Raw genomic sequence first — 121,896 nt, 5'->3', positions numbered from 1 at the left:
ATGTGGGATATTAGGGGTAGTAGTCCAGTGGCTCTGGCTGATGGGATGATGTGGGATATTAGGGGTAGTAGTCCGGTAGCTCTGGCTGACAGGATGATGTGGGATATTAGGGGTAGTAGTCCGGTAGCTCTGGCTGACAGGATGATGTGGGATATTAGGGGTAGTAGTCCGGTAGCTCTGGCTGACAGGATGATGTGGGATATTAGGGGGAGTAGTCCAGTGGCTCTGGCTGATGGGATGATGTGGGATATTAGGGGTAGTAGTCCGGTAGCTCTGGCTGACAGGATGATGTGGGATATTAGGGGTAGTAGTCCAGTGGCTCTGGCTGACGGGATGATGTGGGATATTAGGGGTAGTAGTCCGGTAGCTCTGGCTGACAGGATGATGTGGGATATTAGGGGTAGTAGTCCAGTGGCTCTGGCTGACGGGATGATGTGGGATATTAGGGGTAGTAGTCCGGTAGCTCTGGCTGACAGGATGATGTGGGATATTAGGGGTAGTAGTCCAGTGGCTCTGGCTGATGGGATGATGTGGGATATTAGGGGTAGTAGTCCGGTAGCTCTGGCTGACAGGATGATGTGGGATATTAGGGGTAGTAGTCCGGTAGCTCTGGCTGACAGGATGATGTGGGATATTAGGGGTAGTAGTCCAGTGGCTCTGGCTGACGGGATGATGTGGGATATTAGGGGTAGTAGTCCAGTGGCTATGGCTGACGGGATGATGTGGGATATTAGGGGTAGTAGTCCGGTGGCTCTGGCTGACGGGATGATGTGGGATATTAGGGATAGTAGTCCGGTGGCTCTGGCTGATGGGATGATGTGGGATATTAGGGGTAGTAGTCCGGTGGCTCTGGCTGATGGGATGATGTGGGATATTAGGGGTAGTAGTCCGGTGGCTCTGGCTGACGGGATGATGTGGGATATTAGTGGTAGTAGTCCGGTGGCTCTGGCTGACGGGATGATGTGGGATATTAGGGGTAGTGGTCCGGTGGCTCTGGCTGATGGGATGATGTGGGATATTAGGGGTAGTAGTCCGGTGGCTCTGGCTGATGGGATGATGTGGGATATTAGGGGTAGTAGTCCGGTGGCTCTGGCTGATGGGATGATGTGGGATATTAGGGGTAGTAGTCCGGTGGCTCTGGCTGATGGGATGATGTGGGATATTAGGGGTAGTAGTCCGGTGGCTCTGGCTGACGGGATGATGTGGGATATTAGGGGTAGTAGTCCGGTGGCTCTGGCTGACGGGATGATGTGGGATATTAGGGGTAGTGGTCCGGTGGCTCTGGCTGACGGGATGATGTGGGATATTAGGGGTAGTAGTCCGGTGGCTCTGGCTGACGGGATGATGTGGGATATTAGGGGTAGTAGTCCGGTGGCTCTGGCTGACGGGATGATGTTGGATATTAGGGGTAGTAGTCCGGTGGCTCTGGCTGACGGGATGATGTGGGATATTAGGGGTAGTAGTCCGGTGGTTCTGGCTGACAGGATGATGTGGGATATTAGAGGTAGTAGTCCGGTGGCTCTGGCTGACGGGATGATGTGGGATATTAGGGGTAGTAGTCCGGTGGCTCTGGCTGACGGGATGATGTGGGATATTAGTGGTAGTAGTCCGGTGGCTCTGGTTGACGGGATGATGTGGGATATTAGGGGTAGTAGTCCGGTGGCTCTGGCTGACGGGATGATGTGGGATATTAGGGATAGTAGTCCGGTGGCTCTGGCTGACGGGATGATGTGGGATATTAGGGGTAGTAGTCTGGCGGCTGTGACTGGATGATGTGGGGTATTAGGGGTAGTAGTCTGGTAGCTCTGGCTGACGGGATGATGTGGGATATTAGTAGTCTGGTGAGTCTGGCTGACGGGATGATGTGGGATATTAGTAGTCTGGTGGCTCTGGCTGACGGGATGGTATGGGATATCAGGGGTAGTAGTCCGGTGGCTCTGGCTGATGGGATGATGTGGGATATTAGGGGTAGTAGTCTGGTAGCTCTGGCTGACGGGATGATGTGGGATATTAGTAGTCCGGTGAGTCTGGCTGACGGGACGGTATGGGATATTAGGGGTAGTAGTCCAGTGGCTATGGCTGACGGGATGATGTGGGATATCAGGGGTAGTAGTCCGGTGGCTCTGGCTGATGGGATGATGTGGGATATTAGGGGTAGTAGTCTGGTAGCTCTGGCTGACGGGATGATGTGGGATATTAGTAGTCCGGTGAGTCTGGCTGACGGGACGGTATGGGATATTAGGGGTAGTAGTCCAGTGGCTATGGCTGACGGGATAATGTGGGATATTAGGGGTAGTAGTCCGGTGGCTCTGGCTGACGGGATGATGTGGGATATTAGGGGTAGTAGTCCGGTAGCTCTGGCTGACGGGATGATGTGGGATATTAGGGGTAGTAGTCCGGTGGCTCTGGCTGATGGGATGATGTGGGGTATTAGGGGTAGTAGTCCGGTGGCTCTGGCTGATGGGATGATGTGGGATATCAGGGGTAGTAGTCCGGTGGCTCTGGCTGATGGGATGATGTGGGATATTAGGGGTAGTAGTCTGGTAGCTCTGGCTGACGGGATGATGTGGGATATTAGTAGTCCGGTGAGTCTGGCTGACGGGACGGTATGGGATATTAGGGGTAGTAGTCCAGTGGCTATGGCTGACGGGATAATGTGGGATATTAGGGGTAGTAGTCCGGTGGCTCTGGCTGACGGGATGATGTGGGATATTAGGGGTAGTAGTCCGGTAGCTCTGGCTGACGGGATGATGTGGGATATTAGGGGTAGTAGTCCGGTGGCTCTGGCTGACGGGATGATGTGGGATATTAGGGGTAGTAGTCCGGTGGCTCTGGCTGACGGGATGATGTGGGATATTAGTGGTAGTAGTCCGGTGGCTCTGGCTGACGGGATGATGTGGGATATTAGGGGTATTAGTCTGGTGGCTCTGGCCGATGGGATGATGTGGGACATTAGAGGTAGTAGTCCGGTGGCTCTGGCTGACGGGATGATGTGGGATATTAGGGGTAGTAGTCCGGTGGCTCTGGCTGACGGGATGATGTGGGATATTAGGGGTAGTAGTCCGGTGGCTCTGGCTGATGGGATGATGTGGGATATTAGTGGTAGTAGTCCGGTGGCTCTGGCTGATGGGATGATGTGGGATATTAGGGGTAGTAGTCTGGCGGCTGTGACTGGATGATGTGGGATATTAGGGGTAGTAGTCCGGTGGCTCTGGCTGATGGGATGATGTGGGATATTAGGGGTAGTAGTCTGGCGGCTGTGACTGGATGGTGTGGGGTATTAGGGGTAGTAGTCCGGTAGCTCTGGCTGACGGGATGATGTGGGATATTAGGGGTAGTAGTCCAGTGGCTCTGGCTGATGGGATGATGTGGGATATTAGGGGTAGTAGTCCGGTAGCTCTGGCTGACAGGATGATGTGGGATATAAGGGGTAGTAGTCCGGTAGCTCTGGCTGACAGGATGATGTGGGATATTAGGGGTAGTAGTCCAGTGGCTCTGGCTGACGGGATGATGTGGGATATTAGGGGTAGTAGTCCGGTAGCTCTGGGTGACAGGATGATGTGGGATATTAGGGGTAGTAGTCCAGTGGCTATGGCTGACGGGATGATGTGGGATATTAGGGGTAGTAGTCCGGTGGCTCTGGCTGACGGGATGATGTGGGATATTAGGGATAGTAGTCCGGTGGCTCTGGCTGATGGGATGATGTGGGATATTAGGGGTAGTAGTCCGGTGGCTCTGGCTGATGGGATGATGTGGGATATTAGGGGTAGTAGTCCGGTGGCTCTGGCTGACGGGATGATGTGGGATATTAGTGGTAGTAGTCCGGTGGCTCTGGCTGACGGGATGATGTGGGATATTAGGGGTAGTGGTCCGGTGGCTCTGGTGACGGGATGATGTGGGATATTAGGGGTAGTAGTCCGGTGGCTCTGGCTGACGGGATGATGTGGGATATTAGGGGTAGTAGTCCGGTGGCTCTGGCTGACGGGATGATGTGGGATATTAGGGGTAGTAGTCCGGTGGCTCTGGCTGACGGGATGATGTGGGATATTAGGGGTAGTAGTCCGGTGACTCTGGCTGACGGGATGATGTGGGATATTAGGGGTAGTAGTCCGGTGGCTCTGGCTGACAGGATGATGTCGGATATTAGGGGTAGTAGTCCGGTAGCTCTGGCTGACAGGATGATGTGGGATATTAGGGGTAGTAGTCCAGTGGCTCTGGCTGACAGGATGATGTGGGATATTAGGGGTAGTAGTCCGGTAGCTCTGGCTGACAGGATGATGTGGGATATTAGGGGTAGTAGTCCAGTGGCTCTGGCTGATGGGATGATGTGGGATATTAGGGGTAGTAGTCCGGTAGCTCTGGCTGACAGGATGATGTGGGATATTAGGGGTAGTAGTCCAGTGGCTCTGGCTGACGGGATGATGTGGGATATTAGGGGTAGTAGTCCGGTAGCTCTGGCTGACAGGATGATGTGGGATATTAGGGGTAGTAGTCCGGTAGCTCTGGCTGACAGGATGATGTGGGATATTAGGGGTAGTAGTACGGTAGCTCTGGCTGACAGGATGATGTGGGATATTGGGGGGAGTAGTCCAGTGGCTCTGGCTGATGGGATGATGTGGGATATTAGGGGTAGTAGTCCGGTAGCTCTGGCTGACAGGATGATGTGGGATATTAGGGGTAGTAGTCCAGTGGCTCTGGCTGACGGGATGATGTGGGATATTAGGGGTAGTAGTCCGGTAGCTCTGGCTGACAGGATGATGTGGGATATTAGGGGTAGTAGTCCAGTGGCTCTGGCTGACGGGATGATGTGGGATATTAGGGGTAGTAGTCCGGTAGCTCTGGCTGACAGGATGATGTGGGATATTAGGGGTAGTAGTCCAGTGGCTCTGGCTGATGGGATGATGTGGGATATTAGGGGTAGTAGTCCGGTAGCTCTGGCTGACAGGATGATGTGGGATATTAGGGGTAGTAGTCCGGTAGCTCTGGCTGACAGGATGATGTGGGTTATTAGGGGTAGTAGTCCAGTGGCTCTGGCTGACGGGATGATGTGGGATATTAGGGGTAGTAGTCCGGTAGCTCTGGCTGACAGGATGATGTGGGATATTAGGGGTAGTAGTCCAGTGGCTATGGCTGACGGGATGATGTGGGATATTAGGGGTAGTAGTCCGGTGGCTCTGGCTGACGGGATGATGTGGGATATTAGGGATAGTAGTCCGGTGGCTCTGGCTGATGGGATGATGTGGGATATTAGGAGTAGTAGTCCGGTGGCTCTGGCTGATGGGATGATGTGGGATATTAGGGGTAGTAGTCCGGTGGCTCTGGCTGACGGGATGATGTGGGATATTAGTGGTAGTAGTCCGGTGGCTCTGGCTGACGGGATGATGTGGGATATTAGGGGTAGTGGTCCGGTGGCTCTGGCTGACGGGATGATGTGGGATATTAGGGGTAGTAGTCCGGTGGCTCTGGCTGACGGGATGATGTGGGATATTAGGGGTAGTAGTCCGGTGGCTCTGGCTGACGGGATGATGTGGGATATTAGGGGTAGTAGTCCGGTGGCTCTGGCTGATGGGATGATGTGGGATATTAGGGGTAGTAGTCCGGTGACTCTGGCTGACGGGATGATGTGGGATATTAGGGGTAGTAGTCCGGTGGCTCTGGCTGACAGGATGATGTTGGATATTAGGGGTAGTAGTCCGGTAGCTCTGGCTGACAGGATGATGTGGCATATTAGGGGTAGTAGTCCAGTGGCTCTGGCTGACAGGATGATGTGGGATATTAGGGGTAGTAGTCCGGTAGCTCTGGCTGACAGGATGATGTGGGATATTAGGGGTAGTAGTCCAGTGGCTCTGGCTGACGGGATGATGTGGGATATTAGGGGTAGTAGTCCAGTGGCTCTGGCTGATGGGATGATGTGGGATATTAGGGGTAGTAGTCCGGTAGCTCTGGCTGACAGGATGATGTGGGATATTAGGGGTAGTAGTCCAGTGGCTCTGGCTGACAGGATGATGTGGGATATTAGGGGTAGTAGTCCGGTAGCTCTGGCTGACGGGATGATGTGGGATATTAGGGGTAGTAGTCCGGTAGCTCTGGCTGACAGGATGATGTGGGATATTAGGGGTAGTAGTCCAGTGGCTATGGCTGACGGGATGATGTGGGATATTAGGGGTAGTAGTCCGGTGGCTCTGGCTGACGGGATGATGTGGGATATTAGGGATAGTAGTCCGGTGGCTCTGGCTGATGGGATGATGTGGGATATTAGGGGTAGTAGTCCGGTGGCTCTGGCTGACGGGATGATGTGGGATATTAGGGGTAGTAGTCCGGTGGCTCTGGCTGACGGGATGATGTGGTATATTAGTGGTAGTAGTCCGGTGGCTCTGCCTGACGGGATGATGTGGGATATTAGTGGTAGTAGTCCGGTGGCTCTGGCTGACGGGATGATGTGGGATATTAGGGGTAGTGGTCCGGTGGCTCTGGCTGACGGGATGATGTGGGATATTAGGGGTAGTAGTCCGGTGGCTCTGGCTGACGGGATGATGTGGGATATTAGGGGTAGTAGTCCGGTGGCTCTGGCTGACGGGACGATGTGGGATATTAGGGGTAGTAGTCCGTTGGCTCTGGCTGACGGGACGATGTGGGATATTAGGGGTAGTAGTCCGGTGGCTCTGGCTGACGGGATGATGTGGGATATTAGGGGTAGTAGTCCGGTGGCTCTGGCTGATGGGATGATGTGGGATATTAGGGGTAGTAGTCCGGTGACTCTGGCTGATGGGATGATGTGGGATATTAGGGGTAGTAGTCCGGTGGCTCTGGCTGACGGGACGATGTGGGATATTAGGGGTAGTAGTCCGTTGGCTCTGGCTGACGGGACGATGTGGGATATTAGGGGTAGTAGTCCGGTGGCTCAGGCTGACGGGATGATGTGGGATATTAGGGGTAGTAGTCCGGTGGCTCTGGCTGACGGGATGATGTGGGATATTAGGGGTAGTAGTCCGGTAGCTCTGGCTGATGGGATGATGTGGGATATTAGGGGTAGTAGTCCGGTGACTCTGGCTGATGGGATGATGTGGGATATTAGGGGTAGTAGTCCGGTGGCTCTGGCTGACGGGATGATGTGGGATATTAGGGGTAGTAGTCCGGTGGCTCAGGCTGACGGGACGATGTGGGATATTAGGGGTAGTAGTGCGGTGGCTCTGGCTGACGGGATGATGTGGGATATTAGGGGTAGTAGTCCGGTGGCTCAGGCTGACGGGATGATGTGGGATATTAGGGGTAGTAGTCCGGTGGCTCTGGCTGACGGGATGATGTGGGATATTAGGGGTAGTAGTCCGGTAGCTCTGGCTGATGGGATGATGTGGGATATTAGGGGTAGTAGTCCGGTGACTCTGGCTGATGGGATGATGTGGGATATTAGGGGTAGTAGTCCGGTGGCTCTGGCTGACGGGATGATGTGGGATATTAGGGGTAGTAGTCCGGTGGCTCAGGCTGACGGGACGATGTGGGATATTAGGGGTAGTAGTGCGGTGGCTCTGGCTGACGGGATGATGTGGGATATTAGGGGTAGTAGTCCGGTGGCTCTGGATGACGGGACGGTATGGGATATTAAGGGTAGTAGTCAGGTAGCTCTGGCTGATGGGATGATGTGTGATATAATAGTGAATGTGGCTATGCGGCGTGGGCGGGGCTCTATACTCAGCTTTGCACACTAACCGTAACCGTAGTTAGTTACTATGCCCGGGCAGTGCCGGGCTCTTCAGCTAGTGACAAATAAAAACGAACACTACTCGCCTCGCCCCCTGCTTCACCCTGTGTTCTGCTCTGGTCTTTCTCTGGCAGACTGAGACTCCGCAGCAGATATAATGTAGTGATGATATTGCGCCACCTGTGCTACTCGGCTGCACAGGCAGAATGGTAGACGCCGGGGCTGGTGGCTACCTCCTCCGCCATCATTATGCACTGGCCTCTGTTTCCAGTCCTTCTTGTGTCACTGTCCATTGGCCAGATATGATCAGCCAAAGGGACGGATGTGGACTGTGGGACGTCATTTTCCGGGGTCTACCCTAGTGTGATGTCATATAGTTTTCAATAATAGAGGTAGACGAGCAGACAATACATAAATAATGACGTATAAAAGAGGTCAGCAGTGACACTGTAAGAAAGTGCCATGTGCCTGGGTGAATTGGTTCATGAAAAAGCATCTTCTATGAATGCGGACCCCCGGGTATAGCCACAGTAGGGGGTCTTCCTCCAGGAGACTCTGCACATTGCACTTTATTGCGGCGTTGCCAATTTTATATTCTTTGTTATCTATGTCTTACCTGTACATGTGCTGCACCTATCTGCACTACTGGATCCTATTTCACCGCTTTGACCTCGCTCTAGGGGTAGCATCTACTTACAGTACATCTATCGCAGATCTCCATTATATTCCAATTGTTCTTCCAGTTATCACGCCGGTCACATGGGTTGTATCCCAGGGCCAGATTTTGCCTTAGCAAACAGGTTCTGGGGCAATTTGCATATTTTTTAATTTTTTATATATTTGTCTTCTCTCAGATTTATATTGTTAAATGGTATTGAAGTGCAACAAATTTATTTTGTACCGGTCTTTACACTTTTTATGAATGTTTTTTTTATTTAGTGCTAATTTTTATGGTCGTCTCTGCTGGGAAGTCCAATGATACTTATAACGGGGGTCCTAAGGTGCCAGTGTGAATGGAGCAGTAGTGAGCATGTGCGACCACTTCTTTATTCACTGTCTAGCGGAGAGGGGGTCGCACATGTTCGCTGCTGATCCCTTTCTCAGGAACAAAGTGGGTCTCAGCCCCCAAGACCTCCAGTGATCATACATTTATTATTTTTCAAGCACATACATGATAAATGATAACGCTTTTACGTTCCCAGTGATGGATACAAAGACTGTTATGCCCATTGTTTCTCCTCCAGTCTTGGGTTTGGGTCTTCTTGATATCTTGCTTACTCGTCAGCGTCTCATTGTTCCTTTACATGTCCTAAAGTGGGGCCTTGAAGGCTCGTCTTTTCATGATCCGTCCAGGATCAGAAGACCGTGGTTTGGTCAATGATCTTAGGTTTTCCTTTTCATCCAAAAAACTTCTCCATAAATCTGGAAGATGCTGTACTTTTATTCTATTGTCTACTTCCATAAAGATCCATCAACACCAGATCCTGGAGACCTTTGTGTTTTGAGATGTGTCATTACTTTCTTTCTAGATCTGACTTATTTGCTCCACACGATAAATGGTGCCAGGACCAGGACAGAGGTCACCACTCCCTCCTGTCTGAAACGAACGACGCACCAATCTGCAAGGTTCAAGGAGCTGAAAGGCATTGACCATGCCATCATGCAGAGAAGAAAGGATGTCTACTCTTCATCCCTGATACTCGGCTCGTCCATCAATCTTCTCAGCAGCCGGATAGTCTTCCACTTCTCCTAAGACATCTGCCTGTGCATTCCGAATCCCCTAATCTCCAGGGTTCAGTCCGCACGGTCTGTTGAATTCTTGGCCGCATTCGTGGATCCATTTGTTTGCCACTGCAGAGATATATAACAAAGTGTAAACATTTGATAATTTTTGATATTTGAGAAAAATGTAGGGAATTCTAAGCTTCTTTGGAGACATCACAACAAAAGACTTAAGTATTATGGGTCAGAGTCAAAATGAAAACTCCGGATGAAAGCGTATTGTGAGCTTTGTCTCTGAGATTCCTAAGTGATGGGACTCTCCCACCGGTGCCAGAACACTTTCGTTTTGGTTTAGGTAAAGTCGGAGGCTCTAAGCTCTGGATCTCTCAGTGAAGGTCTCTTCTAAGATATATCTGTCCACCAATTCCCAAAATTGGTTGGCAAACATTGTGACCTAAAATCTGAGACGGTTGGTCATATGCAAGGGGTGTCGTCATGAACTCTTTTGTGCGTAGCTTTACTGGAAGACTTCCACAGTGACATGATAGGGAAACTGATATAGGGCCTCGATGTGGGAGGCTAGTCCTTGTATTTACTGCAGTGCCGAAGGTTGTTTTCTGCAATGATTTGGGACCTCGAAAAGATCTTCCTTTCTTAAACTTCATACTGTAGTTATAAAGTGGTTCTGGTGGGGGAACCACATAAGGAACACTTACCAATCTCTTTGAGCCATCACAGTCAACGATTACGTTACTCACCCCATTTGCTCCCGAGTAGGACCGGACAGCCGGCATGCAGGGTGTCCTCAATACCGTCACCGTTCCTCTGGAGATTCCACCAGAAGATGGCTGCATTCTATAAAAGAGGAGAAAATGGTGATTTATAAATATACTGTATATAGTCCACAGGTGTGAAGAAATTGCCGTTTTTATATGCATTTTATATAATCTCCCCTTTATCGTATTTGTAATATAATCTGCCCTTTATAGCACATTCATAATACACTTCTCTTTATCGCACAGTTATAATATAATCTGTCTTTTATTGCACAGTTATAATATAATCTGTCTTTTATTGCACAGTTATAATATAATCTGTCTTTTATTGCACAGTTATAATATAATCTGCCCTTTATTGCATAATTATAATATAATCTGCCCTTTATCGCACACTTATAATATAACCTGCACTTTATTGCAGTTATTATATAATCTGCCCTTTATCACACATTTATTAACTGCCCTTTATCGCACATTTATAATATAATCTGTCCTTTGTCGCACATTTATAATATAATCTGCCCTTTATTACATTTATGATCTGCCCTTTATCGCACTTTTATAATATAATCTGCCCTTTATTGCACATTTATAATATAATCTGTCCTTTATTGCACATTTATAATATAATCTGTCCTTTATTGCACATTTATAATATAATCTATCCTTTATCGCACATTTATAATATAATCTGCCCTTTATTACATTTATGATCTGCCCTTTATCGCACATTTATAATATAATCTGTCCTTTATTGCACATTTATAATATGATCTGCCCTTTATCGCACATTTATAATATAATCTGTCCTTTATTGCACATTTATAATATAATCTGCCTTTTATCACACATTTATAATCTGCCCTTTATCACACATTTATTAACTGCCCTTTATCGCACATCTATGATATAATTTTCCGTTTACTGCACATTTATAATATAATCTACCCTGTATCACAAGTAGGATGTACAGTACATTGCCTTCTAACAGAGACGCAGCTTATAAGCGCACCTTTATCACTGGCGTACTGAAGTTGGCGTATATAAATGCAGTTGATCCTCCCAAGTGTACAGAACTCAACTGAAATAATAAAAAAAAATCAAAACAAATAATCATTAATTGCTTATTCACAACTGACAGGATCCGAGACTAAATGAACCCTGTGATCCCCCTCCCCTGTAATTTCCTTATTACACCCTAGAACACCCGCTCTGCCTGTCTCCTCCCACTCATTTGCATAACAGGGCTGGGCTGTTCTGAGGGCTCCGCCCCCGCTTAGCAGGGGCCGCTACAGATGCTGGTGTTCTACACGGCTCCCTCTGTTGGCGAGGCAAGAGGTGACATCTGGGGTTCCATCAGTAGGAATTTACATGAACTAGAGGCAGCGATTTCCATAACTGGATGTGACTTACATAAATCATAAACGTGGCTATTCTGTTCCCCATGTTGGTGCGGTACACGGGGCTCTTACGGGACTGAAATTAAAAATGTGAGAGAAAAGAAATGAGACATCACAAATAAAAAACCCACAAAACTTAACTAGTTATTTTCACTGTAGTTTTTGCTAAAAATCTGCTATCGTTTTGAGTAAACAGTTCTGACGCAGATATATGCATCTCCATGGTAACAGAAGACAAACAAGCCCTGTGTAGTCTGGCCCCACCTAACAGACACAGTGGAGTGTGAGTACAGGACCAGACTACATTGGGTTTGTCTGTAGTCTGTTACCATGGAGACCATCTACATCAATATTCGCCCTCATCCAGGATGTGGATGTTGATAGGGTGATTTCCATGGCAACCTTGTGCCAAAAAGTGAAATATAGAGAGAAACACTCCCTGCCCTCTTCAGCATACCGTGGCGTGGTCAAAGTGTGGCTCATAGTGCCCCCCGATGCCGTAATTGACCACCTGCAGATATTCGGCGTACGGAGCTTTGGCATATAATCCGGTGGCTGCTGTGATGCGGACGTCCAGATTAGCGAGGACGGGGTGAACCGTGTCCTTTAGCCAGGCACTGCGGAGACACAACGCACACATGCAAAGAGAGTATGTCTGTGGGTCTGGCGTGGTTATGGGGGTCCTGTGTCTGGCGTGGTTATGGGGGTCCTGTGTCTGGCGTGGTTATGGGGGTCCTGTGTCTGGCGTGGTTATGGGGGTCCTGTGTCTGGCGTGGTTATGGGGGTCCTGTGTCTGGCGTGGTTATGGGGGTCCTGTGTCTGGCGTGGTTATGGAGTCCTGTGTCTGGCGTGGTTATGGAGTCCTGTGTCTGGAGTGGTTATGGGGTCCTGTGTCTGGCGTGGTTATGGGGTCCTGTGTCTGGCGTAGTTATGGGGTCCTGTGTCTGGCGTGGTTATGGGGGTCCTGTGTCTGGCGTGGTTATGGGGGTCCTGTGTCTGGCGTGGTTATGGGGGTCCTGTGTCTGGCGTGGTTATGGGGGTCCTGTGTCTGGCGTGGTTATGGGGGTCCTGTGTCTGGCGTGGTTATGGAGTCCTGTGTCTGGCGTGGTTATGGAGTCCTGTGTCTGGAGTGGTTATGGGGTCCTGTGTCTGGCGTGGTTATGGGGTCCTGTGTCTGGGGTAGTTATGGGGTCCTGTGTCTGGCGTGGTTATGGGGGTCCTGTGACTGGCGTGGTTATGGGGGTCTTGTGTCTGGCATGTTTATGGGGGCCCTGTGTCTGGTGTGGTTATGGGGGTCTTGTGTCTGGCGTGGTTATGGGGGTCCTGTGTCTGGTGTGGTTATGGGGGTCCTGTGTTTGGTGTGGATATGGGGGTCCTGTGTCTGGCATGGTTATGGGGGTCCTGTGTCTGGCATGGATATGGGGTCCTGTGTCTGGCATGGTTATGGGGGTCCTGTGTCTGGCGTGGTTATGGGGGTCCTGTGTCTGGCGTAGTTATGGGGGTCCTGTGTCTGGCGTAGTTATGGGGGTCCTGTGTCTGGCATGGTTATGGGGGTCCTGTGTCTGGCGTGGTTATGGGGGTCTTGTGTCTGGCGTGGTTATGGGGGTCCTGTGTCTGGTGTGGTTATGGGGGTCCTGTGTTTGGTGTGGATATGGGGGTCCTGTGTCTGGCATGGATATGGGATCCTCTGTCTGGCGTGGTTATGGGGGTCCTGTGTCTGGCGTTGTTATGGGGGGTCCTGTGTCTGGCGTTGTTATGGGGGGTCCTGTGTCTGGCGTGGTTATGGGGTCTTTTGTCTGGCGTGGTTATGGGGGTCCTGTGTCTGACATGGTTATGGGGTCTTGTGTCTGGTGTGGTTATGGGGGTCCTGTGTCTGGTGTGGTTATGGGGGTCTTGTGTCTGGTGTGGTTATGGGGTCCTGTGTCTGGCGTCGTTACGGGGTCCTGTGTCTGGATGGTTATATGGTCCTGTGTCTGGTGTGGTTATGGGGTCCTGTGTCTGGAGTAGTAATGTGAGGTCCTGTGTCTGGCGTGGTTATGGGGTCCTGTGTCTGGATGGTTATGTGGTCCTGTGTCTGGCATCGTTATGGGGTCCTGTGTCTGGAGTAGTAATGTGGGGGGGTCCTGTGTCTGGCGTGGTTATGGGGGTCCTGTGTCTGGCGTGGTTATGGGGTCCTGTGTCTGGCGTGGTTATGGGGGTCCTGTGTCTGGCGTGGTTATGGGGTCCTGTGTCTGGCGTGGTTATGGGGGTCCTGTGTCTGGCGTGGTTATGGGGGTCCTGTGTCTGGCGTGGTATGGGGGTCCTGTGTCTGGTGTGGTTATGGGGGTCCTGTGTTTGGCGTGGATATGGGGGTCCTGTGTCTGGCATGGTTATGGGGTCCTGTGTCTGGCGTGGTTATGGGGGTCGTGTCTGGCGTGGTTATGGGGGTCCTTTGTCTGGCGTGGTTATGGGGTCCTGTGTCTGGCATCGTTATGGGGTCCTGTGTCTGGCGTGGTTATGGGATCCTGTGTCTGGCGTGGTTATGGGGTCCTGTGTCTGGCGTGGTTATGGGGTCCTCTGTCTGGCATCGTTATGGGGTCCTGTGTCTGGTGTGGTTATGGGATCCTGTGCCTGGCGTGGTTATGGGGGGGTCTTGTGTCTGGCGTGGTTATGGGGTCCTGTGTCTGGCGTCGTTATGGGGTCCTGTGTCTGGAGTAGTAATGTGGGGTCCTGTGTCTGGCGTGGCTATGGGGGTCTTGTGTCTGGCGTGGTTATGGGGGTCCTGTGTCTGGCATGGATATGGGGTCCTGTGTCTGGCATGGTTATGGGGGTCCTGTGTCTGGAATGGATATGGGGTCCTGTGTCTGGCAAGGTTATGGGGGTTCTGTGTCTGCCATGGATATGGGGTCCTGTGTCTGGCATGGTTATAGGGGTCCTGTGTCTGGCATGGTTATAGGGGTCCTGTGTCTGGCGTGGTTATGGGGGTCCTGTGTTTGGCGTGGTTATGGAGGTCCTGTGTCTGGCATGGATATGGGATCCTCTGTCTGGCATGGTTACGGGGGTCCTGTGTCTGGCGTGGTTACGGGGGGTCCTGTGTCTGGCGTGGTTATGGGGGTCCTGTGTCTGGCGTGGTTATGGGGTCTTTTGTCTGGCGTGGTTATGGGGTCCTGTGTCTGGCGTGGTTATGGGGGTCCTGTGTCTAACATGATTATGGGGTCTTGTGTCTGGCGTGGTTATGGGGGTCCTGTGTCTGGCGTGGTTATGGGGGTCTGGTGTGGTTATGGGGTCCTGTGTCTGGCGTCATTACGGGGTCCTGTGTCTGGATGGTTATATGGTCCTGTGTCTGGAGTAGTAAGGTGGGGTCCTGTGTCTGGCGTGGTTATGGGGTTCTGTGTCTGGATGGTTATGTGGTCCTGTGTCTGGAGTAGTAATGTGGGTGGGGTCCTGTGTCTGGCATGGTTATGGGGGTCCTGTGTCTGACGTGGTTATGGGGGTCTTGTGTCTGGCGTGGTTATGGGGTCCTGTGTCTGGCATGGTTATGGGGTCCTGTGTCTGGCGTGGTTATGGGGTCCTGTGTCTGGCATCGTTATGGGGTCCTGTGTCTGGCATCGTTATGGGGTCCTGTGTCTGGCATCGTTATGGGGTCCTGTGTCTGGCATCGTTATGGGATCCTGTGTCTGGCATAGTTATGGGGTCCTGTGTCAGGCATGGTTATGGGGTCCTGTGTCTGGCGTGGTTATGGGATCCTGTGTCTGGCGTGGTTATGGGGTCCTGTGTCTGGCGTGGTTATGGGGTCCTGTGTCTGGCGTGGTTATGGGGTCCTGTGTCTGGCGTGGTTATGGGGTCCTCTGTCTCGCATCGTTATGGGTCCTGTGTCTGGTGTGGTTATGGGATCCTGTGTCTGGCGTGGTTATGGGGGGTCTTGGGTCTGGCGTGGTTATGGGGTCCTGTGTCTGGCGTGGTTATGGGGGGTCCTGTGTCTGGCGTGGTTATGGGGGTCTTGTGTCTGGCGTGGTTATTGGGGTCCTGTGTCTTGCATGGTTATGGGGTCCTGTGTCTGGTGTGGTTATTGGGGTCCTGTGTCTGGCATGGATATGGGGTCCTGTGTCTGGCGTGGTAATGGGGTCCTGTGTCTGTGTGGTTATAGGATCCTGTGTCTGGCGTGGTTATGGGGTCCTGTGTCTGGTGTGGTTATTGGGGTCCTGTGTCTGGCATGGATATGGGGTCCTTTGTCTGGCGTGGTTATGGGGGTCCTGTGTCTTGCATAGTTATGGGGGTCCTGTGTCTGGCATGGATATGGGGTCCTGTGTCTGGCATGGATATGGGGTCCTGTGTCTGGCATGGATATGGGGTCCTGTGTCTGGCATGGATATGGGGTCCTGTGTCTGGCATGGATATGGGGTCCTGTGTCTGGCGTGGTTAAGAGGTCCTGTGTCTGGCATAGTTATTATTTATATCGCACGATTGATTCCATGGTGCTGTACATGAGAAGGGGTTACATACAGATTACAGATATCACTTACAGTAAACAAACTAACAATCACAGACTGATACAGAGGGGAGAGGACCCTGCCCTTTCGGGCTTACATTCTACAGGATGGTGGGGAAGAGACAGGGCGGGGGTGCAGCAGCTGTGGTGGTGACGAGGTGTCCGTGTGGTCATTGCAGGCTGTAGGCTTTCCTGAAGAGGTGGGTTTTCAGGTTCCGTCTGAAGTATCCGAGTGTGGTTGATATTCGGATGTGTTGGGGCAAAGAATTCCAGAGAATAGGGGCTATTCGGGAGAAGTCTTGGAGGCGGTTGGGTGAGGAGCGAATAAGTGTGGAGGAGAGAAGGAGGTCTTGGGAGGACCGGAGATTACGTGAGGGAAGACATCGGGAGATTAGTTCAGAGACATATGGGGGAGACAGGTTATAGATGGCCTTGTAGGTCAGTATTAGTAATTTGAACTGGATAGGCTGAGGGAAGAGATTTGCAAAGTGGAGAAGCGGAGGAGTAGCGAGGAGAGAGATGAATTAGTTGGGCGGCAGAATGTCACGTGCCCCGTCCTGAGTGACACGGCCAGCAGGTCGGTAACTGATACAACAGGACGCGGCATGTGTGATTGTCCTATGTGACGCGGCACGCAGGCCAGTAACTAATACAATAAGACAAAGGGAATAGGGAAAACCTGGGTAACAATAACAATGGTGGCCCTGCGATAGGGAATAAGGACATGGAGACCTCCTGTACTCCCCTGAGTCAGTGTCTCTACACTCCTAACGTTCCCTAGGCCGGTTCCGCACCGGGCGCCGATCAGGAACCTCAAAACCCTGACTCGCCCTGCACCTAAACCCTCACTAGGGAATTGGTCGGTGCAGAAACTAATCCCACCACTGCACTAAACACACATAAGGAAAAGTGACAAAGCAGGGGAAACATCACTTAGCTTTGCTCTGTTGCTTACGCTCCAAGCAACAGAGCCCACCACCTGCGTGCATCTTTTCCTCCACCATGTCCGACATCTGGGTGCAGCTGTCCAGAAACGGAATCCCGCAAATGAGTCCCAACTTTTCTGCCAAAAAGTCCAGCATGCTTGAGTCCAGCTCTTAGCAACCAAGTCCAGCACCGTGAGTGCAGTTCTATACCGCAACTGCCACTCCACCAAGCCATGCAGGCACTCCTTGCTGACACCATCGCTGCGACTCCACCACGCCATGCAACACTCCTTGCTGACGCCATCGCTGCGACTCCACCACGCCATGCCAGCACTCCTTGCAGACACCATCGCTGACTCCACCAATCCACTCTAGGACTCTCTCTGAGCTGCCTGTGACTCTCCTTTTGCTCCATCCTTCACCCAGGCTTGCTTGCAAATGAACACTTTATCACCAACAGTGATTAACACACCTGATACTCTCTTATAGAGCTATCACACCTGTTACGTGATTACGTGCACAAACTAAGGTAGCCAAAGTGCAATGACCCTAATGTCCACCGGGGGGAAAACTACAACTGAAACCACCACAGTGCAATGACCCTAATGGCCACCGGGGGCAAAACCACCTTTGGCACACAGTCAAGGGAAAAAAAAGGTTACTTTGTGCATTTACTCTGTCAGATCCAACCTGGATCGTGACACAGAGTTAAGGATGGACTGGAGAGGTGCGAGAGTGTTAGCAGTGAGGCCACAGAGGAGGATGTTGCAGTAGTCGAGGCAGGAGATGATGAGGGCATGCAAAAGCATTTTGGTAGATTGAGGGTTGAGGAAGGGACGGATTCTGGAAATATTTTTGAGCTGGAGGCGACAGGAGGTGGCGAGAATTTGGATGTGCGGTTTGAAGGACAGGGCAGAGTCACAGGTCACTCTGAGGCAGTGGATTTCCGGGACAGAGGAAAGTGTGATTTCATTTATTGTGATAGATATATCAGGTAGGGAAGGTATGCGAGATGAAGGAAAGATGATCAGTTCAGAATTGTCCACATTGAGCTTGAGGAAGCGAGAGGAGAAGAAGGAGGATATGGCTGATAGACACTCCGGGATACTGGACAGCAGAGAGGTGACATCTGGGCCAGAGAGGAAGATCTGAGTGTCATCAGCATACAGGTGGTACTGGAAGCCATGGAACTTTATGAGTTGCCCCAGACCAAGGGTATAAATTGAGAAGAGTAGGGGTCCTAGAACAGAGCCTTAGGGGACTCCAACAGAGAGAGGGTGGGATGAGGAGGTAGTGTGGGAGACGCTGAATAGGCTGTTGGAGAGGTATGACGAGATCCAGGATAGGGCGAGGTCTTTGATGCCAAAGGAAGAGAGGATCTGTAGTAGGAGGCAGTGGTCAACTGTGTCGAAGGCAGAGGACAGGTCTAGAAGGAGGAGTATGGAGTATTGTCCGTTAGCTTTGGCTGTAAGTAGGTCGTTAGTAATTTTGGTCAGGGCTGTCTCAGTGGAGTGATTGGGGCGGAAGCCAGATTGTAGATTGTCAAAGAGCAAGTTAGATGAGAGGTGGGAGGAAAGTTCAGCGTGGACGTGCTGCTCCAGGAGTTTGGAAGCGAATGGAAGCAGCGATATTGGGTGATATCTGGACATAGCAGTTGGGTCGAGAGTTGGCTTTTTAAGGATAGGAGTGAGTGTGGCATGTTTGAAAGCAGAAGGGAAGGTACCGGAAGTTAGTGATAGGTTGAAGAGGTGGGTTAGAGATGGGATGAGAGTGGTGGTGAGGTTGGAGAGGAGGTGGGATGGGATGGGGTCAAGTGCACAGGTTGTGAGGTGCGATTTGGAGAGAAGATGAGCAAGCTCCCCTTCAGAGATTTTGGGGAGGGAAGTTATGGGGTTAGGGCATAGTTATGGCAATATGGGGGCTCTATGAATGGCATTATTATGGGCACTAATTTTGGTATTATGGGGGCACTGTTGTGTGATTTTTATGTATGACATTATTATGGGGGCACTGTTATGAGATTTTTGTGAATGACATTATTATGGGGCACTGTTGTGTGATTTTTATGTATGACATTATTATGGGGGCACTGTTGTGTGATTTTTGTGAAAGACGTTATTATGGGGGCACTGTTGTGTGATTTTTATGTATGACATTATTATGGGGGCACTGTTGTGTGATTTTTATGTATGACATTATTATGGGGGCACTGTTGTGTGATTTTTATGTATGACATTATTATGGGGGCACTGTTGTGTGATTTTTATGTATGACATTATTATGGGGACACTGTGGTGTGATTTTTATGTATGACATTATTATGGGGGCACAGTTGTGTGATTTTTATGTATGACATTATTATGGGGGCACTGTTGTGTGATTTTTATGTATGACATTATTATGGGGGCACTGTTGTGTGATTTTTATGTATGACATTATTATGGGGGCACTGTTGTGTGATTTTTATGTATGACATTATTATGGGGACACTGTGGTGTGATTTTTATGTATGACATTATTATGGGGGCACTGTTGGGTGATTTTTATGTATGACATTATTAGGGGGGCACTGTTGTGTGATTTTTATGTATGACATTATTATGGGGGCACTGTTGTGTGATTTTTATGTATGACATTATTATGGGGGCACTGTTGGGTGATTTTTATGTATGACATTATTATGGGGGCACTGTTGGGTGATTTTTATGTATGACATTATTAGGGGGGCACTGTTGTGTGATTTTTATGTATGACATTATTATGGGGGCACTGTTGTGTGAATTTTATGTATGACATTATTATGGGGACACTGTGGTGTGATTTTTGTGTATGACATTATTATGGGGGCACTGTTGTGTGATTTTTATGTATGACATTATTATGGGGGCACAGTTGTGTGATTTTTATGTATGACATTATTATGGGGGCACTGTTGTGTGATTTTTATGTATGACATTATTAGGGGGGCACTGTTGTGTGATTTTTATGTATGACATTATTATGGGGGCACTGTGGTGTGATTTTTATGTATGACATTATTATGGGGGCACTGTTGTGTGATTTTTATGTATGACATTATTATGGGGGCACTGTTGTGTGATTTTTATGTATGACATTATTAGGGGGGCACTGTTGTGTGATTTTTATGTATGACATTATTATGGGGGCACTGTTGGGTGATTTTTATGTATGACATTATTAGGGGGGCACTGTTGTGTGATTTTTATGTATGACATTATTATGGGGGCACTGTTGTGTGAATTTTATGTATGACATTATTATGGGGACACTGTGGTGTGATTTTTGTGTATGACATTATTATGGGGGCACTGTTGTGTGATTTTTATGTATGACATTATTATGGGGGCACAGTTGTGTGATTTTTATGTATGACATTATTATGGGGGCACTGTTGTGTGATTTTTATGTATGACATTATTAGGGGGGCACTGTTGTGTGATTTTTATGTATGACATTATTATGGGGGCACTGTTGTGTGAATTTTATGTATGACATTATTATGGGGACACTGTGGTGTGATTTTTGTGTATGACATTATTATGGGGGCACTGTTGTGTGATTTGTATGTATGACATTATTATGGGGGCACTGTTGTGTGATTTTTATGTATGACATTATTATGGGGACACTGTTGTGTGATTTTTATGTATGACATTATTATGGGGGCACTGTTATGTGATTTTTGTGAATGACATTATTATGGGGCACTGTTGTGTGATTTTTGTGAAAGACATTATTATGGGGGCACTGTTGTGTGATTTTTATGTATGACATTATTATGGGGACACTGTTGTGTGATTTTTATGTATGACATTATTATGGGGGCACTGTTGTGTGATTTTTATGTATGACATTATTATGGGGACACTGTGGTGTGATTTTTATGTATGACATTATTATGGGGGAACTGTTGTGTGATTTTTATGTATGACATTATTATGGGGACACTGTTGTGTGATTTTTATGTATGACATTATTATGGGGGCACTGTTATGTGATTTTTGTGAATGACATTATTATGGGGGCACTGTTGTGTGATTTTTGTGAAAGACATTATTATGGGGGCACTGTTGTGTGATTTTTATGTATGACATTATTATGGGGACACTGTTGTGTGATTTTTATGTATGACATTATTATGGGGGCACTGTTGTGTGATTTTTATGTATGACATTATTATGGGGACACTGTGGTGTGATTTTTATGTATGACATTATTATGGGGGAACTGTTGTGTGATTTTTATGTATGACATTATTATGGGGGCACTGTGGTGTGATTTTTATGTATGACATTATTATGGGGGCACTGTTGTGTGATTTTTATGTATGACATTATTATGGGGGCACTGTTGTGTGATTTTTATGTATGACATTATTATGGGGGCACTGTTGTGTGATTTTTATGTATGACATTATTATGGGGGCACTGTGGTGTGATTTTTTTGTATGACATTATTATGGGGGCACTGTTGTGTGATTTTTATGTATGACATTATTATGGGGGCACTGTTGTGTGATTTTTATGTATGACATTATTATGGGGGCACTGTTGTGTGATTTTTATGTATGACATTATTATGGGGGCACTGTTGGGTGATTTTTATGTATGACATTATTATGGGGGCACTGTGGTGTGATTTTTATGTATGACATTATTATGGGGGCACTGTGGTGTGATTTTTATGTATGACATTATTATGGGGGCACTGTGGTGTGATTTTTATGTATGACATTATTATGGGGGCACTGTTGTGTGATTTTTATGTATGACATTATTATGGGGGCACTGTTGGGTGATTTTTATGTATGACATTATTATGGGGGCACTGTTGGGTGATTTTTATGTATGACATTATTATGGGGGCACTGTTGTGTGATTTTTATGTATGACATTATTATGGGGGCACTGTGGTGTGATTTTTATGTATGACATTATTATGGGGGCACTGTTGTGTGATTTTTATGTATGACATTATTATGGGGGCACTGTTGTGTGATTTTTATGTATGACATTATTATGGGGGCACTGTTGTGTGATTTTTATGTATGACATTATTATGGGGGCACTGTTGGGTGATTTTTATGTATGACATTATTATGGGGGCACTGTGGTGTGATTTTTATGTATGACATTATTATGGGGCACTGTTGTGTGATTTTTATGTATGACATTATTATGGGGCACTGTTGTGTGATTTTTATGTATGACATTATTATGGGGGCACTGTTGTGTGATTTTTATGTATGACATTATTATGGGGGCACTGTTGTGTGATTTTTATGTATGACATTATTATGGGGACACTGTTGTGTGATTTTTATGTATGACATTATTATGGGGGCACTGTGGTGTGATTTTTTTGTATGACATTATTATGGGGGCACTGTGGTGTGATTTTTTTGTATGACATTATTATGGGGACACTGTTGTGTGATTTTTATGTATGACATTATTATGGGGACACTGTTGTGTGATTTTTATGTATGACATTATTATGGGGGCACTGTTGTGTGATTTTTATGTATTACATTATTATGGGGACACTGTTGTGTGATTTTTATGTATGACATTATTATGGGGGCACTATGGTGTGATTTTTATGTATGACATTATTATGGGGACACTATGGTGTGATTTTTATGTATGACATTATTATGGGGGCACTATGGTGTGATTTTTTTGTATGACATTATTATGGGGGCACTATGGTGTGATTTTTATGTATGACATTATTATGGGGGCACTGTTGTGTGATTTTTATGTATGACATTATTATGGGGACACTGTTGTGTGATTTTTATGTATGACATTATTATGGGGGCACTGTTGTGTGATTTTTATGTATGACATTATTATGGGGACACTGTTGTGTGATTTTTATGTATGACATTATTATGGGGGCACTGTTGTGTGATTTTTATGTATTACATTATTATGGGGACACTGTTGTGTGATTTTTATGTATGACATTATTATGGGGGCACTATGGTGTGATTTTTATGTATGACATTATTATGGGGGCACTATGGTGTGATTTTTATGTATGACATTATTATGGGGGCACTATGGTGTGATTTTTTTGTATGACATTATTATGGGGGCACTGTGGTGTGATTTTTTTGTATGACATTATTATGGGGGCACTGTGGTGTGATTTTTTTGTATGACATTATTATGGGGGCACTGTGGTGTGATTTTTATGTATGACATTATTATGGGGGCACTGTTGTGTGATTTTTATGTATGACATTATTATGGGGGCACTGTTGTGTGATTTTTATGTATGACATTATTATGGGGGCACTGTTGTGTGATTTTTATGTATGACATTATTATGGGGGCACTGTTGTGTGATTTTTATGTATGACATTATTATGGGGACACTGTTGTGTGATTTTTATGTATGACATTATTATGGGGGCACTGTTGTGTGATTTTTATGTATGACATTATTATGGGGGCACTGTGGTGTGATTTTTATGTATGACATTATTATGGGGAACTGTTGTGTGATTTTTATGTATGACATTATTATGGGGGAACTGTTGTGTGATTTTTATGTATGACATTATTATGGGGGCACTGTTGGGTGATTTTTATGTATGACATTATTATGGGGGCACTGTGGTGTGATTTTTATGTATGACATTATTATGGGGGAACTGTTGTGTGATTTTTATGTATGACATTATTATGGGGGCACTGTTGGGTGATTTTTATGTATGACATTATTATGGGGGCACTGTGGTGTGATTTTTATGTATGACATTATTATGGGGGAACTGTTGTGTGATTTTTATGTATGACATTATTATGGGGGCACTGTTGGGTGATTTTTATGTATGACATTATTATGGGGGCACTGTGGTGTGATTTTTATGTATGACATTATTATGGGGGCACTGTTGTGTGATTTTTATGTATGACATTATTATGGGGGCACTGTTGTGTGATTTTTATGTATGACATTATTATGGGGGCACTGTTGTGTGATTTTTATGTATGACATTATTATGGGGGCACTGTTGTGTGATTTTTATGTATGACATTATTATGGGGACACTGTTGTGTGATTTTTATGTATGACATTATTATGGGGGCACTGTGGTGTGATTTTTATGTATGACATTATTATGGGGGCACTGTTGTGTGATTTTTATGTATGACATTATTATGGGGGCACTGTTGGGTGATTTTTATGTATGACATTATTATGGGGGCACTGTGGTGTGATTTTTATGTATGACATTATTATGGGGGCACTGTTGTGTGATTTTTATGTATGACATTATTATGGGGGCACTGTTGTGTGATTTTTATGTATGACATTATTATGGGGGCACTGTTGTGTGATTTTTATGTATGACATTATTATGGGGGCACTGTTGTGTGATTTTTATGTATGACATTATTATGGGGACACTGTTGTGTGATTTTTATGTATGACATTATTATGGGGGCACTGTTGTGTGATTTTTATGTATGACATTATTATGGGGGCACTGTTGTGTGATTTTTATGTATGACATTATTATGGGGGCACTGTTGGGTGATTTTTATGTATGACATTATTATGGGGGCACTGTGGTGTGATTTTTATGTATGACATTATTATGGGGGCACTGTTGTGTGATTTTTATGTATGACATTATTATGGGGGCACTGTTGTGTGATTTTTATGTATGACATTATTATGGGGGCACTGTTGTGTGATTTTTATGTATGACATTATTATGGGGGCACTGTTGTGTGATTTTTATGTATGACATTATTATGGGGGCACTGTGGTGTGATTTTTATGTATGACATTATTATGGGGGCACTGTTGTGTGATTTTTATGTATGACATTATTATGGGGGCACTGTTGTGTGATTTTTATGTATGACATTATTATGGGGGCACTGTTGTGTGATTTTTATGTATGACATTATTATGGGGGCACTGTTGTGTGATTTTTATGTATGACATTATTATGGGGACACTGTTGTGTGATTTTTATGTATGACATTATTATGGGGGCACTGTTGTGTGATTTTTATGTATGACATTATTATGGGGGCACTGTTGTGTGATTTTTATGTATGACATTATTATGGGGGCACTGTTGGGTGATTTTTATGTATGACATTATTATGGGGGCACTGTGGTGTGATTTTTATGTATGACATTATTATGGGGGCACTGTTGTGTGATTTTTATGTATGACATTATTATGGGGGCACTGTTGTGTGATTTTTTTGTATGACATTATTATGGGGGCACTGTGGTGTGATTTTTATGTATGACATTATTATGGGGGCACTGTTGTGTGATTTTTATGTATGACATTATTATGGGGGCACTGTGGTGTGATTTTTATGTATGACATTATTATGGGGACACTGTTGTGTGATTTTTATGTATGACATTATTATGGGGGCACTGTGGTGTGATTTTTATGTATGACATTATTATGGGGACACTGTTGTGTGATTTTTATGTATGACATTATTATGGGGGCACTGTGGTGTGATTTTTATGTATGACATTATTATGGGGACACTGTTGTGTGATTTTTATGTATGACATTATTATGGGGGCACTGTGGTGTGATTTTTATGTATGACATTATTATGGGGGCACTGTGGTGTGATTTTTATGTATGACATTATTATGGGGGCACTGTTGTGTGATTTTTATGTATGACATTATTATGGGGGCACTGTTGGGTGATTTTTATGTATGACATTATTATGGGGGCACTGTTGTGTGATTTTTATGTATGACATTATTATGGGGGCACTGTGGTGTGATTTTTATGTATGACATTATTATGGGGACACTGTTGTGTGATTTTTATGTATGACATTATTATGGGGGCACTGTGGTGTGATTTTTATGTATGACATTATTATGGGGACACTGTTGTGTGATTTTTATGTATGACATTATTATGGGGACACTGTGGTGTGATTTTTATGTATGACATTATTATGGGGACACTGTTGTGTGATTTTTATGTATGACATTATTATGGGGGCACTGTGGTGTGATTTTTATGTATGACATTATTATGGGGACACTGTTGTGTGATTTTTATGTATGACATTATTATGGGGGCACTGTGGTGTGATTTTTATGTATGACATTATTATGGGGGCACTGTGGTGTGATTTTTATGTATGACATTATTATGGGGGCACTGTGGTGTGATTTTTATGTATGACATTATTATGGGGGCACTGTGGTGTGATTTTTATGTATGACATTATTATGGGGGCACTGTGGTGTGATTTTTATGTATGACATTATTATGGGGGCACTGTTGTGTGATTTTTATGTATGACATTATTATGGGGGCACTGTTGGGTGATTTTTATGTATGACATTATTATGGGGACACTGTTGTGTGATTTTTATGTATGACATTATTATGGGGGCACTGTGGTGTGATTTTTATGTATGACATTATTATGGGGACACTGTTGTGTGATTTTTATGTATGACATTATTATGGGGGCACTGTTGTGTGATTTTTATGTATGACATTATTATGGGGGCACTGTGGTGTGATTTTTATGTATGACATTATTATGGGGGCACTGTTGTGTGATTTTTATGTATGACATTATTATGGGGGCACTGTGGTGTGATTTTTATGTATGACATTATTATGGGGGCACTGTTGTGTGATTTTTATGTATGACATTATTATGGGGGCACTGTTGTGTGATTTTTATGTATGACATTATTATGGGGGCACTGTTGTGTGATTTTTATGTATGACATTATTATGGGGACACTGTTGTGTGATTTTTATGTATGACATTATTATGGGGGCACTGTGGTGTGATTTTTATGTATGACATTATTATGGGGGCACTGTGGTGTGATTTTTATGTATGACATTATTATGGGGGCACTGTGGTGTGATTTTTATGTATGACATTATTATGGGGGCACTGTTGTGTGATTTTTATGTATGACATTATTATGGGGACACTGTGGTGTGATTTTTATGTATGACATTATTATGGGGGCACTGTGGTGTGATTTTTATGTATGACATTATTATGGGGGCACTGTGGTGTGATTTTTATGTATGACATTATTATGGGGGCACTGTTGTGTGATTTTTATGTATGACATTATTATGGGGGCACTGTTGGGTGATTTTTATGTATGACATTATTATGGGGGCACTGTTGTGTGATTTTTATGTATGACATTATTATGGGGACACTGTGGTGTGATTTTTATGTATGACATTATTATGGGGGCACTGTTGTGTGATTTTTATGTATGACATTATTATGGGGGCACTGTTGGGTGATTTTTATGTATGACATTATTATGGGGGCACTGTGGTGTGATTTTTATGTATGACATTATTATGGGGGCACTGTTGTGTGATTTTTATGTATGACATTATTATGGGGGCACTGTTGTGTGATTTTTATGTATGACATTATTATGGGGGCACTGTTGTGTGATTTTTATGTATGACATTATTATGGGGGCACTGTTGTGTGATTTTTATGTATGACATTATTATGGGGGCACTGTTGTGTGATTTTTATGTATGACATTATTATGGGGGCACTGTTGTGTGATTTTTATGTATGACATTATTATGGGGGCACTGTTGTGTGATTTTTATGTATGACATTATTATGGGGGCACTGTTGGGTGATTTTTATGTATGACATTATTATGGGGGCACTGTTGTGTGATTTTTATGTATGACATTATTATGGGGGCACTGTTGTGTGATTTTTATGTATGACATTATTATGGGGGCACTGTTGTGTGATTTTTATGTATGACATTATTATGGGGGCACTGTGGTGTGATTTTTATGTATGACATTATTATGGGGGCACTGTGGTGTGATTTTTATGTATGACATTATTATGGGGGCACTGTGGTGTGATTTTTATGTATGACATTATTATGGGGGCACTGTTGTGTGATTTTTATGTATGACATTATTATGGGGGCACTGTGGTGTGATTTTTATGTATGACATTATTATGGGGGCACTGTTGTGTGATTTTTATGTATGACATTATTATGGGGGCACTGTTGTGTGATTTTTATGTATGACATTATTATGGGGGCACTGTTGTGTGATTTTTATGTATGACATTATTATGGGGGCACTGTGGTGTGATTTTTATGTATGACATTATTATGGGGGCACTGTTGTGTGATTTTTATGTATGACATTATTATGGGGGCACTGTTGTGTGATTTTTATGTATGACATTATTATGGGGGCACTGTGGTGTGATTTTTATGTATGACATTATTATGGGGGCACTGTTGGGTGATTTTTATGTATGACATTATTATGGGGGCACTGTGGTGTGATTTTTATGTATGACATTATTATGGGGGCACTGTTTTGGGCATTATTATAAGACCTCCATGACTCGTATAGTAGTGGGGTAATTGTGGGGTGACATGATAACTCTGTGTACCCGGCATACAGTCATCCGGTGCCGATAATTGGGGATGGCACGTAACCTGTACAGCGCCTCCCGGCAGCAGAGGAGGTGATTACCTTTTGCTGGTCCTGTATTCCGCCTGCGCCTGCTGGACCCCGGAGGCCACGACTGAGCGCTGCAGCTGCAGGACACGATGGGCAGATATCACCCGGATGCAATGTTACTATGGGTTACGCAACATTCTAATACAAATCTCAAAACTAAAAACCTGCAGGAATGACCCTACAATATAGGTCGTAAATGAGCATTTCCCACCCTTCACCCAGCTCTCCCAGAACCCTGATAGACAAACTCTACCTAATTATACAGGACATGTATCAATGACTATCTGGGCTCTGTAGGAAAACTGGATGATGACATGCTGGAATCCCACTAATGCCAGCCGCCACACAACTTTCCTGGAAACAGATAATAAAGAGTTAAAAGCAGATTTAGTTCCCAATTATTTCCAGCTTTGTGTTTTGGAGGCTTTTATAGGGCGGCGGGAGATCTCGCTAATTTCACCACGCTTTCCGGGGTCACTGCCAGATCGTATGAGCAGAAGGAAAAAGCTGCGTCATTAATGATTGCCGAATCCTAAGGGTGTGGAACGAAGAACGGCCTCATAACATCATAGTGCGGAGGAACAATGTGTCTCCACAGAGACCAGCAAAGATCCAGACTATATACCACGTATCACAAGTAAGAGAGCGCAGCTCCGGAGTATCATACAGGATCAGTAATGTATGTGCACAGTGACTGCACCAACAGACTAGTGAGCGCAGCTCTGGAGTATAATACAGGATGTAACTCAGGATCAGTAATGTAATGTATGTACACAGTGACTGCACCAGCAGAATAGTGAGCGCAGCTCTGGAGTATAATACAGGATGTAACTCAGGATCAGTAATGTAATGTATGTACACAGTGACTGCACCAGCAGAATAGTGAGCGCAGCTCTGGAGTATAATACAGGATGTAACTCAGGTTCAGTAATGTAATGTATGTACACAGTGACTGCACCAGCAGAATAGTGAGTGCAGCTCTGGAGTATAATACAGGATGTAACTCAGGTTCAGTAATGTAATGTATGTACACAGTGACTGCACCAGCAGAATAGTGAGCGCAGCTCTGGAGTATAATACAGGATGTAACTCAGGTTCAGTAATGTAATGTATGTACACAGTGACTGCACCAGCAGAATAGTGAGCGCAGCTCTGGAGTATAATACAGGATGTAACTCAGGATCAGTAATGTAATGTATGTACACAGTGACTGCACCAGCAGAATAGTGAGCGCAGCTCTGGAGTATAATACAGGATGTAACTCAGGATCAGTAATGTAATGTATGTACACAGTGACTGCACCAGCAGAATAGTGAGCGCAGCTCTGGAGTATAATACAGGATGTAACTCAGGATCAGTAATGTAATATATGTACACAGTGACTGCACCAGCAGAATAGTGAGTGCAGCTCTGGAGTATAATACAGGATGTAACTCAGGTTCAGTAATGTAATATATGTACACAGTGACTGCACCAGCAGAATAGTGAGTGCAGCTCTGGAGTATAATACAGGATGTAACTCAGGATCAGTAATGTAATGTATGTACACAGTGACTGCACCAGCAGAATAGTGAGCGCAGCTCTGGAGTATAATACAGGATGTAACTCAGGATCAGTAATGTATGTACACAGTGACTGCACCAACAGACTAGTGAGCGCAGCTCTGGAGTATAATACAGGATGTAACTCAGGTTCAGTAATGTAATATATGTACACAGTGACTGCACCAGCAGAATAGTGAGTGCAGCTCTGGAGTATAATACAGGATGTAACTCAGGATCAGTAATGTAATGTATGTACACAGTGACTGCACCAGCAGAATAGTGAGCGCAGCTCTGGAGTATAATACAGGATGTAACTCAGGATCAGTAATGTAATATATGTACACAGTGACTGCACCAGCAGAATAGTGAGTGCAGCTCTGGAGTATAATACAGGATGTAACTCAGGTTCAGTAATGTAATATATGTACACAGTGACTGCACCAGCAGAATAGTGAGTGCAGCTCTGGAGTATAATACAGGATGTAACTCAGGATCAGTAATGTAATGTATGTACACAGTGACTGCACCAGCAGAATAGTGAGCGCAGCTCTGGAGTATAATACAGGATGTAACTCAGGATCAGTAATGTATGTACACAGTGACTGCACCAACAGACTAGTGAGCGCAGCTCTGGAGTATAATACAGGATGTAACTCAGGTTCAGTAATGTAATATATGTACACAGTGACTGCACCAGCAGAATAGTGAGTGCAGCTCTGGAGTATAATACAGGATGTAACTCAGGATCAGTAATGTAATGTATGTACACAGTGACTGCACCAGCAGAATAGTGAGCGCAGCTCTGGAGTATAATACAGGATGTAACTCAGGATCAGTAATGTAATGTATGTACACAGTGACTGCACCAGCAGAATAGTGAGTGCAGCTCTGGGGTATAATACAGGAGGTAACTCAGGATCAGTAATGTAATGTATGTACACAGTGACTGCGCCAACAGAATAGTGAGCGCAGCTCTGGGGTATAATACAGGATGTAACTCAGGATCAGTAATGTAATGTATGTACACAGTGACTGCACCAACAGAATAGTGAGCGCAGCTCTGGGGTATAATACAGGATGTAACTCAGGATCAGTAATGTAATGTATGTACACAGTGACTGCACCAACAGAATAGTGAGCGCAGCTCTGGGGTATAATACAGGATGTAACTCAGGATCAGTAATGTAATGTATGTACACAGTGACTGCACCAGCAGAATAGTGAGCACAGCTCTGGGGTATAATACAGGATGTAACTCAGGATCAGTAATGTAATGTATGTACACAGTGACTGCACCAGCAGAATAGTGAGCGCAGCTCTGGGGTATAATACAGGATGTAACTCAGGATCAGTAATGTAATGTAATGTATGTACACAGTGACTGCACCAACAGAATAGTGAGCGCAGCTCTGGGGTATAATACAGGATGTAACTCAGGATCAGTAATGTAATGTATGTACACAGTGACTGCACCAGCAGAATAGTGAGTGCAGCTCTGGAGTATAATACAGGATGTAACTCAGGATCAGTAATGTAATGTATGTACACAGTGACTGCACCAGCAGAATAGTGAGTGCAGCTCTGGGGTGTAATACAGGATGTTACTCAGGATCAGTAATGTAATGTATGTACACAGTGACTGCACCAGCAGAATAGTGAGTGCAGCTCTGGGGTATAATACAGGATGTAACTCAGGATCAGTAATGTAATGTATGTACACAGTGACTGCACCAGCAGAATAGTGAGTGCAGCTCTGGGGTATAATACAGGATGTAACTCAGGATCAGTAAGGTATGTACACAGTGACTGCACCAGTAGAATAGTGAGTGCAGCTCTGGAGTATAATACAGGATGTAACTCAGGATCAATAATGTAATGTAATGTACACAGTGACTGCACCAGCAGAATAGTGAGTGCAGCTCTGGAGTATAATACAGGATGTAACTCAGGATCAGTAATGTAATGTATGTACACAGTGACTGCACCAACAGAATAGTGAGCGCAGCTCTGGGGTATAATACAGGATGTAACTCAGGATCAGTAATGTAATGTATGTACACAGTGACTGCACCAACAGAATAGTGAGCGCAGCTCTGGGGTATAATACAGGATGTAACTCAGGATCAGTAATGTAATGTATGTACACAGTGACTGCACCAGCAGAATAGTGAGTGCAGCTCTGGAGTATAATACAGGATGTAACTCAGGATCAGTAATGTAATGTATGTACACAGTGACTGCACCAGCAGAATAGTGAGTGCAGCTCTGGGGTATAATACAGGATGTAACTCAGGATCAGTAATGTAATGTATGTACACAGTGACTGCACCAACAGAATAGTGAGCGCAGCTCTGGGGTATAATACAGGATGTAACTCAGGATCAGTAATGTAATGTATGTACACAGTGACTGCACCAACAGAATAGTGAGCGCAGCTCTGGGGTATAATACAGGATGTAACTCAGGATCAGTAATGTAATGTATGTACACAGTGACTGCACCAGCAGAATAGTGAGTGCAGCTCTGGAGTATAATACAGGATGTAACTCAGGATCAGTAATGTAATGTATGTACACAGTGACTGCACCAGCAGAATAGTGAGTGCAGCTCTGGGGTATAATACAGGATGTAACTCAGGATCAGTAAGGTATGTACACAGTGACTGCACCAGTAGAATAGTGAGTGCAGCTCTGGAGTATAATACAGGATGTAACTCAGGATCAGTAATGTAATGTATGTACACAGTGACTGCACCAGTAGAATAGTGAGTGCAGCTCTGGGGTATAATACAGGATGTAACTCAGGATCAGTAATGTAATGTATGTACACAGTGACTGCACCAGCAGAATAGTGAGTGCAGCTCTGGGGTATAATACAGGAGGTAACTCAGGATCAGTAAGGTATGTACACAGTGACTGCACCAGTAGAATAGTGAGTGCAGCTCTGGAGTATAATACAGGATGTAACTCAGGATCAGTAATGTAATGTATGTACACAGTGACTGCACCAGCAGAATAGTGAGCGCAGCTCTGGGGTATAATACAGGATGTAACTCAGGATCAGTAATGTAATGTATGTTGTACACAGTGACTGCACCAGCAGAATAGTGAGTGCAGCTCTGGAGTATAATACAGGATGTAACTCAGGATCAGTAATGTAATGTATGTACACAGTGACTGCACCAGCAGAATAGTGAGTGCAGCTCTGGAGTATAATACAGGATGTAACTCAGGATCAGTAATGTAATGTAAGTACACAGTGACTGCACCAGCAGAATAGTGAGTGCAGCTCTGGGGTATAATACAGGATGTAACTCAGGATCAGTAATGTAATGTATGTACACAGTGACTGCACCAGCAGAATAGTGAGTGCAGCTCTGGATTGTAATACAGGATGTAACTCAGTAACTCAGGATCACACAGGCTGTATTTTCTTGCTATTATTTCTGGTTCGGGAAGGTCCCACCTGTCAGGCTTCTGTACATCTGACCTCTTACTGTTCACTCCAGAATGATTACAGCTCAGGATGTGACTGTGATACTTTCATGTAATTCGGGGCAGGATAAGTAAAGGATTGGGTTGCTGGACATTGTAGGACAGGTTGGAGATGTTTGGAGATTCTACTCACCCATGGAGAAGCAAGTTCCTTTATCTTCTCCGCCTCATAGTCGCTGACGAAGTCGTGGTAGAGAGCAATGTAGGGCGCACGGCTCAGCAGCTCTTTCTTCAGGGGCTGGAGGGTGAGGTACGGGCTGCTGTTTGTGTCGTATGAGCACACGAGTCCTGGATCCTCTTGATGATAAGGCTGAGAAGGAAGCACAGTGGACGGTGAGCGGCAGATGATGACATCACACTTATGTATATGGCGGTATTACAGTCTCTAAATCGTGCACAGGATGATGTATATGGCGGTATTAGACTATAGATTGTTTACAGATTGATGTCATCGGGTTCATGTGACATCGCTGACAGTCGGGTCCTCCGTTCCTGGGAAATCTGATGCCATGACACCAGCTACATCCTCATGTCTTTATCTACAGGTCTATACCTGAGTCCCCAATGACTGGCAGAGCCCCTCATACAGATCTCGTGTCCTCAGATGGGGGATGTTTGGCCTCAGGACACTCGGCTCCTCCACCAGTTTTCTCTCTGGAGTCTCATCTAAGATCTTTTCGTACTTGGCGACGTTCAGAGCCAGTCTCATGTTATAGGGATCTGAAAGAGAAAAGGAAAGACTGACTGCGTCCTGAAGACACTGCAGTACCCTATATGTCCAGGGGTGGCGCTGTTTCTGTAGTTAATCAGCTCTGGGTGTAGGACATAGCTATAATTCATATTGTGTCTGTATTTGGAATGGAGTCATGAAAACGTCACTGACTAGCATCCATCCTACTTGTTGACAGTTTCCATGTAGACACATGTCTTCTTGTTCCGTGTTTGCTACTTGCTGACTAGAGAGTTGTTGGTGATGACAGCACAGAGCTGTGGATGCGTCACATACCGTGCAGGAGACACTCGCTGGAGAGGTGTAGCGCCCGGGACACATTCCCCACCTGCAAAAGAGCAGATTGTCAGTAATCCACACATCGTTATATGGTACCTGAGGCACCGCCGCTCAGCACTAACCCTCCATCATCCCCTGCATGAAGATGGTGGATAGTCAAAGGCAAGTATTAAAATGAGTAAAATGAGAAATACCACCCCGCTCTTCCCCAAACCTGGACCTGGGGTCTCGTCCCACACCTTGTAATGTAGAATCCAATAACTGCTCATAATACTGCCATCCAACACTGAATAATAATCCCACACAATACTGCCATCCAATGCTGAATAATAACCCCACACAATTCTGCCATCCAACACTGAATAATAATCCCACACAATACTGCCATTCAATGCTAAATAATAACCCCACACAATACTGCCATCCAATGCTGAATAATAACCCCACACAATACTGCCATCCAATGCTGAATAATAATTCTACATAATACTGCCATCCAATGCTGAATAATAATCCCACATAATACTGCCATCCAATGCTGACTAATAATCCCACACAATACTGCCATCCAATGCTGAATAATAATCCCACACAATACTGCCATCCAATGCTGAATAATAATCCCACACAATACTGCCATCCAATGCTGAATGATAATCCACACAATACTGCCATCCAATGCTGAGTAATAATCCTACACAATACTGCCATCCAATGCTGAATAATAATCTACACAATAATGCCATCCAATGCTGAATAATACCGTAATCCCACACAATACTGCCATCCAATGCTGAATAATAATGTCACACAACACTGCCATCCATTGCTGACTAATAATCCAACACAATACTGCCATCCAATGCTGACTAATAATTCCACACAAAACTGGCATCCAGTGCCGAATAATAATCCCACACAATACTGCCATCCAATACTGAATAGTTCCACACAATACTGCCATTCAATGCTGAATAATAATCCCATACAATACTGCCATCCAATACTGAATAACTCCACACAATACTGCCATCCAATGCTGAATAATAATCCCACATAATACTCCCATCCAATGCTGAATAATAATCCCACACAATACTGCCATCCAATGCTGAATAATAATCCACACGATACTGCCATCCAATGCTGAATAACAATCCCACACAATACTGCCATCCAATGCTGAATAATAATGCCACATAATTCTGCCATCCAATGCTGACTTTTAATCCCACATAATACTGCCATCCAATGCTGACTAATAATCCCACATAATACTCCCATCCAATGCTGAATAATAATCCCACACAATACTGGCATCCAATGCCGAATAATATTCCCACACAATACTGCCATCCAATGCCGAATAATAATCCCACACAATACTGCCATCCAATGCTGAATAATAATCCCACGTAATACTCCCATCCAATGTTGAATAATAATCCACACAATACTGCCATCCAATGTTGAATAATAATCCACACAATACTGCCATCCAATGCTGACTAATAACCCCACACAATACTGCCATCCAATGCTGAATAATAATCCACACAATACTGCCATCCAATGCTGAATAATAATCCCACATAATACTCCCATCCAATGTTGAATAATAATCCAAACAATACTGCCATCCAATGTTGAATAATAATCCACACAATACTGGCATCCAATGCTGACTAATAATCCCACACAATACTGCCATCCAATGCTGAATAATAATCCACACAATACTGCCATCCAATGCTGAGTAATAATCCCACACAATACTGGCATCCAATGCTGACTAATAATCCCACACAATACTGCCATCCAATGCTGAATAATAATCCCACACAATACTGCCATCCAATGCTGAATAACAATCCCACACAATACTGCCATCCAATGCTGAATAATAATCCACACAATACTGCCATCCAATGCTGAATAACAATCCCACACAATACTGCCATCCAATGCTGAATGATAATCCACACAATACTGCCATCCAATGCTGACTAATAACCCCACACAATTCTGCCATCCAATGCTGAATAATAATCCCACACAATACTGCCATCCAATGCTGAATAATAATCCACACAATACTGCCATCCAATGCTGAATAACAATCCCACACAATACTGCCATCCAATGCTGAATGATAATCCCACACAATACTGCCATCCAATGCTGACTAATAATCCCACACAATACTGCCATCCAATGCTGAATAATAATCCCACACAATACTGCCATCCAATGCTGAATAATAATCCACACAATACTGCCATCCAATGCTGAATAACAATCCCACACAATACTGCCATCCAATGTTGAATAATAATCCACACAATACTGCCATCCAATGCTGAATAATAACCCCACACAATACTCCCATCCAATGTTGAATAATAATCCCACACAATACTGCCATCCAATGTTGACTAATAACCCCACACAATTCTGCCATCCAATGCTGAATAATAATCCCACACAATACTGCCATCCAATGCTGAATAATAATCCACACAATACTGCCATCCAATGCTGAGTAATAATCCCACACAATACTGGCATCCAATGCTGACTAATAATCCCACACAATACTGCCATCCAATGCTGAATAATAATCCCAGACAATACTGCCATCCAATGCTGAATAACAATCCCACACAATACTGCCATCCAATGCTGAATGATAATCCACACAATACTGCCATCCAGTGCTGACTAATAACCCCACACAATTCTGCCATCCAATGCTGAATGATAATCCACACAATACTGCCATCCAATGCTGAATAATAATCCCACATAATACTCCCATCCAATGTTGAATAATAATCCACACAATACTGCCATCCAATGGTGAATAATAATCCACACAATACTGGCATCCAATGCTGACTAATAATCCCACACAATACTGCCATCCAATGCTAAATAATAATCCACACAATACTGGCATCCAATGCTGAGTAATAATCCCACACAATACTGCCATCCAATGCTGAATAATAATCCCACACAATACTGCCATCCAATGCTGAATGATAATCCACACAATACTGCCATCCAATGCTGACTAATAATCCCACACAATACTGCCATCCAATGCTGAATAATAATCCCAGACAATACTGCCATCCAATGCTGAATAACAATCCCACACAATACTGCCATCCAATGCTGAATGATAATCCACACAATACTGCCATCCAGTGCTGACTAATAACCCCACACAATTCTGCCATCCAATGCTGAATGATAATCCACACAATACTGCCATCCAATGCTGAATAATAATCCCACATAATACTCCCATCCAATGTTGAATAATAATCCACACAATACTGCCATCCAATGGTGAATAATAATCCACACAATACTGGCATCCAATGCTGACTAATAATCCCACACAATACTGCCATCCAATGCTGAATAATAATCCACACAATACTGCCATCCAATGCTGAGTAATAATCCCACACAATACTGCCATCCAATGCTGAATAATAATCCCACACAATACTGCCATCCAATGCTGAATGATAATCCACACAATACTGCCATCCAATGCTGAGTAATAATCCCACACAATACTGCCATCCAATGCTGAATAATGATCCACTCAATACTGCCATCCAATGCTGAATAATAATCTACACAATACTGCCATCCAATGCTGAATAATACCGTAATCCCACACATTACTGCCATCCAATGCTGAATAATAATGTCACACAACACTGCCATCCATTGCTGACTAATAATCCAACACAATACTGCCATCCAATGCTGACTAATAATTCCACACAATACTGGCATGCAGTGCCGAATAATAATCCCACACAATACTGCCATCCAATACTGAATAGTTCCACACAATACTGCCATTCAATGCTGAATAATAATCCCATACAATACTGCCATCCAATACTGAATAACTCCACACAATACTGCCATCCAATGCTGAATAATAATCCCACACAATACTGCCATCCAATGCTGAATAATAATGCCACATAATTCTGCCATCCAATGCTGACTTTTAATCTCACACAATACTGGCATCCAATGCCGAATAATAATCCCACACAATACTGCCATCCAATGCTGAATAATAATCCCACACAATACTGCCATCCAATGCTGACTAATAATCCCACATAATACTGCCATCCAATGCTGACTAATAATCCCACATAATACTCCCATCCAATGCTTAATAATAATCCCACACAATACTGGCATCCACTGCCAAATAATAATCCCACACAATACTGCCATCCAATGCTGAATAATAATCCCACATAATACTCCCATCCAATGTTGAATAATAATCCACACAATACTGCCATCCAATGTTGAATAATAATCCACACAATACTGGCATCCAATGCTGACTAATAATCCCACACAATACTGCCATCCAATGCTGAATAATAATCCACACAATACTGCCATCCAATGCTGAGTAATAATCCCACACAATACTGGCATCCAATGCTGACTAATAATCCCACACAATACTGCCATCCAATGCTGAATAATAATCCCACACAATACTGCCATCCAATGCTGAATAACAATCCCACACAATACTGCCATCCAATGCTGAATAATAATCCACACAATACTGCCATCCAATGCTGAATAACAATCCCACACAATACTGCCATCCAATGCTGAATGATAATCCACACAATACTGCCATCCAATGCTGACTAATAACCCCACACAATTCTGCCATCCAATGCTGAATAATAATCCCACACAATACTGCCATCCAATGCTGAATAATAATCCACACAATACTGCCATCCAATGCTGAATAACAATCCCACACAATACTGCCATCCAATGCTGAATGATAATCCCACACAATACTGCCATCCAATGCTGACTAATAATCCCACACAATACTGCCATCCAATGCTGAATAATAATCCCACACAATACTGCCATCCAATGCTGAATAATAATCCACACAATACTGCCATCCAATGCTGAATAACAATCCCACACAATACTGCCATCCAATGTTGAATAATAATCCACACAATACTGCCATCCAATGCTGAATAATAACCCCACACAATACTCCCATCCAATGTTGAATAATAATCCACACAATACTGCCATCCAATGTTGACTAATAACCCCACACAATTCTGCCATCCAATGCTGAATAATAATCCCACACAATACTGCCATCCAATGCTGAATAATAATCCACACAATACTGCCATCCAATGCTGGGTAATAATCCCACACAATACTGGCATCCAATGCTGACTAATAATCCCACACAATACTGCCATCCAATGCTGAATAATAATCCCAGACAATACTGCCATCCAATGCTGAATAACAATCCCACACAATACTGCCATCCAATGCTGAATGATAATCCACACAATACTGCCATCCAGTGCTGACTAATAACCCCACACAATTCTGCCATCCAATGCTGAATGATAATCCACACAATACTGCCATCTAATGCTGACTAATAATCCCACACAATACTGCCATCCAATGCTGAATAATAATCCCACACAATACTGTCATCCAATGCTGAATAATAATCCACACAATACTGCCATCCAATGCTGAATAACAATCCCACACAATACTGCCATCCAATGTTGAATAATAATCCACACAATACTGCCATCCAATGCTGAATAATAACCCCACACAATACTCCCATCCAATGTTGAATAATAATCCACACAATACTGCCATCCAATGCTGACTAATAACCCCACACAATTCTACCATCCAATGCTGAGTAATAATCCCACACAATACTGCCATCCAATGCTGAATAATAATCCACACAATACTGGCATCCAATGCTGACTAATAATCCCACACAATACTGCCATCCAATGCTGACTAATAATCCCACACAATTCTGCCGTCCAATGCTGAATAATAATCCACACAATACTGCCATCCAATGCTGACTAATAACCCCACACAATACTGCCATCCAATGCCGAATAATAATCCCACACAATTCTGCCATCCAATGCTGAATAATAATCCACACAATACTGCCATCCAATGCTGACTAGTAACCCCACACATTTCTGCCATCCAATGCTGAATAATAATCCCACACAATACTGCCATCCAATGCTGAATAATAATCCCAAACAATTCTGCCATCCAATGCTGAATAATAATCCACACAATACTGGCATCCAATGCTGACTAATAATCCCACACAATACTGCCATCCAATGCCGAATAATAATCCCACACAATTCTGCCATCCAATGCTGAATAATAATCCACACAATAGTGCCATCCAATGCTGACTAATAACCCCACACAATTCTGCCATCCAATGCTGAATAATAATCCCACACAAGACTGCCATCCAATGCTGAATAATAATCCAAGCAATACTGCCATCCAATGCTGAGTAATAATCCCACACAATACTGGCATCCAATGCTGACTAATAATCCCACACAATACTGCCATCCAATGCTGAATAATAATCCCACACAATACTGCCATCCAATGCTGAATGATAATCCACACAATACTGCCATCCAATGCTGAATGATAATCCACACAATACTGCCATCCAATGCTGAATAACAATCCCACACAATACTGCCATCCAATGTTGAATAATAATCCACACAATACTGCCATCCAATGCTGAATAATAACCCCACACAATACTCCCATCCAATGTTGAATAATAATTCACACAATACTGCCATCCAATGCTGACTAATAGCCCCACACAATTCTGCCATCCAATGCTGAATAATAATCCCACACAATACTGCCATCCAATTCTGAATAATAATCCACACAATACTGCCATCCAATGCTGAGTAATAATCCCACACAATACTGCCATCCAATGCTGAATGATAATCCACACAATACTGCCATCCAATGCTGACTAATAATCCCACACAATACTGCCATCCAATGCCGAATAATAATCCCACACAATACTGCCATCCAATGCTGAATAATAATCCCACACAATACTGCCATCCAATGCTGAATGATAATCCACACAATACTGCCATCCAATGCTGAATGATAATCCACACAATACTGCCATCCAATGCTGAATAACAATCCCACACAATACTGCCATCCAATGTTGAATAATAATCCACACAATACTGCCATCCAATGCTGAATAATAACCCCACACAATACTCCCATCCAATGTTGAATAATAATTCACACAATACTGCCATCCAATGCTGACTAATAACCCCACACAATTCTGCCATCCAATGCTGAATAATAATCCCACACAATACTGCCATCCAATGCTGAATAATAATCCACACAATACTGCCATCCAATGCTGACTAATAATCCCACACAATACTGCCATCCAATGCCGAATAATAATCCCACACAATACTGCCATCCAATGCCGAATAATAATCCCACACAATACTGCCATCCAATGCCGAATAATAATCCCACACAATACTGCCATCCAATGCCGAATAATAATCCCACACAATTCTGCCATCCAATGCTGAATAATAATCCCACACAATACTGCCATCCAATGCCGAATAATAATCCCACACAATTCTGCCATCCAATGCTGACTAATAATCCCACAGAATACTGCCATCCAATGCTGAATAATAATCCACACAATACTGCCATCCAATGCTGAATAATAATCCACACAATACTGCCATCCAATGCTGACTAATAATCCCACACAATACTGCCATCCAATGCCGAATAATAATCCCACACAATACTGCCATCCAATGCCGAATAATAATCCCACACAATACTGCCATCCAATGCCGAATAATAATCCCACACAATACTGCCATCCAATGCCGAATAATAATCCCACACAATTCTGCCATCCAATGCTGAATAATAATCCCACACAATACTGCCATCCAATGCCGAATAATAATCCCACACAATTCTGCCATCCAATGCTGACTAATAATCCCACACAATACTGCCATCCAATGCTGAATAATAATCCACACAATACTGCCATCCAATGCTGAATGATAATCCCACACAATACTGCCATCCAATGCTGAATAATAATCCCACACAATACTGCCATCCAATGCTGAATGATAATCCACACAATACTGCCATCCAATGCTGAATGATAATCCACACAATACTGCCATCCAATGCTGACTAATAACCCCACACAATACTGCCATCCAATGCTGAATAATAATCCACACAATACTGCCATCCAATGCTGACTAATAATCCCACACAATACTGCCATCCAATGCTGAATGATAATCCCACACAATACTGCCATCCAATGCTGAATAATAATCCCACACAATACTGCCATCCAATGCTGAATGATAATCCACACAATACTGCCATCCAATGCTGAATGATAATCCACACAATACTGCCATCCAATGCTGACTAATAATCCCACACAATACTGCCATCCAATGCTGAATAATAATCCACACAATACTGCCATCCAATGCCGACTAATAATCCCACACAATTCTGCCATCCAATGCTGAATAATAATCCCACACAATACTGCCATCCAATGCCGAATAATAATCCCACACACTACTGCCATCCAATGCTGACTAATAATCCCACACAATACTGCCATCCAATACTGAGTAATAATCCCACACAATACTGCCATCCAATGCTGACTAATAATCCCACACACTACTGCCATCCAATGTTGAATAATAATCCACACAATACTGCCATCCAAAGCTGACTAATAATCCCACACAATACTGCCATCCAATGCTGAATAATAATCCCACACAATACTGCCATCCAATGCCGAATAATAATCCCACACACTACTGCCATCCAATGCTGACTAATAATCCCACACAATACTGCCATCCAATGCTGAGTAATAATCCCACACAATACTGCCATCCAATGCTGACTAATAATCCCACACACTACTGCCATCCAATGTTGAATAATAATCCACACAATACTGCCATCCAATGCTGATTAATAACCCCACACAATACTGCCATCCAATGCCGAATTATAATCCCACACACTACTGCCATCCAATGCTGACTAATAATCCCACACAATACTGCCATCCAATGCTGAGTAATAATCCCACACAATACTGCCATCCAATGCTGACTAATAATCCCACACACTACTGCCATCCAATGTTGAATAATAATCCACACAATACTGCCATCCAATGCTGACTAATAATCCCACACAATACTGCCATCCAATGCTGAATAATAATCCCACACAATACTGCCATCCAATGCCGAATAATAATCCCACACACTACTGCCATCCAATGCTGACTAATAATCCCACACAATACTGCCATCCAATGCTGAGTAATAATCCCACACAATACTGCCATCCAATGCTGACTAATAATCCCACACACTACTGCCATCCAATGTTGAATAATAATCCACACAATACTGCCATCCAATGCTGACTAATAATCCCACACAATACTGCCATCCAATGCTGAATAATAATCCCACACAATACTGCCATCCAATGCTGACTAATAATCCCACACACTACTGCCATCCAATGTTGAATAATAATCCACACAATACTGCCATCCAATGCTGACTAATAATCCCACACAATACTGCCATCCAATGCTGAATAATAATCCCACACAATACTGCCATCCAATGCCGAATAATAATCCCACACAATTCTGCCATCCAATGCTGACTAATAATCCCACACAATTCTGCCATCCAATGCTGAGTAATAATCCCACACAATACTGCCATCCAATGCCGAATAATAATCCCACACAATTCTGCCATCCAATGCCGAATAATAATCCCACACAATTCTGCCATCCAATGCTGACTAATAATCCCACACAATTCTGCCATCCAATGCTGAGTAATAATCCCACACAATACTGCCATCCAATGCCGAATAATAATCCCACACAATTCTGCCATCCAATGCTGACTAATAATCCCATTTTTGCGCTTTTGTTTTTTTCCTCCCCTTCTTCCCAGAGCCATAACTTTTTTATTTTTCCGTCAATATGGACGTATGGGGGCTTGTTTTTTTGTGGGAAGAGTTGGGCTTTTGACTGATTTTACCATATAGTTTACAAGAAAAAGGAAAAAAATGCTAAGGGAGTTGAAAGGGCAAGAAAAAAAACACAATTCCACAATAGTTCAATAGTTTTTTGAGTTTTTTTTTTTATTTGCCATGGTCACTATATGGTAAAACTGATGGGGCAGTATGATTCCAAAGGTCATTAAGAGTACACAGATACCAAGCATGTATAGTTTGTTTGTTTTTTTAAGTGATGAGAAAACATGTAAACATTTGTAAGAATCTTTTTTTGTTTATTTCACAAATTTCCAAAACCTGTATCGTCTCCATTTTTTGGGACTTGGGGCGGGTGGGGGCTTATTTTTTGCTCCTCAAATTGACGTTTTTATTGATACCATCAATGTTTTGATCGCCGGTTATTGCATTTTATTGCAATGTTTTGGGGCAAAAAAAAACCTCTGAATGATAAGGTCACTGACCCCTTAAGTAAAAGTCATTGTTAGAAAGCAAAGACTGATGTGACTCGGCGCAGGAATAGCTTGGCTGTTGTTGAACAGAAAGGGTTAATGAGTTCTTCCTGATTATTTCTCCATATGTGTCAGGAGTCAGGACCCCCCCCCATCCCTCCGCTTCATGACTGAGAATTCCCAAAATCCTCTCACCGATATATTGAATTCCACACAAGATCCCATAGGGGATTCATATGAGGTGGGAGGAAATGGAATCTACAGCAAGGTCTGAGATCTGGAGCGAAGCCGATTACTTTCCACAATGCGCCTCCAAAAATGCAGAAAGGCGACAGCAGAGGAAACGCTCCATCATGGTGCCCACCCCAGGAATATAACGATTCAGGACCACTGAATGCAAAATAACAGTATATAATCTGTATCTATATAAATTATTATACATATTACATTACTGATCCGGAGTTACATCCTGTATTATACCCCAGAGCTGCACTCACTATTCTGCTGGTGCAGTCACTGTGTACATACATTACATTACTGATCCTGAGTTACCTCCTGTATTAGACTCCAGAGCTGCACTCACTATTCTGCTGGTGCAGTCACTGTGTACATACATTACATTACTGATCCTGAGTTACCTCCTGTATTATACTCCAGAGCTGCACTCACTATTCTGCTGGTGCAGTCACTGTGTACATACATTACATTACTGATCCTGAGTTACCTCCTGTATTAGACTCCAGAGCTGCACTCGCTATTCTGCTGGTGCAGTCACTGTGTACATATATTACATTACTGATCCTGAGTTACCTCCTGTATTATACTCCAGAGCTGCACTCACTATTCTGCTGGTGCAGTCACTGTGTACATACATTACATTACTGATCCTGAGTTACATCCTGTATTATACCCCAGAGCTGCACTCACTATTCTGCTGGTGCAGTCACTGTGTACATACATTACATTACTGATCCTGAGTTACCTCCTGTATTATACTCCAGAGCTGCACTCACTATTCTGCTGGTGCAGTCACTGTGTACATACATTACATTACTAATCCTGAGTTACCTCCTGTATTATACTCCAGAGCTGCACTCACTATTCTGCTGGTGCAGTCACTGTGTACATACATTACATTACTGATCCTGAGTTACATCCTGTATTATACTCCAGAGCTGCACTCACTATTCTGCTGGTGCAGTCACTGTGTACATACATTACATTACTGATCCTGAGTTACATCCTGTATTATACCCCAGAGCTGCACTCGCTATTCTGGTGGTGCAGTCACTGTGTACATACATTACATTACTGATCCTGAGTTACCTCCTGTATTATACCCCAGAGCTGCACTCGCTATTCTGGTGGTGCAGTCACTGTGTACATACATTACATTACTGATCCTGAGTTACATCCTGTATTATACCCCAGAGCTGCGCTCACTATTCTGCTGGAGCAGTCACTGTGTACATACATTACTGATCCTGAGTTACATCCTGTATTATACTCCAGAGCTGCGCTCACTATTCTACTGGAGCAGTCACTGTGTACATACATTACTTATCCTGAGTTACATCCTGTATTATACTCCAGAGCTGCGCTCACTATTCTGATGGTGCAGTCACTGTGTACATACATTACATTACTGATCCTGAGTTACCTCCTGTATTATACTCCAGAGCTGCACTCACTATTCTGCTGGTGCAGTCACTGTGTACATACATTACATTACTGATCCTGAGTTCCATCCTGTATTATACTCCAGAGCTGCACTCACTATTCTGCTGGTGCAGTCACTGTGTACATACATTACATTACTGATCCTGAGTTACATCCTGTATTATACTCCAGAGCTGCACTCACTATTCTGCTGGTGCAGTCACTGTTTACAAACATGACATTACATTTCTTGACTGTAAGGAACATATTATCTTTCTCACTGACCTCGATCACATGGGATAATAGATTTCTCTGCCTTCCTATCACTGACCACCAGGGACGTTTTGATGGGAGTTAACCCTTGTAGTGTCAGTGTGGCGCCCCTGAGGCTCAGTCGCCACAGAGGTACTGCACCTACTCCTAAGGTGTGGTGCCCCACCCTCCAGGTAAGTTGGAGGCTCCTGACCACGCTCCTACACTCGCACCTCACACAATAGAGTATTTCACTACAACCACATTGCGGCTCCTTGCTTAGAGAGAGGCAGAGCACCTTTGGTGGTTCCCTACTTGGAACGCTAGACGTGCTTGGAGGCGGGTGGAGTTGAGAATACATATAAAAGAGCGGGACGGTTCCAGGATTGAGGTCAGTTGAGTTCAGAGGTTCAGTCAGACAGAGAGCCACTCGGGAGGAGTGGGGATCCCTGGAAGAGGGATGGAGGAAGGAGGTGCTGCAGCTGCCTCAGTGACCTGGGTCTGCTGGCACGGGAAAGGAAAGAAGGAGAAGGACATTGAACTGAAGCCTGAGCTTCCATAGGAGGGAAAGACAAGTACGGAATGTAGGAGTAAAAGGGAACACAGAGGACGTGGGTTAGAGGAAGAACCCTGCCTAGAAGTTCTAAGCGCAAGGCCGGGACCCGGTCCCCGAGGTTGTACGAACACTAACGGTTCTGCAGCAGACACCGGTGGAGTAGTGGGCTGTAAATGCACTACTCCCATCTAAGACTTGAGGGCACAACAGCAACACGGATAGAGAGCCGGGACTCAGGAGTAGAGAGTCCCCGAAGCAGGCTACAGCTGTCTGCCGTACAAGTAGAGTTCTTGGGAACATCTGTCAGGAGGAACTCCAGTGTAACTCAGCACTAGGAGATCTTCACACTTAAGGCGCTATAGAGGAGACTATCAGAAAAGGCACATAAGTTGGCGGAGTGTTGGAGAGGAGCTTTCTATCTTGCCTGGAGGTTGACTGAGTCCCTGACCCGGAGGACACGGCACAGAAGCGGGCACTACAGACTGTGAGTAAAGCTATGGATCTACATGCCCTGGTGTCCTCCATTCCTTCCTGCGTCCGTCCGCCTAGCACTGCTGCATCCCCTGCGCCATACAATGCACCATCTGGGACAACAGCCCTGCCTGTGGAGGGCTATACCATCATTGCTGCACCACAACATCTGTCCCGGAGGATCTGTCTGCAGCGTCGGCTTAACACCTCCCTTGCTGAACACCACTGGTGGCGTCACGAACTATTTATCTAACTACATTCCACCATTCACATCTTCCTATTACTTGGGCGCCCAGGGCCACGGTCCGGGTCACCGCTGCTGTGACACATCCCCCTGACACAGGCCCGGTACCGAGTCCCCACAGCCCTGGGAGGGCGACCCATCAGCTCTGCAGGTTAGCAGTAGACTGTGATCTAATTTGCTCTTGATCTTATGCCGGTTGCACAATATATGAAATTCTGAAGCTGAGACGTCTGTAATTAATTACACAGATTCTCTTGGTCCCGTCTCCGACCACAGGATGGAAATGAAAATCAGGCAAATCTGAAGCTAATGTGAAGTGGAGCCAAGCGCTCCGTCAGCACATTCTGATACTTCGGATTTTAGGTCTTTGCTGTGAGGAATAAGGATTGCGAAGTTTCCCTTGTACAATTGTCTGTACATGATTATTATAACACAATCTCATGGGTGACAACAGAGAGTAACAGAGCGGAATAAGCAGCAGCTGCCGATGCCAATTACCTTGTAGTAAGAAAAAGCTAAATAATCCAATGCGTGTTCCAGGGAGCCCTGGTCCTCAGTGAACCAGCTGCCAGAGGAATCGCGAAATTTACTGACTGCTTCCTCCAGCCATGGGATAGAGTGGTAGAAATCATCCAGATCATAGGCCACCTGTGGGGAACAAGCGGCAAAGGGTGCTATATAATATAATATACAGTGATATTTGTTACATGTGGTATCAGGGAGGAGGGGCATTGCATTAGAGGATAGGGTCAGCAGAGTCATCTCATAATCATTATAGGAGCGAGTCAGCAGAGTCATCTCATAATCACTAGAAGATAGAGCCAGCAGAGTCATCTCATTATCATTACAGTCAGCAGAGTCATCTTATTATCATTAGAGGACAGAGTCAACAGAGTCATCTCATTATCATTAGAGTGCAGAGTCAGCAGAGTCATCTCCTTATCAGTAGAGAGCAGAGTCATCTCCTTATCAGTAGAGGGCAGAGTCAGCAGAGTCATCTCATTATCATTAAAGGAGAAAGTCAGCAGAGTCATCTTATAATCACTAGAGGATATAGTCACCAGAGTCATCTCAATCATTAGAGGATAGAGTCAGCAGAGTCATCTTATTATCATTAGAAGGCAAGGTCAGTAGAGTCATCTCATTATCATTAGAGTCAGCAGAGTCATCTCATTATCATTAAAGGATAGGGTCAACAGAGTTATCTCTGTTATGATTGGGTCACCGAGGAGGAAAGCAACACCAAGCTAGGCCTCAGAAAACCAGAGAGGTTGGTAACGAAGCGGATTGCAGACCCCTGATCCTATCCACACAACTTGCAGTAGCCATAGAGCGTACCTATGATGATTCTAGATGCCTCGACACAGCCGGAGAACTAAATAAGCCTAAAGAAAGAAAAGGGGAAATCTAAACTGCCCCAGAGCAGACCCCAATGGAATAGACAGCCCCCACACATATATTGTCAGTGAGACAAGATGAAAACACAAACGCAGGTAGGAAAATAGACTGAGCAAATGATGTGGGCCCACACTAACTAGACGGGACAGGAAAGGAAAGACTCTGTCTGCAATCACGCAAAAAACCCTGCAAAAAATGCCCAACATGTCTGATAGAAAAAACACTGAAGTCACACGACTTCGCCCACTATATCAGCACTCTGGTATATTCTGAAAGCAATCTAATAAGAGCCAATCTAATAAGGGACAAAAACAAACTGGCACAAGCAGTAACATAAGGATGGAAATTCAGCACAGCCCCAGCAGGAACTGGCTGACCCACACAAAACTGAAATAGACAAAACCAGATCAAATGTGAACAATAGCAAAAGAACACTTAGCTGAGCATGCAGGGACTGAGCTGGAAACTAAGACCTCAGGAGGCAGGAAAAAATCACCAGCAGGGATAGAGGGAGTCGGCTGTTTTAAATCCAGTCAGAAACTCCCAATGCCCAATCGTCCTCCTCATTATCAGGTGGCAGGCCTCTGTTAATTAGATCAACTCCATTACCTCCTGTAACCACCAGAGGGAGCCCGGGAAGACAACTCGCGACTCCTCTGTTAATACAACCAGCTCCACTACCTTCACTAGTAACCAGAGGTAGGCCAGAAAGCGAATTCACAACATATCTCATTATTAGAGGATGGAGTCAGCAGAGTCATCTCGTCAGTAGAGTCAGTCATACACAAGGAAACACGAGCAGGATATACTTTCCCTCTTCGAGGTTGTGGGTACATTTAGAGCAGCAAGGAGCAAACTTATTACATTTTAGATTTTATAAAGAGTGATGGTTAAAGAGCTCAAAATGTTGAAAAAAGATGAAAGACTAAGATAAAAGGCAAAAACATTACAAAAAAATGGATAAATGCAGAAATGTTTTGTAGATTGAATCTGTGAAATCTTGCGGCAGAGTTGTCACTGCAGAAATGTGGACAGATCTACCATACTCGCAATTTCTCCAGGGTCTGACAATGAGTTTTTCTGGATGAGACATTATAACGGGTCTCTTCCACACCCCACCCCGGCCACGAGGCGTGTTCCCCTTCTGGCGTGTTCACTGCTTCCTGCTCTGAATTTCAGCGGCACGCCTAGTTTGCGCATGCACTCCACGGCTCATAAAGCGGCAGCGCACGTATACAGTAGGCATTTAGTATACAGTAGATACAACTGCAAGATAGTTCCCAGCCAATAACTAGGAGGCATCTTATATAAAAGGCACCCTCCCCAATAGTGGGGGGCCAAGCAGCACATTAAGTCATTGTGGGGCCAGTGCCTGTACGTGAATTCCGTGTCTCCATTCTGCTACAACCAGTCTCCGAACACTGAAGCTGCTCTGGCAGGACATGTATCCCAAAGCTGCTCTGGCAGGACATGTATCCCAAAGCTGCTCTGGCGGAACCTGTATCCCAAAGCTGCTCTGGCGGAACCTGTATCCCGAAGCTGCTCTGGCAGGACATGTATCCCAAAGCTGCTCTGGTGGACCCTGTATCCCAAAGCTGCTCTGGTGGACCCTGTATCTCGAAGCTGCTCTGGCAGGACATGTATCCCAAAGCTGCTCTGGCAGGACATGTATCCCAAAGCTGCTCTGGCGGAACCTGTATCCCAAAGCTGCTCTGGCGGAACCTGTATCCCGAAGCTGCTCTGGCAGGACATGTATCCTAAAGCTGCTCTGGCGGAACCTGTATCCCAAAGCTGCTCTGGTGGACCCTGTATCTCGAAGCTGCTCTGGCAGGACATGTATCCCAAAGCTGCTCTGGCAGGACATGTATCCCAAAGCTGCTCTGGCGGAACCTGTATCCCAAAGCTGCTCTGGCGGAACCTGTATCCCGAAGCTGCTCTGGCAGGACATGTATCCTAAAGCTGCTCTGGCGGAACCTGTATCCCAAAGCTGCTCTGGCGGAACCTGTATCCCAAAGCTGCTCTGGCGGACCCTGTATCTCGAAGTTGCTCTGGCAGGACATGTATCCCAAAGCTGCTCTGGCGGCACCTGTATCCCTAAGCTCCTCTGGCGGCACCTGTATCCCTACGCTCCTCTGGCGGCACCTGTATCCCAAAGCTGCTCTGGCGGCACCTGTATCCCAAAGCTGCTCTGGCGGCACCTGTATCCCTAAGTTCCTCTGGCGGCACATGTATCCCTAAGCTCCTCTGGCGGCACATGTATCCCGAAGCTGCTCTGGCGGCACATGTATCCTTAAGCTCCTCTGGCGGCACCTGTATCCCTAAGCTCCTCTGGCGGCACCTGTATCCCTAAGCTCCTCTGGTGGCACCTGTATCCCTAAGTTCCTCTGGCGGCACATGTATCCCTAAGCTCCTCTGGCGGCACCTGTATCCCTAAGCTCCTTTGGCGGCACATGTATCCCGCAGCTGCTCTGGCAGTACCTGTATCGCGGAGCTGCTCTGGCGCCACATGTATCCCTAAGCTCCTCTGGTGGCACCTGTATCCCTAAGCTCCTCTGGTGGCACCTGTATCCCTAAGTTCCTCTGGCGGCACATGTATCCCTAAGCTCCTCTGGCGGCACCTGTATCCCTAAGCTCCTCTGGCGGCACATGTATCCCTAAGCTCCTCTGGCGGCACCTGTATCCCTAAGTTCCTCTGGCGGCACATGTATCCCGAAGCTGCTCTGGCAGCACATATATCCCTAAGCTCCTCTGGCGGCACATGTATCCCAAAGCTGTTCTGACGGTACCTGAATCAGTCCCGTCTCTGTGTCAGTAACTGTTCTGCCTGAGGATCCTGAACCTATTAGTCTGAATGGAGCCCAAGTCCATGTCTGTGTACCTGACCCCTAGAGTCAGCAGCTGCTTGTGGCTCCATTAACCACATGCGCCACCTGCAAGCGTAACAGTCCTCAATCACAGATATATCCGTGGATTTTGTAGCCACAGATTACTATAGATATGGCATGGAACTATTGCATTTCTATTGTGCCCACGTGATGTCCCTGGTGCGGGTTGGAGACGTCCAGCCTACCTGGTGGCATTTACCTTCCCTCGCATATATTAGCCCCTCAGCAGAGTCCTTTATCATCAGAGGGTGGGAGCAGCAGATACATCCACCCTTCAGCATAATAAACTTATATATTCAATGGTTTTACATCAGTCCAGAACATTTCTTTTTCAGATGGAGCACGGCACCTGGCTGCGCTGACACATGTTCTGGATTACTCTAGGATTGGCCATGGATTGGTTCCACACTTTCAGACTTCGGACCGCGCGGTCACATTTCTGTCTCGTTTGCTTATGATTTGGTTACGTAAATTAAGAATCATCCAGATGAATCAGTATCTGTGCAATTTATTTTTGGCCAATGAAGCATTGTGCTGAAGCCTGAAATGTTAGAAGGAATAACCCTGAAAGCATCTGTGGGGGAAGGACGGTGACGGCCTCATGGAGCAGATGACTGGAGAACCAGCACATTCACACTGCACATTGCTCCAGTCATAAACATCTCTATTACCCCAGCCCATCAGGGATGTATTGACCCCACCGCTATTATAGATCACCAGGATAGCCTTAACCCCTACAATACCGCTGACCAACAGTAACTCCTCCACTTCCCTAAACAACCAGTGTAGCATTCAGTCAACCTCTTCCCTAGACCACCAGGATAGTACTAACCCATCAACTGTCCTAGACCAAGAGGAAGCATTAACCCATCCACTGCTTTAAACTACCATGATAACATTAACCCACTCACTACCCCACAAAACCAGGAACGCATCAAACCTTCCACTACACTAGACCACCAATGTCGCATTAACTCATTTCTTACCCTAGACCACCAATGTGTCATTAACCCATCCTCTACTGTAGACCACCATGGTAGTATTAGCTTATCCACTACCCACTATGGCAGCATAAACTCATCCATTACCCTAGACCACTACCCATTCCGCTACCATAGACCACCAGGGAAACATTAATCCCTTCCCTACTCTAGACCACCAGGAATGAATTTAGCCCTTCACCACTCAAAAGCCACCAGGTAAGCATTAATCCATCCACTACTAGGAAATATTAACCTCACCAATACCCTAGACCACTAGGGAAGCATCAGCCCATCTACTACCATAGACCAATGAGAAAGTGTTACCCCACCATTCCCTAATGTAGACCGCTATGGTAGCATTAACATCTTCACTGCTCGAGAACACTCATAACACAATAACCCATCCACTTAAACTGTAAAGCGCTGCAGAATATGTTGGTGCTATATAAATAAAGATTATTATTATTAATCTAGACCACCAATGAAGTATTAACCCCTCAACTACCATAGACCTCCACGTAAGCATTAAGTTATTCATGATCCTAGACCACCAAGAAAGCATTAACCCTACCACTTCCCTAGAACATTAGTTAAACATTGACCCATCCAGTACCCTATACCACCAGGGTAACATTACTCTGTCCATTACTCTAGATCATCAAGGAAGCTTTATCCTCTCCATTATCCTAGACTACCAGGGAAATATTAACCCATCCACTACCCTAGACCACAAAGAAACCATTAACCCGATCACTACCCTAGACCACCAGGGAAGCATTAACCTACATTAATCAAGACCAGCAAGGAACCATTATCCTAATCGCTACCGTAGACCACCCGGGAAATATGAATTAAGCCCACCATCAGGGTAGTAGGTATTCAATACCATAGAATACGAAGAAAACAGACTTGTCCTTTTCTACTACCCGGGACCGCCATATTGGAACGATCCCACCAGTGTTCGAGACCACCAGGGAAGAAAGCATAACCCTCCTTCATTACACGTGTCCTTCTCATAGCACAGGCTGTGGCATCCTTCCAGCGCTATATGGGGGTATTATTTGGGCACTATTTGTGGACACTACATGTTACTGATAGATTGCACTGTGTAGTGGATGCAATAATTGGGCAGGGCAGTACACCGGCCTCCTCAGCCTCTATCCCCCATGCATAAAATGGCCTTTAATCCATCTACCTTGCCAATGTGGAAACAGTCATCGGCTGACATACTGTAGACCTGGTCCGGCTTGTACAGGACGCTGAGGTGTGAACTGGGTCCGCTCTGGAATACTCCTTGTGCCAAACCCTTCACATTCAAGGAGTAGACGTCTTGTAACCTCATGAGAGCTTTGGCTGCTCCTTCAACATCCTCCACCTCTGGAAGCTTCTTCTCCACCTTCTCGAAACCGTCCTTCAGCACTGTAAGGGGGCAATGAAGTTTGAAGTTTGGTGACCGTCACACTTGGTGGCCTTATAGCAGCAATTCCTAACTTTACCAACGGGGATGGAAGCAAAGAAAAGTTGGCACCGGCCATATCTGTAGGTTGATCATCGTTGACATATTGACTGTTTCCACTCCCCACAAGAAGCATTGTGCTCACACTATGATGGCAAGCATACAGACAGACAGTTGAAATCAGAAGTTTACATGCACTATATAAAAAGATACATATGCAATGAGAGAGAATGTTTTATGGCATTTTTATTACTTCCTGCAAAGTCAAAAATTTACATACACTAAGATGACTATGCCTTTAAACAATTCTACACTGCCCATATCATGACGTCATGTGGTTGGAAGCTTCTGTTTTTTTGGCAACATCTGAGTTAATTATAGACTCACCTGTGGATATATTTTAATGCACACCTGAAACACACTGCTTCTTTGTGTAGCATCATAGGAAAGTCTCAAGCAATCAGCCAAGATACCAGGAAGAGAATTGTGGACTTGCACAAGTCTGGCTCATCCTTGGGTACAATTTCAAGATATCTGCAGGTGCCGCGTTCATCTGTACAAACAATTATACGCAAGTACAAATGAGATGGGAATGTCCAGCCATCATACCGCTCAGGAAGGAGACGGGATCTGTGTCCCAGAGATGAACGTGCTTTGGTCCGACATGTGCATCTCAACCCAAGGATAAAAGCAAAAGACCTTGTGAAGATGGTGGTGGAAGCTGGTAAGATTGTGTCAATATTCACAGTGAAACGAGTACTGTATCAACATGGGCTGAAAGGCCACTCTGCCAGGAGGAAGCCATTACTCCAAAAGAAACATAAAAAATCCAGGTTAATGTTTGCAAATGCACACAGGAACACAGACCTTAATTTTTTGAGACATGTCCTGTGGTCTGATGAAACTAAAATTGTACTTTAGGGGCATAATGATCATTGTTATGTTTGGAGGAAAAAGGGAGAAGCTTGGAAGTCTAAGAACACCATCCCCACTGTGAAACACGGGGGAGGCACCATCATGTTGTGGGGTTGTTTTGATTCAGGAGGGACTGGTGCACTTCACAAAATAGATGGCATCATGAGAAAAGAAGATTATGTGGCAATACTGAAGAAAGATCTCAAGACATCAGCCAGGAAGTTACAGCTTGGGCGGAAATGGGTCTTCTAAATGGACAATGACCCGAAGGATACTGCCAAAATGGTAACAAAGTGGCTTAAGGATAACAAAGTCAATGTATTGGAGCCGCCATCACAAAGCCCTGATCTCAATCCTATTGAAAATGTATGGGCAAAGCTGAAAACACCCGTGTGAGCAAGGCAACCTACAAACCTGGATCAGTTACACCAGTTTTGTCAGGAGTAATGGGCACAAATTCTGACCAACTGTTGTGAGAAGCTTGTGGAAGGAGAGCCCAAACGTCTAACCCAAGTTATTCAGTGTAAGAGCAATGGTACCAAATACTAATGAAATGTATGGAAACTTCTGACTTTGCAGTAAGTAAGAAACATTCTTTCTCATTATTCTGGCATTTGGCAAATATTAATAATTATGGTAATCCTAATTGACCTAAAACGGGAAAAGTTTATTCTGATTTAATGTCAGATATTGAGAAAATCCTGCAGATGTTTCTATATATATAGTGGATGGAAATCTCTGGTTTCAACTGTATATGGGCACAAGGGAATTATATGTACAAGATTTATTAGGTTTTCTGTATCATAAAATGCAGCTTTAAATTAAAGGGATATTTTTATAGCTAGAATAATACCACCATACAATATCCAGATAATACTATTATGCGTTTTCCATGCACAGAAGACACCACCATACAATGACTAAATAATACTGCTATAATACCACCATGTAGCTCTCCATAACATTCCTAGATTCACCATAACCGATACCATTATACAATCCCTAAGCAATACTCCAAATAGTGCTGCCATATAATGCCCACATAACACTGTCATGGATTTCCCTCACAATACCACCATTCATTGACCAAATAAGACTGCCATACCTTGCTCAAATAATATCGCCACATAAAAAATAAGAAAAATTTTCCATCATTATCACATGATACAATCGTGCAATTTCCATAAAAAATACTAACAATTAATGCTCAAATCAAACCTTTTCTGGGGGTGTAAATAATACTGCCATACAGTGCCAACATTCTGAAGGTTAATATTGAATCAATGAACAGACTGATGTTAGAGTCCCAGGTGGTCCGGAGCAGTGAAAGTTTATATGTTTCACTCTCAGAATACCTCCCACCAATCTGATATTGGTGATCTATAAAAGTAGAGAATAACCCCATTAAAGGGGATGTCTGCGTCATCCCGTTATGGCCCCGCGCATCTCGGCAGGTATGTGCAGTTGTAACGTCATCGGCACCACTGATGTCATCGTGAGCAGCCGTGGACAAACCCTTTAATTGGAGCCTTCATTTTTCTCCTTTTTTATTCTGTCCCAGTCCTGCTCACACAGCTGCAATTTGCTACAGTGTCTCAGCGTTTGTCACCTCTGATGTTCTCATTGGTCTCCAGACTTTGGACCACGTTGATCCACTCGGAATGCAGCCTCTTCAGCAGGGTGAATGCAAATATCGGGTCCGACACTGGGGTCCTGGCCGTATGATGGAGGGTCTTCACTTTATTGTAGAACCTGCAAGATAAAGTATGAATTGTATACAGGACATTGTGGTGTTATCAGAGTGATCGGCTCCAACCCCCAGCTCAACGCCGCACTCATGGTCGCCGGCTGTACTGGATTTCTAATGTTCCTGGGACGGAAGGGGGTGACGTTTATACAAACCACGGCGGGCTGGGAACATTCCCAGGAGTGATGGATTTGAGGAGAGAGACTTAAACATGCCCAGAACTGTTGGCAGCTATGTGACGCTGTGTAGATGGTGTCATTGCCTAGAAAATCAGCGCCTACAATGACACTCAGTGATCCAAAGTCCCCACTGAAAGAGAAGAGGTCACTTGCTTCCGCCCCCTACATTCAACTTAAACTGCACTCATCAAAGTTACCAATGACCTTCTGACAGCAAAACCTAACGGTGACCACTCTCTGCTCTTTCTTCTCGACCTTTCTGCAGTTTTCAACACTGTTGACCATGGTCTCCTACTCGCTAGGCTCCAGTCACTGAACTTCTTCTGCTCCCGCCGTCTACTATCCTCCCTAAATCTGACATTTCCCTCTCCGTAGGTGGCACCATAATAACACCCCGGCAGCAGGCGCGCTGTCTGGGTGTTATGTTTGACACCAATCTCTCCTTCACATCCCATATACAATCTCTTGCCCGCTCTTGTCGCTTACACCTAAAGAACATCTCTAGAATCCGCCCTTTTCTCACCATGGAAACAACAACAAAAACCCTCACTGTCGCCCTAATCCACTCCCGCCTGGACTACTGCAACTCTCTATTAATTGGCCTACCTGTTACTCGACTATCCCCTCTCCAGTCCATACTTAATGCAGCAGCCAGGGTCATCCATCTGGCTAATCGTTACACTGGCTGCCCATTCATTATAGGATCCAGTTCAAAGAACTTGCTCTCACCCACAAAGCTCTCCACAGTGCGGCACCCCCCTACATCTCCTCCCTCATTTCTGTCTATCGGCCTAACCGACCGCTGCAAAACGAATTTCGACTAACCTCTGCACTAACCCGTGCCTCCCAATCCCGACTCCAAGACTTCTCCCGCGCTGCGCCAATCCTCTGGAATGCTCTACTCCAATGAGAAGGAAATGAGAAGGCCATATGTCAGGAACAGAAAGGCGCAAAAACAAAAGAAAAATATCTCCGGATTCAGGAGAAGAGCGGCATTTACACGGGGTAACAAAATTACGTGTTTATGGCAAGTGACGAGTTCTCTTTAATGTTGATGTGTGCCAAGACCTCTTTCACACATCAGTTTTTTTTGCCATCAGTCACAATCCGTCGAATTTTTAAAAAACAGATCTGGCGACTGATGCCGCTTGATCCGTTTTTTTTCTCATAGACTTGTATTAGCGACGGATGGCCGCATGTTTCATACGTCGTTCGACGGATCCGTCAGAAATTCTTTGTCCGCCGGCCGGAGACAATGGACACAGTAACGTTTTTTGTCTACGTCGCAGTCTGACAAATGACGGAATCCGGTGACGGATTCAGTTTTTCTTAACTGCGCATGCACCGACACTGTGTGCCTGTATGGTGTGTGCGGGCCATGTGTGTGCGTGTGTGTGGGAGGTTTGCGGGGCTGTGCGTGGGTCTGTGTGGGGGTCTGTGCAGGGGTATGCGGGGCTGTGCGGGGCTCTGTGCAGCTGTGCAGGGGGCTGTGTGGGGGTCTGTGCGGGTGTATGAGGGGCTGTGCGGGGGTATGCGGGTCTGTGCGGGGATCTGTGCTGGGATCTGTGAGGAGGTCTGCCGGGGCTGTGTGTGTTTGTATGCAGGCATCGTCCAAGTCACATCCGGCTATGCCTGCTACAGTGACAGTGATTGATTGACACATTAGCCAATGATGGGACAGTAGCAGTCCCATCATCAGGCTAATGTGTTGAATGTAAAAAAAAACAAAACAAAACAAAACATACACACATATAGTCCATATCCACCATATACTGCTTATCCCCGAAGCCATTGATCACCTGTAAAAAAAGTTAAAATAATAAAACAACAATATACTCCCTGTGTCCGACGACGATCTCCCGTGGAGAGCTGTCACATCTGCTGTTGCGACCGCTCTCCAGGGGCTCCGGTGATACAATGACGGAGATAATCCTCCGCTTTGTATCACTCCGCCACCGACAGGTCACCTGAGTTCACCTGTCACTTTGCGGCACTACAGCATGAGAATTTTCTGGCCTCCTCCCACAGGAAAGTTATCAGCTTCTGCCAGCTATCCTGTTTGGGTTCTGGTTCACCGTCAGGGATCCCACAGCGGTGTTGCACAGCTCCTGTACACTCAACTTCAGTGCATAGGGTGGAAAGAACAGACACAGATACCGGTTCAGAAGCCAAACAACTTTACTTTTCTCTTCAACGGTCCCGGGAACATCAGTTATATAACAGTCCATACAGGCTATCTATTCCTTTGGGGTCTGCTCCGGGGCAGTTTAGATTTTCCCTTTCTTGCTTTAGGCTTAGTTAGCTCCCTGGCTGTGCCGAGGCGTCTAGGATCATCGTAGGTACGCTCCACGGCTACTGCTAGTAGTGTGGACAGGATCAGGGGTCTGCAATCTGCTTAGTTACCAACCTCTCTGGTTTTCTGTGGCTTAGCCTGGGCCTGCTATCCTCCTCGGTGACCCAATCATAACAGAATCACCAGCCTAACTGTAGACTCTAGGGTTCTCTAAAGAAGGAAAGAATTTTAAAAAAAAGTGTCAGAATTTTTTCTTCATATATTTTTTCTTCATATATTTTTTCCTCTTTTTTTTCTGGGGCCGTAGGAGGATATTTTTTGTCTAAATGGAGACTAAGCAATTGTCTGATCGTGTGGAGCAGCTCGCTGCTGAAGTGCGGAGAATTTCTGCCTATCTCGCTCAATCATCTGCTGTTGAACCAAAAATCCCTACTCTTGATGTGCTTTCTGGGGATCGATCTAAATTTTTGAATTTTAAGAATAATTGTAAACTATTTTTTGCTTTGAAACCTAATTCAAAGCAAAAAAGGTTAAAATTGTCATCTCCTTGCTGCGCGTCGATCCCCAGGATTGGGCTTTTTCTCTGACACCCGGAGATCCTATTCTGAATAATGTGGATGCGTTTTTTCAAGCCTTGGGGTTGCTGTATGATGAACCTAATGCTGTTGATCAAGCTGAGAAAACCTTATTGGCATTGAACCAGGGTCAGGATTCTGCAGAGTTATTCTGTCAAAAATTCCAAAAGTGGGCGGTTCTTACTGCATGGAATGACGGTGCCTTAGCAGCTCTCTTTCGGAAGGGTTTGGCAGAAACCGTAAAAGATGTTATGGTGGGATTTCCTGTTCCCTCTGGTCTTGATGATTCTATGTCATTAGCCATTCAAGTTGATCGGCGTTTACGTGAACGTAAAACTACACGAGAGGCGTTGCCGCCTTTTGAACGAACATCTGAACCCATGCAATGTGATAGGGTTTTGTCTAGGGCGCAACGTCAGGAGTTTAGAAGGCGTAATAAGCTGTGTTTAATTTGTGGATAAGTTTTTGATCATTTATCTGGATGATATTTTGATTTTTTCCAGTGATTGGGATTCCCATGTGGAACATGTCCGGACTGTGTTCCGGATTTTGAGGGAAAATTCTCTGTATGTTAAGGGATAAAAGTGCCTCTTTGGTGTACAGAGGATTTCATTTTTGGGATTCATTTTGTCCCTGTCGGCTACTGAAATGGACCCGGCCAAAATATAGGCCATTTATGATTGGGCTCAGCCCACTTCATTGAAGGCTCTCCAGAAGTTTTTGGGTTTTGCTAATTTCTAAATTTATAAGTAATTTTTCTGGTATTGTTAAACCACTGACTGATTTGACCAAAAAGGGCGCTGATGTGGTGAATTGGTCCTCAGAGGCAGCTTCGGCATTTCAGGAGCTTAAGCGGAGATTCACTTCTGCTCCGGTTCTACGGCAACCTGATGCCTCACTCCCATTTAAGGTGGAGGTAGATGCTTCTGAGATTGGTGCAGGAGCCGTTTTGTCCCAAAGAGATCCGGTGACTCCTAAGATGAATCCCTGTGCCTTCTTTTCTCGAAAATTCTCCCCATCTGAACGTAACTATGACGTGGGGAATTGGGAATTGTTGGCCATGAAATGGGCATTTGAGGAGTGGAGACATTGGTTGGAGGGAGCTAGACATCAAGTTGTGGTCCTCACCGACCACAAGAATGTGATTTATCTTGAATCAGCTAAACGCTTGAATCCTAGACAGACTAGGTGGGCCTTGTTTTTCACGCGTTTTAATTTTGTGGTCTCTTTTCTTCCAGGCACTAAGAATGTTAAGGCGGAAGCCCTTTCTAGGAGTTTCTTTGCGGATTCTCTTGATGTGACCGAGCCTACTACCATTCTAAATGAGGGTGTAGTTCTTTCCGCCATCTCACCTAATTTGAGACGTGCCCTGGAGGAATTTCAGGAGGACAAACCTGAACGTTGCCCTATGGGAAAATTTTATGTCCCCGACCAGTGGAGGAAAAGAGTAATGTCTGAAATTCATTGCTCCGCGTTGACTGGTCGGTCATCCAGGTATTTTTGGTACCAGAGATTTGGTGAGTCGGTCTTTTTGGTGGCCTGCCTTATCTCGTGATGTCAGGAATTTTGTGCAGTCTTGTGGGACTTGTTCTCGGTCCAAGCCCTGTTCTCGTTCTAGTGGGTTGTTGATGCTCCTGCCGGTGCCCAGGAGGCCATGGACTCATATCTCAATGGATTTTTTTTCTGATCTTCCTGTCTCTCAGAGAATGACTGTTATCTGGGTGATCTGAGATAGATTTTCTAAGATGATCCATCTTGTACCACTCCCAAAGTTGCCATCTTCTTCTGAGTTGGTGCCCTTGTTTTTACAACAGGTGGTTCGGTTGCACGGGATTCCTGAGAATATTGTGTCGGACAGAGGAGTTCAGTTTGTTTCCAGATTTTGGAGAGCTTTTTGTTCCAAACTGGGAATTCAGTTATCTTTCTCCTCTGCATTTCATCCTCAGACCAATGGGCAGACTGAGAGAACAAACCAGACTTTGGAATCCTATTTGAGATGTTTCATATCTGCTGATCAGGATGACTGGGTCTCATTTTTGCCCGTGGCCGAATTTGCGCTAAACAATAGGGCTAGTTCTGCCACTTTGATGTCGCCCTTTTTCTGTAACTTTGGGTTTCATCCTCGATTTTCTTTAGGGCAGGTGGAATCTTCGGTCTGCCCAAGTGTGGATTCTGTGGTAGAGAGAATGCAGCAGATTTGGGACCAAGTGGTGGATAAGTTGTCCCACTCTCAGGAAAAAGCCCAACGGTTTTCCAACCGGCATAGGACCATTGGTCCCCAGTTTAAAGTGGGTGATATGGTTTGGTTGTCTTCAAAGAATATTCCTTTGAAGGTTGCGTCTCCAAAGTTCAAGCCGAGATTCATTGGACCTTATAAGATTTTGGAAATCCTTAATCCCGCTTCTTTCCGTTTGGCTTTTCTAGTTGCGTTTAAGATTCATAACGTGTTCCATAAATCCTTGTTGAAGAGGTTTGTAGAGCTAGTAATTCCCATGGTGGCGCCTCCCGACCCTGTATTGGTTAAAGGTAATTTGGGGTATGAGGTAGAGAAAATATTGGATTCTCGTTTGGCTAGACGGAGACTCCAGTACTTGATCAAATGAAAGGGTTATGGCCAGGAGGATAATTCTTTGGTCTCTGCTTCTGACATTCATGCCGAAAGATTGGTTCGTGCTTTTCACCGGGCCCATCCTGACCGGCCTGGTGGTGTGGATGAGGGTTCGGTGACCCCTCCTCAAGCGGGGGTACTGTTGAGAATTCTCTCTCTGGCATCCCTCTGGTGATTACTGAAGATAGTGGAGCTGGTCAGATTGAGAGTGCTCCCTCTGGTGGTTACTGGAGGTAGTGGAGCTGATCTGATTGACAGAGGCTTGCCACCTGATAATGAGGAAGACAATTGGAGATCTGAGGTTTCTGATTGGTATTTAAAACAGCTGACTCCCTCTATCCCTGCTGGTGATTTTCTTCCTGTTCCTGCTGAGGTCTGATGTCTCCTGCTCTTTCCCTGCATGGTTCAGCTAAGTGGTTCATTTGCTATTCTGTTTGCATTTGATCTGGTTTTGTCTATCTCTGTTTGGTGTGGGTTAGGCAGCTCCGGCTGAGGCTGTGCTTAATCACCGCCCAAATGTTACTGCATGTGCCAGTTTGTTTTGTCCCCTTTTATATTGGTCTCTTTTTGCTTTGTTTTCAGAATATACCAGAGTTCTGATATAGTGGGTGGCGAAGTCGTGCGACTTCAGTGTTTTTGTGCATCAGACGTGTTGGACTTTTTGCAGGGTTTTTTGCGTGATTGCAGACAGCGTCTTTCCTTTCCTGTCCTGTCTAGTTAGTTTGGGCCCCATCGTTTGCTCAGTCTATTTTTCTGCCTGCGTTTGTGTTTTCATCTTGTCTCACCGACAATATAAGTTTGGGGGCTATCTATTCCTTTGGGGTCTGCTGTGGGGCAGTTTAGATTTCCCCTTTCTTGTTTTAGGCTTAGTTAGCTCTCTGGCTGTGCCGAGGCGTCTAGGATCATCGTAGGTACGCTCCACGGCTACTGCTAGTTGTGTGGACAGGATCAGGGGTCTGCAATCCGCTTAGTTACCAACCTCTCTGGTTTTCTGTGGCTTAGCCTGGGCCTGCTATCCTCCTCAGTGACCCATTCATAACACCACACAGCATTCCTCCTGCACTTTCCTTTTCATTCTTTCTTTGTCCTCACGCACATCACGGGGTAGTAACGCCCTAGGCGGTACCACAGCTTCTCTTCTGTAGGACCTCAAGACATAGGGGATCCCGTTCATCCGTTTCGCCCCGGACATACAAGCTTCAGCACTATTTAAGATCTGCCACATTGTGAATATTCTGCACCCTGCACGACTCTTGGACCCAAAATCCTCTTCTCTCGCTCTAGCTGTAGAACTGTACTTTTTGGGTGCTCCTGTTCTATCCAGCACCCGTCTGCCTGTGCCTGTGCTCTTTCTTCACTTTCTGAACGTTGCATAGCTGCTATGTCATCCTGGGCCTAGAGCCCTTGTGGACACTTTGGGCGTGCTCGTCCTTCTAACTTGTTCCTATATCCTACACTCACTTATCCCATAGCAGCTCCTCCTACAATTAACCCTCTATGAACTTCCCTACAAGATATGCCTACAAGGCCCACAAGTATTCCCCCATCTAGTGGCCCTCAACAGAACTACAATTACCTATATTTAGGAACTATATACTAATAGTGCCCTCCACTAATGACCCCAAAGGATGCACTAGCTTACCCTAATCTGTACATAAATATGCAGAACATAATATATTACAATCTTTACAGCATGGTAACACATATATAATGTGGCAGTACCAATAAGACAAGCGGTAATACACATACTCATGTAGCAGTACAGCAAGCATTCAGCACATCAAATATTAACATATATACATAGGACGTCTTAAAGGGACATTAAAGGGCATTTTGCTTCAATCCCATTCACAGTTGCAGGTAGATTTTAGACTACTGGAGTCTCCCATAGACTTTGGAACTGAATTGACATCCTGTAGTGTAAAGCAAGGAGGATACAGCAGCCTCAGCCTCCACTGTGACAACAGATTACTTCAGTCTCCAGTAGACAATGCCGCCAGGCTAAAGCTTTTGAATACAGTTGTATCCTAATAAATCAAAGCTGCAGTGTAAAGCATGGTGGGCATAGGTAAGAGGGTTGAGCCGTGTATCTAATCCTCTCCTGTGTGACACTGACTGCTGAGCCGTGTATCTAAACCTATCCTGTGTGATACTGTCTGCTGAGCCGTGTATCTAATCCTATCCTGTGTGATACTGTCTGCTGAGCCGTGTATCTAATCCTATCCTGTGTGATACTGTCTGCTGAGCCGTGTATCTAATCCTCCTCAGCCGTGTATCTAATCCTCTCCTGTGTGATACTGACTGCTGAGCCGTGTATCTAATCCTCTCCTGTGTGATACTGTCTGCAGAGCCGTGTATCTAATCCTATCCTGTGTGATACTGTCTGCTGAGCCGTGTATCTATTCCTCTCCTTTGTGATACTGTCTGCTGAGCTGTGTATCTAATCATATACTGTGTGATACTGTCTGCTGAGCTGTGTATCTAATCCTCTCCTGTGTGATACTGATTGCTGAGCCGTGTATCTAATCCTCTCCTGTGTGATACTGACTGCTGAGCCACGTGTTCTCATAGTCAGTGGTCGGGGGTCTGTCTCACATTCGGACGTTGGTCTCCTCCACGTCAGGGGTCTGTCACACATTCGGCCGTCGGTCTCCTCCACGTTGGGGGTCTGTCTCACATTCGGCTGTTGGTCTCCTCCACGTCTGGAGGTCTGTCTCACATTCGTCCGTCAGTCTCCTCCACATTGGGGGTCTGTCTCACATTTGGCCGTCGGTCTCCTTCACGTCAGGGGGTTCTGTCTCACATTCGGCCGTCGGTCTCCTCCACGTCTGAGGGTCTGTCTCACATTCAGCCGTCGGTCTCCTCTACATTGGGGGGTCTGTCTCACATTCGGCCGTTGGTCTCCTCCACGTCGGGGGGTCTGTCTCACATTCGGCCGTCGGTCTCCTCTACGTCGGGGGTCTGTCTCACATTCGGCCGTCGGTCTCCTCCACGTTGGGGGTCTGTCTCGCATTCAGCCGTCGGTCTCCTCCACGTCGGGGTGTCTGTCTCGCATTCGGCCGTCGGTCTCCTCTAAGTCGGGGGGTCTGTCTCATATTCGGCCGTCAGTCTCCTCCACGTCGGGGTGTCTGTCTCGCATTCGGCCGTCGGTCTCCTTTACGTCGGAGGGGGGTCTGTCTCACATTCGGCCGTTGGTCTCGTCTAAGTCGGGGGGTCTGTCTCACATTCGGCCGTCGGTCTCCTCCACGTCGGGGAGTCTGTCTCACATTCGGCCGTCGGTCTCCTCCACGTCGGGGGGTCTGTCTCACATTCGGCCGTTGGTCTCCTCCACGTTGGGGGGTCTGTCTCACATTCGGCCGTCGGTCTCCTCCACGTCGGGGGGTCTGTCTCACATTGGGCCGTCGGTCTCCTACACGTCGGGGGGTCTGTCTCACATTCGGCCGTCGGTCTCCTCCACGTCGGGGGGTCTGTCTCACATTCGGCCGTCGGTCTCCTACACGTCGGGGGGTCTGTCTCACATTCGGCCGTCGGTCTCCTACACGTCGGGGGGTCTGTCTCACATTCGGCCGTCGGTCTCCTCCACGTCGGGGGGTCTGTCTCACATTCGGCCGACGGTCTCCTCCACGTCGGGGGGTCTGTCTCACATTCGGCCGTCGGTCTCCTCCACGTCGGGGGGTCTGTCTCACATTCGGCCGTCGGTCTCCTACACGTCGGGGGGTCTGTCTCACATTCGGCCGTCGGTCTCCTACACGTCGGGGGGTCTGTCTCACATTCGGCCGTCGGTCTCCTCCACGTCGGGGGGTCTGTCTCACATTCGGCCGTCGGTCTCCTACACGTCGGGGGGTCTGTCTCACATTCGGCCGTCGGTCTCCTACACGTCGGGGGGTCTGTCTCACATTCGGCCGTCGGTCTCCTCCACGTCGGGGGGTCTGTCTCACATTCGGCCGTCGGTCTCCTCCACGTCGGGGGGTCTGTCTCACATTCGGCCGTCGGTCTCCTCCACGTCGGGGGGTCTGTCTCACATTCGGCTGTCGGTCTCCTCCACGTCGGGGGGTCTGTCTCACATTCGGCCGTCGGTCTCCTCCATGTCGGGGGGTCTGTCTCACATTCGGCCGTCGGTCTCCTCCACGTCGGGGGGTCTGTCTCACATTCGGCCGTCGGTCTCCTCCACGTCGGGGGGTCTGTCTCACATTCGGCCGTCGGTCTCCTCCACGTCGGGGGGTCTGTCTCACATTCGGCCGTCGGTCTCCTCCACGTCAGGTGATGGGCCATAAAATGGTGAATACAACCCCAGGCTATGGATGTGACAACTTCTCATCAGGGGGGTTGTCAGATTCCAAAATGGCAGCATACATCACAGACCACTGGATGCGCATAGCAACTATGAAAGCGGGCCTTCACTACAGCGCCAGGTCTCTCCCCCTCCACCGGGCGGTTGACTTTCTGCTTTGGTTCTTTGACAATGTGTCAATAAAGTTTCTTTCTACAAAAATCTGATTACTAAAGTAAAGAGAGAGGTGACAACCGTTGTGAGAGTCTGAGACGTCTCCCTCGTGTCCGGGAACCATACAAATATGGACAAATACCTGGCTGGGATACGCTTGCGGCGGTTCGGCCATTTTTGCTTAGTTTCCACTGAGATAAATGAGTGACTAGAGACAGACTGGTTGCTAGGGGCACGGCCTCCTTGACATATGACATCCATAGCAACCAGTCCGTCTCAGTCACGGACAGCAGGGAATTGCAGGCCTCTTGGCAGCCGTTCACACCTGCTCACAACGTACGCGTGGGAGGAGCAGCCCTTTAGACCTGACCAACCCCATTGACATGATGGCAGTTAAAGGGTTAATTCTTCCCAATTCCGGGTCCCCTGCACTGAGGAGATTGACACGCTGCTGTGATTTTGGCGAGAAGACGGGAATATTTCGCACTGATATTCACAAGTCGGAGTCTTATCTCTGGGGGGAACATGGTTGACTCAAATCCTCAGTATCACACAGGAGAGGATGAGATACACTGCTCAGCAGTCAGTATCACACAGGATAGGATTAGATACACGGCTCAGCAGTCAGTATCACACAGGAGAGGATTAGATACACGGCTCAGCAGTCAGTATCACACAGGATAGGATTAGATACACAGCTCAGCAGTCAGTATCACACAGGAGAGGATTAGATACACGGCTCAGCAGACAGTATCACACAGGATAGGATTAGATACACGGCTCAGCAGTCAGTATCACACAGGAGAGGATTAGATACACGGCTCAGCAGTCAGTATCACACAGGATAGGATTAGATACACAGCTCAGCAGTCAGTGTCACACAGGATAGGATTAGATACACGGCTCAGCAGTCAGTATCACACAGGATAGGATTAGATACACAGCTCAGCAGTCAGTGTCACACAGGATAGGATTAGATACACGGCTCAGCAGTCAGTATCACACAGGATAGGATTAGATACACGGCTCAGCAGTCAGTATCACACAGGACAGGATTAGATACACGACTCAGCGTCAGTATCACACAGGAGAGGATGAGATACACTGCTCAGCAGTCAGTATCACACAGGATAGGATTAGATACACTGCTCAGCAGTCAGTATCACACAGGATAGGATTAGATACACTGCTCAGCAGTCAGTATCACACAGGATAGGATTAGATACACGGCTCAGCAGTCAGTATCACACAGGATAGGATTAGATACACAGCTCAGCAGTCAGTGTCACACAGGATAGGATTAGATACACGGCTCAGCAGTCAGTATCACACAGGATAGGATTAGATACACAGCTCAGCAGTCAGTGTCACACAGGATAGGATTAGATACACGGCTCAGCAGTCAGTATCACACAGGATAGGATTAGATACACGGCTCAGCAGTCAGTATCACACAGGATAGGATTAGATACACGGCTCAGCAGTCAGTATCACACAGGACAGGATTAGATACACGACTCAGCGTCAGTATCACACAGGACAGGATTAGATACACGGCTCATCAGTCAGTATCACACAGGAGAGGATTAGATACACGGCTTAGCAGACAGTATCACACAGGATAGGATTAGATACCCGGCTCAGCAGTCAGTATCACACAGGATAGGATTAGATACACGGCTCAGCAGTCAGTATCACACAGGATAGGATTAGATACACGGCTCAGCAGTCAGTATCACACAGGAGAGGATTAGATACACGGCTCAGCAGTCAGTATCACACAGGATAGGATTAGATACACAGCTCAGCAGTCAGTGTCACACAGGATAGGATTAGATACACGGCTCAGCAGTCAGTATCACACAGGATAGGATTAGATACACAGCTCAGCAGTCAGTGTCACACAGGATAGGATTAGATACACGGCTCAGCAGTCAGTATCACACAGGATAGGATTAGATACACGGCTCAGCAGTCAGTATCACACAGGACAGGATTAGATACACGACTCAGCGTCAGTATCACACAGGAGAGGATGAGATACACTGCTCAGCAGTCAGTATCACACAGGATAGGATTAGATACACTGCTCAGCAGTCAGTATCACACAGGATAGGATTAGATACACTGCTCAGCAGTCAGTATCACACAGGATAGGATTAGATACACGGCTCAGCAGTCAGTATCACACAGGATAGGATTAGATACACAGCTCAGCAGTCAGTGTCACACAGGATAGGATTAGATACACGGCTCAGCAGTCAGTATCACACAGGATAGGATTAGATACACAGCTCAGCAGTCAGTGTCACACAGGATAGGATTAGATACACGGCTCAGCAGTCAGTATCACACAGGATAGGATTAGATACACGGCTCAGCAGTCAGTATCACACAGGATAGGATTAGATACACGGCTCAGCAGTCAGTATCACACAGGACAGGATTAGATACACGACTCAGCGTCAGTATCACACAGGACAGGATTAGATACACGGCTCATCAGTCAGTATCACACAGGAGAGGATTAGATACACGGCTTAGCAGACAGTATCACACAGGATAGGATTAGATACCCGGCTCAGCAGTCAGTATCACACAGGATAGGATTAGATACACGGCTCAGCAGTCAGTATCACACAGGATAGGATTAGATACACGGCTCAGCAGTCAGTATCACACAGGAGAGGATTAGATACACGACTCATCAGTCAGTATCACACAGGAGAGGATTAGATACATGGCTTAGCAGACAGTATCACACAGGATAGGATTAGATACACAGCTCAGCAGACAGTATCACACAGGATAGGATTAGATACACAGCTCAGCAGTCAATATCACACAGGAGAGGATTAGATACACTGCTCAGCAGTCAGTATCACACAGGATAGGATTAGATACACGGCTCAGCAGTCAGTATCACACAGGAGAGGATTAGATACACTGCTCAGCAGTCAGTATCACACAGGAAAGGATTAGATACACGGCTCAGCAGTCAGTATCACACAGGATAGGATTAGATACACGGCTCAGCAGTCAGTATCACACAGGATAGGATTAGATACACGGCTCAGCAGTCAGTATCACACAGGATAGGATTAGATACACGGCTCAGCAGTCAGTATCACACAGGAGAGGATTAGATACACTGCTCAGCAGTCAGTATCACACAGGAAAGGATTAGATACACGGCTCAGCAGTCAGTATCACACAGGATAGGATTAGATACACGGCTCAGCAGTCAGTATCACACAGGATAGGATTAGATACACGGCTCAGCAGTCAGCATCACACAGGATAGGATTAGATACACGGCTCAGCAGTCAGTATCACACAGGATAGGATTAGATACACGGCTCAGCAGTCAGTATCACACAGGATAGGATTAGATACACGGCTCAGCAGTCAGTATCACACAGGATAGGATTAGATACACGGCTCAGCAGTCAGTATCACACAGGACAGGATTAGATACACAGCTCAGCAGTATCACACAGGGGAGGATTAGATACACGACTCAGCGTCAGTATCACACAGGACAGGATTAGATACACGGCTCAGCAGTCAGTATCACACAGGATAGGATTAGATACACGGCTCAGCAGTCAGTATCACACAGGATAGGATTAGATACACGGCTCAGCAGTCAGTATCACACAGGATAGGATTAGATACACGGCTCAGCAGTCAGTATCACACAGGATAGGATTAGATACACGGCTCAGCAGTCAGTATCACACAGGACAGGATTAGATACACGGCTCATCAGTCAGTATCACACAGGAGAGGATTAGATACACGGCTTAGCAGACAGTATCACACAGGATAGGATTAGATACCCGGCTCAGCAGTCAGTATCACACAGGATAGGATTAGATACACGGCTCAGCAGTCAGTATCACACAGGATAGGATTAGATACACGGCTGAGCAGTCAGTATCACACAGGATAGGATTAGATACACAGCTCAGCAGTCAGTGTCACACAGGATAGGATTAGATACACGGCTCAGCAGTCAGTATCACACAGGATAGGATTAGATACACGGCTCAGCAGTCAGTATCACACAGGATAGGATTAGATACACGGCTCAGCAGTCAGTATCACACAGGATAGGATTAGATACACGGCTCAGCAGTCAGTATCACACAGGACAGGATTAGATACACGACTCAGCGTCAGTATCACACAGGACAGGATTAGATACACGGCTCATCAGTCAGTATCACACAGGAGAGGATTAGATACACGGCTTAGCAGACAGTATCACACAGGATAGGATTAGATACCCGGCTCAGCAGTCAGTATCACACAGGATAGGATTAGATACACGGCTCAGCAGTCAGTATCACACAGGATAGGATTAGATACACGGCTCAGCAGTCAGTATCACACAGGAGAGGATTAGATACACGACTCATCAGTCAGTATCACACAGGAGAGGATTAGATACATGGCTTAGCAGACAGTATCACACAGGATAGGATTAGATACACAGCTCAGCAGACAGTATCACACAGGATAGGATTAGATACACAGCTCAGCAGTCAATATCACACAGGATAGGATTAGATACACAGCTCAGCAGTCAGTATCAGACAGGATAGGATTAGATACACGGCTCAGCAGTCAGTATCACACAGGAGAGGATTAGATACATGGCTCAGCAGTCAGTATCACACAGGAGAGGATTAGATACACGGCTCAGCAGTCAGTATCACACAGTAGAGGATTAGATACACGGCTCAGCAGTCAGTATCACACAGTAGAGGATTAGATACACGGCTCAGCAGTCAGCATCACGCAGGATAGGATTAGATACACGGCTCAGCAGTCAGTATCACGCAGTAGAGGATTAGATACACGGCTCAGCAGTCAGTATCACGCAGTAGAGGATTAGATACACAGCTCAGCAGTCAGTATCACACAGGATAGGATTAGATACAAAGCTCAGAAGACAGTATCACACAGGAGAGGATTAGATACACAGCTCAGCAGTCAGTATCACGCAGTAGAGCATTAGATACATGGATCAGCAGTCAGTATCACACAGGATAGGATTAGATACACGGCTCAGCAGTCAGTATCACACAGGATAGGATTAGATACACGGCTCAGCAGTCAGTATCACACAGGAGAGGATTAGATACACGACTCATCAGTCAGTATCACACAGGAGAGGATTAGATACATGGCTTAGCAGACAGTATCACACAGGATAGGATTAGATACACAGCTCAGCAGACAGTATCACACAGGATAGGATTAGATACACAGCTCAGCAGTCAATATCACACAGGAGAGGATTAGATACACTGCTCAGCAGTCAGTATCACACAGGATAGGATTAGATACACGGCTCAGCAGTCAGTATCACACAGGAGAGGATTAGATACACTGCTCAGCAGTCAGTATCACACAGGAAAGGATTAGATACACGGCTCAGCAGTCAGTATCACACAGGATAGGATTAGATACACGGCTCAGCAGTCAGTATCACACAGGATAGGATTAGATACACGGCTCAGCAGTCAGTATCACACAGGATAGGATTAGATACACGGCTCAGCAGTCAGTATCACACAGGAGAGGATTAGATACACTGCTCAGCAGTCAGTATCACACAGGAAAGGATTAGATACACGGCTCAGCAGTCAGTATCACACAGGATAGGATTAGATACACGGCTCAGCAGTCAGTATCACACAGGATAGGATTAGATACACGGCTCAGCAGTCAGTATCACACAGGATAGGATTAGATACACGGCTCAGCAGTCAGTATCACACAGGATAGGATTAGATACACGGCTCAGCAGTCAGTATCACACAGGATAGGATTAGATACATGGCTCAGCAGTCAGTATCACACAGGATAGGATTAGATACACGGCTCAGCAGTCAGTATCACACAGGACAGGATTAGATACACAGCTCAGCAGTCAGTATCACACAGGGGAGGATTAGATACACGACTCAGGGTCAGTATCACACAGGACAGGATTAGATACACGGCTCAGCAGTCAGTATCACACAGGATAGGATTAGATACACGGCTCAGCAGTCAGTATCACACAGGATAGGATTAGATACACGGCTCAGCAGTCAGTATCACACAGGATAGGATTAGATACACGGCTCAGCAGTCAGTATCACACAGGATAGGATTAGATACACGGCTCAGCAGTCAGTATCACACAGGACAGGATTAGATACACGGCTCATCAGTCAGTATCACACAGGAGAGGATTAGATACACGGCTTAGCAGACAGTATCACACAGGATAGGATTAGATACCCGGCTCAGCAGTCAGTATCACACAGGATAGGATTAGATACACGGCTCAGCAGTCAGTATCACACAGGATAGGATTAGATACACGGCTGAGCAGTCAGTATCACACAGGATAGGATTAGATACACAGCTCAGCAGTCAGTGTCACACAGGATAGGATTAGATACACGGCTCAGCAGTCAGTATCACACAGGATAGGATTAGATACACGGCTCAGCAGTCAGTATCACACAGGATAGGATTAGATACACGGCTCAGCAGTCAGTATCACACAGGATAGGATTAGATACACGGCTCAGCAGTCAGTATCACACAGGACAGGATTAGATACACGACTCAGCGTCAGTATCACACAGGACAGGATTAGATACACGGCTCATCAGTCAGTATCACACAGGAGAGGATTAGATACACGGCTTAGCAGACAGTATCACACAGGATAGGATTAGATACCCGGCTCAGCAGTCAGTATCACACAGGATAGGATTAGATACACGGCTCAGCAGTCAGTATCACACAGGATAGGATTAGATACACGGCTCAGCAGTCAGTATCACACAGGAGAGGATTAGATACACGACTCATCAGTCAGTATCACACAGGAGAGGATTAGATACATGGCTTAGCAGACAGTATCACACAGGATAGGATTAGATACACAGCTCAGCAGACAGTATCACACAGGATAGGATTAGATACACAGCTCAGCAGTCAATATCACACAGGATAGGATTAGATACACAGCTCAGCAGTCAGTATCAGACAGGATAGGATTAGATACACGGCTCAGCAGTCAGTATCACACAGGAGAGGATTAGATACATGGCTCAGCAGTCAGTATCACACAGGAGAGGATTAGATACACGGCTCAGCAGTCAGTATCACACAGTAGAGGATTAGATACACGGCTCAGCAGTCAGTATCACACAGTAGAGGATTAGATACACGGCTCAGCAGTCAGTATCACACATGATAGGATTAGATACACGGCTCAGCAGTCAGTATCACGCAGTAGAGGATTAGATACACGGCTCAGCAGTCAGCATCACGCAGGATAGGATTAGATACACGGCTCAGCAGTCAGTATCACGCAGTAGAGGATTAGATACACGGCTCAGCAGTCAGTATCACGCAGTAGAGGATTAGATACACAGCTCAGCAGTCAGTATCACACAGGATAGGATTAGATACAAAGCTCAGAAGACAGTATCACACAGGAGAGGATTAGATACACAGCTCAGCAGTCAGTATCACGCAGTAGAGCATTAGATACATGGATCAGCAGTCAGTATCACACAGGAGAGGATTAGATACACGGCTCAGCAGTCAGTGTCATGCAGGATAGGTTTAGATACACGGCTCAGCAGTCAGTATCACACAGGATAGGATTAGATACAAGGCTCAGCAGTCAGTATCACACAGGAAAGGATAAGATACACAGCTCAGCAGACAGTATCACACAGGATAGGATTAGATACACGGCTCAGCAGACAGTATCACACAGGAGAGGATTAGATACAAGGCTCAGCAGTCAGTGTCACAGAGGATAGGATTAGATACATGGCTCAGCAGTCAGTATCACACAGGATAGGATTAGATACACGGCTCAGCAGTCAGTATCACACAGGATAGGTTTAGATACATGGCTCAGCAGACAGTATCACACAGGAGAGGATTAGATACACGGCTCAGCAGACAGTATCACACAGGAGAGGATTAGATACAAGGCTCAGCAGTCAGTATAACACAGGAGAGGATTAGCTACACGGCTCAGCAGTCAGTATCACGCAGGATAGGTTTAGATACATGGCTCAGCAATCAGTATCACACAGGAGAGGATTAGATACACGGCTCAGAAGTCAGTATCACACAGGAGAGGATTAGATACACGGCTCAGCAGTCAGTATGACACAGGAGAGGATTAGATACACAGCTCAGCAGTCAGTATCACACAGGATAGGATTAGATACAAGGCTCAGCAGTCAGTATCACACAGGATAGGATTAGATACACAGCTCAGCAGACAGTATCACACAGGATAGGATTAGATACACGGCACAGCAGATAGTATCACACAGGAGAGGATTAGATACAAGGCTCAGCAGTCAGTATCACACAGGAGAGGATTAGATACACGGCTCAGCAGTCAGTATCACGCAGGATAGGTTTAGATACACGGCTCAGCAGTCAGTATCACACAGGATAGGATTAGATACACGGCTCAGCAGTCAGTGTCACAGAGGATAGGATTAGATACACGGCTCAGCAGTCAGTATCACACAGGATAGGATTAGATACACGGCTCAGCAGTCAGTATCACACAGGTGATGACATTTCTGGTTCGGGCTGATACAGTAGATACATTATGTGTGATATTTCTCAGCCCTCTATTCTCAAAGCAAAAATCCCAGTCCAGATGTGGAGAAATGTCATCTCCTGATGATGGATTTAGTGTTGTGCAAACAGCGGAGATTACAAAGAATCTCATGTTAACCCTTCATTGCCCATGATAAAGCTTTCCAGCTGTGGTGTCACCTTCCCAACATATATTTGACTCACGGTTTGACAGATTGATGAGTGATGATTACTTCTAATGCTCCTATTACTCTTAGCAATTTCTTGAGATTATAGACTCTGAGACCATATATAGTGAGTGTCATAGAGTGAGTAACATTACATAGTAACATAGTTAGTAAGGCCGAAAAAAGCCATTAGTCCATCCAGTTCAGCCTATAAATTTCTGTCAGAATAAATCCCCAGATCTACGTCCTTCTAAAGAAACTAATAAATGTAAGATACAATATTGTTACGCTCCAGGAAGACATCCAGGCCTCTCTTGAACCTCTCGGCTGAGTTCGCCATCACCACCTCCTCAGGCAGGGAATTCCAGATTCTCACTGCCCTAACAGTAAAGAATCCTCTTCTATGTTGGTGGAAAAACCTTCTCTCCTCCAGATGCAGAGAATGCCCCCTTGTGACCGTCACCTTCCTTGGTATAAACAGATCCTTGGAGAGATATTTGTATTGTCCCCTTATATACTTATACATGGTTATTAGATCGCCCCTCAGTCGTCTTTTTTCTAGACTAAATAATCCTAATTTTGCCAATCTCTCTGGGTATTGTAATTCCCTTATCCTCATATAGTGAGTACCATACAGCGATTGCCATATAGTGAGTGTCATACAGTGAGTGCCACATAGTGAGTACCATACAGTGAGTGACATATAGTGAGTGTCATATACTGAGTGCCATATAGTGAGTGTCATACAGTGAGTGCCACATAGTTAGTGTCATACAGTGAGTGCCATATAGTGAGTGTCATATAGTGAGTGCCATATTGTGAGGGCCATATACTTAGCGTCATACAGTGAGTGTCATACGGTGAGTGCCATATAGTGAGTGTCATATAGTGAGTGCCATATAGTGAGTGTCATACAGTGAGTGCCATATAGTTAGTGCCATATAGTGAGTGCCATACAGTGAGTGCCATACAGTGAGTGCCATATAGTGAGTGTCATACATTGAGTGCCACATAGTACGTGCCATACAGTGTGTCATAAAGTGAGGGTCATATACTGAGTGCCATATAGTGAGTGTCATATAGTGAGTGTCATACAGTGAGTGCCATACAGTGAGTGTCATACAGTGAGTGCCATATAGTGAGTGCCATATAGTGAGTGTCATACAGTGAGTGTCATATAGTGAGTGCCATATTGTGAGGGCCATATACTTAGCGTCATACAGTGAGTGTCATACGGTGAGTGCCATATAGTGAGTGTCATATAGTGAGTGCCATATAGTGAGTGTCATACAGTGAGTGCCATATAGTTAGTGCCATATAGTGAGTGCCATACAGTGAGTGCCATACAGTGAGTGCCATATAGTGAGTGTCATACATTGAGTGCCACATAGTACGTGCCATACAGTGTGTCATAAAGTGAGGGTCATATACTGAGTGCCATATAGTGAGTGTCATATAGTGAGTGTCATACAGTGAGTGCCATACAGTGAGTGTCATACAGTGAGTGCCATATAGTGAGTGTCATACAGTGAGTGTCATACAGTGATTGCCATATAGTGGGTGCCATACAGTGAGTCCCATATAGTGAGTGCCATATAGTGAGTGTCATACAGTGAGTGCCATATAGTGAGTGCCATATAGTGAGTGCCATATAGTGAGTGTCATACAGTGAGTGTCATACAGTGAGTGCCATATAGTGAGTGCCATACAGTGAATGTCATACAGTGAGTGCCATATAGTGAGTTCCATATAGTGAGTGCCATACAGTGATTGCCATATAGTGAGTGCCATACAGTGAGTGCCATATAGTGAGTGCCATACAGTGAGTGTCATATAGTGAGTGCCATATAGTGAGTGTCATACAGTGAGTGCCATATAGTGAGTGCCATACAGTGAGTGCCATACAGTGAGTGTCATACAGTGAATGCCATATAGTGAGTGTCATACAGTGAGTGCCATATAGTGAGTGTCATACAGTGAGTGTCATACAGTGAGTGTCATACAGTGAGTGCCATATAGTGAGTGCCATACAGTGAGTGCCACACAGTGAGTACCATACAGTGAGTGTCATATAGTGAGTGCCATACAGTGAGTGTCATACAGTGAGTGTCATACAGTGAGTGCCATACAGTGAGTGCCATATAGTGAGTGCCATATAGTTAGTGTCATATAGTGAGTGCCATATAGTAGGTGCCATATAGTGAGTGCAATACAGTCAGTGCCATATAGTGAGTGCCATACAGTGGGTGTCATACAGTGAGTGCCATACGGTGAGTGTCATACAGTGAGTGCCATACAGTGAGTGCCATACAGTGAGTGCCATATAGTGAGTGCCATAGATTGAGTGCCATATAGTGAGTGTCATACAGTGATTGCCATATAGTGGGTGCCATACAGTGATTTCCATACAGTGAGTGCCATATAGTGAGTGCCATACAGTGAGTGTCATACAGTGAGTGCCATACAGTGAGTGCCATACAGTGAGTGCCATACAGTCAGTGCCATATAGTGAGTGCCATATAGTGAGTGCCATACAGTGAGTGTCATACAGTGAGTGCCATATAGTGAGTGCCATATAATGAATACCATATAGTGAGTGCCATATAGTGAGTGTCATACAATGAGTGTCCTACAGTGAGTACCATATAGTGGGTGCCATAGATTGAGTGCCATATAGTGAGTGTCATAAAGTGAGTGTCATACAGTGATTGCCATATAGTGGGTGCCATAAATTGAGTGCCATACAGTGAGTGCCATATAGTGAGTGCCATACAGTGAGTGCCATATGGTGAATGCCATACAGTGAGTGCTATATAGTGAGTGTCATACAGTGAGTGCCATATAGTGAGTGCCATATAGTGAGAGCCATACAGTGAGTGTTATACAGTGAGTGCCATATAGTGAGTGCCATATAGTGAGTGTCATACAGTGAGTGTCATACAGTGATTGCCATATAGTGAGTCCCATATAGTGAGTGCCATATAGTGAGTGCCATATAGTGAGTGCCATATAGTGAGTGCCATACAGTGAGTGTCATACAGTGAGTGCCATACAGTGAGTGCCATATAGTGAGTGCCATATAGTGAGTGTCATACAGTGAGTGCCATATAGTGAGTGTCATACAGTGAGTGTCATACAGTGAGTGCCATACAGTGAGTGCCATACAGTGAGTGCCATACAGTGAGTGTCATACAGTGAGTGCCATATAGTGAGTGCCATATAGTGAGTGCCATATAGTGAGTGTCATACAGTGAGTGCCATATAGTGAGTGTCATACAGTGAGTGTCATACAGTGAGTGCCATACAGTGAGTGCCATACAGTGAGTGTCATACCGTGAGTGCCATATAGTGAGTCTCATACAGTGAGTGTCATATAGTGAGTACCATACAGTGAGTGTCATATAGTGAGTGCCATACAGTGAGTGTCATATAGTGAGCGTCATATAGTGAGTGCCATATAGTGAATGCCATATAGTGAGTGCCATATAGTGAGTGTCATACAGTGAGTGCCATATAGATAGTGCCATATAGTGAGTGCCATATAATTAGTGTCATATAGTGAGTGTCATACAGTGAGTGCCATATAGTGAGTGTCATTCAGTGTGTGTCATACAATGAGTGCCATACAGTGAGTGCCACACATTGAGTGCCACACAGTGAGTGCCATATAGTGAGTGTCATACAGTGAGTGCCATACAGTGAGTTCCATATAGTGAGTGCCATACAGTGAGTGCCATACAGTGAGTGCCATACAGTGAGTGCCATATAGTGAGTGTCATACAGTGAGTGCCATACAGTGAGTGCCATACAGTGAGGTCCATATAGTGGGTGCCATATAGTGAGTGCCATATAGTGAGTGCCATATAGTGAGTGCCATACAGTGAGTTCCATATAGTGAGTGCCATACAGTGAGTGCCATACAGTGAGTGCCATATAGTGAGTGTCATACAGTGAGTGCCATACAGTGAGTGCCATACAGTGAGTGCCATACAGTGAGGTCCATATAGTGGGTGCCATATAGTGAGTGCCATATAGTGAGTGCCATACAGTGAGTGCCATACAGTGAGTTCCATATAGTGGGTGCCATACAGTGAGTGCCACATAGTGAGTGTCATATAGTGAGTGCCATATAGTGAGTGTGGGTCGCGGAGGTCATCTAAAAGAAAAAGGCCAGTGAGCAGGAAGTCTGGAAACTGCTCCATGAAAGGGGAGAGGCTGGCATGGCGGCTGCACGATCCTTGGGACGGCTCGTATATACTAAGGCCTCTTTCACACATCAGGTTTTCGCCGTCAGGCGTGATCCGGCGCTTTTGACAGAAACCGGATCCGGCGAAATGCAATGCCGGATCCGGTTTCCCCCCCATTGACTTGCATTTGCGCAGGATCGCGCCGGATGGCCATGCGTTTCATCCGGTTTTCGCCGGATCCGGCAATGTGTCGCGATCCGGCGTCTGGAAAAAACGGCTACTGTAACGTTTTTTGTCTCCGGCGAAAAAGCCGGACCCGCCGGATCCGGCGCGTCTGGCTTTTTCACACAATGAAAGCCTATGAGCGCCGCAATGCGCCTGATCCGGCGAAAGCCGGATCCGGTAGCCGGATCCGGTTTTTTTGGTCTGAGCATGCTCAGTAGCTCTGCCCACAAGACATATATAAAAGCAAGACAGTGGGACCCACAGCCACACCCAACATGCCACCCAAGACAGCAACCAAGCGAAGCAGGAGAAGGCAGGAGACCACTGCAGCACCATCAGCACCACCACCACCACAAATGGAGCAGCAAATGGAACATGCTGAGGAGGGGAGGCCAGCAGCAGATGAGAGACGGTAATTATCAAATCCCCCATTCCTCCAAACTAGGGCCATGGAATATCAAGATATTCATTGGCCCTTTGTTTCTCTTTATTCAACAGCCGCCCAAGAGATGCAGCAGCAGCAGCAGCAGCAGCAGAAATGGCATCACTGGCAGCAGCAACAGCAGCAGCAATACCCACAGCCATGGAGTCTGGCCATCAACAGGACAGCACATCTTCTTCTGGGAGCCCTCCCTCGCATCGTCAGCGTTTGACGGTAAGTTTTTATTTCCAAAATCCATCATCTCTGTAATATATGTCTATTCATTGCCTTTTATTTCAAAACAGGATTCACAAGATGAAGAGGAGCTCCCAGAAGAAGAAGGAAGGGGTGGACAGACGCTTGGAGTGGGCTCACAATTGGTAAGTTTTTGGCATCAAACGCAGAAACACAACATCACACTACACACAACACATAGAAAACAATGTTCTGCAGACCACACACAGCAAACAAATGCCTACATCCAAACTCATAACATTTTTTGTTTTCTTCTCTAGTCTTCCCAATCTGGTGCTCGGCCAAGAGGTCCTCGCAGTGCCTCCCAGGGTCGTCGGCGACAGCAACGCGGCGGTCACCAGCGTGTAAGTATAAATATTTTTGCTTTGTTTTTTTGCACTTTTTATTTCATTTCTTTTGTGGAGGCTAATTATGTTATTTTTGTCTTTTTCTTTAACAGCCTTCACAGCGTGCTCCCGACTCTGACGTTGAGGATGGAGGGATTGATATGGACCACCTCATCGATCTCGTCAGAGAAAGGGAGCCGCTCTGGAATATGGCTGACCGCCGCCACGCTGACCTGATCGTTACCCGACGACTCTGGGAGGAAATCTGTTCGCTCCTTGTGGGCCGCTGGGAGGACCTCGATGTTCGGGCCCAGATTAAAGAGCGTAAGTATATACAGTACCGGTTGCTTGATGTAAACCAGTGTTTCCCGAACTCCAGTCCTCGTGGTCCCCACGGATCATGTGTTCAGGATTTCTATTTACTATGGAAATCCTGAAAACATGACCCCTGGGGACCATGAGGACTGGAGTTTGGGAAACACTGATGTTGTATACTAACCACTCCTTTCTCGTTTCAGGGAACAGAATTGTGAAGCGGTGGCGGTCTGTGAGGGATCGTTTCAAGAAGGAGTTCAATAAAGAGATGCGGGCCCCGAGTGGATCTGGAGGACGCAGGAGCAAGTACAAGTACGCACAAGCCCTGTCGTTCCTCCGGGAGACAATGCTCACCAGAAGGTAAATATTACACACCACATGTGAAAAAAAATGTTAGATGTAACTTTTTTTTTTCAGCCAGGGCCATACCATGTCAGTATTTTAATTGTTTTTTTTTCTCTTTATTCCACAGCACGGTGAGCAGCACTTGGGAGCCTGCACGATTGGACCCTTCTGAGGCGATCCCTGAGGAGACCGGCACCGAGGGACACTTCGACCGCCCCGGTACATCTGCACCTTCCCAGCCTTCCCACACATTCGACCCATCTGTCCCATCCACCAGCACAGGAGCATCGTGGCCGCCTACATTACATGAAGCTGCTGGTGAGGAGATCGCTTTCCCTTTACCCCACCCTTCTGCCCCTGCCACCTCTAGTACACCTGCGGGTACTGGGCGGCAGCGGCAGAGGGGTCAGGAAAAGACTTATGCGCAAGAGTTCTTGCATCTGAATGCATCTTTCCAGAACTGTCTAAAAGTCTTGTCAGAGCAAATCTCCGCAGGCTTTCAGCAGATCAACTCCAGCATTCTGGAGGTGAAGACACTTCTGCAAACCATGCATTCAGAAGCAAGATCTTCGCCAAACCACACCTTTTTCAGGTCTGTTGTGGAGCGCATGGAAACGCTCTCTCCTGCCCAGCAGATGCATGTAATGCATTCGTGCCACGGTGCTCTACAGCAGGTTACCTCCCAACCTCCACCTCCCACCACTGTAGTTCCTCCACCTGCACCCCCTCCAGCCACTTTCCATCCTCCCCCTCCTATTACATCTGCACCCCCTCCAGCCACTTTCCATCCTCCCCCTCCTATTACATCTGCACCCCCTCCAGCCACTTTCCATCCTCCCCCTCCTATTACATACCAGCAACCTCACCAGTACCAGCAACCTCCCCAGTACCAGACATCTCCCCACTTCCAGCAACCTGCCCCGTACCAAACTCCTTCCCCGTACCAAACTCCTTCCCCGTACCAAACTCCTTCCCCGTACCAAACTCCTTCCCCATACAACTTTCCATCAACATCATCTGCTCCTACAGTCCCTGCCCAACCCTCCACTCCACCGCCCACCACCTCTTCTGCCTCCCACATGTCCACCCATTCTGTAGCTTTTTCCACACCTTCACCTCTAACTGTTCCTTCCCCACCACGATCCCAGTCCTCTCTCCACACACCCAGTGTCGAAGTGTCCCGCAGCCCCTCCAGCAGTATTTCCACCCCACACTACACAGATTTGTAAGGCTGGTTTCACATTTGCGTTTTTTTTCGCGGTAATTTAGCGCTAATTAGCGCATGCGTTTTTTTTCCCTATACTTTGCATGGGATGCGCTTATGTGCGCATACACATGCGTTTGTACGCGTTTTACCGCGCATGCGTTTTTTTGCGGTATGCGCTCGGGCGCACAAAATGCAACCTGTTGCATTTTTTGTGCGTCCGATTTGCCTCAAAAAAACGCATGCGCGCGCAATGCGTTTTTTTTACAGTAAGACACCCATTATAAGTCTATGGTGAGCATATGTGCGCATTGGCATGCTTATGTTCCTTCCCCACCACGATCCCAGTCCTCTCTCCACACACCCAGTGTGTGGAGAGAGGACTGGGATCGTGGTGGGGAAGGAACAGGGGAAGATCAGGGGAAGAGTCTTGAGGAGATCATTTGCATATTCCCAGTGCCTTCTGGGATAAGTGAAGAGTCTCCGCGAGCTCAACGATCACTGGGTTTTGGCCGTTGCAGCTGAAAAGAGGAAATCGGAAAACCAGGGGAAGAGTTTTGAGGAGATCATTTGCATATTCCCAGTGCCTTCTGGGATAAGTGAAGAGTCTCCGCGAGCTCAACAATCACTGGGTTTTGGCCGTTGCAGCTGAAAAGAGGAAATCGGAAAACCAGGGGAAGAGTTTTGAGGAGATCATTTGCATATTCCCAGTGCCTTCTGGGATAAGTGAAGAGTCTCCGCGAGCTCAACAATCACTGGGTTTTGGCCGTTGCAGCTGAAAAGAGGAAATCGGAAAACCAGGGGAAGAGTCTTGAGGAGATCATTTGCATATTCCCAGTGCCTTCTGGGATAAGTGAAGAGTCTCCGCGAGCTCAACAATCACTGGGTTTTGGCCGTTGCAGCTGAAAAGAGGAAATCGGAAAACCAGGGGAAGAGTTTTGAGGAGATCATTTGCATATTCCCAGTGCCTTCTGGGATAAGTGAAGAGTCTCCGCGAGCTCAACAATCACTGGGTTTTGGCCGTTGCAGCTGAAAAGAGGAAATCGGAAAACCAGGGGAAGAGTCTTGAGGAGATCATTTGGGAATTTGGGCTCATCTTTCATCGTTTTTAAGAAATCTCAAGATGGAAGAGGCCAGGAGCCATTTGGTGAGCTGCATTTCTTGCTACATGTTCACAGACTTACCAGTGGAAAAGCCAAACTTCACATGCCACAAATGCAGCTTGTGTCCCTGTTGGAGGAAAAGTTGCAAAATCTTGAAGAGAGGTTAGCTACATTGAAGATCATTAAGGAAGGTGAAGAGTTCTTGGACAGAGCAGAATTATCTCTTCATGTTACAGAAAGAGAAGAAATTCGAAGTGCACCTGAAGAAACAGAGGAATGGAGACATGTGACCCAGAGAAGCAGGAGGATCAGGAGGCAGTCAGCACCCATACTGCTCAGGAACCAGCACCAGGCTCTCACGCAGGAAAACAATGAAGAAATACATCAGGATAAGACTTTGCCAACAAGCAGCAACCTTGTACGCCTTCAGAGTCCTCCTGGATGGAGAAAGAAAAATGTTGTGAAGAAGAAACGGAGAGTGGTGGTCATGGGGGATTCCCTGTTGAGAGGAACTGAGGCCGCTATCTGCAGACCGGATATAACTTCAAGAGAAATGTGTTGTCTTCCAGGTGCAAAAATTAAAGATGTGTCTGACAGGATATCAGGACTCTTCAGACCTACAGATGACTACCCATTCCTGCTACTACATGTGGGGACAAATGACACTGCAAGAAACGACCTGGAAACCATCTGCAGAGACTTTGAAGACTTAGGCAAGAAAGTGAAAGAACTGGGAGCGCAGGTGGTCTTCTCTTCCATCCTCCCAGTGGATGGCCATGGAACAAGGAGGTGGAATAAGATTCTGCAGGTGAACAACTGGCTACGTCGATGGTGCCGTCAGCAACGATTTGGATTTCTGGATCACGGAGTGAACTACTTATACGATGGACTACTTGCTAGAGATGGGGTGCACCTTACGAAGACTGGAAAGCATGTATTTGGAAGTCGCCTTGCTACACTTGTAAGGAGAGCTTTAAACTAGAACAACATGGGAAGGGAAGCAAAAGACCAGAAAAAGCCATACACCTGACAAATGCTATTGAGAACTCTGCTATTAGAAGTGGAAAGGAAGAACAAAGACGAAAGAATCTAATTAATAAAAATATTGGAGAAAGAGAAACCAATCACAAACTGAAATGTTTCTATACTAATGCACAAAGCATGGGCAACAAACAAGGAGAATTGGAACTACTAACACAGGAAAAGAAATATGATGTCATTGGAATCACTGAAACTTGGTGGGACAATACACATGATTGGAATACAAGACTAGAAGGATACAACTTATTTGCAAGAAACAGACTTGATAAACGAGGAGGGGGTGTCGCATTGTATGTTAGAAACGCGTATATCTGCACAGCGATTGAAGCTTCAGAGACTGGGAGTTCTGTGGAAACTGTTTGGGTAAGAATACAAGGACAGAACAATGGAAAGGACACCATTGTAGGCATTTACTACAGGCCGCCTGTGCAAGCTGAAGCTATGGATGAACTCTTTATGCATCAAATGGCCAAGTTCTCCAAAAAATATGACATAGTTGTCATGGGAGATTTCAACTATCCAGACATTTGTTGGGAATCTCTCTCAGGCAAAACTAACAGGTCAAGGAAATTCTTATCCTCTCTTGCTGACAACTTTATCTTCCAAAAGGTAAGGGAGAAAACAAGAGGAACTGCTACCTTGGATCTAATCCTTATAAACAGGGAGGAAATGGTTGAGGAGGTAAAAGTGGCTGGGACCCTAGGAGGTAGCGACCATGCTATTTTAGAATTTTGGATAACTAGAGGCGGAAGACCTGTGAAGACTCAGACGTCAAGGTTAGATTTCAGAAAGGCAGATTTTAAGGGATTCAGAAAGAGAATTGGAGGGATCCAATGGCTGGATATCCTTAAAGACAAAAATGTCCAGGAAGGATGGGAAATCTTGAAAAATGAAATTCTCAAAGCACAGTTGTTAACAATTCCGAAAAGAGGGAAGAATAGGAAGCAGTTAAGGAAACCAGGATGGATGAACACAGAACTTAAGCACATGCTAAAAAGGAAGAAAAAAATGTTTATAAAATGGAAAGAGGGAGGCATATCTAAAGAAGAATATAATGCTGTCTGCAGAACCTGCAGGGCACAAATCAGATTAGCTAAAGCTGAAAATGAATTGAGGCTTGCAAGAGATGTCAAAAGCAATAATAAAGGATTTTGGGGATATGTCAAAAGTAAAAGAAAAGTCAAAGATGCTATAGGATTTTTACAGGATGAAAATGATGAAATGGTAAGACAGGATGTTGAGAAGGCTGAACTTTTAAATTCCTATTTTGCATCTGTTTTCTCTCAGAAAGGAAATGTAACATCAACTGTTATTCACTGTCCTATTAAGGGAATAGAAGAATCCAGGATATCTATAAACAGAAAGATAGTGAGGAAACACTTAGCTAGCCTAAATGAATTCAAGTCTCCAGGTCCAGATGAATTACACCCCAGACTACTGAAGGAGATAGAAGAAGAAATTTTTGAACCCCTCTCTATAATCTTTGAAAATTCTTGGAGAACAGGAGAAGTGCCAGAAGACTGGAGAAGAGCAAATGTTGTTCCTATCTTCAAAAAGGGGAAGAAGGTGGACCCAGGTAACTATAGGCCGGTGAGTCTGACTTCTATACCAGGAAAGATCTTTGAACAAATTATTAAACAACATGTATGTCAATACCTGGATAAGAATGAAGTGATTAAACAGAGTCAGCATGGGTTTGTAACTAATAAGTCATGTCAGACTAACTTAATTTCCTTCTATGACGGTATCACTGATTGGGTGGATCAAGGAAATGCTGTAGATATAGTATATATTGACTTCAGCAAAGCATTTGACAAAGTCTCTCATACAATCCTTATTGAAAAAATGATTAAGTATGGAATGGACAAGGCAACTGTTAGGTGGATTCATAACTGGCTTAGTGATCGGACCCAAAGAGTGGTCGTAAATGGCTGCACATCCAGTTGGAAGAATGTCTCAAGTGGTGTTCCACAGGGCTCTGTCCTGGGCCCTGTATTGTTCAACATCTTTATCAACGATTTAGATGAAGGAATTGAGGGTAAACTGATTAAATTTGCTGATGACACAAAGCTAGGAGGGATAGCTAATACTAGAGAAGAGAGAGAGAGGATTCAAAAAGATTTAAATAAACTGGAGAAGTGGGCAGCAACTAACAGAATGATTTTTAACAGGGAGAAATGCAAAGTACTACATCTGGGCAATAAAAATGTAAAAAGCATATATAGAATGGGAGGAATAGGGCTAAGTGACAGCACATGTGAAAAAGATTTGGGTATACTAATAGATCACAGACTGAATATGAGTCAACAGTGTGATGCAGCAGCAAAAAAGGCAAATGCAATTCTAGGATGTATTAACAGAAGCATACAGTCTAGATCACGTGAAGTCATTATTTCCCTCTACTCCTCTTTGGTCAGACCTCATCTGGAATATTGTGTCCAGTTTTGGGCACCACATTTTAAAAAAGACATCAACAAACTGGAGCAAGTTCAGAAAAGAGCGACCAGAATGGTGACCGGTCTGCAAACCCTGTCTTATGAGGAAAGGTTGCAGGATTTGGGAATGTTTAGTTTGCAAAAGAGAAGACTGAGAGGAGACTTAATAGCTGTCTACAAATATCTAAAGGGCTGTCACATTGTAGAAGGATCAACTTTATTCTCATTTGCACAAGGAAAGACTGGAAGCAATGGGATGAAACTGAATGGGAGGAGACACAGATTAGATATTAGAAAAAACTTTTTGACAGTTAGAGTGATCAATGAGTGGAACAGGCTGCCACGAGAAGTTGTGAGTTCTCCTTCAATGGAAGTCTTCAAACAGAGGCTGGACAGACATCTGACTGGGATGATTTAGCGAATCCTGCTTTGAGCAGGGGGTTGGACCAGATGGCCCAGGAGGTCCCTTCCAACTCTACGATTCTATGATTCTATGATTCTATGTATGCGTTTTTTTGCACATGCGTTTTTTTTTTACCATTAGTTTAGACAATGGAATTTAGGGGTTTGGGTAAAGTTAGGGTTAGTTAAGGGGGTTTAGGGTTAGGGTCAGGGTTAGGGTTAGGGTCAGGGTTAGGGTTAAGTATGGTTTGGTTAAGGGTTAGGGTCAGGGTTAGGGTCAGGGTTAGGGTTAAGTATGGTTTGGTTAAGGGTTAGGGTCAGGGTTAGGGTTAAGTATGGTTTGGTTAAGGGTTAGGGTTAGGGTTAGGGTTAGGGTCAGGGTTAGGGTTAGGGTTAGGGTTAAGTATGGTTTGGTTAAGGGTTAGGGTTAGGGTCAGGGTTAGGGTTAGGGTTAAGTATGGTTTGGTTAAGGGTTAGGGTTAGGGTCAGTGTCAGCGTTAGGGTTAAGTATGGTTTGGTTAAGGGTTAGGGTTAGGGTCAGGGTTAGGGTTAGGGTTAAGTATGGTTTGGTTAAGGGTTAGGGTCAGGGTTAGGGTTAGGGTCAGGGTTAGGGTTAGGGTCAGGGTTAGGGTTAGTAAAGTCATGGTTTGGGTTAGTGTGAGTGGCCACCTAATGTTGGAAAAAAATGCAAACGCGGTAAAAACGCACTAAAAACGCATACAAACGCTTAAAAACGCTGCGTTTTTTTCATGCATGCTCATAAAAATGCTTGAAAAAAACGCAGCAGTTGTATGCTTTTGTATGCGTTTTTCAATGCGTTTTTTTGCGGGAAAAACGCGCTGCAAAAAAAAGCAAGTGTGAAACAGGCCTTATGTGTGTTTTTTAATAAAAATGCCCATTGGGTTTAAAACCTTTATTAAAAAAGTTTTTTGCACTTTAAAAACATTTTACAAAAAAAAAAAAAATTTAAATTAAAGTTAAATTATCGTTTCACAATGGTTGTCTGTCATTTCTTTCTGCGGCGAACTATGTTTAAAAAAAAGGTTAAATACAGGGTATTTCAAAGGTAAAAAGGTATTCAAAACCAGGTATAACTGTGGGTAAATTTTAGCTTTTTGCCACAGTTGTGTTCCTGGTTGTGTTTGAAGCAAAGTATTTCACCTGAAAAGTTGTGTTTATTGTTGGTGATTTCCTACCAATGTACACAACTTTTGTTAAAAGGTGAAATACTTTGCATAAAACACAACCAGGTACACACCTGTGGCCTAAAGCTAAAAATAGAGACCATGACAAGATAGCCAACTTTGGTTGGCAAAGGTATATACTGTTGGTCCAGAAGGTACACAAGTTTGGTTAGGGCACAAATCTTTCACACTCTGTCATCCCAGTGTACTCTGCCTTGAGGTGACATAAAGTATAGTGCAAAATTGTCCCTCATTACTGAAACCGTCACAGAACTTCTAGTGGTAATATTTCCAATGACAACATCCATCTTCGCCAGTAACTTGCTCTTCTCTACAACCTGCACTTTCTTCTCTACAACCTGTCAAAGAAGGGCTGTAGGAACATGCTATATCTAGTTTTCCAGTAGCCAATCCCGTTCGGAAGGCCACAAGGGTCAATTTTAAAAACCGGATCCGGCGTAATCCGTCGAAAAACGGATAGAAAAACGGATGAACCGGATGAGATGGATCCGGTTTTGTCTGTCAAGAACAAGACGGATCCGGCATTCCGGCACGACGCCGGATCGCGCCTGGCGCTGAAAACCTGATGTGTGAAAGTAGCATAATTTGCAGAAAGGATTTTAGAGACACTCCCTGCATCCCGGGAGTTCCACGGCTGTGGGGTCTCTTGCTACCAGTCACCAGGAGATGGCGTGGACTGTCAGGAATTCGTTGCAACGTTATGCAGGTCATAGGGACAGTGTGTGTCTAGAAAAAAAAAATGTTTTTTTTTTATTTGTTAAAATTGTTGAAGTTGGTTTGCCTGACATGGAGGGGGTGCAGATAAAAAAAAAAGGGAGAGCTAATGTTAAAGGAAGGGGGAGAGAGCTTGTAACATTTTTTCGTTGGTTAAAAAAAAAAAAATAAAAAAAAATGGTAAATGAAAAAAAAAAATAGAAAAGGGGTACTTGTGCTATTATAAAGTTGTTTTGATGTTTAACATGCAAAAGTAAAATGCAACAGGTCCGGGTAAGAGATGGTCTAAGGGACCAAAGGGAAGTATGAGATCCGAGAAGGGTCTATGTGTGGAGAAGGTCTGGGAGACCGGGACGCCGACCATAACATGTAACTGAAAGAAGGGTAAAAGAGTTGGTAGACGTGAGAGAGACAGCCGTCCTAGGTCAGGTCCCCAACACCACGGACATCCCTGAAGGAGGAAGGCGGGCGCTGGTAATGATCTGGTAGGTGTGAGGCCTCGATCATGGCATACCGGTTAGTGGAAGGTGACAGAAGGGGAGAGTAGGGGAAGGTACACACCATAGAGAGAATATGGGTGTACCTAGCCCAATGTGAAAGACGTCATGTGGCGTGTGCGCTGGTGAGTAGCAGTAGGCTACTCAGAGCATGGTGCTCCCAGTATGGTTCGGCCCCCGCAGGTAGTGGGTTTGGCCCAACAGCTGGTCCGACAACAGAATGTAGGTGAAGCTTCAGAACGACGAAGGCCAGGATGACGAATTGTCGAGGACGACAATAGACAAAGGAAGGGGGAGTGTAGGGAAGGTGACCTGACGGACGGACGGACGTGTCAGAATAGAGAAAGATAGGTTTGCACAGTTTAGACAGGTGTCAGTTGCTACAGTGGGGAAACAGCTAGGAAAGTGTAGTGGACGTGCAGTACCTTGGGTTGACCATTAGATGGCAGGGAGGAGTGTGGGCAAAGGACTTGACATCAGCTTAGGGCTTTAGAAACCGTTGGTCATGGGGGCGGAGTTACAGTGACAGGGGACCGGGAGAGATATAAATACTGAGGGAGGGTTCCAGAAAGTTCCAGTCCCCAGGGGGAGCTCCAGTGACAGGAGGACTACGACAGTTCGTGCGCTGTGAGGAAAACTGTACCAGGGGGACTGAGGAGAGAGAACGTCAGGGGGGTGGTCCTGACAGGAAGAACCGCAGAAGAGACGAGGCATCGAGGTAAAGCATATCGTACTGAGAGAGACTACTGTTCAGTAAAATAACTGTTGGTTACAGGCCTAGGGCGGCCACAGTGAAGGATCTGACAGGAGTGTCAACGAGTGAAGAGGGGATGGTGTACGCATACACGTCCCCAGTGTAAAGTACGGTGTGCGGGAAGCGGCTCTGGAAACGGAGGGCCGACAAGGGAATCGAAGTAAAGTGTATTTCATTGAAGTGCGGTGTACTGCGGAGGCTGTCAAGTGGACGACCAGAGAATAAAGCTTGGACCTGTTGTACCCGACATCTGCCTCCATTGTCTCTGTTACATCTCTGCGCGGTATAAAGAGGGACCACCCCCCAGCTCGCCCCATCACCTCTACAAGTGCCATATAGTGAGTGTCATACAGTGAGTGCCATATAGTGAGTGCCATACAGTGAGTGCCATATAGTGAGTGCCATACAGTGAGTGTCATACAGTGAGTGCCACACAGTGAGTGCCATACAGTGAGTGCCATATAGTGAGTGCCATACAGTGAGTGTCATACAGTGAGTGCCACACAGTGAGTGCCATACAGTGAGTGCCATATAGTGAGTGCCATACGGTGAGTGTCATACAGTGATTGCCATACAGTGAGTGCCATACAGTGAGTGCCATATAGTGAGTGCCATACAGTGAGTGCCATACCGTCAGTGCCACACAGTGAGTGTCATACAGTGAGTGCTATATAGTGAGTGCCATACATTGAGTGCCATACATTGAGTGCCATATAGTGAGTGACATACAGTGAGTGTCATACAGTGAGTGTCATATACTGAGTGCCATATAGTGAGTGCCATACAGTGAGTGCCATACAGTGAGTGTCATACAGTGAGTGCCACACAGTGAGTGCCATACAGTGAGTGCCATATAGTGAGTGCCATACGGTGAGTGTCATACAGTGAGTGCCATATAGTGAGTGCCATACAGTGAGTGCCATACAGTGAGTGCCATATAGTGAGTGCCATATAGTGAGTGCCATACCGTCAGTGCCACACAGTGAGTGTCATACAGTGAGTGCTATATAGTGAGTGCCATACATTGAGTGCCATACATTGAGTGCCATATAGTGAGTGACATACAGTGAGTGTCATACAGTGAGTGCCATATACTGAGTGCCATATAGTGAGTGCCATACAGTGGGTGCCATACAGTGAGTGCTATATAGTGAGTGCCATACATTGAGTGCCATATAGTGAGTGTCATACAGTGAGTGCCATACAGTGAGTGCCATATAGTGAGTGTCATACAGTGAGTGCCATACAGTGAATGCCATACAGTGAGTGTCATACAGTGAGTGCTATATAGTGAGTGACATATAGTGAGTGCCATACAGTGAGTGTCATACAGTGAGTGTCATACAGTGAGTGCCATATAGTGAGTGCCATATAGTGAGTGCCATATAGTGAGTGCCACACAGTGAGTGTCATACAGTGAGTGCTATATAGTGAGTGACATATAGTGAGTGCCATATAGTGAGTGCCATACAGTGAGTGTCATACAGTGAGTGCTATATAGTGAGTGACATATAGTGAGTGCCATACAGTGAGTGTCATACAGTGAGTGTCATACAGTGAGTGCCATACAGTGAGTGCCATATAGTGAGTGCCATATAGTGAGTGCCATAAAGTGAGTGTCATACAGTGAGTGCTATATAGTGAGTGACATATAGTGAGTGCCATACAGTGAGTGTCATACAGTGAGTGCCATACAGTGAGTGCCATATAGTGAGTGCCATATAGTGAGTGCCATATAGTGAGTGCCACACAGTGAGTGCCATACAGTGAGTGCCATATAGTGAGTGCCATACAGTGAGTGCCATATAGTGAGTGCCATACAGTGAGTGCCATATAGTGAGTGCCATACAGTGAGTGTCATACAGTGAGTGCCATATAGTGAGTGCCATACAGTGAGTGCCATATAGTGAGTGCCATATAGTGAGTGCCATATAGTGAGTGCCATACAGTGAGTGTCATACAGTGAGTGCCACACAGTGAGTGCCATACAGTGAGTGCCATATAGTGAGTGCGATACGGTGAGTGTCATACAGTGATTGCCATACAGTGAGTGCCATACAGTGAGTGCCATACAGTGAGTGCCATACCGTCAGTGCCACACAGTGAGTGTCATACAGTGAGTGCTATATAGTGAGTGCCATACATTGAGTGCCATACATTGAGTGCCATATAGTGAGTGACATACAGTGAGTGTCATACAGTGAGTGCCATATACTGAGTGCCATATAGTGAGTGCCATACAGTGAGTGCCATACAGTGAGTGTCATACAGTGAGTGCCACACAGTGAGTGCCATACAGTGAGTGCCATATAGTGAGTGCCATACGGTGAGTGTCATACAGTGATTGCCATACAGTGAGTGCCATACAGTGAGTGCCATATAGTGAGTGCCATACAGTGAGTGCCATACCGTTAGTGCCACACAGTGAGTGTCATACAGTGAGTGCTATATAGTGAGTGCCATACATTGAGTGCCATACATTGAGTGCCATATAGTGAGTGACATACAGTGAGTGTCATACAGTGAGTGCCATATACTGAGTGCCATATAGTGAGTGCCATACAGTGAGTGTCATACAGTGAGTGCCACACAGTGAGTGCCATACAGTGAGTGCCATATAGTGAGTGCCATACGGTGAGTGTCATACAGTGAGTGCCATATAGTGAGTGCCATACAGTGAGTGCCATACAGTGAGTGCCATATAGTGAGTGCCATACAGTGAGTGCCATACTGTCAGTGCCACACAGTGAGTGTCATACAGTGAGTGCTATATAGTGAGTGCCATACATTGAGTGCCATACATTGAGTGCCATATAGTGAGTGACATACAGTGAGTGTCATACAGTGAGTGCCATATACTGAGTGCCATATAGTGAGTGCCATACAGTGAGTGCCATACAGTGAGTGCTATATAGTGAGTGCCATACATTGAGTGCCATATAGTGAGTGTCATACAGTGAGTGCCATACAGTGAGTGCCATATAGTGAGTGTCATACAGTGAGTGCCATACAGTGAATGCCATACAGTGAGTGTCATACAGTGAGTGCTATATAGTGAGTGACATATAATGAGTGCCATACAGTGAGTGTCATACAGTGAGTGTCATACAGTGAGTGCCATATAGTGAGTGCCATATAGTGAGTGCCATATAGTGAGTGCCACACAGTGAGTGTCATACAGTGAGTGCTATATAGTGAGTGACATATAGTGAGTGCCATATAGTGAGTGCCATACAGTGAGTGTCATACAGTGAGTGCTATATAGTGAGTGACATATAGTGAGTGCCATACAGTGAGTGTCATACAGTGAGTGTCATACAGTGAGTGCCATACAGTGAGTGCCATATAGTGAGTGCCATATAGTGAGTGCCATACAGTGAGTGTCATACAGTGAGTGCTATATAGTGAGTGACATATAGTGAGTGCCATACAGTGAGTGTCATACAGTGAGTGCCATACAGTGAGTGCCATATAGTGAGTGCCATATAGTGAGTGCCACACAGTGAGTGCCATACAGTGAGTGCCATATAGTGAGTGCCATATAGTGAGTGCCATACAGTGAGTGCCATACAGTGAGTGCCATACAGTGAGTGTCATATAGTGAGTGCCATACAGTGAGTGCCATACAGTGAGTGCCATACAGTGAGTGCCATATAGTGAGTGCCATACAGTGAGTGTCATACAGTGAGTGCCATATAGTTAGTGCCATATAGTGAGTGCCATATAGTGAGTGCCACACAGTGAGTGCCATACAGTGAGTGCCATATAGTGAGTGCCACACAGTGAGTGCCACACAGTGAGTGCCACACAGTGAGTGCCATACAGTGAGTGCCATATAGTGAGTGCCACACAGTGAGTGCCATACAGTGTCATACAGTGGGATAGCAGTAGAGTCACCTGGGGTTAGGACAGCACACATGCTGCCAATCCTCCTGCATTACTACTGCTCCCCCTGTCACTGCTGTGATCATGTGACCCTGGCAGTACTACTGCTCCTACTACTACCCCCTCTCTCTTCTCCTGCCATTGCTGCTTGTATTATCTCCTTTTCACTACTAATGTTGCAAAAAATAAAAAGTAACACCACATTCCCTACAGGGGACAACCACTCCGGAATGACCGGGGGGGGGGGGGTGGTCTGTCAACCAGACATGGAACAACCACATTTTTGGTCACTTCCAGTAGTGGGGGGGGGGGGGGGGGGGCACCTATGGAGAATCCTGGTATTCAGGACTGGTGGAGACACGTCCACATGTACGAAAACCTGGAGTGTAACTACAGTGGGTGCGAAATAATGTAACGCAAATATAAGCTAGATATCGCCATGTGTGAACGCAGCCCCAGGGGTCTGGTGAGGAGGCTGCGTCAATGTCTATCTGTTCCTCTTGCCCAGTTCTGCACAGCGGCGCCTGAGGGTCTGTCTACAGGATAAATTGGCACAAGGCTTTTTTAAAGTTTCTGACACTTCTTGATACTTTTCTAAACTCTCCCTGTGACTTGCTCCACTATGAGCCGCATCTCTTGGGTCCTGCTCTCATACCTGCGGAGGTCCTTCAGCCGGACGGTCTCTTCCTCCAGGTAGTCCCCCAGGAGCTGGAGCAGGAGCTGCTCTGTGCCCAGAGCCTGCTGGACGGCCACCATGGAGCTGTACATGTCCCCAGAGGTCACCTGCAGAGAGCAGAGCAGGAGCAGCCACAGCCCCGGACACATCGCAGAGAGGAGAAGACTGAGCTGCAGACGATCCTGGGAGCAGTGAGAGGAGGAGGTGGCAGAGGACTGGAGACCCCTGACTGCAGGAGAAGCCCCCTCCATTCATTCCCATCCTCCCCTGATCTGCAGGAGGCTCACATAGTTTCTGTTTTCTTCTTAGTTTTGTTTTTTCTATTCCTTTAATTTTGTAATACACCAAATTTTTGTTTTCTTAGAGACAGACAATAATGTAAAAGCAAAAGAACGTTCCAGATTTGGGTCACATAGTAATCTACTGTATCTATTTATCTATGTATTATCTATCTATAATCTATTATTTATTATCTATCGAATATTTATCATTTATCTTTTTATCATCTATCTTCTTAGATGTGTTCTTCCTCCCTCCCTTCATCAATTCCTTCCCTCCTTCCTTCCTTCCATCTTTCCTTTCTTTCTTCCTTCCTTCCTTCCCTCCTTCCTCCCTCCCTCCCTTCCTTCCTCCCTTCCCTCCTTCCTTCCTCCCTACCCTCCTTCCTTCCTCCCTTTCTTCTTCCCTTCCTTCCTCGCTTCCTTCCTTCCTCCCTTCCCTGCTTCCTTCCTTTCCCTTTCCCTCCTTCCTTCCTCCCCTTCCTTTCTTCCTTCTTCCCTCCCTTCCTTCCCTGCTTCCTTTCTTCTTCCTTCCTCTTTCCTTCCTTCCCTGCTTCCTTTCTTCTTCCTTCCTCTTTCCTTCCTTCCTCCCTTCCTTCCCTGCTTCCTTTCCTTCCTTCCTCCCTTCCTTCCTCCCTCACTTCCCTGCTTCTTTTCTTCCTTCCTTTCCCTTTCCTCCCTCCCTTCCTTACTCCCTCCTTCCTTCCCTCCTTCCTCCCTCCCTTCCTTCCTCCCTCACTTCCCTGCTTCTTTTCTTCTTCCTTCCTTTCCCTTTCCTTCCTTCCTCCTTCCTTCCTCCCCCTTCCTTTCTTCCTTCTTCCCTCCCTCCCCTGCTTCCTTTCTTCTTCCTTCCTCTTTCCTTCCTTCCTTCTTCCTTTCCCTTTCCTTCCTTCCTCCCTCCCTTCCTTCCTCCCTTCCTTCTTCCCTCCCTCCCATCCTTCCTTCCTCCCTCCCTTCCCTGCTTCCTTTCTTCTTCCTTCCTTTCTCTTTCCTTCCTCCCTCCCTCCTTTCCTTCCTCCCTCCCCTGCTTCCTTTCTTCTTCCTTCCCTTCCCTTTCCTTCCTTCCTTCCCCCACCACTGCCAGAATAAAGCTGCAGTTACCTCAGTCATCACTGCTTGTATTCCCTTTAGCGCCCCATCAGGCAATATGAAGCATTACAAGTTAATAGAATCATTGACACTATGGGGGTCTTTTATATTTTGGTGACACTACTGACATAGGACAGGGCCCATTATAGATGTCAAACAACTTTGAAAGTTTTTGTAAAAGTTTTATCTGCTGTTTCCTCTTTGGCCTGGGACGTGTCACCTTGGTGCTATATTTGTGGTTGGGGGTCAGTGAATATTGATACATGTGACCTCAGATCCCAATGTGAGCTTCATATTGAGGGGGGTGAAGAGGTTTCCTGTCATCCAAAAAGTAAGGTAAATAAACCCTTCTGCCCTGGGAAGGTGACCCCATGACCCTGAGGTGGAAGTGACCTTTCAATAGGTGGTCACAGAAGATCCCCAGAGGATTCACACTCCAAGAGCTGGAAAATCTGCAACAATCAGTAAAGGCAAGAGAGCCACCTAGTGGCCAAAATGCAGTATTACTCTCTATCCTCCCACCTCTCATTTCTGTCTTGTAGGGGGGGTAGTCAGCTGGTCGTTTGCCCCTTTAAACCCTTTACAGCAATACTTATATATCTTTTTATGCCTTAAAATTCGTGTGAATAAAGAAATGTTATTTTTTCCTCTTTCACTTTTACATTTTTATGTCAACAGATCTGTGTGAGGACTTGTTTTCTTTATACCTAGAACGTTTTCGATTGTTTTTTTTGCTTTTTATAATGGGGCTGTTTTGAAAAAAATGTATATATCTTTTATGTTTTACTACTTTTGCACAAAAAAACAATAAACCAGCGCCCTCTGCCGCCATTTCTTTCTCTGCCGGCGGAGTTGTGCGAGAGCTTATTCTTTGTGGAACGAGCTGTCATTTCTAATGGTGCTTTTGGGTATTTTTTGGGTAGATATAATTTTTTTTAATTTCTTTTTTTTTTTGTGTAGCGGGAGGAATATACCAGCGAGTGTTTACTGTGTAGGATAAACAATAATTCAGCCGTACACATCATTCTGTGCGCCTGATACCAAGTATCTGCTGGGTTTTGTCTTTTTTTTATAATAAACCATCTTTGGGAAGATTATTTTTTTTTTTTACACTTGAAATTTTTTTTTTTTAACAATATTTATTAGTCCCACAAATGGTGGCTGATGTTTGTTGCACTTTACTGACACTTAAGTAAAGACAAGGGCCGGTCACTTACCCCCGGATGCGGGATATAAAAAATGTCCTCCGTGTTTCATCCGGTGGTTCTACGTGATGGCTCATTTTTAGTGGGCTTAAGTGATGACGCCATTAAGTGATGACGCCGTTAAATGATGACGCCGTTAAGTGATGACACCATTAAGTGATGACACCATTAAGTGATGACGCCGTTAAGTGATGACACCATTAAGTGATGACGCCGCCACTTAAAAAAAAAAAAGTCCCTAGTCTCACTTTATGCCATTGGCGGAGGAATACAGTGCGGAAGGATACCTACCTTCCGTCATTGGATTCCTGCAGCCCGTAGAGAACGGCAGCATCAGCTGATGCTGCAGTTCTCTACCCAAGATCGTCGTGGGACACACTCGTGGACTGCTTCGGATCGTGGGTGAGTATTTTTGTGGTTTGTTATGTTAATATTTATTCCGTAAAAGACAATGGCTTCGGGGAACAATGTGACAAGTATTGGTAAGTATGTTACTCTATGTTATATGTACTGTATGTCTATGTATGTATTGTATGAATGTATTGTATGTAGTATGTATGTAGTATATATGTGGTGTCGGGATCCCTCAGATATCTCTTTCATCTGAAGGACCGATGTTCTTGGGTGTAAGGCACCATATGTCTCTAATTGATTGCTCCGTCGAGAAGAATAACACAGACATAAGCTGTATGATACGACTCGGGATGCCTGCCAAGACGCCTCTGGCTTATCAGTTAGGCTTCCATCTTTTATAGCAAAGAATTTAAACATTTACAGACATGCGCAGTATAAAAAATGATTTCACAACTTGTTTTCTACAAAGAAAGTCATGTAGGCTAAAAAGCAGGAGTATTTGACCTTGGTTCACAAGGGAACAGAAAAGATAAGTTTTAAACAAGAAAATGCAACATAGACAGAACTCAATTTAACTCCTTCAGTTCCTATCATTCCCCCCTTTGACATCTTTATTCTTCAGAATCTGGAACACTGGATCCTGCAACGACAGCTGATAGTGCCCTATTCACCAGGTACTATCTCAGGCCGACGGGTTGCCCGAGGGAGACAGGTATCTTCTTTTACCCTCTCCATCCCCCAGTTACTAAGGCCACGTCTGTCATCACAAGAGTACGCTCCTTCATGCCAGAAATGAGATGTCAACCTAAAACCTAAAGAAAACAATTATCAATTTTGGCATATGTTCTGTCATTAACTTATCTATTTCATCTGTTTCTGTACTTTTTCTTACATACAGAAAAACACCAAAAAACAAGTCTCAAAAATACATATATTACGAAGATACAAACAACAATACGTAATAGACTTAGTATAATCCCAGCTATCCAGCCTCCAATACCCTTAAACCAATTAGCTGGATTAAGAAAGGAGAATGTGTCTGACCACCAACTATCCTTAGTACGATTATTGTCTTTATCGTACTGATCTCTAAGTTTTTGAACATCCTCTATTTTCAATTTTAACTTTATAATGCTGTTGGGATCTATATAATGACAGCAAGCGGGTCCGATGACCTGACACATACCTCCTTGTGCTGCAGTTAAATAATCTAATACTATGGTATGCTGATTAGTGGCTATGATGAGCTGATTTTGGACAGCAACGGTGGTGTTCAATATCTCCAATATATCCCATATTTGGTCATCTAAGTAATCTGTAGCCCTGACTAATTTATCCCACATTTGAGTGATCATAGGATAAATAAAAATAGAGCTGACAATTTTATTGGCTACACTCATCTGCACTATATGTGGTCTCCCAGAGAGGCGAGGTGTATTGTCAGCAGCTCTTTTGTATAATGTATGTTTGGGTACTGCCTGCATATCTAATTGTTGGTTTGGAATGATAAAGGTAGCCGGAGTCAAACGTCCCAGAGTACAAGTACCTCTTACCCCTACTGGTAACCATTTATATGCATTGTCTCCACATATCCAGTACATGTCACTAGGTAGGTCCCATAGGGCTGAATGTTGTAATACCAGTCTATGAACCAAATCTATGAACGCAGATACATTCTGAAGCATACACCAATTTGGAAGTTGTCCTAAAGGGCTACAATACCCTACATCGGGATTTCTACAGGTGGGAGTTCCTTTCTCATATCCAGATGACTCGTTACAAGGTATATTACCTGAAATATTAAAACAAGTTTCATTATTGCCCTGGGGAAATAAATTGGAATACTCCCAGGACGTGTTATGCAACCTTCTTTCTAGCAGTATTGGTTTGAAGGCATCAGTAGAGTGGGAAGTTACACTAAAACTAACTTGTAGGCCATACATTGGAATTTGCCCCAGGTAGGTTAATCGAGTTCTATTCCTGGGTACCCAAGCCCCCCTTTATATGCCAGATATTGAAGGTATGTATTACTTCCTGAAAGATTACCCTGCCACCAAGGGTATCCTACCCATCCCACAATAGGTATTCCAACAGTTGTGTTCCATAACTTCACATTATTTGTGGCATTATTAGCAAATGTATCAGAACAACTGGTCCAGGCAAATAATTCCTCGGGTGGCACAGGAATAACAAGGAACGGAATACTAGTGGCTGATACTGGTGAATGTGTGCAGATCCAGCAATCTGCTGGAGACTGAGTGTCATTTAACCAATCATTCAGTAATTTTTCATGATGTTGTATAAACTTATTATTCAAGGACATTGGAGAATTTAGATTGTCCCACGCAGCTACCATTATTACAGATAATGTAACAAAACTAAACCAAAACATTATGCACTCTTATGCTTTGTTAACTCCTGTGGCTAGTTTGCAATGCGATGCGTGGATCCAGGTTGGTCGTCCTTCCAACTTAACAGAAGTAGGCGTTGTTAGGAGTACTTGGTAAGGTCCTTGATATCGGGGTTCAAGGGTCTTTCTGGAGTGTTTCTTGACATATACGTAATCACCAGGTTGTAGACAATGAGTTCCTTCCACACTATCTGGATCTGGAATGGAAGAGAAAACTAGAGAATGCATTTGAGTTAAATGCTTTTGCAACTGGATTACATAACTTGTCAAATTATCCACATTGAGTGTTAAGACCTGTGGGTAGTACAACCCTGTGTTTGGTGGTCTTCCAAACAGTATCTCGAAGGGTGACAGTTTAGCTTTCCCCGTGGGTGTGTACCTTACTGAGAATAATGCTAATGGGAGACACTCTGGCCATGGTCTATGGGTATGTTCCATGGTTTTCTGTATTTTCAATTTTACTGTTCCGTTCATTCTCTCTACCTTCCCTGAACTCTGTGGGTGGTAGGGTGTATGAAATGCTTGTTCTACACCTATCATTTGCATTACATTTTGCATTACCTCAGCAGTAAAGTGTGTACCTCTGTCTGATTCAATTGTTTCAGGGACACCGAATCGTGGTACTAGTTCCATCACCAGTTTCTTTGCAGTGGCTCGAGCTGTAGCCGTTTTCACCGGGTAGGCCTCTGGCCATCCAGAGAAGAGATCTACACATACTAGGATATTTGCATACACTCCTACCTTGGTAGCTGTATGTCGTCAATCTGCCGTCTCTGAAACGGGTAGAGAGGCCTAGGTGTCGCTTTCTTAGGGACTTTTACTGTTTTACCTGGGTTGTGCTGTGCACAGATGAGGCATGATTGTACAAGTTTCGCGGCTGCGCAACTGAAGCCAGGAGCGATCCAGAAGGCATCTACCATGGCACACATGTGACTTTTTGAGGTGTGATTGGGGCCATGTGCTGCTTGCGCCATGATTGGGAACAGGGACTTTGGTGGGCACATTTTATCCTTATTCTCCCATACAGGGGTGGATTAAGGGTAGCCAGGGCCCGGGGCAGTTCAGACTCTGTGGGCCCCCCTCGTCACGTGACGGGGGTCACGAATCGCAGAGCCACACTCTACATAGAGAATAATGGAGCCTCCAGCACCGACCTCCACCCGCAGAGCCGCACTCCACATAGAGAATAATGGGGCCTCCGGCACCGACCTCCACCCGCAGAGCCGCACTCCACATAGAGAATAATGGGGCCTCCGGCACCGACCTCCACCCGCAGAGCCACACTCCACATAGAGAATAATGGGGCCTCCTGCACCGACCTCCACCCGCAGAGCCACACTCCACATAGAGAATAATGGGGCCTCCGGCACCGACCTCCACCCGCAGAGCCACACTCCACATAGAGAATAATGGGGCCTCCTGCACCGACCTCCACCCGCAGAGCCGCACTCCACATAGAGAATAATGGGGCCTCCGGCACCGACCTCCACCCGCAGAGCCACACTCCACATAGAGAATAATGGGGCCTCCTGCACCGACCTCCACCCGCAGAGCCACACTCCACATAGAGAATAATGGGGCCTCCGGCACCGACCTCCACCCGCAGAGCCACACTCCACATAGAGAATAATGGGGCCTCCTGCACCGACCTCCACCCGCAGAGCCGCACTCCACATAGAGAATAATGGGGCCTCCAGCACCGACCTCCACCCGCAGAGCCGCACAACACATAGAGAATAATGAAGCCTCCAGCACCGACCTCCACCCGCAGAGCCGCACTCCACATAGAGAATAATGGGGCCTCCAGCACCGACCTCCACCCGCAGAGCCGCACTCCACATAGAGAGTAATGGAGCCTCCGGCACCGACCTCCACCCGCAGAGCCACACTCCACATAGAGAATAATGGGGCCTCCTGCACCGACCTCCACCCGCAGAGCCGCACTCCACATAGAGAATAATGGGGCCTCCAGCACCGACCTCCACCCGCAGAGCCGCACAACACATAGAGAATAATGAAGCCTCCAGCACCGACCTCCACCCGCAGAGCCGCACTCCACATAGAGAATAATGGGGCCTCCAGCACCGACCTCCACCCGCAGAGCCGCACTCCACATAGAGAGTAATGGAGCCTCCGGCACCGACCTCCACCCGCAGAGCCGCACTCCACATAGAGAATAATGGGGCCTCCAGCACCGACCTCCACCCGCAGAGCCGCACAACACATAGAGAATAATGAAGCCTCCAGCACCGACCTCCACCCGCAGAGCCGCACTCCACATACAGAATAATGAAGCCTCCAGCACCGACCTCCACCCGCAGAGCCGCACTCCACATAGAGAATAATGAAGCCTCCAGCACCGACCTCCACCCGCAGAGCCGCACTCCACATAGAGAATAATGGAGCCTCCAGCACCGACCTCCACCCGCAGAGCCGCACTCCACATAGAGAATAATGGGGCCTCCAGCACCGACCTCCACCCGCAGAGCCACACTCCACATAGAGAATAATGGGGCCTCCGGCACCGACCTCCACCCGCAGAGCCACACTCCACATAGAGAATAATGGAGCCTCCAGCACCGACCTCCACCCGCACTCCACATAGAGAATAATGGAGCCTCCAGCACCGACCTCCACCCGCAGAGCCGCACTCCACATAGAGAATAATGGAGCCTCCAGCACCGACCTCCACCCGCAGAGCCGCACTCCACATAGAGAATAATGGGGCATCCAGCACCGACCTCCACCCGCAGAGCCCCACTCCACATAGAGAATAATGGAGCCTCCAGCACCGACCTCCACCCGCAGAGCCGCACTCCACATAGAGAATAATGGGGCCTCCAGCACCGACCTCCACCCGCAGAGCCACACTCCACATAGAGAATAATGGGGCCTCCAGCACCGACCTCCACCCGCAGAGCCACACTCCACATAGAGAATAATGGAGCCTCCAGCACCGACCTCCACCCGCAGAGCCGCACTCCACATAGAGAATAATGGAGCCTCCAGCACCGACCTCCACCCGCAGAGCCACACTCCACATAGAGAATAATGGGGCCTCCAGCACCGACCTCCACCCGCAGAGCCCCACTCCACATAGAAAATAATGGAGCCTCCAGCACCGACCTCCACCCGCAGAGCCGCACTCCACATAGAGAATAATGGAGCCTCCAGCACCGACCTCCACCCGCAGAGCCGCACTCCACATAGAGAATAATGGAGCCTCCAGCACCGACCTCCACCCGCACTCCACATAGAGAATAATGGAGCCTCCAGCACCGACCTCCACCCGCAGAGCCGCACTCCACATAGAGAATAATGGAGCCTCCAGCACCGACCTCCACCCGCAGAGCCGCACTCCACATAGAGAATAATGGGGCATCCAGCACCGACCTCCACCCGCACTCCACATAGAGAATAATGGAGCCTCCAGCACCGACCTCCACCCGCAGAGCCGCACTCCACATAGAGAATAATGGAGCCTCCAGCACCGACCTCCACCCGCAGAGCCGCACTCCACATAGAGAATAATGGAGCCTCCAGCACCGACCTCCACCCGCAGAGCCGCACTCCACATAGAGAATAATGGGGCCTCCAGCACCGACCTCCACCCGCAGAGCCGCACTCCACATAGAGAATAATGGAGCCTCCAGCACCGACCTCCACCCGCAGAGCCGCACTCCACATAGAGAATAATGGAGCCTCCAGCACCGACCTCCACCCGCAGAGCCACACTCCACATAGAGAATAATGGAGCCTCCAGCACCGACCTCCACCCGCAGAGCCGCACTCCACATAGAGAATAATGGAGCCTCCAGCACCGACCTCCACCCGCACTCCACATAGAGAATAATGGAGCCTCCAGCACCGACCTCCACCCGCAGAGCCGCACTCCACATAGAGAATAATGGAGCCTCCAGCACCGACCTCCACCCGCAGAGCCACACTCCACATAGAGAATAATGGAGCCTCCAGCACCGACCTCCACCCGCAGAGCCGCACTCCACATAGAGAATAATGGAGCCTCCAGCACCGACCTCCACCCGCACTCCACATAGAGAATAATGGAGCCTCCAGCACCGACCTCCACCCGCAGAGCCGCACTCCACATAGAGAATAATGGAGCCTCCAGCACCGACCTCCACCCGCAGAGCCGCACTCCACATAGAGAATAATGGAGCCTCCAGCACCGACCTCCACCCGCAGAGCCACACTCCACATAGAGAATAATGGGGCCTCCAGCACCGACCTCCACCCGCAGAGCCACACTCCACATAGAGAATAATGGAGCCTCCAGCACCGACCTCCACCCGCACTCCACATAGAGAATAATGGAGCCTCCAGCACCGACCTCCACCCGCACTCCACATAGAGAATAATGGGGCCTCCAGCACCGACCTCCACCCGCAGAGCCGCACTCCACATAGAGAATAATGGAGCCTCCAGCACTGACCTCCACCCGCAGAGCCACACTCCACATAGAGAATAATGGAGCCTCCAGCACTGACCTCCACCCGCACTCCACATAGAGAATAATGGAGCCTCCAGCACCGACCTCCACCCGCAGAGCCGCACTCCACATAGAGAATAATGGAGCCTCCAGCACCGACCTCCACCCGCACTCCACATAGAGAATAATGGAGCCTCCAGCACCGACCTCCACCCGCAGAGCCGCACTCCACATAGAGAATAATGGAGCCTCCAGCACTGACCTCCACCCGCAGAGCCACACTCCACATAGAGAATAATGGAGCCTCCAGCACCGACCTCCACCCGCAGAGCCGCACTCCACATAGAGAATAATGGAGCCTCCAGCACCGACCTCCACCCGCAGAACCACACTCCACATAGAGAATAATGGAGCCTCCAGCACCGACCTCCACCCGCAGAGCCGCACTCCACATAGGGAATAATGGAGCCTCCAGCACCGACCTCCACCCGCAGAGCCGCACTCCACATAGAGAATAATGGGGCCTCCAGCACTGACCTCCACCCGCAGAGCCGCACTCCACATAGAGAATAATGGAGCCTCCAGCACCGACCTCCACCCGCAGAGCCGCACTCCACATAGAGAATAATGGAGCCTCCAGCACCGACCTCCACCCGCAGAGCCGCACTCCACATAGAGAATAATGGGGCCTCCAGCACCGACCTCCACCCGCAGAGCCGCACTCCACATAGAGAATAATGGAGCCTCCAGCACCGACCTCCACCCGCAGAGCCGCACTCCACATACATGGCTGCTCTCTGTGCTGTGCGCACAGGACCTGTGATGAGGTCACAGGAGGGGAGGAGACAGGGGTCACATGATCGGGGTCCTGACACCTTACCTCCTGTGATCTCATCACAAGCCTTTGCACGCTACCAGCAGCATCAGCGTTCACGCTACTTGTAGATGCTGCTGGTAGCAGAGCACATAATGCCGCCCCCACGGTCACTGACTTTAGGTGGGGAGAAGATGGAGTGCCATTGCAGCAGCCAGCAGGAATGTGGTGGGGGCCCCCTTAGAAACTCTTGTGGTGGGGGCCCCGGGGCTGAAGCCCCGCCTGCCCGGCCTATTATCCGGCCCTGCGCGGTGGCGGATTATAATGGGGCAATTTACTGGCCTGGGCTGTGGGCCCCTTAACCCCACTGGGCCCGGGGCAACTGCCCAAATTGACCTCATTATAATCCGCCACTGCTCCCATACTCCATTTGAGTTCAGCTCAGCTCCCAGTCTCCCCCGGTGTACCTTCTCTGTTTGGGCAGCCTTTTGCTGGAGGGATTTCAGGACATCTAGACCCAATGTGGCTGGAATACGCTGACTCCCCGCCACCGTCCACTGCTCTCTCTAGGCCGCCTTGTGCTATTTTAGCAGCCTCGTTCGCCCTTCTATTGCCCTCTACCTCCACGGAGTCACCTTTGTGTGTGCTTTTACCTTGACAATGCCAACCTGGACTGGTAACATCAATGCCTCCATCAATTGTTTCACCAGCTCTGCATTTTTAATGGGCTTCGAATCTGTGAAAATATTAGCGACTTTACCTGCAGCGGCTCTACACGCCTCAGTGAGTGCCTTCAACTCTGCCTCCTGCGCCGACATGTGAGGAGAGAGTGGTTCCGCTCGGATTACCTCATGTGAGGATACTACTGCATATCCAGTGTAGAATCGTCCATCCTGGTGGTATCTGGGGCCATCTACAAAAAAGAAACTCAAAGTCTGCATTAGGAACAGGTTTTTCATGAATGTGTGCAAACCCCACTGTCTTCTGACTCATCAGTTCTATGCAGACATGTTCATGCGTCATGTCAAAGTATCCTTCCTCACTCGCCAATACGGTCACCAATTCCCCCTTTTCTGAATCCATAGGCAGGAGGGTGGCTGGATTCAGAACGTTACATCTTTTGAGGAGTGACATACTCAGGAATTAGTAGAGCACACTCAAGTCGGAGCTGTCTGGCCATAGACAGATGTTTTGGTTGAACTTGTAGGAGTATGGCATGGATGTCATGTGGGGAATAGATTGTCAAAAGAAACGTCAGTGTCATCTCACATGCCTTCCCTATTACGTCTCCACTTTTTTCCTTGTGCTCCAGCATACATGACAGGTCGTTTTATTGTCCTTGTTTGCTCAATTTCTTTAGCTACCTTAAGGAGGTCTTTCGGATCTACATGTCTCCATTCAGGTCTGGCTGTCTGTACTGCGTCTCGTAAGTCTTTGTTCATACCGTCAATGAATGCATTCACCAGTATTCTAACATCAAGTGGGTTTATGCAAATGTACCCCATGTCTGCCCATTTCAGCTGTAACCGTCCAAGGTATATCTCTACTCTCTCTCCTCTTTGCTGTGTCACATTAGTCAGGAGTACAGACTGCTCTGATTGTTCCACTGCAGCCCATTGTCTTAGTGACTCACAGTACGTCTCCCCAGATCGTGCAGATTTATCATCCATGCCCCAAGCCTGATTCTTTGTCACATCTGTATGTGTCTTAATTATGTGATCTAGTGCGTCACCTGCCTTTAAACTCACCAACCTCTCTAGGTCTGCCCAGGTACACTTATATGTCTGCTGTACTTCCTTTATGTGTCTGTAAAACGGGAATGGTTGGTCTTCAGGGTCAGGCAGCTGCTTCAGCAAAGCTAGCTGGTCAGAGGGGCTCCAGGGATAATACACCTGTATCTTTCTTATTCTAGTCACACTTCTAGGTCCTGATGGGGTTGGTCGTCTGATGTCTACTGTCAGCTTACTCCTCAAGGGCCAATGTCCCCACTACCCACTATCCACACTATTATGTCAGCTTCTTATGATCTTGTCTGGATAGGATTTAGTGCAATTCGCTTAGGTCAGTAGCACAGGTCACACAAGTAGCTATTCAGTCTGGGTTTGTCTGAGTCTGACCACAGTGTTTACAAGTCCATCTGTTTTGTCTGGGTCTCTGGTTACACTTTGTCAATCAAACATTCATAATACACCTTCCACACTGCTGCACATTCTCAAGCATCATTTATTCACTTGCTATTTTCTTCCCTTGTCTGTGCCTTTTTGTACATCCAAACATTCACACTCTGGTATTTTTGCCTTTTTCAATATTTGTCCCACTTGTTTTACTGCTTCCTTCCTTCTCTGTCTCTTGTAATTTGACACAATTTGCTATACAAATCAATCACACAACTAGAAGCAGGTTCAAACACATTAATGACCAAGCAATCACTTACAATTCCCTTCTAAATTAGGCACCATATCTTACTTTTAACTTCCAATCTTCAATTAAGTACTGTTGCTTTAAAATGCACAAATCTTTCAGCGTGTACCTTACGGATAGAATTACAGAGAATTTTGAGCACAGCTCACACTCAGCAGAGATAAGAGCGAAGGGAGAAGAAAAACTACGCAGCGCCATCCTTCCCCCCTCCCGTCAGAATGCAGCGTCGTCCTTCACAGAATTCTGTAGTTCTTTAGACTTATCAAAATCAATTTCTACAAAGAAACTCAAAATCACGGGATTTCACTGTAAGGGCAGATAACTGTATAATGAGATTAACCATGCCTTGCCCTTTTTCTGGCCAAATGCATTCAGGAAACTTTACAATGTAATGCCACATATAACACGAACTATATCATTACTCAATTCATTCAGTCTCAGATGTAGATTTGAAATATCTATAACGCATCTGTCCGGGATTCCACCACAACTAGAAAGGTCACAAATCTCTTGACACAAAAATGATGTGTGATGATTCATTCATACGTGCCCATTCACTGATTTTTTTTTTTTTTTTTACTTTTATACTCAATTACTCATCTCTCATCTTATTCAGAGGTTCTCATAGACATACTGTATATACAAGGATTCACACAGCCTGCCTATCTTGCACTTTGGATTTGATTAATACTTTTTCCAGGTTCTTTGCTGCACTACTTCCATATCTATCCTCAATTATATCACGTAACCAGTCTCCTTCTTCAGGTGTCTTTCCCTGACTGTTCCCCATCTTTCTATCCTGTTTCTCTTGTTTCTTTCCTGTTAGTCCCCTGCCTTAGGTGGTGTATTGGGTAAGCTCAAGACTAGGCTCTACTATACCTCGTTACCTTCTTCCTAAGGTGCCAACAGGTTAAACGGGGTGTCTGTTCCTCCTTGTACTACGTGTCTCGTGTACTTATATGCTAGGTAGCATCCGAACAGTAACACTCCCACAACACACAGGATTGTAAACAAAGTATCCATTTATCGGGGTTCTTCAGTCATATCCTGTCACAGGCTCATTTCGTGGTCCTGTGCTCATTCGGTCACACTCTTATCTGTCACAAGGTTTATTCGTAAAGGGTGTTGATTTAAGCTTAGGCGGTGACCTCCCCGAAAGGACGCTGTCACATGACCCAGTTAGGCAATATCACCACTCTTTGAACGAATACCTACTGTGCAGCTTATTTTTCTACTTTCCACAACCTTTCAAATCAAAGTAGCCATTCAACAACCTCCCTGATTCCTAGTGCGGAACCGTCTATTGTGAAAAACTTGTCCGTCCGGGCTGCGCAGTATGAACTGTTCACCCAGCCTTATATTCCGTAATGTCAGACCTCTCAACGTGTCACTCAATGGGACATGTGTATTCAATGCTAACAATACCCACCACTGTTCTCCCTTCTTGAAGTGATGAAACTTTTTTATGTTTGTGTCTGGGGTTGTCCCTGCAAATGTCCAATCACCATACCCGTTATGATTTGCATCAGTTCTTCTCCTAAAAATAGCAGTACACAGGCAGAATCTGCAATAGCCTCTCAATCGGACAGGAATTACATATGTGTGTCACACCCGATTTCCTCAGAGTTCTTATATGGACCTGATTTTACGGCCCCCTCCTCTACTAGATTCCCCTTGATACGGACCTTAGTTATAATGATAGATTATGAAGAGCAGAGAAGAGAAGAATTGATCTCTTACCTGGCCAGGTGTTTAGGTCTGCTGTTCACAATTTCATCAGTAACTGGAGTGGTCTGTAGATCGGGTAGTCTTGGAGAGGTGCCTATATCAGGTCCCTGTTCGGGCGCCAGGAAACTGTCGGGATCCCTCAGATATCTCTTTCATCTGAAGGACCGATGTTCTTGGGTGTAAGGCACCATATGTCTCTAATTGATTGCTCCGTCGAGAAGAATAACACAGACATAAGCTGTATGATACGACTCGGGATGCCTGCCAAGACGCCTCTGGCTTATCAGTTAGGCTTCCATCTTTTATAGCAAAGAATTTAAACATTTACAGACATGCGCAGTATAAAAAATGATTTCACAACTTGTTTTCTACAAAGAAAGTCATGTAGGCTAAAAAGCAGGAGTATTTGACCTTGGTTCACAAGGGAACAGAAAAGATAAGTTTTAAACAAGAAAATGCAACATAGACAGAACTCAATTTAACTCCTTCAGTTCCTATCAGTGGTATGTATGTAGCATGTAGTATGTATGTAGTATGTATGTAGCATGCATGTAGCATGCAGTATGTATGTAGCAAGCATGTAGTATATATGTAGTATGTATGTAGCATGTAGTATGTATGTAGTATGTATGTGGTATGTATGTAGCATGTAGTATGTATGTAGCATGCATGTAGTATGTATGTAGTATGTATGTAGCATGTAGTATGTATGTAGCATGCATATAGTATATATGTGTTATGTATGTAGCATGCATGTAGTATGTATGTAGTATATATGTGGTATGTATGTAGTATGTATGTAGTATATATGTAGTATGTATGTAGCATGTAGTATGTATGTAGTATGTATGTGGTATGTATGTAGCATGTAGTATGTATGTAGCATGCATGTAGTATGTATGTAGTATGTATGTAGCATGTAGTATGTATGTAGCATGCATATAGTATATATGTGTTATGTATGTAGCATGCATGTAGTATGTATGTAGTATATATGTGGTATGTATGTAGTATGTATGTAGTATATATGTAGTATGTATGTAGCATGTAGTATGTATGTAGCATGCATGTAGTATATATGTAGTATGTATGTAGCATGTAGTATGTATGTAGCATGCATATAGTATATATGTGTTATGTATGTAGCATGCATGTAGTATGTATGTAGTATATATGTGGTATGTATGTAGTATGTATGTAGTATGTATGTAGTATGTATGTAGCATGCATGTAGTATGTATGTAGTATATATGTGGTATGTATGTAGTATGTATGTAGTATGTATGTAGTATGTATGTAGCATGCAGTATGTATGTAGCATATATGTAGTATGTATGTAGTATGTATGTAGTATGTATGTGGTATGTATGTAGTATGTATGTAGTATGTATGTGGTATGTATGTAGCATGCATGTAGTATGTATGTAGTATATATGTGGTATGTATGTAGTATGTATGTAGTATGTATGTAGCATGCAGTATGTATGTAGCATGTATGTAGTATGTATGTAGTATATATGTAGTATGTATGTAGCATGTAGTATGTATGTAGCATGCATGTAGTATATATGTAGTATGTATGTAGCATGTAGTATGTATGTAGCATGCATGTAGTATGTATGTAGTATGTATGTAGTATATATGTAGTATGTATGTAGCATGTAGTATGTATGTAGCATGCATGTAGTATATATGTGTTATGTATGTAGCATGCATGTAGTATGTATGTAGTATGTATGTAGCATGCATGTAGTATGTATGTAGTATATATGTGGTATGTATGTAGTATGTATGTAGTATGTATGTAGTATGTATGTAGCATGCATGTAGTATGTATGTAGTATATATGTGGTATGTATGTAGTATGTATGTAGTATGTATGTAGCATGCAGTATGTATGTAGCATGCATGTAGTATATATGTAGTATGTATGTAGCATGTAGTATGTATGTAGCATGCATGTAGTATGTATGTAGTATGTATGTAGTATATATGTAGTATGTATGTAGCATGTAGTATGTATGTAGCATGCATGTAGTATATATGTAGTATGTATGTAGCATGCAGTATGTATGTAGCATGCATGTAGTATGTATGTAGTATGTATGTAGTATATATGTAGTATGTATGTAGCATGTAGTATGTATGTAGCATGCATGTAGTATATATGTGTTATGTATGTAGCATGCATGCAGTATGTATGTAGTATGTATGTAGTATGTATGTAGCATGCATGTAGTATGTATGTAGTATATATGTGGTATGTATGTAGTATGTATGTAGTATGTATGTAGTATGTATGTAGTATGTATGTAGCATGCATGTAGTATGTATGTAGTATATATGTGGTATGTATGTAGTATGTATGTAGTATGTATGTAGCATGCAGTATGTATGTAGCATGCATGTAGTATATATGTAGTATGTATGTAGCATGTAGTATGTATGTAGCATGCATGTAGTATATATGTAGTATGTATGTAGCATGTAGTATGTATGTAGCATGCATGTAGTATGTATGTAGTATGTATGTAGTTTTTTTTTTTTTTAACATTTAACACATTAGCTGGATGATGGGACTACTACTGTCCCATCATTGGCTAATGTGTCAATCACTGTCATGGTAGCAGGCATCGCCAGATGGGACTTATAGTCCCATCGGACGATGCTTGCACAGACCCCCGGACATCAGCACAGCCCCCCGGCAGGCCGGCACAGCCCCCGGCAGGCCGGTACAGACCCCCACAGGGTGCACAGACCACCGGCAGGCCGGCACAGCCCCCCGGCAGGCCGGTACAGACCCCCACAGGGTGCACAGACCACCGGCAGGCCGGCACAGCCCCCCGGCAGGCCGGTACAGACCCCGGGCAGTCCACACAGCCCCCCGGCAGGCCGGCAGAGACCCCCGGAAGGCACGAAATGACGGCGCATCATGATGCGCACACACCGCTCATCATGATGACGTCATTTCGGCTGTCAATCAACTTTGAACTTCCGATTCCGATGCCGACTTCCGATATTGAAAAAATATCGGAAGTCGGTATCGGAATTCCGATACAGCAAGTATCGGCCGATACCCGATACTTGCGGTATCGGAATGCTCAACACTAGTGATGACACCATTAAGTGATGATGCCATTAAGTGATGACGCCATTAAGTGATGACGCCATTAAGTGATGACTCCATTAAGTGATGACGCCATTAAGTGATGACTCCATTAAGTGATGACGCCATTAAGTGATGACGCCGTTAAGTGATGACGCCATTAAGTGATGACTCCATTAAGTGATGACGCCATTAAGTGATGACGCCATTAAGTGATGACACCGTTAAGTGATGACGCCGTTAAGTGATGACGCCATTAAGTGATGACGCCATTAAGTGATGACACCATTAAGTGATGACGCCATTAAGTAATGACACCATTAAGTGATGACGCCATTATGTGATGATGCCATTAAGTGATGACACCATTAAGTGATGACGCCATTATGTGATGACACCATTAAGTGATGACGCCGTTAAGTGATGACGCCATTAAGTGATGACACCATTAAGTGATGATGCCATTAAGTGATGATGCCGTTAAGTGATGACGCCGTTAAGTGATGACACCATTAAGTGATGACACCATTAAGTGATGACGCCGTTAAGTGATGACGCCATTAAGTGATGACGCCGTTAAGTGATGAGACCATTAAGTGATGACGCCATTAAGTGATGACGCCATTAAGTGATGACTCCATTAAGTGATGACACCATTAAGTGATGACGCCATTTAGTGATGACGCCATTAAGTGATGACACCATTAAGTGATGACGCCATTAAGTGATGACACCATTAAGTGATGACGCCGTTAAGTGATGACGCCATTAAGTGATGACGCCATTAAGTGATGACGCCATTAAGTGATGACACCATTAAGTGATGACGCCATTAAGTGATGATGCTATTAAGTGATGACACCATTAAGTGATGATGCCATTAAGTGATGATGCCATTAAGTGATGACGCCATTAAGTGATGATGCCATTAAGTGATGATGCCATTAAGTGATGATGCCATTAAGTGATGACGCCATTAAGTGATGATGCCATTAAGTGATGACGCCATTAAGTGATGACGCCATTAAGTGATGACACCATTAAGTGATGACGCCGTTAAGTGATGACGCCATTAAGTGATGACGCCGTTAAGTGATGACGCCATTAAGTGATGACGCCATTAAGTGATGACTCCATTAAGTGATGACACCATTAAGTGATGACGCCATTTAGTGATGACGCCATTAAGTGATGACACCATTAAGTGATGACGCCATTAAGTGATGACACCATTAAGTGATGACGCCGTTAAGTGATGACGCCATTAAGTGATGACGCCATTAAGTGATGATGCTATTAAGTGATGACACCATTAAGTGATGATGCCATTAAGTGATGACACCGTTAAGTGATGATGCCATTAAGTGATGATGCCATTAAGTGATGACGCCATTAAGTGATGATGCCATTAAGTGATGATGCCATTAAGTGATGACGCCATTAAGTGATGACGCCATTAAGTGATGATGCCATTAAGTGATGACGCCATTAAGTGATGATGCCATTAAGTGATGATGCCATTAAGTGATGACGCCATTAAGTGATGACGCCATTAAGTGATGACGCCATTAAGTGATGATGCCATTAAGTGATGACGCCATTAAGTGATGATGCCATTAAATGATGACGCCATTAAGTGATGACACCGTTAAGTGATGATGCCATTAAGTGATGATGCCATTAAGTGATGACGCCATTAAGTGATGATGCCATTAAGTGATGACGCCATTAAGTGTTGATGCCATTAAGTGATGATGCCATTAAGTGATGACGCCATTAAGTGATGACGCCATTAAGTGATGATGCCATTAAGTGATGATGCCATTAAGTGATGACGCCATTAAGTGATGATGCCATTAAGTGATGACGCCATTAAGTGATGACGCCATTAAGTGATGATGCTATTAAGTGATGACACCATTAAGTGATGACACCATTAAGTGATGATGCCATTAAGTGATGACACCATTAAGTGATGACGCCATTAAGTGATGACACCATTAAGTGATGACACCATTAAGTGATGATGCCATTAAGTGATGACACCATTAAGTGATGATGCCATTAAGTGATGATGCCATTAAGTGATGACGCCATTAAGTGATGACACCATTAAGTGATGACACCATTAAGTGATGACGCCATTAAGTGATGACACCATTGAGTGATGACGCCATTAAGTGATGACTCCATTAAGTGATGACACCATTAAGTGATGACACCATTAAGTGATGACGCCATTAAGTGATGACGCCGTTAAGTGATGACGCCATTAAGTGATGACACCATTAAGTGATGACGCCGTTAAGTGATGACGCCATTAAGTGATGACACCATTAAGTGATGACGCCATTAAGTGATGACACCATTAAGTGATGACACCATTAAGTGATGACGCCATTAAGTGATGACACCATTAAGTGATGACGCCGTTAAGTGATGACTCCATTAAGTGATGACGCCATTAAGTGATGATGCCGTTAAGTGATGACGCCATTAAGTGATGACACCATTACGTGATGACACCATTAAGTGATGACGCCATTAATGATGACGCCATTAAGTGATGACGCCGTTAAGTGATGACGCCGTTAAGTGATGACACCATTAAGTGATGACGCCGTTAAGTGATGACACCATTAAGTGATGACACCATTAAGTGATGACGCCATTAAGTGATGACACCATTAAGTGATGGCGCCGTTAAGTGATGACGCCATTAAGTGATGTCGCCGTTAAGTGATGACACCATTAAGTGATGACACCATTAAGTGATGACGCCGTTAAGTGATGACGCCATTAAGTGATGACGCCGTTAAGTGATGACACCATTAAGTGATGACACCATTAAGTGATGACGCTGTTAAGTGATGACACCATTAAGTGATGACACCATTAAGTGATGACGCCGTTAAGTGATGATGCCATTAAGTGATGACGCCATTAAGTGATGACACCATTAAGTGATGACACCATTAAGTGATGACGCCGTTTAGTGATGACACCATTAAGTGATGACACCATTAAGTGATGACGCCGTTAAGTGATGACGCCATTAAGTGATGACGCCGTTAAGTGATGACACCATTAAGTGATGACACCATTAAGTGATGATGCCATTAAGTGATGATGCCATTAAGTGATGACGCCATTAAGTGATGATGCCATTAAGTGATGATGCCATTAAGTGATGACGCCGTTAAGTGATGACGCCATTAAGTGATGATGCCATTAAGTGATGACACCATTAAGTGATGACACCATTAAGTGATGATGCCATTAAGTGATGATGCCATTAAGTGATGACGCCATTAAGTGATGACACCATTAAGTGATGACGCCATTAAGTGATGACACCATTGAGTGATGACGCCATTAAGTGATGACGCCATTAAGTGATGACTCCATTAAGTGATGACGCCATTAACTGATGACGCCATTAAGTGATGACACCATTAAGTGATGACGCCGTTAAGTGATGACTCCATTAAGTGATGACGCCGTTAAGTGATGACACCATTAAGTGATGACGCCATTAAGTGATGACGCCGTTAAGTGATGACGCCATTAAGTGATGACGCCATTAAGTGATGACGCCATTAAGTGATGACGCCGTTAAGTGATGACACCGTTAAGTGATGACGCCGTTAAGTGATGACGCCGTTAAGTGATGACACCGTTAAGTGATGACGCCATTAAGTGATGACGCCATTAAGTGATGACACCGTTAAGTGATGACGCCTTTAAGTGATGGCGCCATTAAGTGATGACGCTATTAAGTGATGACGCCATTAAGTGATGACGCCATTAAATGTTGACACCATTAAGTGATGACACCATTAAGTGATGACGCCATTAAGTGATGATGCCATTAAGTGATGACACCATTAAGTGATAACGCCATTAAGTGATGACGCCATTAAATGTTGACACCATTAAGTGATGACGCCATTAAGTGATGACGCCATTAACTGATGACACCATTAAGTGATGACGCCATTAAGTGATGACACCATTAAGTGATGACGCCACTAACTGTTGACACCATTAAGTGATGACGCCATTAACTGATGACACCATTAAGTGATGACGCCATTAAGTGATGATGCCATTAAGTGATGACGCCATTAAGTGATGATGCCATTAAGTGATGACGCCATTAAGTGATGATGCCATTAAATGTTGACACCATTAAGTGATGACACCATTAAGTGATGACTCCATTAAGTGATGATGCCATTAAGTGATGACACTATTAAGTGATGACGCCATTAAGTGATGACGCCACTAAGTGATGATGCCACTAAGTGATGACGCCACTAACTGATGACACCATTAAGTGATGACACCATTAAGTGATGACGCCATTAACTGATGACACCATTAAGTGATGACGCCATTAAGTGATGACGCCACTAACTGATGACACCATTAAGTGATGACACCATTAAGTGATGACGCCATTAACTGATGACACCATTAAGTGATGACGCCATTAAGTGATGATGCCATTAAGTGATGACGCCATTAAGTGATGATGCCATTAAATGTTGACACCATTAAGTGATGACACCATTAAGTGATGACGCCATTAAGTGATGATGCCATTAAGTGATGACGCCATTAAGTGATGATGCCATTAAGTGATGACGCCATTAAGTGATGACGCCACTAAGTGATGATGCCACTAAGTGATGACGCCACTAACTGATGACACCATTAAGTGATGACACCATTAAGTGATGACGCCATTAACTGATGACACCATTAAGTGATGACGCCATTAAGTGATGACACCATTAAGTGATGACGCCACTAACTGATGACACCATTAAGTGATGACGCCATTAACTGATGACACCATTAAGTGATGACGCCATTAAGTGATGATGCCATTAAGTGATGACGCCATTAAGTGATGATGCCATTAAGTGATGACGCCATTAAGTGATGATGCCATTAAATGTTGACACCATTAAGTGATGACACCATTAAGTGATGACTCCATTAAGTGATGATGCCATTATGTGATGACACTATTAAGTGATGACGCCATTAAGTGATGACGCCACTAAGTGATGACGCCACTAACTGATGACACCATTAAGTGATGACACCATTAAGTGATGACGCCATTAACTGATGACACCATTAAGTGATGACGCCATTAAGTGATGACGCCACTAACTGATGACACCATTAAGTGATGACACCATTAAGTGATGACGCCATTAACTGATGACACCATTAAGTGATGACGCCATTAAGTGATGATGCCATTAAGTGATGACGCCATTAAGTGATGATGCCATTAAGTGATGACGCCATTAAGTGATGACACCATTAAGTGATGACTCCATTAAGTGATGATGCCATTAAATGTTGACACCATTAAGTGATGACACCATTAAGTGATGACTCCATTAAGTGATGATGCCATTAAATGTTGACACCATTAAGTGATGACACCATTAAGTGATGACTCCATTAAGTGATGACACCATTAAGTGATGACGCCATTAAGTGATGACACCATTAAGTGATGACGCCATTAAGTGATGACGCCATTAAGTGATGACGCCATTAAATGTTGACACCATTAAGTGATGACACCATTAAGTGATGACGCCATTAAGTGATGACGCCATTAAGTGATGATGCCATTAAGTGATGACACCATTAAGTGATGACGCCATTAAGTGATGACGCCATTAAATGTTGACACCATTAAGTGATGACACCATTAAGTGATGACGCCATTAAGTGATGACGCCATTAAGTGTTGATACCATTAAGTGTTGACGCCAGTAAGTGATGATGCCATTAAGTGATGACGCCATTAAGTGATGACGCCATTAAGTGATGACACCATTAAGTGATGACGCCATTAAGTGATGACGCCGTTAAGTGATGACGCCATTAAGTGATGACGCCATTAAGTGATAACGCCACTAAGTGATGACACCATTAAGTGATGATGCCATTAAGTGATGACACCATTAAGTGATGACGCCATTAAGTGATGACACCATTAAGTGATGACACCATTAAGTGATGACGCCACTAAGTGATGACGCCATTAAGTGATGACGCCATTAAGTGATGACGCCAAAAGCACAAGCCCCTATCACAGACATTTGCGCTGATGACCTGGCCTCCCACTTTATAGAGAAAATAGACAATATCCGTCAGGAAATCCGCTCCCAATCACCAAGTTCAGTGACTCCCATCCCTCCCTGCATTTCCCCTGGCTCACTCTCCACATTTGCTCCCATCACAGAAGAAGAAGTCTCCAGGCTCCTCTCCTCTTCTCGTCCAACTACATGCACAACCGACCCCATTCCCTCACATCTCCTCCAGTCTCTCTCCCCAGTCGTCTCAACTCACCTAACTACAATCTTTAATCTCTCCCTCTCCTCTGGCATTTTCCCCTCCTCCTTCAAACACTCTATCATTACTCCATTACTAAAGAAACCCACCCTTGACCCATCCTGCACAAACAACTACAGACCAGTCTCCAATCTCCCCTTCATCTCTAAACTCTTGGAGCGCCTGATATACTCACGCCTTACCCGTTACCTCTCCACTCACTCCCTCCTAGACCCTTCACAGTCCGGTTTCCGCCCCCTACATTCGACAGAAACTGCACTCATCAAAGTGACCAATGACCTTCTGACAGCAAAACGTAATGGTGACCATTCTCTGCTCATTCTTCTCGACCTTTCTGCAGCTTTCGACACTGTTGACCATCCTCTCCTACTCTCTAGGCTCCAGTCACTAGGCATTAAGGACACTGCTCTTTCCTGGTTCTCCTCCTATCTTTCCGACCGCTCCTTCAGTGTTCTGTTTTCTGGCTCCACTTCATCTCCTCTTCCTCTCACTGTTGGGGTACCTCAGGGCTCAGTCCTTGGCCCCCTTCTCTTCTCTCTCTATACAGCCCCAATTGGACAGACCATCAGCAGATTTGGCTTTCAGTACCATCTTTATGCTGATGACACACAACTGTACACATCATCCCCTGACCTTACCTCCGCTGTACTACAGAACGCCACTGACTGTCTGTCTGCAGTCTCCAACATCATGTCTGCTCTCTATCTGAAACTCAACCTCTCCAAAACTGAACTTCTTCTGCTCCCACCATCTACTAACTTCCCTAAATCTGACATTTCCCTCTCTGTGGGTGGCACCATAATAACACCCCGACAGCAGGCACGCTGTCTGGGTGTTATGTTCGACTCCGATCTCTCCTTCACCTCCCATATACAATCTCTTGCCCGCTCATGCCGCTTACACCTAAAGAACATCTCTAGAATCCGCCCTTTTCTCACCATGGAAACAACAAAAACTCTCACTGTCGCCCTGATCCACTCCCGCCTAGACTACTGTAATGCTCTATTAATTGGCCTCCCTCTCACTCGACTCTCCCCTCTCCAGTCT

General features: G+C 45.5%; 1 protein-coding gene across 1 annotated transcript; it reads right to left on the bottom strand.

The window, feature by feature from the left end:
* Positions 1-8,832: 8,832 nt before the first annotated feature.
* P4HA3 (prolyl 4-hydroxylase subunit alpha 3) lies at positions 8,833-96,792 on the bottom strand. The gene is made up of 13 exons (XM_073548536.1): positions 96,584-96,792; positions 57,559-57,701; positions 54,774-54,997; positions 48,811-48,960; positions 34,596-34,647; positions 34,143-34,309; positions 33,723-33,899; positions 28,564-28,628; positions 12,058-12,217; positions 11,614-11,676; positions 11,213-11,281; positions 10,180-10,276; positions 8,833-9,550 (listed from the first exon to the last, which is right to left on the bottom strand). The coding sequence occupies exons 1-13, from the start codon at positions 96,751-96,753 to the stop codon at positions 9,480-9,482; spliced, it is 1,608 nt and encodes a 535-aa protein (XP_073404637.1). The 5' UTR covers positions 96,754-96,792; the 3' UTR covers positions 8,833-9,479.
* Between the last annotated feature and the right edge of the window lie 25,104 nt (positions 96,793-121,896).

This window comes from Dendrobates tinctorius, unplaced genomic scaffold (assembly GCF_039654945.1).
Source record: "Dendrobates tinctorius isolate UK_male_01 unplaced genomic scaffold, ASM3965494v1 ptg000157l, whole genome shotgun sequence".
In the NCBI taxonomy this organism is placed as follows: Eukaryota; Metazoa; Chordata; class Amphibia; order Anura; family Dendrobatidae; genus Dendrobates; species Dendrobates tinctorius.
This window is presented reverse-complemented; position numbering and strand designations above follow the sequence as displayed.

Coding starts and splice junctions, on each gene's coding strand:
- P4HA3 (XM_073548536.1), bottom strand. CDS start 96,753: ATGTGTCCGGGGCTGTGGCTGCTCCTGCTCTGCTCTCTGCAGGTGACC. Junction 28,629..33,722: donor AGGAACTTGCTTCTCCATGG/GTGAGTAGAATC, acceptor CGTGTCCTGCAG/CTGCAGCGCTCAGTCGTGGC. Junction 9,551..10,179: donor CCTACTCGGGAGCAAATGGG/GTGAGTAACGTA, acceptor ATATCTCTGCAG/TGGCAAACAAATGGATCCAC.